Here is a 138804-nt window from a genome sequence, read left to right on the forward strand (position 1 = left end):
CTGTCCAAAGAATGTTCTCTCAGAAGTGTGCTGGTTTTTCAAGTTTTTTAGCAAAGTCCAATCTAGCCTTCTTATTCTTGAGGCTGATGAGTGGCTTGCACCACGCAGTAAACCCTCTGTATTACTTTCATGCCGTTTTCTCTTTATGGTAGATTTGGATATTGATACACCTATATCCTGGAGAGTGTTGTTCACAAGGTTGGCTCTTGTGAAGGGGCTTCTCTTCACCATGGTAATTATTTTACGATCATCCACCACTGTTGTCTCCCGTGGGCGTCCAGGTCTTTTTGCATTGTGGAGGTCACCAGTGCTTTTTTTCTTTCTCAAGATGTACTAAACTTTACATTTTGCCACTCCTAATAGTGTAGCAATTTCTCGGATGTTTTTTTTCTGTTTTCGCAGATGAAGGATGGCTTGTTTCACCTGCATGGAGAGCTCCTTTGACCACATGTTTACTTCTCAGCAAAATCTTCAAAATGCAAGCACCACACCTCAAATCAACTCCAGGCCTTTTATGTGCTTAATTGAGAATAATGAAGGAATTGCCCACATCTGCCCCTGAAACAGCCTTTGAGTCAATTGTCCAATTACTTTTGGTCCCTTTAAAAACAGGGTGCCACATGTAAAGGATCTGAAACTCTTAAACCCTTCATCCAATTTTAATGTGGATACCCTTAAATGACAGCTAAAAGTCTGGACTTTATGTCCATGTCAATTATATAACTATAACTTGAATATGTTTTAGTAAACAGGTAATAAAAACTAAATTTGTGTCAGTGTCCAAATATATATGGACCTAACTGTAACACTCCAGAAATACATCCAGGCCCCTCTTGAATTCCTTTATTGTACTCACCATCACCACCTCCTCAGGCAGAGAGTTCCATAGTCTCACTGCTCTTACCGTAAAGTCCTCTTCTATGTTTGTGTACAAACCTTCGTTCCTCCAGATGCAGAGGATGTCCCCTCGTCACAGTCACAGTCCTGGGGATAAATAGATGATGGGATAGATCTCTGTACTGACCCCTGATATATTTATACATAGTAATTAGATCTCCCCTCAGTCGTCTTTTTTCTAAAGTGAATAACCCTAATTTTGATAATCTTTCTGGGACCTGTAGTCCACCCATTATTACTTTAGTTTCCCTTCACTGTGAAATATACTGTAGCAACAGTAGTGTGCTCCGTGTCTTTTAATACAGAGGGTAGTGTTTCAAATCTCTGAGGGATAACCCGAAATACTAGTCTGAAATCTCCAGACAGTTCAATTTTTTTATTTATTTTTTTGCGAAATATAGCAATATAGAATACAAGTGTGCAACGTCTTACAATACAGAGGGAAGCATTTGAATTCTCTAAGTATTAACATAGAAATCTGTGTATGGGCATCTCCAGACAGTTTTTTTTTTTTTCTTTTGCAAAATATAGCAACACTATTGTTCAATGTCTGTCTTACAAAACAGATGGCAGCGTTTCACGCTACGTGAAATACTAGTCTGAAATCTGTGTCAAGGCATCTCCAGACAGTTAAAATGTTCTTTTGGTTTTGCAAAATATAGCAATACAAGATACGTGCAGAACGTGTGTCTTATAATACACATAGTAGCATATTACATTTCTGAGGGTGTCAGGGCATCACTAGACAGTTCAAGTGTTGGTGTGTGGAAGAGGGAAATAATCTCATAGTAGGTTGACAACTTTGACACTACAGAAAGCTGTCTTCGGAATCTGCGTATTTGAACGCACATAAGACATTAGGCCCAAATCTGTTAGTGGCGCCGATACTGCATTTTTTTCCAAAGTCAACTGTCAGTAGCCATGTCTTCACTGTGTTCCTGGAAAGAGAAGGACATTTTATCGCAACTCTTTGTCTTTATGTCTACTTTCACAGTTGCGCTGTTAATGCCGATATTCAGATCTGGCAGAGGATCCGTTACCTTTGACTTACATTGTTTTCAGGGCCGGATACTTTTTTCCGTTTTTATGACGGTAGCGGTTTTGTGTCCTGTCACAAAGCAGAATGCTGACAAAATTAAAGGTATCCTGATGCATCCTGAACGGATCTCTTTCCATTCAGAATGCATGAGGACTAAAGAGAAAAGTTTTTTTCTGATATTGAGTTGCTCTGCCGTATCCCAATACCGAAAAACAACAGCGCAAGTTTGAACGTAGTCTAAGTTCCAGAAAACAGACTTGCAAACTATTCCATACTTTGTGTGTCTGTGTACATTAGGCCAAAAATGTCAGGAATACAGAAGGGTCCCAATTAGGGATGAGCAAACCCAGACCGCACTGTTCGGGTTTGTACCGAACATTAAGGTGTCCGGGTACACGAACCCAAACACAGACATTGGCGCGAAAGTCAGTGTTCATTGTTCGGAGTGAAAATAAAGCTTGTTGAAAGGCTGCAGCACAGCCAATCAACAAGCGTGGGCACTTGGAAGCCATCACAGTCATGCTTAGTATTGGCATGGCTGTGATTGGCCAGCGCACCATGTGACTATGCATGCATAAATGCCGAATCATGTGGTGCGCCGCCATTCTGCTCTGACTAGTGTAGGGACATGACGCTGCTGCACGGAGGGACAGCGTTAGGCTTTTATTTTTTTTAATAATTCTGTGGGTGACCTGTAGGCATTTTTGGTCAGTGCAATACAACACCTTTGCACCAGTGACACAGAAATACAATACTTAATCGGGCTGTTAATTCTCTGGTTGACCTAAAGTCATTATTGGCAGTTAATCAGTCTGTTAATAATGTCGGTGACACAAAGCAATTTTTTGGGGTTCATCACATCACCCTTGAATCCGTCTTGCTGTAATAGGAGAGTTAATCAGTCCGTTAATTGTGTCATGACCTATAGACATTTTCTGGGGTGCAAAACACTTCATTTGCACCCGTAGCACAGAAATACAATTGTTCGTCTGTCAGCCAATTTGGTGGGTGACCGTAAAAAAAATGAGAGGAGCATCAACAAGGGGATGTGGCCGTGGTCGTGGTGCTGCTGGTTTTGGAGCTCCTGCTGCAGGGAGAGGACATTGTCTATCTGTGCCAGCTATGTGCCCAAATGAAACACCTTCCTCTGGTGCATGCAGGTGACAGGAGGTTCTGCTTCATTTTGTAGTCCCAAATACCACTCTACGAATGGTGAGGCCAGAACAAGTAGAGGCGATAGCAGATTGGATGGCTGACAGTGCCTCCAGATTCTTTCACATTGTGTCCCATCCGGTCCCCTGCTGAAAGCGCAGAGTTGGCACCGGTAGGCATCTGTCTTCCACCTCAACATCTGCTGAGCTCCAAGTCATGCAGCAGTCACTTATGCTTTTTGATGACTCTGCTGGTGGGGTTTCCATGGGCCATCCACCTAGCCCTGCCCCAGAAGTGAAAGAGATTGAGTGCACTGATGCCCAACCACTTTTGTTTGAGGATGAGGACGTGGGAGGACCATCGCAGCGTGTCTCTGCTGATGATGACGAAACACAGGTGTCAACTGCTGTGGATTTCTATACTGTGCAGACCAGCCAGGAGGGCAGGAGTGAGGAGTGGGAGGAAGATGATGTGGAGGATGATAAAGTCCTAGACCTCACATGGCATCCAGGTCATCAGAGTGATGTGTGCAGTTCAAAGGAAGAGGTGGGGGTCACACAGCGCCAGCCGCACCGCAAAAGAGGGAGCAGGGTCCAAAAGCAGAGCGGCCGTCCCCCAGCCAGCATGCTTGCTACTGTCCAATGTGCCCAGAGACAGAGCACACCAAAGCCAGCTCCAAGGAGTTCCCTGGCGTGGCAGTTCTTCAGGCAATGTGCTGACGACAAGACACAGGTGGTTTGCATGCTGTGCAATCAGAGCCTGAAGCAACGCCTAAATCAGGCATCCTCAAATGCGGCCCTCCAGCTGTTGCAAAACTACAACTCCCAGCATGCCCGAACAGCCTACAGGTATCAGCCTACAGCAAGGCATTGTGGGAGTTGTAGTTTTACAACAGCTGGAGGGCCGCAGTTTGAGGATGCCTGTCCTAAATGTTCTAAACCTGAGCACCACCTGCATGACCAGGCATCTAACTGCAAAACACAAGCTGCAATGGAGTAGACACCTGAAAAACCACAAAAGATCTGAGGCTCCTCCTGCTCCCTCTTCTGTTGCGGTCTCAGCCTCTTCCTCCCCCTCTGGAGCGACAGGGCCACCTGGCACCCCTCAAAGTGAGGATGTGACAGCAACACCACCACCAGCAGTGTCACTGAACATCTCCACACTGTCCCATGGAAGCGTTCAGCTGTCCATCCCCCAAACACTGGAGAAAAAGAGGAAGTACCCCCCTACCCACCTGCGAGCCCTGGCCCTGAATGCCAACATTTCAAAATTCCTTTTGAAATGCTGCCATTCTGTGGAGACGGAGAGTTTTAAAAATGTAATGACGGCAGCCGTCCCACGGTCCCTGGTTCCCAGCTGCCACTACTTTTCTAGGCGGACCGTCCGTGCCCTGAACGAACAAGTGGCGGAAAAAAAACCGGTATGCGCTGCAATCAGTGGTAAGGTCCACATAACCAGCGATATGCGGACCAGTAAGCACGGGCAGGGACGTTATATCTCACTAACTGCCCCCTGGCATCTGGGCCCGAGGGGTAAAGCGGTTTGGCGCACATCCTACAACCACCGAGGATTGCCTCCTCCTACTCCGCTTCCTCCTCCTCTACCGCCTCCTCATCACATCAGCACAACACCTGCACCACCAACTTCAGCACAGCCAGAGGGAAACGACAGCAGACTGTTCTGAAACTCATATGTTTGGGGAAAAACCCCACACCAGGTTCAGAAAGAGGGTAGAGGCCCGGTGAATAGCTGTAGTTATGGTGGTAATAGTGGCACCCAAAGAGGTGGGGCAGCGACAGTGGCAGTTAGGGCAAATGTAGAGCAGGGAATTGGGGAAAAAGGCCAAGGAGCCAACCAAAATCTCTCACAGTGTGATAAAACTGGCATGTAGGTTAAGGACTCCAATGATCATTGTGTGTTGGACAGTAGAGATGGCCTTGCGGTTCGTCCGGCGGTCATTTCGCGGCAAACTTTGCGCGTTCGCGATTCGCAGAACATGCGAACATATGGCGATGTTCGCATGCGCCATATTCTTTTGCATTGCGCTGAACTTTGACCCATGACACATCCATCAGGTGGGACAGGACAGCCAATAGAGACGTTTCAGCACATGGACACACCACACCCTATATAAGAACCCGATCTGGCAGCCATTTTACATTCTGTGTTTTGCCAGTGTAGGGAGAGGTTGCTTTGTGGAGCAGGGACAGACTGTTAGGGACACCAAACACTAGCTAATAGGGCCACAAAAGTATAGGTGTGCTATCGATAGGTGTGACTTACTGAGGGGTGTAATATACTTATAATATACTTTCTAACATAGAAAGTATATTATAGTGCATTTGTATTGTGCAGCAGTTGTGTGCGGTTCTGCTGCGATACCGCAGCTATACAGCTATATAGAGGGAGAAACGCTATTGTAACAACTAATTGCAACGGGTGTGATATACCTGTTGCCCCCCAAAAAACAGATTGAGGGGTGTGATATACCTATAATATACTTTCTAACATAGAAAGTATATAGTAAATCTGTATTGTGCAGCAGTTGTGTGCGGTTCTGCTGCGATACCGCAGCTAGATAGAGTGACAAACACTATCGGAACAACTATTTGCAACGGGTGTGATATACCTGTTGCCCCCCAAAAAACTGATTAAGGGGTGTGATATACCTTCTTCCACAAAATACTGATTGAGAGCTGTGATATACCTGCTTCGGCAAAATACTGATTAAGGGGTTTGATATAACTGCCATTCTTTACATCGGATGAGAAAGAGGAGGTAGCAACGGCCGCCTCCCAGCGGTCTGACGACAGTACCCAGATCAGCCCAAGGAAGGAGGTCCCCGCTGTTGCTGCCTACTCTGAGATCTCAAATGTCAGTGGTGGTGAAGGTGGCGATGATGACGTGTCGATGGACGTCACTTGGGTGCCCAAAAGAGAGGAAGAGGAGGAGAGTTCAGAGGGAGAGATGGAGCAGCAGAGAGGGAGGTGAAGCAGGCAGAGCTCACAGGGCACAGGAGGCAAAAATCAGACTGCAAATTTATCTGGAGCGAGCCATCCACCAGGCACGGTCACATCTGGCGCTCCTAGGACGCCGGCACATGGCTCCGCAGTGTGGGCTTTTTTTAACGTGTCAGCTGCTGACAATAGTGTTGCCATCTGCAGCCTGTGCTGTCAACGCATAAGTCGCGGTAAGCCCAACACTCACCTAGGGATGACCGCCTTAAGAAGGCACATGGCCTCCCATCACTGAGCCCCGTGGGAGCAACACCGTCAGAACCCACAAAGCCACACTCCCGGCGCTCCACGTCCTGCCTCTTTTCCTTCTCCTCTCTCATTTGTCCTCCACTCCACCTTCCACTGTGCCGTCGTCGCGTTCATCTGGCAGAAGGCAGGCTTCCGTGGCCCAAATGTTCGAGCGTAAAAAGTTGATGACGCCGGATAACCCTATTTCCCAACGACTGTCCGCTGGCTTGTCGGAACTGCTAGCCCGCCAATTACTGCCATATAAACTGGTGGACTCGGAGGCCTTTAGAAAATTTGTGGCCATTGCCATACCGCAATGGAAGGTCTGCAGAAAGAAATATTTCTCCCAGAAGGGCATCCCAGAGCTGTATGGCCACGTTCAGCGGCAAGTGAATGTATTTCTGGCACACAGTGTCGGTGCCAAGATACATCTGACCACAGACACGTGGTCTAGTAAACACGGGCAGGGAAGGTACATAACTTTTAATGCCCACTGGGTGAACCTTCTGATGGCCGTCAAGCATGTAACCCATGGCTCCCATGTGGATTTGGTGTTACTGCCAAGGATTGCATGCAGGTCTGCCTCTTTTCCTCCTCCTCCTCCTCCTCCTCCTCCTCCTCCTCCTCCTCCTCCTACTCCATCCTTCGTCTCCTCCTCGGCTGACTCCTCCTTTTCCACTGCTACTGCCTCTTCCGCTACGCCCTGCAAGCTCCCTAGAACCTATTCAACGTCCAAGGTGAGATGTTGCCATGCTGGGCTGCGGCTGTTGTGCCTGGAAGCCAAGAGCCACACCGGTCCTGCACTGCTTTCAGCTCTGCGGTCACAGGCCGATCAGTAGCTAACCCCGCTCAATTTGACAGTTGGTAAAGTGGTGTGCGACAACGGTGCCAATCTGCTGAGCACGCTGAAACAGGGCAAAATGACACACGTGCCGTGCATGGCACACGTCCTGAACTTAGTCGTGCAGTGATTCGTTGCCAAATACCCAGGGGTCCAGAACGTCTTTCCGCTGCCCAGGAAAATCTCTGGCAATTTTAGAAGATCAGACATCTGATTTGTGACAGCCCAACGCGCTGGAACTCCACCTTGTATATGCTTGATAGGCTGCTCCAGCAGCAACGTGCCGTTAACGACTACCTGTACAAACTCTGCAGCAGGAGAGGTTCTGGGGAGCTTGGTTTCTTTTCATCGCGCCAGTGGCTGCTCATGCGTGATGCATGCAGACTTCTGCGGCCATTTGATGAGATTACCAAACTGGTCAGTTGCAGGCAGGGTGCCATCAGTGACATCGTACCTTACGCCTTCTTTCTGGAGCGTGCATCGCGTTGTGTCATTGATCAAGCCGTCGAGGAGCTGGAAGATGAGGAAGTCGCAATGCTGAATGAATTCCCAGGGGGGCTACTCCATCTGAGACAAGTCAGCAGAAGTCTGAAGAGGAGTCAGAGAAGGATGGTGCCGGGGCGGAGGAGGAGGAAGAGCAAGAAGAGCAGGCTTTAATCTTTTCGGGGATCCCTGGTGTTGTCTGTGGCTGGGGGGAGGAGACCAAGGACAACATTCTCCTGGGCGATAAGCAGGAGCCAGGGCACTCCACCGCTTCCAATTTAGTGAAAATAGGGGGCCTTCATGCTCCAGTGTTTTAAGAGGTACCCCCGTATAAAAAACATAAAGGGCAAGGACCAGTACTGGGTGGCAACTTACTTAGACCCCCGGTACAAACACAAAGTGGCAGACATGTTACCAGCATCACAGAGGGCTGGCAGAATGCAGCATTTCCAGGCCTCGCTGCGAGAGATGCTGCATTCTGCTGTTGCGGGCGCTGGCAGAGGAATTTCCACCCACAGCGAAACAGGTGCGGGTACCAATCCTATCACACCTGCAAGAAAAGGGCGGTTTGAAGATGTGTTGGTCACTTCTTGCAGCCAACCCATTGACAGCCGACCTCCGTATCCAGCCTCAGGGAACGCCTAGACCGACAGGTGTCCGACTACATCGGGTAAACGGCCTATGTGGACGCTCTGAGAAGCGAGGAACCCCTGGACGACTGGGTGTGCAGGCTTGACCTGTGGCCAAAGCTAGCACAATTTGCCATGGAACTCTTGGCTTGGCCCTCGTCGAGTGTCCTGTCCGAAAGGACGTTCAGCACAGCAGGGGGGATTGTGACCGATAAACGCACTCGCCTAACTCATGACAATATGGACTACATCACATTTCTTAAAATGAATGAGGCATGGATCTCGGAGGAATTCAACACCTATGACGACCACTTGTAATTGAATTTCCTCATGCCAGCCCACACATATCCACCACCACCCAGAACAAAGAATGGTCCTTGTCTTGTGTATATACAGCACCACAAAAGACCTTTTCTGTCAGGTGAATGCCTAATTTTTGGGGCTTGTACTCCAGTGGCCTACATTAAAATGTTTTGCCAGTGACCACCTAATGTATCTCCAGCCACATAATCACTTGTTCTTTTCTGTCAGGTGAATGCCCAATTCTTGGGGCCTGTATTCCCGTGGCCTAAAATAAAGTTTTTCTAGGCTCTAGCAGGGCACATTTTTGATAGTTTTGCTTTAAGACGCATAAAAATGTACCCTGATTAAAATAAGCATTTTTTGTGGGAATTTTTGCCAATGATCCCCCTCTAGTATGTCACTGTCCATGTTGTGGGACTATTTGTGCACTTCTAGTAAGTATTTGGTGGCTGCAAATATGACCAATATAGCCTGCTATTAAAGTCAATGTGGCCCGCCGCGGATGCGCGGTTCACGAACATTTGATCGCGAACACGCTGTTTGCGAACATTTGATCGCGAACGCGCGTTCGCGAATCGTCCCAGTCGATGTTCGTCCAACACTATTGGACAGTACCTGGGAGCTGGATAGTGGTGCTAAGCCGGAGCCAACATCAGAGGAGGAAGGTGGTGGCAGCAATAAAGAGCAGAGGTGACGTACAAAGAACAGCCAAGGCCACTTCCCCTCCTTCTGCATCACGTGTCAAATCAAGCGTTGCTATGCAGTGTTGGAGCTAATTGGCCTAGGTGAGAGTAGCCACATAGGTGAACATTTGCTAAAGTACATCCGCTGGGTGTTACCCCACCGACTCCAACAAGGCAAGTCCGTAACAATGGGTGCAACATTGTGGCTACCTTGAACCTGGGGGAAATAACACATGCTCCCTGCATTGCGCACATCACTAACCTAGTCATGCAATGATTAGCGTTGAGCGAACCCGAACTGTAAAGTTCGGGTTCGTACCGAACTTTAGGATTTTTGGACCTCGGACCCGAGCCGGCAAGTTAATGGCGCTTTTTGAAAGGCTGCAGAGCAGCCAATCAACAAGCATTTAACTTGTGTGCCCTTAGAAGCCATCACAGCCATGCCTACATCTGTGGCCTATGCTGCATTTGTTAGTGTGAAATACAAGCTTGAAATACTGCAATAATATTCTTGGTTTAAGAAAACACCCATTTTGGGCAAAATACTAAATTTGAGGCCTTTGTAGCATTTGTCAGTGTGAAAGACAAGCTTGAAATAATTCAATAATTTTCTGGGTTTAAAAAAATATATATTCTTGGCAATACCCTACATCTGGGGCCTTTTCAGCATTTGTCAGTGTGAAATACAAGCTTAAAATATTGCAATAATGTTCTAGGTTTAAACAAAAACACCCATTCTTGGCAATACCCAACATCTGGGGCCTTTTCAGCATTTGTCAGTGTGAAATACAAGATTTAAATACTGCCATAATATTCTGTTATTAAAAAAACACCCATTTTGGGCAAAAAACTAAATTTTCGGCCTTTGCTGCATCTGTCAGTGTGAAATACACGCGTTAGATACTGCTGTTATATTCTGTTATAAAAAAAGCACCCATTTTGGGCAAGATCCTAAATTTGCGGAGAATGAGGAGAGCGTCAAATAAGGGACGTGGAACCGGTCGTGGTGCTGCTGGTGGAGGTCCTGTTGCAGGGAGAAGACGTGATCGATCTGTGCCAGCTACACGCACAAGTGAAAGACTTTCCTCAGGTGCGAGTAGGCGACAGAACCTTCAGCGTAATTTGGTCGGGCCTAATGCGGCTCTACGAATGGTGAGGCCAGAACAAGTACAGGCGATAGTAGATTGGGTTTCTGACAGTGCCTCCAGTTCCTTCACATTGTCTCCCACCCAGTCTCCTGCTGAAAGATCAGAGTTGGCACCTGCAGCCGATGTCCATCATTCTTTCACCTCAACCCTTGCAAATCAGCAAAGCAGTCTGAGCCCCAAGACATGCAGCAGTCTCTTCTGCTTTTTGATGACTCTGCTAGCAGGGTTTCCCAGGGCCATCCACATAGCCCTGCCCCAGAAGTGGAAGAGATTGAGTGCACCGATGCCCAACCACTTATGTTTCAAGATGAGTACATGGGAGGACCACCGCAGCACGTCTCGGATGATGACGAAACACAGGTGCCAACTGCTGTGGCTTTCTGCAGTGTGCAGACCGACAAGGAGGGCAGGGGTGAAGACTGGGTGGAAGATGATGTGGAGGACGATGAGGTCCTCGACCCCACATGGAATCAAGGTCATGCGAGTGACCTGTCTAGTTCGGAGGAAGAGGCTGTGGTCGCACAGAGCCACCAGCACAGCAGAAGAGGGAGCAGGGTGCAAAAGCGGAGCGGCAATCCCCTAGACAGTATGCCTGCTACTGCCCAACGCAGCAAGGGACCGAGCACACCAAAGCCAGCTCTTTGCTGCAGTCTCGCAACATGGTGGAGCAGTATGTGTGCACACGCCTACACGTATAGAATGATGGGTCTGCCTCCTTCAACTTCTGGGTCTCCAAATTGGGCACATGGCCTGAGCTTGCCCTTTACGCCTTGGAGCTCCTGGCCTGCCCTGCAGCCAGTGTATTGTCTGAACGTGTGTTTAGCACGGCAGGGGGCATTATCACAGACAAGCGCAGCCGTCTGTCCACAGCCAATGTGGACAAGCTCACGTTCATTAAAATGAACCAGGCATGGATCCCACAGGACTTGTCTGTACCTTGTGCAGAATAGACATGTATACCGGCCTTACCCAGCCATTGTTATACTACAGTGCAATTGCTAATTGTTGTATTTTTGCTATTTCCCACTCTTTTGGGGTGTACCCTAATTTTAAAAAAAATTCAAAAACAAAAACCAGTGTTGGCTACCTTGTCCTCCTCCACCGCCGCTTCCACCTACACCGCTACGTCCACCGCCTCCTCAACCTCCTACTCCATATGTACCTCCACCTCATACATTAATTTGTACATATTTTATTTTATGTCATTTCAATAGTTTGTCTCTTACATTTTCGGGTGAATTTCACCAATTTTTGGCTGTGATATACCCCTGCTCTACCTAGTAGACAGGTTAATAAATTTCACTAATTTTTCTGTTACATTGTCGGGTGACATTCACCAATTTTTGGCTGTGATATACCCCTGCTCTACTAGTGGACAAGGAAATACATTTCAGTAATTCGTCTGTTACATTCTTGGGTGATATTTTACCAAAATTTTTAAAAATCATCTGTTCCATTGGTGGGTGGCATTAACCCATTTTTGGCGATGAAAAACCCCTGCTCTGCATAGGTGACAGGGAATTAAATTTCAAAAATTAGTCTTTAATTGACGTGCTCCCCCTCCTTTCATTCTATGCTTCAACTTTAACAACTTGTCCCACATTTCCGCTCGATCACAATGGATCCATTGACCTCCCTTGGATGTGGTATCTCTTTCTCACGCTTCCTCTCCGGCGTGGAACCCTGATTCACCGTTAATCGTGATCAACATGGTAGGCGCAGAAAAGAACATCGAAAGTTGATAGAGAAGATATCCAAATGGATGGTGGACGTCACGGGGACGTGCGATCAGGCAGAAGTTATCTAGAGTCATTAAAGCGGCAGCAGGGCCTCTCCTTTCTAACGTTTACAAATCCAAAATACCCCAGTGACATTCCCTATAATTTTTTATTAATCATTCCAATAACAGGGCATCTTAAGAGTCCTGTATTGTTATTTATCGTCACTACCTCCCTGAGTAGGGAGTGGGTAATTGCTGCGCGCCCCCTCCTTTACTTGGAAGCTTTGGCTTCAATAATTTGTCCCACATTTCAGCTTGATCACATTGCAGCCATTGACCTCCCTTGGATGTGGTCTCCCTTTCTCACGCTCCCTCTCCGGCGTGGAACCCTGATTCGCCGCTAACCCTGATCAACATGGTAGACGCAGAAAAGAACATCGAAAGTTGATAGACCAGATATCCAATTGGATCATGAACATGACGGGGACGTGCGACATGGTGGAGCAGTATGTGTGCACACGCCTACACCTACTGACTGATGGGTCTGCCCCCTTCAACATCTGGGTCTCCAAATTGGGCACATGGCCTGAGCTTGCCCTTTACGCCTTGGAGGTGCTGGCCTGCCCTGCAGCCAGTGTATTGTCTGAACATTTGTTTAGCATGGCTGGAGGGGGTTATCACAGGTTATATTTCCCAATGTTTGGAATGTTTTGGGGTGTACCCCAATTTAAACCCCCCCCAAAAAAATTAAAAATTAAAAACAAAAACCAGTGTTGGCTATCTCCTCCACCTACACCGCCACATCCACCACCTCCTCAACCTCCTACTCTATATGGACCTCGTCCTCTTAGATCAAGATTATTATTTTAAATTTTTGCGTATTTTATGTTATTTTAAGTCATATCCCTATCCACATTTGCTTGCAGAGCACTTGCCATGCTCTTAACCAAATTTTGATCCCATTTGCCCTTTCCATGACTGTTTTTTAGAGCCATTTTAGTGCTCCAAAGTTCGGGTCGCCATTGACTTCCATGGGGTTCGGGGTCAAGTTCGGGTCCTGAACTTTTTTGTGAAGTTCGGCCGAACCCGTCAAACCCAAATATCCAGGCGTCCGCTCAACTCTAGCAATGATTTTTGGAAACAGTAGCCTGGCATGGCAGATCATCTGAGACGCCTGTCGGGTGCTGAAGCCTTTCGAAGAGACCACAAAGTTGTTCAGCAGGGACAACTGCAGCATGAACGATCTCACCCCTCTCACATTTAGACCCTCGCTATCAAAGCAAATGGGGGAATGTTTTATTCCCTCCGAAAGGGCATCCAGATTACATTACCAGGAAACATTGTATGCAGCTTTTGGAGAGCTGTCACCTGCTGCCAATTTGTCTAAAACGGATGTCCCTCTACAGCCCCCCCCCGCAGAGTCACCCACTTACTGTCACCAAAAAAAGCAGAAGCCACAGTAGCAGTAGCAGCCAGTTCAGTCTCCACCTATAAGATGGAGCAGTTTTTTCACTTGCTGCGACAGGCTGAGGTATATCAGCAAGCAGGGCCGGCGCTACCATAAGGCAGACCAATCGGCTGCCTAAGGGTGCACCCTGGGAGAGGGCGGAAAAATGAACCTTTTTAAAAAAAAAAAACATTTACTTGTGAGTTGCGCCGCAGCGCCGCCGGCCGCCCGCCCCAGCCTGCGTGCGCCGTGCGGTCCCGGCCCTCACTCACAGAGCGGCACGGGCCCACAGCACGGCAACACGGTCACGGGGTCAGACCAGGGGGTGTGACTGGCGAGTGGCGGGCGGCAGCAGGGACTGGAGCTGACTGTGTCTGTGAGTCTGACTCACACACAGCCAGATTGCCGTAGCAGCAGGATAGGTGGGTAGGTGATGAGCGCACTAGCGCCAGAGTGCACGGCATAAATGTGTTTTTAAAAAATTATTACACAAACAACAATCATAAATGGAGGGGGGGGTGGTGACTGTGACATGATGGGAGGTGGGAGACAATGTCTGTAGTCTGTGACATGGGGATGGGACCAGGTCCGGCCGGGGGGGGGGGGGGATGATGTGCCATGGGAGGGGACTGAAATGTGACACAATAGGGGGTAATTATGTGATCATGATGTGACATGGTTTGGAGGGGGAGAAATGTGACATTGAGGGGGTGAAATGTGACAAGGAGGGGGAGAAATGTGACATGAAGGGCTGATGTGACATAGGTGATTTGACATGGAGGGGGAAAAATGTGCCATTGAGGCCTTGAGGGGGAGAAATGTGACATTGAGGGGGTGAAATGTGACATGGAGGGGGAGAAATCTGACATGGGCGGAGAAATGTGACATGAGGGTGATGTGATGGAGGGGAAGAAATGTGACATGGAGGGGTGATTTGACATGGAGGGGGAGAAATGTGACATGGGGGCTGATGGCTTACATGGGGGCATGATGGCTTACATGGGGGCTTGATGGCTTACATGAGGGGCTGATGGATGGGGGCTGACGGCTGACATGGGGGGCTAATGTCTGACATGGGGGCCTGATGGCTGACATGGGGGGCTAATGTCTGACATGGGGGCCTGATGGCTGACATGGGGGGCTGATAGATGGGGGCTGATGTCTGACATGGGGGTTTGATCTGAGGAATTGGGGGTCTAATCTGAGGTTTTATTAACATTGGGGGTCTGATTGCTTGTCTGACCTGAGGTGCGTCTTAGAGGGCAAAAAATACGGTCCTCAAACCAGCGATTGTCTTAAGCAGAGAGAAGATACCAGGACCACACAGAGGAGAAGCCAGCTTCTGCAGACGGGACCAGGGCCAGTTGAGCTTTGCTTGTGTTGGCAAAAATCCTTGCACCGGCCCTGTCAGCAAGCCAAGATCTCTCGCTACAATGCCCAGGTTCAGACCTACCTACACTCTGGCCTGTGTACGCCATATACCCTGTTACCTGACCTCATGGTTTTCTGAGCAGGCAGAATTGAACAGTGGCCCAAACTGGCACAGTACACTTTCTTACCCAGTTTCTAGTGTCATCTCAGAGACAAGGGGCATAGTGACACCCAAACAGAGGAAGTGCCCAAAATGTCGCTTTTGTCAAAATGAACCAAGCCTGGAACGAGAGGATTTTCACACTCCTCTGGGTGAGGCTGATGAACAGAGCTGGCCTTGCTGATGGTGCCCCATCTTGCCACTGTTTCTGTCTGCCAGCCTTTCTACCTACCATCATGTTGCTTGTCTACCATCATATTCCATACAGCTACTGCGGCTGCTTCAAACATGTCACTGCTGCTGCTTGCCTACCAACATGTTCCATAAGGCTGATGCTGCTGCCTTCATCATTACACTGCCACTATAATGTCACTGTTGCTGCTTGCCTACCAACATGTGCAACGGGCGCCTCCCCCTAGGTCCTTTAAGAGGAAAAAAGTAATTGTTTTCGTGATGCCAGTTGCGGTGAAGCAACAAGGACACAGGGCCCCTTTAAGTGATATTATGAATGTTGATGCACATGTCACAATGCTCCTACCTGGATACGCTGGAGCCCAGGTGTTGGCTTTGAAGCAATGAAAAGAGGGGTTGTTGAATGGTGGGATGAAGAATAAATTGAGTCCAGACCTTATGATGAAGTTCAATAACAGCTTTACTACCAATAGACGTTTCTCCAAATGATTTACAGGCTTTGTATTGGTTCCAGCAGGCTTTAGCATTAAACTGGCAGGCAAACTCCTCTCTAGTACATCTGTACTCTGGCTCTGCTGCTGTGCTGACAGGATAGCTGTATAATTTAGCTTTATCTGGGTGCTGCAACTTTACTTTGTAGTCTGATCCAGAATTATGCTATACCAGGGAGTCTCTCTTTTCTGGCACCTGAGGCTCTAAGCTTCTGCCTCCATATCCAGCTGAGCTGAAAGTACTCCAGCTGGCTTACGCAAGGCATGTCCAGCAGGGACGTGCACCTGCTTCCTTTCTAGACTGACTAGAACTAGTTTCCACCCTTCCTGCGGCAAGTGGGAAACGCCCACCACACCACAGAGGGGGGTCTTAGAATGGAATGGAAAGCTCCATTCTCTCTAAGTGTAGCTCTGCCATAATTGCTGTCACCTGCTGGTGAACCAGGCATAATGCATTTGAACATAACCATTGCAAAATAGGAAACGCACATTATGAAGGACTTGGAATAAATACACAGATGACATGATATTAGACTATTAGAGATAGCAGTGAGGTGCAGAAGTGGTAATGCCACTCTGGGGCATTACTTAAATGTGGGGCGTTACACATGTTTCATACAACTGCTGCTGCTGCCTCCGTCATGCCACTGCCTCCTTCATGCCACTACTGTTGCCAGCCTACCATCATGTTCTGTTCGGCTGCTGCTGCCTGCCTGCAACATGTACTGTATGACTGCTGCTGTCACAACAGCCTCAGCTGCTACTCCTCACTGCTAATCTCCTAATGCCACCATTATTAATGTTACATATCTGACACTACTACATCTACTATTACTACCACCCATAGACAGCTAATCTGCTGCCTTGTAAGGTATGTTCAATGCTAAGCTGCTTCTGCTGCCGCTACTATTGCGGCCACGTGTCTCTATTGCTCTACCCTTTCCACATCCACACTGCACTGCTGCTGATCACAATTAAAAGGAGAATTTTTATTGGCTTGTTCACAACCAGCCATTTTTTTTTATAATTAACACTTGTGTGTGGTATGGGCAGGCATTCTGAGCATAATTTTTGGACTCTTGGTCCGCTAACAATCCATTTTTTCCCCCATAACACCGTGTGTGTTTAAATCCCATCTGACCCGATAAGGGACAATTTTTGGAAGCTTTGAAATATGAAAAAGCATAGCAGATGTTACATGCGTTTTTAAACATGCTATTTATTAACCCCATCAAACATGCGTTTACCCATAGCTTTGTATGTCAGTGTAACTATGTATGATTTACTATTGCTGTCATTGTGTTCTAGAGCTTAGAGTAGTCCCGGGGCTCCATGTTCCAGCGAGCACTCTCCTCCCTGGCCATCTCCGTCATTGTCCGTGTCCAGACACATTGCAGGGCATGTAGTAGCGGTGGTCAATTTCCGGTGTCTCCCTATTCAATGCCGCAGTCCCGGGCTCTGTCCTTGCAGGCTCTGTCCTTCCCAGACAGTGCAACCACTATTTCCATCCAGCCCCGAGTTGCCTGCTTGCTGACCCGCATTGCCTGACCTGTACCTGTGAAGCCTGCCCTGACTCATTGCTTGCACAACTTTACCTCTGCCTCATCCTTTGGTCCCACACTGTCTCTCCTGGTTACGACTGGGCATGTTCACTATGTCCGTACCTCTGGTACCTTGCACTGGTACCCACTGGTTCATCAGGGGTACTGTGAAGAATGAGGGGTTCACTTAGACAATGCCCTTGGAGGAGGTTGGTCACTTGGCAAGGTGGGTCCACACTCGCTGGTTAGTGACAGTACACCCAGGCCATGGTCATCCCAAGCCTGATGTACAGGAATTGCTATTTAAGATGTCAGAGCGAATGACAGGACGTCCTGATGCACTTCATGCATAATATCACTGCCCACCTGGATGCCATCTCCTCTCCAGCTACCACAGTGTCACCAGTTGTGGCTACCCCTGCAGTTCCTGTTCCTGTGAGCCTGGAGTGGACTGCTACTGGCGTTCAACTTCCTCTGCCGCCACATTATGATGGAGACTCTAAAACATGTTGTGGCTCCTTGAACCAGTGCTTGATCCAGTTCGAGCTGCACAGGCGCAAGTTCCCTACTGAGTGGCCCAAGGTTGCCTTCATTGTGTCTTTATTGTCTGGTGAGGCTTTTGTTTGGGCAAATACTATTTGGGAAAGTGAAGGTCCGGAGACTACTAATCTGAAGACTTTCCTGGCTAAATTCTTACTGGTTTTTGAGGATCCAGGCCACACTTCCTCTGCTGCCTCTGCCCTGCTACATCTACTCCAAGGCTCTCTAACTGTGGGCCAATATGCCATCCAGTTCTGCACCCTGGCTGCAGAACTTGCAACAATGATGCTCAACTGGTGGTGTTTTCGGAGGGCCTTTCTGACTGGATCAAGGATAAATTAGCTGGTTGCGACTGTCTGTCAACTCTAAATGAACTGATCTCCTTGGCCACAAGAATTTATATGTGGTTCAAGGAGCATTCAAAGGAGGTTGCATGCACCAGAAGACCACCCCATCTGGCACCATCATTCCAGAGGCCAGTCGTTCCTCCAGTGTCCTCTCTACCTGAAGAGCCCAGGCAAGTAGAACACCTTAGGTTGTCTGATCAGGAATGTCAACGCCACAGAGGAGAGAACCTTTGCTTGTATTGTACAGAATTGCCCACAGAGGCTGGAAAATGTCAGTATTTAGGAGCAGGTGGTCCTGGACAAAGTTAAGTCCTCTCCAAAATTTGCTGTTCCAGTCACCCTCTCCTATGAGGGAGTTACTTTGTATATGCCTGCATTCTTGAACTCTGGGTCAGCTGGTAACTTCATTTAGCAGGCTCCAGTTCATCAGTACTGGCTCCCTAGCTTCTGCCAAGAAAAGTCCATAAATGGGGTGCCACTTCCCAGACCTGTGATTTTTGTCACCGAGCCCCTCAAGATGCAAATAGGGGTTTTGGAGAACATCTCCTTTTATGTGTTGCCAGCCTCTGTGAATCCTGTTATCTGTGGTCTTCCCTGACTGTGTTAGCATACTCCAGTCCTGGACTGGCACTCCTTAAATCCTACGCTGAGGATCCTCAAGTCAGTCTACCTTTTTATCTGAACTTCGACCTGTGTCCTTGCCTGTTGTGCCTGAAGATCTGCCAGGTCTTCCACTGTATCTCAGTATCTCAACTTTGCAGACATCTTAAGTAAGGAGGCGGCCGATATGCTACCTTTCCACTGATCTTATGATTGTCCAATAGACCTTTTGCCCGGTTTCACTCCTCCTCGCAGTCGAGTCTACCAACTCTCGCTCCCCGAGACCCAAAAAATGTCAGAATACATCAAGAATAATCTCGAGAGGGGGTTTAGCCGGAAATCTGCATCACCCGCTGGTGCTGGGTTCTTCTTTGTACAAAAGAAAGATAGTTCCTTACAACCCTATATCGGTTATCGAGGCTGAATAAAGTCACTGTCAAAAACTATTACCCTTTACCCTATACCACTAATTTATGAACTTTCCAACAGGATCCGGGGAGTTAAGGTCTCAACTAAATTGACCTGTGCAGAGCATACAATCAGATTTGCATTTGTGAGAGCGACAAGTGAAAGACTCGTGTAGGTGTGATATATAGACCACCTAGCCAAGTCAAAGAATTAGATGATCTACTAGTTGAGGAAATAGCTAAAATGACATTGAAGGGGAAAGTTATCATTATGGGAGACTTCAATCTTCCAGATGTAAACTGGAAAACCAAAATAGCTAGTTCTGCCAAGAGTACAGATATTATAAATTCCCTACTGGGATTATCTCTACAGCAAGTAGTTGAGAAGCCAACCCGGAAGGAGGCCATTTTAGATTTGGTATTCACAAATGGGAATTTGGTATATGATATTACTGTAGGGGAAAGCTTGGGATCTAGTGATCACCAGTCAGTGTGGTTTACTATAAGTAACAGTGACTGAGTCACACCACACAAAAACAAAAGTTTTAGATTTTAGAAAAACAGACTTTTCTAAAATTAGATTAGTGGTATACGAGTCCCTATCAGATTGGAACAGTTTCATTGGAGTCCAGGAGAAATGGGACTACTTAAAAGTGGCACTATTGAAGGCAACAGAAAATTGCATTAGGCTTTATTATAAAAAAAAAAAAAAACGAGGATGAAAGGCAAATTTATAAGATTAGGCAGAGAGAGGCCAAACAAGTTATAAGAGCTTCTAAAGCACAGGCAGAAGAGAAATTAGCTCAGTCAGGGAAAAAAGGCGATAAGGCATTCTTCAGATACATAAATGAAAAAAGGAAACTAAAACAAGGAATTACCAAATTAAAAACAAAAGAAGGAAGGTATATGGAAGAAGATAAAGAACTAGCTGACTGCCTCAATGAATACTTCTGTTCAGTTTTTACAAAGGAAAATGAAGGAAAAGGACCTCAGTTAGGAAAGAAGACTAATGAATCTTTTGATGCATGTGTTTTTACAGAGGAAGAGGTTCTAAGTCAGCTGTCTAAAATTAATACAAATAAGTCACAAGGGCCTGATGGGATACACCCAAAGCTATTAAGAGAGCTCAGCGGTGAACTAGCAAAACCATTAACAGATTTATTTAACCAGTCACTGGCAACAGGAGTCGTCCCAGAAGATTGGAAATTAGCAAATGTTGTGCCCATTCACAAGAAAGGTAGTAGGGAGGAATCGGGCAACTATAGGCCAGTAAGCCTGACATCAATAGTGGGGAAATTAATGGAAACCATACTTAAGGAGAGGCTTGTGGAACATCTAAAATCCCATGGATTGAAAGATGAAAAACAGCATGGGTTTACTTCAGGGAGATCATGTCAAACTAATCTTATTGATTTTTTTGATTGGGTGACTAAAATAATAGATGGAGGAGGTGCAGTAGACATCGCTTATCTAGACTTTAGTAAGGCTTTTGATACTGTCCCACATAGAAGGCTTATCAATAAATTGCAGTCTTTGGGCTTGGACTCCCATATTGTTGAATGGATTAGGCAGTGGCTGAGGGACAGGCAACAGAGGGTTGTAGTCAATGGAGTATATTCAGACCAAGGTCTTGTTACCAGTGGGGTACCTCAGGGATCTGTTCTGGGACCCATATTGTTTAATATCTTTATCAGCGAAATTGCAGAAGGCCTCGATGGTAAGGTGTGTCTTTTTGCTGATGACACAAAGATTTGTAACAGGGTTGATGTTCCTGGAGGGATACACCAAATGGAAAAGGATTTAGGAAAACTAGAGGAATGGTCAAAAATATGGCAACTAAAATTTAATGTTGATAAGTGCAAGATAATGCACCTGGGGCGTAAAAACCCAAGAGCAGAATATAAAATCAGTGATACAGTCCTAACCTCAGTATCTGAGGAAAGGGATTTAGGGGTCATTATTTCAGAAGACTTAAAGGTAGGCAGACAATGTTATAGAGTAGCAGGAAATGCTAGCAGAATGATTGGGTGTATAGGGAGAGAAATTACCAGTAGAAAGAGGGAGGTGCTCATGCCGCTCTACAGAGCACTAGTGAGACCTCATTTGGAGTATTGTGCTCAGTACTGGAGACCATATCTCCAGAAGGATATTGATACTTTGGAGAGAGTTCAGAGAAGAGCTACTAAACTGGTACATGGATTGCAGGACAAAACTTACCAGGAAAGATTAAAGGACCTTAACATGTATAGCTTGGAAGAAAGACGAGACAGAGGGGATATGATAGAAACTTTTAAATACATAAAGGGAATCAACAAGGTAAAAGAGGAGAGAATATTTAAAATAAGAAAAACTGCTACAAGAGGACATAGTTTTAAATTAGAGGGGCAAAGGTTTAAAAGTAATATCAGGAAGTATTACTTTACTGAGAGAGTAGTGGATGCATGGAATAGCCTTCAGCGGTAGCTGCAAATACAGCGAAGGAGTTTAAGCATGCATGGGATAGGCATAAGGCCATCCTTCATATAAGATAGGGCCAGGGGCTATCCATAGTATTCAGTATATTGGGCAGACTAGATGGGCCAAATGGTTCTTATCTGCCGACACATTCTATGTTTCTATAAGACCACTTTCAACACCCGTGACTACGAATATCTCGCCATGCTCTTTGGTCTGTGCAATGCTACCATGGTTTTTCCAAAGTTCGCTAATTACATTTTCCGGGACATGCTCTAGGTCTGTGTGATAGTTTACCTGGAGGATATTCTAATCTACTCTGTGGATATAATCTTTCACCGAAGGCATATACAGTTAGATGCCAAACTCGAGAAATGCATCTTTGAGAAGTCTTCTCTGCTGTTCCTGGGGTACATCATCTCCAATACAGGGTTGCAGATGAAAAGCTGAATGCAGTAGTGAACTGGCCACACCCTTAGGGTCTTTGCACCATACAGCAGTTTTGAGGGGTCTTCTAATTTTTATGGCCAGTTCATTCCTAGTTTTTCATCCCTTACATTCCCGATTTCTGTTCTTACTAAGAAAGGGGTGAATGCCAGGGCTTGGACTCCAGAGGCTGAAGCCACTTTCATCCAATTAAAGAAATCCTTTGCCTCTGCTCATGTTCTTCACCATCCTGATGTCTCCAGACAATTCTTTTTAGAAGCAGATGCTTCCTCTGTAGGAGCCCATGCAGTTTTAATACAGAAAGGTTTTAAGGCCTTTTTAGATATGTTTTAAGATATTCATCTGCATTTTTTCTAAGCTCTTCTCCCCTGCCAAGAGGAATAACTGTATGGTAGAGCACATAGTCTGCCTTTACACATAGTCTCTGATCGTGGAGTCCAGTTTATCTCTATGCTCTGGAGAGCTCTTCGTCGGCTGCTCGAGATAGAATTGGACTTTTCTTCTGGATATCATCCCCAGAGTAATGGGTGGGTAGAGCGGGTCAATCAGATACTAGAGAACTATCTCAGGCAATTTGTCTCTGCCCAACGTTACAACTGGGTACAGCTGCTTCCTTGGGCAGATTTTCCCTATAATAACCACTCTAATGAGTCCACTGGATCCTCACCTTTCTTTCTCGTTTATGGACAACATCCTCGTATCCCTCTTCCTGTTCCCACCCATATGAAAGTAAATGAAGACAAAAAAAAAAAAACTGTTCATCAGGAGAAGGTATGGCTCTAAAAATATTCAATTAAAAAGGTCCCTAGTTTCAAATTCTCCCCTAGGTTTCTGGGACCTTTTGAGGTGTTGAAGAGTATCAATGAGGTTACCTATAAGCTACATCTGCCTCTCTCTCTGTGGATTCCCAACTCCTTTCATGTGTCCTTGCTGAAACCAGTAATTCTAAATAGTTTTTCTGCTGTTCCATCCACTCCAAATCCGATGACTGGTGATTCTAATAATGTATTTGAAGCCAAGGACATCCGGGATATCAAGAAGCCAAAACTGATGGAGACACGTATCTGGGAAAGGAATTTCCAAAAATCACTATCACTTGGCCTAAATAGGCTAGTTTCCTATCTTATCCTAGATATTAAAACATAACTTTTAATAACTCATTGATAAAACAGATCTAGTAAAGATAACTCCTAATGTGAATTGCTAAGTGAGCACTAACAAATGTGGTTAAAACTAGCTGGTAACCATGGTTGTTTTTGGCGCAGAGGTGCTATATTATTTACAAACGGCAGCTGGGAGTGCATTGGCACGTTTTAACAGCTGACAATGATCTCAGGAAGGTGTTGACCTCTAAACCCAGCATTACCTACCGTAGAGGTAAAAATCTAAAAGACTCGTTGGTCCACAGTTTTTATAGAGTCACTCCCCCTAAGAGCATGGCTTAGATATAATGTGGTGGGCAGTTTCCCATGTGGTAGGTGTAGTTTTCGCCCTTCTATAAAAAAGACCAAAGATTTTATCAATCCTGTAGATGGAAAAAAAAGTATGACATCAGGCAATTTATCAACTGCCAAACTATGGGTATTATCTATATTGCCCAATGCCCTTGTTCTAAACTATATGTTGGAAAGACATCCCAAAAATTTCGCAGGCAGATCTGCCAGCATATCAGCAGTATAAACACGAAATCTGATATGACAATTTCATGCCATGTTAGGTCCTTTCATGATGGAGACCCAAGGTGTCTCAAATTTTGGGGCGTAACAAGAAAGTCTCTTGGAGCACGTAGAGGGGATTTGGACAAAATCCTTCTTCAAGAAGAAACTAGGTGGATTTACCGCTTTGACAGCCTCAGCCCTAAAGGCCCCTGTAGATGATACCCTGCTAATCTGTATTTACATTACATTAAGATTTTTCTTTTTGACATTTTGTGAGCCTTCAGGATGCTTTTTTAAAAATAGTCTTATATACTTCTTACTCCAGATTGACATTTACTGTCATAAATAATTTAAGGCATTAGTAATACCAGAGATATATGTAAGTTAGGTGTCACTTTAAACTTTTGCTAGGTGGAATGTTATTACAGTCACATGATCTTTTGTGACCTTTATGTATTCACCTATGTGTACTTTTGTACACTCACCATCCTTTTTTTTATAGACGCTACACTGTTGCACTGTGTTTATGTTTACTTATTTACTTTGCATGTGTAATGTTCCCATTTTGACCTCTTGAAGTTGGCCATGATAATATAAGCCAGTTAGTTATTCTAATGTGGAATGGTGACTGAGATGAAGTTTCATCTTATTTGTTCCTTCCTTCTAAGAACGATGTTTGGGTTTTGATAATAATGTATATCCCTTGCAGTAACATCTTTGGCGGCCAACGCAGGCGCTGTGAGACAATTTAATTTCATCCCAAATAAAGTTCTAGCGCATTCTCACTCACTTGGTTTTAGCAAGAATATGACAGTGTCCACACAGGCGAAGTTTTGCTATAGCACAGTGATTTATACCAAAGTGCCTGCGCAGGCACACAGCGATGTTGAAGCTGTGTGCTCCACTAAGTCTGAGCGCAGCCGCAGTGAGAGAGAAGAGGAGCACTCAAGACTAAGTTTGGACGCATGCGCAGTTAGTCAGCCGGCCGTGCCATGCACTAAGTTTCAGTGCAGCCGTAACAGGCATAAGTGGTGCTGGATTAGTGTAAGTGCTCGCGCTGTTAGACAGCGCACAGCGCATCATCTAGGAACACCCATCAGGTTAGATATGAGCAGGGTTGATTTGGACATGCGATATGTTCATTGGCCACTTTGTAGTGACACATACAGTGGGATGCGAAAGTTTGGGCAACCTTGTTAATCGTCATGATTTTCCTGTATAAATCGTTGGTTGTTACGATAAAAAATGTCAGTTAAATATATCATATAGGAGACACACACAGTGATATTTGAGAAGTGAAATGAAGTTTATTGGATTTACAGAAAGTGTGCTATAATTGTTTAAACAAAATTAGGCAGGTGCATAAATTTGGGCACCACAAAAAAGAAATGAAATCAATATTTAGTAGATCCTCCTTTTGCAGAAATTACAGCCTCTAAACGCTTCCTGTAGGTTCCAATGAGAGTCTGGATTCTGGTTGATGGTATTTTGGACCTTTACTCTTTACAAAACATCTTTAGTTCATTCAGGTTTGATGGCTTCCGAGCATGGACAGCTCTCTTTAAGTCAGACCACAGATTTTCAATTATATTCAGGTCTGGGGACTGAGATGGCCATTCCAGAACGTTGTACTTGTTCCTCTGCATAAATGCCTTAGTGGATTTTGAGCAGTGTTTAGGGTCGTTGTCTTGTTGAAAGATCCAGCCCCGGCCTGCGCAGCTTCAGCTTTGTCACTGATTCCTGGACATTGGTCTCCAGAATCTGCTGATACTGAGTGGAATCCATGCGTCCCTCAACTTTGACAAGATTCCCAGTCCCTGCACTGGCCACACAGCCCCACAGCATGATGGAACCACCACCATATTTTACTGTAGGTAGCAGGTGTTTTTCTTGGAATGCTGTGTTCTTTTTCCTCCATGCATAACGCCCCTTGTTATGGCCAAATAACTCAATTTTAGTTTCATCAGTCCACAGCAGCTTATTCCAAAATGAAGCTGGCTTGTCCAAATGTGCTTTAGCCCACCTCAAGTGGAGAAAAGGCTTCCTCTGCATCACTCTCGCATACAGCATCTCCTTGTGTAAAGTGCGCCGAATGGTTGAACGATGCACAGTGACTCCATCTGCAGCAAGATGATGTTGTAGGTCTTTGGTGCTGGTCTGTGGGTTGACTCTGACTGTTCTCACCATTCGTCGCTTCTGTCTATCCGAGATTTTTCTTGGTCTGCCACTTCGAGCCTTAACTTGAACTGAGCCTGTGGTCTTCCATTTCCTCAATATGTTCCTAACTGTGGAAACAGACAGCTGAAATCTCTGAGACAGCTTTCTGTATCCTTCCCCTAAACCATGATGGTGAACAATCTTTGTCTTCAGGTCATTTGAGAGTTGTTTTGAGACCCCCATGTTGCTACTCTTCAGAGAAAATTAAAAGAGGAGGGAAACTTACAATTGACCCCCTTAAATACTCTTTCTCATAATTAGATTCACCTGTGTATGTAGGTCAGGAGTCACTGAGCTTACCAAGCCAATTTGAGTTCCAATAATTAGTTCTAAAGGTTTTGGAATCAATAAAATGACAACAGTGCCCAAATTTATGCACCTGCCTAATTCTGTTTAAACAATTATAGCACACTTTCTGTAAATCCAATAAACTTCATTTCACTTCTCAAATATCACTGTGTGTGTCTCCTATATGATATATTTAACTGACATTTTCTATCGTAACAACCAACGATTTATACAGGAAAATCATGACGATTAACAAGGTTGCCCAAACTTTTGCATCCCACTGTACTTACCTACTGGTTCTCTCTGTGCCCATAGGCTGATTCAGCTGTCAATGATGAGGCAGTAGCCTTTATAAGACTGGTTTTGGCGTCTTAATTCATCTCTGCCCGTTACCCCTGATAAAGCCAGATTAGCTGGCGAAACATGTTGGGGGGCATGAGTTAGGTTTTAAGTTCTGGTCACCATTGTATATGTGCGCGATTTCAGACTCTCAGAGTGACAGTGTATAGCAACTCTGTTATAGAAAGTGAGACAGCATTGGGAAAGTGCACTCCCAGCTGCCGTTTGTAAACAATATAGCACCTCTGCGCCAAAAACAACCATGGTTACCAGCTAGTTTTAACCACATTTGTTTGTGCTCACTTAGTAATTCACATTAGGAGTTATCCTTACTAAATATGTTTTATCAATGCTTTATTAAAAGTTATGTTTTAATATCTGGGATAAGATAGGAAATTAGCCTATTTAGGCCAAGTGATAGGGATATCAAGAAGCGTGGCAAGACGACCTACTATCTTGTTGACTCGAAAGGTTTGGGTCCTGAGGAGAGATCTTGGGAGCCATAGGAGAACATCCATGCTCCAAACTTGATAAAGAGATTCTTGTCTTGGACTCAAGACGGGTACTGTAATGGTGGTTGCTGATTGCCGATGTTCTCTTACTCACTGCCGCAGTCCTGGCCTCTGTGTTTGTGTATGCACTGTCCTCCCTGGCCCCTCCATCATTGTCCTCTCCAGCCACATTGTGGGGCAGGAAACGGGGTGGTCAGCTGCCAGTGTCTCCCTATTCACCACCGCGGTCCTGGGTTTTTCTCCCTATTCACTGCCTCGGTCCCAGGTGCTGCCCTTGCAGGAATCATCCTCCATGGACTCCGACACCGCGGTTTCCTTCCAGCCCTGGTATAAGCATGCCTTTCAGTTTGTTTAAGGGCCAGTGTGCGTCACTTCCTGTGATTTAAGGATTAAGCATATGTGACCTGTGCTGACATTCTGACCAATCCCAGCCTTCTGCACCTATATAAGTGGTCCAGTCCTCTTCCCAGGTGCCTGAGCATCAAAGGTCCCTCCAGCCCCAGGCTGATCCCTGCCTGCTCCGTCTCGACTCTTCTCTTGCTGACCCAGATTGCCTGACCAGTACCTGTGCTGCCTGCCCTGACCCAATGCTTGCATGACCTAGCCTCTGCCTTATCCTTTGATCATGTACTGTCACTTCTGGTTATGACTCGGCATGTTGACTACATCTATACCTCTGCTACCTTGCAGTGGTACCCCTGGTCCGCTTGGGCCAGCTGCTTCATATGCCAACTCACCTGAAAAGGTAGCGACCTGGTGTTCTCCTCTGGAAAGTCTATGCCCACCATCAGTGTTACTTTGAAGAATTAGGGGTTTACTTAGAAAATGCCCTTAGAGGAGGTTGTTTGTGACACTAGTAATGAATGTTTTTGTTGTAAAGTCCTTGGGAGGAATGAATTATTTGCCATTTTCTTGCTCAGCCTCACATATCTTAATACATGTAAATGAGATCACCTCTAAGGCACCATCACCATCTTATATCTCATTTAATAATCTTGTCACTCACTCTAAACCCCCTGAATCCCTAATATAATTTTTGAATGTGGAGAACCATTGGCATTTGCAAGTAATGTAAGCTCATATGTGCAAATTCTTTTTAGGAAGTCTCTTCATTTACTGAGACATCTCCTGGTCTTCATGTTCGCCATAGAAGAAGTGAACAGAAGATCTGACATCTTACCTAATATTACTCTGGGATACAAGATATTTGACTCCTGTGTGTTAGAACATAAAGCTGTACAGAGTGCACTGAGTATACTGTCAGGACGAGAAGAAGCCATCCCAAACTACAGCTGTGATGAGAAGAACAAAGTGGTGGCTTTTATCGGACACTTGACGTCCTCCTCCAGTCTGTCCATAGCCGAGATTACTGGAATCTATGGCTATCCTCAGGTAATATTAATAAATGTACACTGTTAGCTTCTATAATGGTCCAAGAATTAGAGAGAATCTTCAAAAAAAAATAATAATAATTGGAAATGGACTTTAGAAGTTGGAGATCAGTTGGAGATCAGTTGGTTCATTTATGTGGACTCCTTCATATTGAAAGCCCATAAGTACAGAAATATCAAGTCTCTAGAATTCTAAATAGTAAATTATCACTTTATCGCTTCAATTATAACTTACTGTATTTAAAAAAAAATCTAATTTATGTTACATACTCTTGCCTTTACCTTGGTGGAATGTACAATAGTTTTAATAGTCTTCCCATTTTATATTCTGCTATAGGACCAGTATTTTACATATTTAGTCCAGGTATTAATCAGTTAGCAAGAGATAAGATCACACATATAAGACAACACTGTACAGTCGTGGCCAAAAGTTTTGAGAATTACATAAATATTGGAAATTGGAAAAGTTGCTGCTTAAGTTTTTATAATAGCAATTTGCATATACTCCAGAATGTTATGAAGAGTGATCAGATGGATTGCAAAGTCCTTCTTTGCCATGAAAATTAATTTAATCCCAAAAAAACCTTTCCACTGCATTTCATTGCTGTCATTAAAGGACCTGCTGAGATCATTTCAGTAATCGTCTTAACTCAGGTGAGAATGTTGACGAGCACAAGGCTGGAGATCATTATGTCAGGCTGATTAGGTTAAAATGGCAGACTTGACATGTTAAAAGGAGGGTGATGCTTGAAATCATTGTTCTTCCATTGTTAACCATGGTGACCTGCAAAGAAACGCGTGCAGCCATCATTGCGTTGCATAAATATGGCTTCACAGGCAAGGATATTGTGGCTACTAAGATTGCACCTCAATCAACAATTTATAGGATCATCAAGAACTTCAAGGAAAGAGGTTCAATTCTTGTTAAAAAGGCTTCAGGGCGTCCAAGAAAGTCCAGCAAGCGCCAGGATCGTCTCCTAAAGAGGATTCAGCTGCGGGATCGGAGTGCCACCAGTGCAGAGCTTGCTCAGGATTGGCAGCAGGCAGGTATGAGCGCATCTGCACGCACAGTGAGGCTAAGACTTTTGGAAGATGGACTGGTGTCAAGAAGGGCAGCAAGGAAGCCACTTCTCTCCAAAAAAAACATCAGGGACAGATTGATTTTCTGCAGAAAGTATGGTGAATGGACTGCTGAGGACTGGGGCAAAGTCATATTCTCTGATGAGGCCACTTTCCAAATGTTTGGGGCATCTGGAAAAGGCTTGTCCGGAGAAGAAAAGGTGAGCGCTATCATCAGTCCTGTGTCATGCCAACAGTAAAGCATCCTGAGACCATTCATGTGTGGGGTTGCTTCTCATCCAAGGGAGTAGGCTCACTCACAATTTTGCCCAAAAACACAGCCATGAATAAAGAATGGTACCAAAACACCCTCCAACAGCAACTTCTTCCAACAATCCAACAACAGTTTGGTGAAGAACAATGCATTTTCCAGCACGATGGAGCACCGTGCCATAAGGCAAAAGTGATAACTAAGTGGCTCCGGCACCAAAACGTTGACATTTTGGGTCCATGGCCTGGAAACTCCCCAGATCTTAATCCCATTGAGAACTTGTGGTCAATCCTCAAGAGGCGGGTGGACAAACAAAAACCCACTAATTCTGACAAACTCCAAGAAGTGATTATGAAAGAATGGGTTGCTATCAGTCAGGAACTGGCCCAGAAGTTGATTGAGAGCATGCCCAGTCGAATTGCAGAGGTCCGGAAAATGAAGGGCCAACACTGCAAATACTGACTCTTTGCATAAATGTCATGTAATTGTCGATAAAAGCCTTTGAAACGTATGAAGTGCGTGTAATTATATTTCACTACATCACAGAAACAACTGAAACAAATCTAAAAAGTTTAGCAGCAAACTTTGTGAAAACTAATATTTGTGTCATTCTCAAAACTTTTGGCCACGACTGTACACATGGAGACAGTATGGCAGCATACAATGTCCCAACTGCTCTGTAATAACTCTAGATGCCCAGTGAGTTTAAGATTTACATTTCCACTTACTTAGGCCACCACAGAAGCCACCTTAAGGCTGGGTTCACACATGGCAACAGTGGTAAGATGGGACACCTTCAGGAAGGCTAGATCTATTCATCAGCCTCACCTGGAGGAGTGTGAAAATCCTCCCAAATCCAGGCTTGGTTCATTTTTGACACTAGCGGAGGACAACATGGGCCTTTTGGTTGTCACCCAAAACCGAGATGACTCTGGAGGCTGGGCAAGAAAGAAGACAGAGAGCTTACTGTGCCAGTTAGGGCTATCGTTCCAGTTGGCCTGCTAAGAATTCCATGGGGTCAAGTAACAGGGTATGCATCAGTGACAGGCAGAGTGTAGGTAGGCCTGAACCTGGGTGTTAAAGCAGGAGATCTCCACTTGCTGATTTGTCTCAACCCAATGCAGCATGTGGATAAAATGACTCAATCTTGTTGAGGAGACTGAAATGGCTGCTGCGGCTTCTACTGAGTGTGGCAGCTGAAGGTTGGCGATTCTCCTGGGGGAGAAGAGAGGTTCCTTCCTCTCAGACACTCTGGCGGCAGGCGTCTGCTTGCCTGGAAGCTGTGGCAAGCTCTGTACACAAGTAATCAAATAATCATCAGACTGCTTGATGTCAGCAATACACCTGTCAGAGCAGGAAGCAAGAAAGTATACAAGCTGCCATTCTGGCCAGCGTGCACGAGGAGCCAGTTCTTTCCAACTCCGCTAGTACATGACAAAATTGTTCACGGCTTTCTGCTGCTTGTGCAGAGGCTCTAGTATGTGCAATGTTGAATTCAAGCAAGTTGGAACATTGTAGATTAAGTGGTGTAGCAGCAGACAGTTCTATTGCTGCAAGTCCAGGAGAGCATTCCTCACCACGTAAGAATAGCTGAAATGAAAGGACAGTCTCCTGGACATTGCCAGCACCTTGTGCAAGCTATTGTACTTTTTAGAATTGCATGACTAGGTTAATGATGTGCGCCATGCAGGGATCATGTGTTATTTCCCCCAAGTTCATTGTAGCCATGATGTTGCGGCCATTGTCACTGACCACCTTGCCCAGTGGGATGTTTGCTGCTTGATGTACTTTAGCAACTGCTTGCCTGTGTAGCTAAACTAGCCCAGGCTGATCAGCCCCAAAACCGAATGCTTGACTTGACACATGTGATAGAAAGGAAGGGGAGTCGGAGAGACACTGTGCCCTGTTGCTATTAGGAACAGGAGTGTATCCATGGAGGAGGAGGTGGTGGATAAGTGTCTGGTCTGGGAGCCAGGCTGACACAATTATGGGGGGTGTCAAAAGGACCTGGCCTTGTTGCTGGGGTGCTCGCTCACTGCTGCCGCAAAAAAACATTGACACTGTGGGCAGTGAAGGACATTTACTGTCCCTGCTGGTAACAGCTACTCCAGTTGTCCTTTGTGGTGTGCACCTTGCCTCACAGCAAGAATCGCAAGGAGCCGTCTGTGTTCTCTGCCACATGAGAGTGCAAGGCACCACTAAATGGTACAGCAGCGACTGCACCACCAGCAACTTAGCCAGGTGGGGGTTCAGCTTGTAGACGAGCTAATTGCTGGTCGAGAATACAGTTCTCATAGCCACACATTCTGTTATGGATGTCACTTGATGGAGCAGGGGACAAGGAGGAAGAGGAGTACTCTTCCTCCCTGCAACTTTTATAAGAATAGGATATATCATGGTGGGTTCCTTGGGCCCCCTCCCCATTTCCTGCTATTTATTTGCCCTGACTGCCACTTATGCTGCTTCCATACCAATACCGATTCTTTGGGTGCCACTATTACCACCATCAACAAAGCAATGTTGGGGTCCCCAGCCTCCTCCTGAACCTCCTCGTCTGGGCAACCCAAACAGTGCTTGCTCTCGCACAAGTCATCAAAAGGGAGACTCTCTTGATTATCTGATGCAGGGCATAGTGGGGTTTTCTTGCCAATTCTTAGAAAAAATGAAGGAACCCCGCTAGGACAGCGCAGTGAAGACAGACAGGATTCCGGTGAAAGCCTTCTCTGTGGCTGCAAGGAGGAGGAGCAGGAGGAATGCTATGAACCCTGGCTCCAAGGCATTGTGTAATACTCTGAAGTCACTGCCACATCATCCTGCTGCAACTGAGAGTAGGAGTGAGCCATCCTATCCACAATAGCATCCTCTTTCTCCTCAATGATAATGTTGTGCCGAAGCCGGGGACAATTGCGGCCTACTACTACTGCTGCTACAACTATTTCTGGCTGCTACTACTCACATCCTGGCTCTGGGAGAACAAGTCCTGACCCTAGGTCTTTTGTTCGGAACCCTTTCATATTCCTGACATTTTCGGGCCTGTACCCAGTCACACAATGTATGAAAATATTTGCAAGTCTCTTTTCTGGGTTTTGCCATCTCAGACAATGGGGCATATCACTAGGATATGCCCCCATTGTCTGATAGGTGCGGGTCCCACCTCTGGGACCCGCTCCTTCAATGAGAACAGAGCGGGGAAACGAACGGAGGGCGCACTGCACATGCGCAGCCGCCCTCCATTAATTTCTATGGGGCCACTGAAAATAGCGGAGCGCTGGATCAGCTATTTCCGTCTGCCCCATAGAAATAAATGGGAGCAGGAGACGTGCGTGCGCAGTGCGCTCCCAATCACTTCTATAGGAGCAGCAGGGGAGCAGCGCTTGTAGTGGACTGACTCCGGGAAATTTGGGGTCCTCCAGCCACAGCTCTCCCCGCTCCATTCTCGTTGTAGGTGTGGGTCCCAGAGGTGGGACCCGCACTTATCAAGCAGAGCTGGTGCAAGGATTTTTGCCACCCTAGGCAAAAGCTAATTTTGCCGCCCCATTGACTCCGCCCATTTACCACACCCCTTTCCCCGCCCCTTTTTCAGCCACCTATTGCATACAACATTTAACTATGGTCGTGTACCCTGTGCCAGTCTATGGTCATGTACCCTGTGCCAGTCTGACTATGGTCGCGTACCCTGTGCCAGTCTGACTATGGCCATGTATATATAATATCCAGCCATTGTCTGCCACCTAGTACCATCCCAGTGATGCCAATCACTCTGCGCTGCTCAGCAGGTTGGCACACCAAACACGAGCAGTGCCACCTATTCACTGCCAGGCGCCATTCAGCCACTGTCTGAAATCCTGTGCCACCAGGGCAACATAAAACAGTATGCTGCCTTGTGCCCTCTGCCAGTCTGGCACTGTCCTGCACCCTGTACCATTCATAGCCCTTTAGACAGTCTGTGCCACCTATTAGGCTCCATGTGCCACTGCTGGGCACCCTGTGCCAGTCAGAATCTATGGCCCCTAGTCAAGCAGCAGGTGTGACAAAATAATAGCAAAGACAGGTGGACTCTGCAGTCTTACTAAACCCTCAAACTGATTTTAAAATTGAGAGATTAGTCAACATGTCCTACGGTGTAGAACATGTCTAAGCCCGGGCACCACGCCAAGGTTTCTCAAGTAGCCCGGGACCTAACACTCTCCTACCTGAGCCGTATGGGCAATACCAGGAGCCAGTGGGCAAATTACAGGAGCATGAGGCCGACTCACAAACAACTCACCAGTTACCTCCAGCATGTGGCCATGCTTGCAGTGGGAGGAGGGAGGAGTCTGCGAGTCCCACTCAAGACTGGCTGATATGTCCCAGGCCTCACAGGTGCACCTAAATGTGGCGTGTAGATGGAAAACAGGCACATTTAAATTGGAGTTTATACACCTCCAGGAATCTCTAGAGATTCCTGGAGGTGTATAAACTCCAATTTAAATGTGCCTGTTTTCCATCTACAGGCCACATCTACAGGGTTTAGTAAGACCGCAGAGTGCACCTGTCTTTGCTATTATTTTGTTATATTGTTATATTAAATTATGACATCCACACAATTGCTACCTTGTGTAGGATGTCTATTGTGGTACTTGTGGTTCGCTGCGGGCATCCTCCACCGTATGCATTTTTGCTGGGGATCGCCATTAGCAACGGGCCACAAGTGCAGTATTTGCTCCCCTATATATATGCACAACTGCATGTGGGTTTGAGCACCTCCTGCTAATACCACGCTAGTCTTTTCAGTTTGTATATAAAGCAGCAGGTGTGCCCTGACCCCTGTACACAAGTGTGTGCCACCCTGCTGCCAGTCGCTGTCCTGCAGCCTCTGACACCCTAGTGCAGGTTGTCAGAGTGCGGTTGCCAGGGGTGCTCACCAGGTTCTGCTCTTCGCTGTGCTCCAGGTCCACATTGCCTTGGCTCTTGCCAAAATCATGTGTCTTTGGCGCGTGATCGGAACAACACATGACGTACTGGTACGTCATGTGTCCTGAAGAGGTTAAGGGTATTTTTTTTTCTATCTAGACAAACTATAAGGGGCATTTGGATTGCATGGGATCTTCAATCTAGATGGCCGCGGAGGCCTCTTCGCGCTCAAAAGGATGAGGTATGATTTTTTTAACCACTATTTCAGGGAAAATCAATTAGTTACCACGAAGCACAAGGAAATTTGGCTTCGCCGCAATTCGAGTTTTCCCTTAAATTCGGATCGAAGTCCACTTCAGATACTTCGATTTGCTCAACACTAATCATAAGTATTTATTCCTGAGACCACTGGAGAGTGGCCAGGACTAGGGTAAGCAGCAGCAATGGCTCTCAGCACATGGCCATGGCATCTTACAGACACATATTGTATCAGGGTAAGTAGGTGGGCACACTCCTCCTGCTCCTGAAATGACTAATTTATATTGCCTAAATGTCAGTAATGATACATAAGGTACAGTAGCTGAAAAAATTGACTGTATTGGACCAGTGTGCACAATGTAAAAAGCATAAGCAATGCACATGGAGGTAAAGGTGGCATTTGGTTCTGCATTAGGTAAATAATACAATATAACAGTTCAATATTCTCTTCCTACAGATCAGCTATGGAGCGATGGATCCTGTATTCAGTAACAAGCGGCGGTTCCCCTATTTCTATCGCACAGTCCCTGAACAGTCTTCTCTGTATGAAGCCGTTGTCCTTCTACTAAAGCATTTTGGCTGGAGCTGGGTGGGAATAGTGACGGTAGACGATGAGAGCAGCCAACGAGCCAGCATGGAGCTCTACAATGTAATAACACGGAGCGGAGTCTGCATAGCTTATAGAGAATCTGTCAGTAATTCTGCCTTTTTCAAAACACCTATGGCCTCCAGGAAGGTGTTATATCAAACACAGAAGATTCAATGCAATGTGATTATATATGTTGGTAGCTCATATGGCTTATCATCATTGAGCTTAATATTGTCTCATGACCTCAATCATAGGAAAGTTGTAATCGTACTCTCACTTATATTTACTGAAGAGTTAATCACTTTCAATATATTACAAGGATGTTTGCAGATCACACTTCAAAAAAGAAGAATTCCAGGATTACAAGAATATTTAGTCATAGCCGGTCCTCTAAAATATCCTGGGGTTGAGATAATGTTTGATATATGGAATGAATATTTTTCTTGCGGCTTTGGACAGTATTCATTTAATAGACTATGTGACGAACGAGATGTTCTAGGTAATGTGGATCGCTCCCAGTATGATGTAGATGATTTCCGTTACACATTCAGTGTGTATTCTTCAGTGTATATTGTGGCTTACGCCTTACATCATCTGATGTTCTCATATAAAAGACAAGAAAATCTCCAATTATTTACCGTCCGACCTTTAAAGGACGCATGGAAGGTGAGATCTCCAGTCTGGAGACTTTTTCTTGTCCCGGTGGGTTTTCCCATACCTCTGTATCGTTATACTTCCCTACTTCGTGAGATTTACCTACCCTCTTCACTTCCGGTCGCACCGGACATGACGTGAGGAGGTGTGCAGCGCCGCGCAGGCGCACAACGAGGGGTTAGGGAAATTTCACAGCAGAGTGCGCATGCGCCGGGAGCCTCGCCGGCGGTTAGGGTAGGGAAAAATTATGGGCCAGTGCGCAGGCGCGGTGATCAGATGGATGTTCTCTTTTTTTTTATTGTTTTTTCTTACAAAGGCTCATATTCCACTAACTTGTGACAAAAAATTAAATCTCACATGAACTCACCATACCCCTCACGGAATCCAAATGCGTAAAAATTTTTAGACATTTATATTCCAGACTTCTTCTCACGCTTTAGGGCCCCTAAAATGCCAGGGCAGTATAAATACCCCACATGTGACCCCATTTTGGAAAGAAGACACCCCAAGGTATTTCGTGAGGGGCATGGCGAGTTTATGTAAAATTTTATTTTTTGTCACAAGTTAGTGGAATATGAGACTTTGTAAGAGAAAAAAAAAATAATCATTTTCCGCTAACTTTTAACAAAAAAATTAAATTCTAGGAACTTGCCATGCCCCTCACGGAATACCTTGGGGTGTCTTCTTTCCAAAATGGGGTCACTTGTGGGGTATTTATACTGCCCTGGCACTATAGGGGACCTAAAGCGTGAGAAGTAGTTTGGAATCCAAATGCGTAAAAAATGCCCTGTGAAATCGTAAAGATTCTCATTGGAATTTTGGCCCCTTTGCGCAGCTAGGCTGCAAAAAAGTGTCACACATGTGGTATCGCCGTATTCAGGAGAAGTAGAGTAATGTGTTTTGGGGTGTATTTTTACATATACCCATGCTGGGTGAGAGAAATATCTCTGTAAATGACAACTTTTTAATTTTTTTTATACAAAGTTGTCAATTTACAGAGATATTCCTCTCACCCAGCATGGGTATATGTAAAAATACACCCCAAAACACATTGCCCTACTTCTCCTGAGTACGGCGATACCACATGTGTGACACTTTTTTGCAGCCTAGGAAAGGGGCCCAAATTCCAAAGAGTATCTTTACGATTTCACAGGGCATTTTTTACGCATTTGGATTACAGACTTCTTCTCACGCTTTAGGGCCCCTAAAATGCCAGGGCAGTATAAATACCCCACAAGTGACCCCATTTTGGAAATAAGACACTCCAAGGTATTTCGTGAGGGGTATGGTGAGTTCATGTAAAATTAAATTTTTTGTCACAAGTTAGTGGAATATGAGACTTTGTAAGAAAAAAATAAATAAATCATCATTTTCCGCTAACTTGTGCCAAAAAAAAAAAAAAAATCGAGGAACTCGCCATGCCCCTCACGGAATACCTTGGGGTGTCTTCTTTCCAAAATGGGGTCATTTGTGGGGTATTTATACTGCCCTGGCATTTTAGGGGACCTAAAGCGTGAGGAGTAATTTGGAATCCAAATGCGTAAAAAATGCCCTGTGAAATCCTAAAGGTGCTCTTTAGAATTTGGGCCCCTTTGCGCACCTAGGCTGCAAAAAAGTGTCAAACATGTGATATCGCCGTACTCAGGAGAAGTTGGGCAATGTGTTTTGGGGTGTCTTTTTACATATACCCATGCTGGGTGAGAGAAATATCTCTCTAAAATGACAACTTTGTATAAAAAAATGGGAAAAGTTGACTTTTAGAGAGATATTTCTCTCACCCAGCATGGGTATATGTAAAAATACACCCCAAAACACATTGCCCTACTTCTTCTGAGTACGGCGATACCACATGTGTGACACTTTTTTGCAGCCTAGGTGCCCATAGGGGCCCAAATTCTAAAGAGCACCTTTAGGATTTCACAGGGCATTTTTTAGGCATTTGGATTCCAGACTTCTTCTCACGCTTTAGGTCCCCTAAAATGCCAGGGCAGTATAACTACCCAACAAGTGACCCCATTTTAGAAAGAAGACACCCCAAGGTATTTTGTGATGGGCATAGTGAGTTCATGGAAGTTTTTATTTTTTGTCACAAGTTAGTGGAATATGAGGCTTTGTAAGAAAAAAATAAAAAATCATCATTTTCCGCTAACTTGTGACAAAAAATAAAAACTTCTATGAACTCACTATGCCCATCATCGAATACCTTAGGGTGTCTACTTTCCGAAATGGGGTCAATTGTGGGGTGTTTTTACTGTCTGGGCATTGTAGAACCTCAGGAAACATGACAGGTGCTCAGAAAGTCAGAGCTGCTTCAAAAAGCGGAAATTCACATTTTTGTACCATAGTTTGTAAACGCTATAACTTTTGCGCAAACCAATAAATATACATTTATTGCATTTTTTTATCAAAGACATATAGAACAATAAATTTTGAGAAAAATGTATATAGAAATGTCGTTTTTTAAAAAAAAAAAATTACAACTGAAAGTGAAAAATGTTATTTCTTTGCAAAAAATTCGGTTAATTTCGATTAATAACAAAAAATGTCAGCAGCAATGAAATACCCCCAAATGAAAGCTCTATTAGTGAGAAGAAAAGGAGGTAAAATTCATTTGGGTGGTAAGTTGTATGACCGAGCAATAAACTGTGAAAGTAGTGTAGGTCAGAAGTGTAAAAAGTGGTCTGGTCATTAAGGGGGTTCAAGCACTGGGGGCTGAGGTGGTTAAAAGAGTTTACACTTCAAGGGTTTCTGTCACCAGAATTAACCCTATTAAACTAGCTGACATTAGCAATGTGCTGTCAGCTGAACCTAACTAGTCTATTCCTACTTTTATCTATGCCCCATTACTCCATAAATATAACTTTTATAATATGCTAATTAGCCTATAGGAGTATGGGGGCGTTGCCTCTGGCCACGCCCTGCTACACTAGATTGACAAGTCCAGGCAGCGTTGGTCTCCTACTCCCGGCCCTGTCTGCCGTAAATCTCGTGCCTGCGCCGTCCCATTCAGTATTTGGCGCAGGCGCAGTGAGTGAAGGGCGCTCGCCGGCTGCCGGCTTCCTCACTGCGCCTGCGCCGAATACTGAACGGTGCGAGATTTCCCCAGCGCACAGGGCCAGCAGTTGGAGGTGAAGGCTGCCTGGCCCTGTCAATCGAGTGCAGCAGGGCATGACCAGAGGCGGGAGAACGGAGCCTTTAGGAGCAGGGGCAACGCCCCCCCCCCCCTGCACCTAGAGGCTAATTAGCATATTATAAAAGTTATATTTCTGGAGTAACGGGGGCATAGATAAAAGTAGGAATAGACTAGTTAGAGTCTGCTGACATTAGCACATCGCTAATGTCAGATAGTTTAATAGGGTTAATTCTGTTGACAGAATCCCTTTCAGTTATTTGGTCAGTTTTTGACCTGTAACTGACCAAATAAGTGAAGTGTTAAGTGTGAACTCAGTCTAACCTATCACCTGCCTGTCATACTGACGCACAGTAACTGTTTCACTACCACAAAGCACTAGCTATCCATGTGTCTGCAATGCACAGTGATGTGCACCGAGATACACTCTCCCTGCAGGCAGGGCCGGTTCTAGGTGAAATGGGGCCCTGGGGCGAAAAACAATGACACTTGATGACTTTTACAGAAGAAACTGTATATTTTGGGGCACAGTGGAGGCTATATGTGTATAACATAAACATATTTCACATGAACACTTACAGTTACCTGACTCTTGGGGATCTCGGACACCACTTCCACACTTTGGCCGGGGGCTCGTGGAGCTGATGTTGTGCTTTATCCTAATGAGAAATATTTCATAATAAGGATTTGGAGAAGGGGCAGAGGGATAGCAGAGCAGGGAGAGGCTGGCGCTGCTACTAGGGGGTCATACCATGGGGGAGTAATAAAGCCCACCATAATGCCCCCCCAGTAGTAATAATTCTCCTTATAATGTGCAAAAAATACCCCCTTGTAATGCCCCCAGTTGAGCTAATGTCCCCAAAGTGCTCCCATAATGTGCCAATGTAAAATACCCCTATATAGTGACCCCAGTAAATGCCCCCATAGTGCTCCTCTCCCCCCTAGTGCCCCCCATAATGTACCAGTATAAAATGCCCGATATATAGTGCCCCAGTAGATGCCCTCAGTGTCCCTCATAATTTGTAAGCATAAAATACCCCTTCTCAGTGCCCCCGTAGATGACCCCATAGTAGTCCTCTCCCCCCTTCCCCATAGTACCCACCACAATGTGTCCCAGTATAAAATGCCCCTATACAGAGCCCCCCATATAAAATAACCGTTCTTTGTGGCCTCAGTAGATGCCCCTATAGTGTCACCAATAATGTGCCAGTAAGAAGTGCCCCCATAGATGTCCCCCAATCATGTGCCAGTAGCCTGAGCCCCCATCAACATGTGCCGGTAGCCATAGGCGCCCCCCCCTATCATGTGCCAGTAGCCATAGGGCCCCCCTATCATGTGCCAGTAGCCATAGGGCCCCCCTATCATGTGCCAGTAGCCTGAGCCCCCCATCAACATGTGCCAGTAGCCATAGGCGGCCCCCCCCCTATCATGTGCCAGTAGCCATAGGGCCCCCCCTATCATGTGCCACTAGCCATAGGGCCCCCCCTATCATTTGCCAGTAGCCATAGGCGGCGGCCCCCCCCCTATCATGTGCCAGTAGCCATAGGGCCCCCCCCCCTATCATGTGCCACTAGCCATAGGGCCCCCCCCTATCATGTGCCACTAGCCATAGCCCCCCCCCTATCATTTGCCAGTAGTCATAGGCGGCCCCCCCATCATGTGCCACTAGCCATAGGCGGCCCCCCCTATCATGTGCCAGTAGCCATAGGGCCCCCCCCTTTCATTTGCCAGTAGCCATAGGGCCCCTCCCTATCATTTGCCAGTAGTCATAGGCGGCCCCCCATCATGTGCCACTAGCCATAGCCATAGCCAGCCGCCCCCCCAGTATTGTACAGAAAGAGAAAAAAAACACTTATACTTACCTCCTTGGCAGCGATGCGATGCAGGCCTCTTCCGGCCTGTGTCCCGCGCTGTGTACGGCTCAGGGGTCAGGCGGCGCGATGACGTCATCGCACCACCTGCGCCGGCCTCTGATAGGCTGCCGGTCTAGTGCCTGCAGCCTATCAGAGGAAGGGAAAGGGACACACCTCTCCCTCCCCTGCCGCACAGCCATCTGTATCGCTGTCCTGAGGACTGCGATACAGATGACTGGAGATGAGCGCTTTCACAATGGAAGCGCTCATCTCCTACTGACTGTCCTGCCTGTCTAAAGTTAGTTGCGGGCCGGCGCGAGGGGGCCCCTAAGGACTCGGGGGCCCGGGGGCAATTGCACCCCTTGCCTCTATGGAAGCGCCGGCCCTGCCTGCAGGCCGGAAAGCAGATGATTTGTAACACACTTTCAGATCAAATTGAATTTTTGAAAACTTCGCTCATCTCTAGTAATGTCTGCCACTGCCCTTCCCCAGCCAATGGATGGTGGTCCCTGAGTATTTAAGGTGCCCTCTCCAGGTGGAGGGTGCCTGAGTTTTAGGTTCCCTGGTGAGAAGCAAAGTTATTGCGAAGTCTTCTGCTTCTGCGATTTAGGGCGGGTTCACAACAGCGTTATGAATTCCGTTATTGCTTTCCGTTATAACATGGTTATAACGGAAATTAATGGAATTGTAAGACAGAATTCAATACATAAAATTTTAGAGGCATTCCATTTTCATCTGTCATAATAGAGCATAAAGGATCCATCTGGTTTCCGTCATCCAGGACAGAAAAGAAAGTCCTGTTGACAGCAATAACGGAATTGGTAATGCTGATCTGAACCCGTCCTACCCTGCATTAATCCCTCATTTGTTCCTGTTTCCGATTTACCTTGCACCTTCCCTGTCTGTGTGTTTCAGCACTTCCACTTTCAGTTCGGTCTGTCTTTAAGGTTACCCTGTCCGTCTGCCTCGTCTGTGTTCCTGTCAAGTATCCAGCCTGCCTGACTCATCTGTGTCTTCACTATCACCTGTCTACCTGTCTGTTAATCCTATGTCTTCCAATATCTATGCCTCAAGTGTGCTGTCTGGATCTCAGAAACCTGCATTCAAGTCTTTCTGACTGTTTAGACCGTATCAGTGATGAACGCGGCATATGAGGTCTTCAATGACAGGGGGGGCGGTATGATTGTCGCTCCCTGTCATCGAGCCCGCTACTCACAAAGAAATGCGCTTCATGATGAAGTAATTCATCACAAAGCAAATTTCTTTGTGAAATTAGGATTAATCAGCTGAATTTTGGAGAATTTCTCGCTCATCTCTAATATAATTATAATTGTCTGCTGAAAAGAACCTGGAAACTGGATCAGGGTGACCAGGAGGTGATGACATGAGAGGAGGAGGATAGCATAGACAAAGGGTACAGCCCATGTATGTATAGCCAAAACATCCAAAATTCAGGAACAGATTTACACTACAGTACTACTGTGATTCTCTCCAGAACAAATTATGTTGCGACTATAGTTGGAGTAGGGTCAGAAGTTGTCAAACCTAGGGCATGCTGAGGTTTTGGTGGTCTGTGTGGGAAATTTTCCCATGTGAGAAATTTTCACAGCACTGCAGGCTAGAGAAATCATCTAATTGTGCAAGCTCTGCAGGCAGAGAAAAGATGTGGCCATGAAGGCACCAATGAGAGAATGATGGCTCTACTTCAACACATGTATCTGCATCATAGATTCACAGGAGAAAATAGAGAGCAACCCTGTCCTTTTCATTCCCATTGTCATACTAGTGGCTAAGCCACATTGTCATCTTCACCGTCACTATCATCAGCTACTGCCTCTCTTCCTCCTGCTCTGACTCCATCCCATCATCAGTTATCCATAGCAGAATGTGTGGCCAGGAAATGACAATACTCGTCCATTGATCGGCTTCTGTGCAAACTGCATTTTCTACTGTCCAAGTGTAAGCCGTGTACCAGCGCGGGCTCCCCAGGATACAGCGAATTCACGAACGAGGAAAGCAACTCCAACACCAGCTTTTGCCAAAACAGAATTTTACCAACACGTGGTAATAAACACAGCCACAAATGCTGAGAACATAAAATAAACTTACATACACCCAGCCCAAAAGGCTGAGACCCCTGTGTTGCACAGCACGGCGCCCTCAGATGGATGCCAGAGGAAATTTTGCGGTAATTTACCTACTGGCGGGCACAACTTAAACTGCCTCGCCGTACCAATTATTACCCTGAAGCAAACACGAGCAATTGTTCAGGTGCTTAGTACAGGCTAGCCTGTGGTGCAACACAACAGTTTACAAGCTTACTGTGCTCTATAGTATTCCCCCTTCCATAACTACTCTGGTAGTACGTGCCTGATTATTACTCCTGAGCAAAATGCTGAACTGGATTGAGTTCATGGGGGTGTTTATCAGCTCTCAAATGTGCAATGTCCCTTTAAGTAATAGAGTCCTTATAGTAACAGTAGCAACACTTTAGACCTGACAAAAAGCAGAGACCCTAACTAGCTAACTACAGGCCTGGTCTCAGTCTCTAGGCGCCAACTCTGCAATGAGGTACGTGCACGATCTTAACAACCCGGGTCTGCTCTTTATCCACTGATAACTCTGAACCAAACAACCAGTCTCCCCAGCAAACATGAGGCCCCGCAGGGTATGCAGCTTTGTTCCTCAGCTCTTGTCAGTCTTCCTGGAAACAATCCTCCTTTCCCTGGACGGGATCTGGGTCTTGGACAATGATCAGCTTCACTTAGCTGCAGCTGTGGTCACTGAGGGGTCCTCCCACTCCTTGATCCATCAGTTTCTCTGCTAGCACAGGCTTCCAGTATCCATAGTTTTAGGTGCTGCACATCTCGTATCTTCACAGCATAGACGATTGCCTTCAGATGATACGAGATGTGCAGCACCTGAAACTACGGATACTGGAAGCCTGTGCTAGCATTTCTCCTGCGGTGTTGCTATCAGTGTGTGAAGAGTGGGAGAAGAGGGTTGCATTGACAATCCAACACAATGGGCAGCACATTGAACACATTTTATAAGTGGTCAGAAACTTGTAAATAATTCATGAAAGAATAAAGTTACGTTAAAACCAAGCACACCATTGTTTTTCTTGTGAAATTCCCAATAATTATGATGTGTCAAATGAACCTCTTCCTATTGAAAAAACAAAAGTTGGATTCAAAATGTCCGACTTCAAAATGGTCGCCATGGTCACCACCCATCTTGAAAAGTTTCCCCCCTCACATATACTAATGTGCCACAAACAGGAAGTTAATATCACCAACCATTCCCATTTTATTAAGGTGTATCCATATAAATGGCCCACCCTGTATTTGGATTGTGGCCTTCCTGCAGCAAATATTTTGATCCATGACCCCATGGACTTTTGGGTCATCCTAGTGGACCAGTGGCAGGAAGTGGCCAAGTTTGCCATCAGTGTACCGTTTTACCCACCCTCCAGCATGCTGACAGAGGAGGTATTAAACATAGCAGGTGGCATTGTCACACCAAAAGAGACATTTGTGAAAATGAATGAGGCATGGATCCATGAGGATTTTCACATACTTCTGGCTGCCAGTGATAGATCTGCCATTGATGACTATTTATAACCAGCTCAAATGATGGCACTGCCGATGTTGCCTGTCCATCATGTTCTATACTGTACTGCCATTTCTGCAGCTGCAACTACTACTGCCACTACTACTACCTCTACAATCAGCAGATAGCCTGGCTTGTCCATCATGTTCCATACTGTGCTTCTTTTAATACTTGCTCTAAACAGTCGCACATCTCCTGCCTTGTCCACCTCTTTTCCATGCTGTGCTGCTGCCATTACTATAACAATACACAGCTACACATCTACTGTCTTGTCCAACTTGTTCCACACTGTGCTGCTGCTGTAGGGAACCTTACCCTGCAGACCATTTCAAACTTGAAACTGCTCCAAAAGCTTTTGACAGCTTTTGTAAAAACCATTGCTTCAAAATACTGTAAATTTTCTTTAAACAAATGCCAAACATGTTGCTTCTCCCCAAAAAGAGAACATTTTTGGACCACTTCCTCCAATACCAGTATGTATTTATCACCACCACAGGGAATATTTTTGGTCATTTTTTTTTGTTATAAAAAAAAAACATAAATCGTACAGTGCAGTGTGTTTTTAAACAGGCTGTTTGGTACCTTCGGCTGCCATCCATTTACCCATAGCCATATACAGAACAGACCAAAAGTTTGGACACACCTTCTCATTCAAAGAGTTTTCTTTATTTTCATGACTATGAAAATTGTAGATTCACACTAAAGGCATCAAAACTATGAATTAACACATATGGAATTATATACAGTTGCAAGAAAAAGTATGTGAACCCTTTGGAATGATAGGGATTTCTGCACAAATTGGTCATAAAATGTGATCTGATCTTCATCTAAATCACAACAATAGACAATCACAGTCTGCTTAAACTAATAACACACAAAGAATTAAATGTTACCATGTTTTTATTGAACACACCATGTAAACATTCACAGTGCAGATGGAAAAAGTATGTGAACCCCTAGACTAATGACATCTCCAAGAGCTAATTGTAGTGAGGTGTCAGACAACTAGAGTCCAATCAATGAGATGAGATTGGAGGTGTTGGTTACAGCTGCCCTGCCCTATAAAAAACACACACCAGTTCTGGGTTTGCTTTTCACAAGAAGCATTGCCTGATGTAAATGATGCCTCGCACAAAAGAGCTCTCAGAAGACCTACGATTAAGAATTGTTGACTTGCATAAAGCTGGAAAGGGTTATTAAAGTATCTCCAAAAGCCTTGCTGTTCATCATCAGTCCACGGTAAGGCAAATTGTCTATAAATGGAGAAAGTTCAGCACTGCTGCTACTCTCCCTAGGAGTGGCCATCCTGTAAAGATGACTGCAAGAGCACAGCGCAGACTGCTCAATGAGGTGAAGAAGAATCCTAGAGTGTCAGCTAAAGACTTACAACAGTCTCTGGCATATGCTAACATCCCTGTTAGCGAATCTATGATACGTAAAACACTAAACAAGAATGGATTTCGTGGGAGGATACCACAGAGGAAGCCACTGCTGTCCAAAAAAACCATTGCTGCACGTTTACAGTTTGCACAAGAGGACCTGGATGTTCCACAGCTGTACTGGCAAAATATTCTGTGGACAGATGAAACCAAAGTTGAGTTGTTTGGAATAAACACACAACACTATGTGTGGAGAAAAAGAGGCACAGCACACCAACATCAGAACCTCATCCCAACTGTGAAGTATGGTGGTGGGGGGAACATGGTTTGGGGCTGCTTTGCTGCATCAGGGCCTGGACAGATTGCTATCATCAAAGCAAAAATTAATTCCCAAGTTTATCAAGACATTTTGCAGGAGAACTTTAGGCCATATGTCCACCAGCTGAAGCTCAACAGAAGATGGGTGTTGCAACAGGACAACGACCCAAGGCATACAAGTAAATCAACAACAGAATGGCTTAAACAGAAGAAAATATGCCTTCTGGAGTGGCCCAGTCAGAGTCCTGACCTCAACCCAATTGAGATGCTGTGGCATGACCTCAAGAATGCGATTGCTGAACTGAAACAGTTCTGTAAAGAGGAATGGTCAAGAATTACTCCTGACCGTTGTGCATGTCTGATCTGCAACTATAGGAAACGTTTGGTTGAAGTTATTGCTGCCAAAGGAGGTTCAACCAGTTATTAAATCCAAGGGTTCACATACTTTTTCCACCTCCACTGTGAATGTTTACATAGTGTGTTCAATAAAAACATGGTAACATTTAATTATTTGTGTGTTATTAGTTTAAGCAGACTGTGATCGTCTATTGTTGTGACTTAGATGAAGATCAGATCACATATTATGACCAATTTGTGCAGAAATCCATATCATTCTAAAGGGTTCACATACTTTTTCTTGCAACTGTACATCACAAACAAGTGTGAAACAACTGAAAATATGTCATATTCTAGGTTCTTCAAAGTAGCCACCTTTTGCTTTGATTACTGCTTTGCACACTCTTGGCATTCTCTTGATGAGCTTCAAGAGGTAGTCCCCTGAAATGGTTTTCACTTCACAGGTGTACCCTGTCAGGTTTAATAAGTGGGATTTCTTGCCTTATAAATAGGGTTGGGACCATCAGTGGCGTTGAGGAGAAGTCAGGTGGATACACAGCTGATAGTCCTACTGAATAGACTGTTAGAATTTGTATTATGGCAAGAAAAAAGCAGCTAAGTAAAGAAAAACGAGTGGCCATCATTACTTTAAGAAATTAATTGGGAAAACTTTGAAAGTAAGGGCTATTTGACCATGAAGGAGAGTGATGGGGTGCTGCGCCAGATGACCTGGCTTCCACAGTCACCGGACCTGAACCCAATCGAGATGGTTTGGGGTGAGCTGGACCGCAGAGTGAAGGCAAAAGGGCCAACAAGTGCTAAGCATCTCTGGGAACTCCTTCAAGACTGTTGGAAGACCATTTCAGGGGACTACCTCTTGAAGCTCATCAAGAGAATGCCAAGAGTGTGCAAAGCAGTAATCAAAGCAAAAGGTGGCTACTTTGAAGAACCTAGAATATGACATATTTTCAGTTGTTTCACACTTGTTTGTTATGTATATAATTCCACATGTGTTAATTCATAGTTTTGATGCCTTCATAGTCATGAAAATAAAGAAAACTCTTTGAATGAGAAGGTGTGTCCAAACTTTTGGTCTGTACTGTATGTTTCCATCAATTTGACATTATTATTACAGTCTTGGCATTAAAGAGCATGATTTGGGTACATACAGTCCTAGGAGACCTCAGGGTGTCATACACAACTTCTTATGGCAACTGGGGCACTTTCAGTCAAATCTGATGAACAAATTGATACAATTAGAATCAAAGAAAATTTTAGGGAATACATCTCTACTTATAGGAAGATATCTGTCATCCTAAAGACATCAAATTTAGTCTTTGAAAGTTATCAAAACCCTTTGGTGAAATGTGAGGTTTTCATGAATATTGATGGATCTACCTTTGTCTATCCTTGTTGAAGGGTTGTTGGGTTTCATTTTGGAGGCACTACCTGGTGAATGATCAATGGACCAGATATTGTAACTGCAGAAAATTACCAGCTTCTCATTCAAAGTCCCAAAAGTCTCCCAGTATTCATTAACCCTTTCCACGGTGTCATGAAAACACAGTGCAAATGAACAGGATATACAGTTGCAAGAAAAAGTATGTGAACCCTTTGGAATTATATGGACTTCTGCACAAATTGGTCATAAAATATGATCTGATCTTCATCTAAGTCACAACAATAGACAATCACAGTCTGCTTAAACTAATAACACACACAGAATTAAATGTTACCATGTTTTTATTGAACACACCATGTAAACATTCACAGTGCAGGTGGAAAAAGTATGTGAACTCTTGGATTTAATAACTGGTTGAACCTCCTTTGGCAGCAATAACTTCAACCAAACGTTTCCTGTAGTTGCAGATCAGACGTGCACAACGGTCAGGAGTAATTCTTGACCATTCCTCTTTACAGAACTGTTTCAGTTTAGCAATAATCTTGGGATGTCTGCTGTGAATCGTTTTCTTGAGGTCATGCCACAGCATCTCAATCGGGTTGAGGTCAGGACTCTGACTGGGCCACTCCAGAAGGCGTATTTTCTTCTGTTTAAGCCATTCAGTTGTTGATTTACTTCTATGCTTTGGGTCGTTGTCCTGTTGCAACATCCATCTTCTGTTGAGCTTCAGCTGGTGGACAGATGGCCTTAAGTTCTCCTGCAAAATGTCTTGATAAACTTGGGAATTCATTTTTCCTTCAATGATAGCAATCCGTCCAGGCCCTGACGCAGCAAAGCAGCCCCAAACCAAGATGCCCCCACCACCATACTTCACAGTTGTGATGAGGTTTTGATGTTGGTGTGCTGTGTCTCTTTTTCTCCACACATAGTGTTGTGTGTTTCTTCCAAACAACTCAACTTTGGTTTCATCTGTCCACAGAATATTTTGCCAGTACTGCTGTGGGACATCCAGGTGCTCTTGTGCAAACTGTAAACGTGCAGCAATGTTTTTTTTGGACAGCAGTGGCCTCCTCTGTGGTATCCTCCCATAAAATCCATTCTTGTTTAATGTTTTACGTATCGTAGATTCGCTAACAGGGATGTTAGCATATGCCAGAGACTTTTGTAAGTCTTTAGCTGACACTCTAGGATTCTTCTTCACCTCATTGAGCAGTCTGCGCTGTGCTCTTGCAGTCATCTTTACAGAATGGCCACTCCTAGGGAGAGTAGCAGCAGTGCTGAACTTTCTCCATTTATAGACAATTTGTCTTACCGTGGACTGATGAACAGCCAGGCTTTTGGAGATACTTTTATAACCCTTTCCAGTTTTATGCAAGTCAACAATTCTTAATCGTAGGTCTTCTGAGAGCTCTTTTGTGCGAGGCATCATTCACATCAGGCAATGCTTCTTGTGAAAAGCAAACCCAGAACTGGTGTGTGTTTTTTATAGGGCAGGGCAGCTGTAACCAACACCTCCAATCTCATCTCATTGATTAGACTCCAGTTGGCTGACACCTCACTCCAATTAGCTCTTGGAGATGTCATTAGTCTAGGGGTTCACATACTTTTTACACCTGCACTGTGAATGTTTACATGGTGTGTTCAATAAAAACATGGTAACATTTAATTCTTTGTGTGTTATTAGTTTAAGCAGACTGTGATTGTCTATTGTTGTGACTTAGATGAAGATCAGATCACAATTTATGACCAATTTGTGCAGAAATCCATATCATTCTAAAGGGTTCACATACTTTTTCTTGCAACTGTATATCACAACATATAAAATGCAGTTACACAGTATTAAACAGTGCAAGTTAACCCTATAGTATAGTAACATAATTTATAAGGCCAAAAAAAGACATCTGTCCATCCAGTTCGGCCTGCTATCCTGCAAGTTGATCCAGTGGAAGGCCAAAAAAAAAACTGTGAGGTAAAAGCCAATTTTCCCCACTTAAAGGGTTTCTACCACAAGATTTTCACCTATTTAGCTGTCTGACACTAGCGATCTGCTAGTGTCTGCTGTACCTTACCATGTTCATGTATTACCTTTGTCTGGAGCGGTTAAGCTTAAAAATGTAGTTTTATTGATATGCAAATGAGCCTCTAGGTGCTATGGGGGCGTCTTCTCACTATTTCTGCCGCCCAGCGCGTTCCTTCCAGCCCGCCCCTCTCCTCTAGATTGACAGCCTACTTCTCTCCATCTCGGCTGAATTCTCGCGCCTGCGCCGTGTGCTTCTGTATTCGGCGCAGGCGCAGTGACTGTCAGACCGCTCCTTGCGCCGGCATCTTCACTGCGCCTGCGCCGATCACGGCGCAGGGAGCGGTCCGACAGTCACTGCGCCTGCGCCGAATACAGAAGCACACAGCGCAGGCGCGAGAATTCGGCCGAGATAGAGAGAAGTAGGCTGTCAATCTAGAGGAGAGGGGCGGACTGGGGGGACGCGCTGGGCGACAGAAATAGTGAGTAGACGGAGCCTTTAGGTGCTGAAAAGACGCCCCCATAGCACCTAGAGGCTCATTTGCATATCAATAAAACAACGTTTTTAAGCTTAACTGCTCCAGACAAAGGTAATACATGAACATGGTTAGGTATAGCAGACACTAGCAGATCGCTAAATAGGTGAAAATCTGGTGCTAGAAACCCTTTAAGGGTAAAAAATTTCTTCCTCACTCTAATCAGGCAATCAGAATAAATCCCCGGATGAACGACCCATTTCTAGTAGCTATAGCCTGTAATATTATTACACTCTGGGTAGGGAGTTTATAACTTTGCATAGGGAAAATAGGCAAATGTCCAAAAATGCCCAGACTTCAAAGTACCCCTGCTCCAGGGCACTACACAGATCATCAGTATAAAAAGGTCAGAAAACCTCTTTAGACAATTTAACAAGGAATCTCCATTTGCAAGATATTCAATTTTCCTCTTAACATCTCAATATAGTTAGCATATTCTCTTATTTTTGCAAGTGTAGGGAGTGGTCTGCACATAAAGAAGATTTGTTTAAAGTGTACCAGGCTTAGCTTGTTGCAGCTGTTTTGAGCAATGATTGTTAAAAATGAAAAATGGAGAGACATGCTAACACACCCTGTAAAGTCATGGAGGGAAGGTACTTGGGCACCCTGTGAGCTCTATCAATTACAAGATCTCTTTCAGGAGAGTTTGGGAAATGGGGCACAATGAGATCACTCAAATCTTTAACTTGATCCTCAGTAGAGATGGTTCATTCAAGGTTCAGTTCAGGTTTGCCAATTTTTTTTTAAGTTCAGTTCAGGCAGAACCAAATTGGCTCCAATTGCCCTGAAAATTACTATATAACACCCTCTATTCTCCTAGTACACTGTCCCTAAGGCTGTTTTTCTGTCAGACACTGCAAAACCTATCCACCCTCACTCATAGCACTTAGCGCCAGGGGCATACATAGAAATCGCTGGGCCCCATGGCAAGAATCTGAATTGGGCCCCTTGTGAGTGACCCATAGGACCCCTTAGGGTATGTGCACATCTGCTGCAGAGTTCCAGCAGAAGCCTCCGTTGCAGATTCCTTTAAAAACAAAGGGCAAGATACGCTGCATGTGGGATCTCTACTGACCCCATTATTGTGACTGGGATCAGGCAGGTGTCAGCAGTGTTCGGCATATGCTGGATCTGGTGATTCTGGCATTCTTCTGGTGGCTGAAACAGAATACCAAAATCTGATCGCAAGTCATTACCTAGCCTCACCCGATAAACTGTGCCTGCTGCTGCTACTTCTTATATAGTATGTCATCCTTCCCCCATGGACTGTGCCTGCTGCTGCTTCACCTCCTCCTCAATGCAGAGCGCAGTCAGAGCCTGGGGAAAAACTTTACCGAGCTGGACTAGAGTCTGGACTGGTGACGCCGCTGGATCAGGTCAGGTCCGGACTAGTCAGTCAGGTCACAGTGCGACGTGTGCTGTCAGAGGAACAGGACAGGGACATTCTACAAAGTGCAGACACAGAAAACAAAAGGATTTAATCCAGTCTGACTGCTGCAGAATCTCCTAATACACACCTCAGCTGCTGTAAGATCTCATAATACACACCTCAGCTGCTGCAGAATCTCCTAATACCACCTCAGCTGCTTCAGAACCTCCTAATACACACCTCAGCTGCTGCAGAATCTCCTAATACCACCTCAGCTGCTGCAGAATCTCCTAATACCACCTCAGCTGCTGCAGAATCTCCTAATACCACCTCAGCTGCTGCAGAATCTCCTAATACCACCTCAGCTGCTGCAGAATCTCCTAATACCACCTCAGCTGCTTCAGAACCTCCTAATACCACCTCAGCTGCTGTAAAATCTCATAATACACACCTCAGCTGCTGCAGAATCTCCTAATACCACCTCAGCTGCTGCAGAATCTCCTAATACCACCTCAGCTGCTGCAGAATCTCCTAATACCACCTCAGCTGCTTCAGAACCTCCTAATACCACCTCAGCTGCTGTAAAATCTCATAATACACACCTCAGCTGCTGCAGATCATCATAATACACACCTCAGCAGCTGCAGAACATCATAATACACACATCAGATGCTGCAGAACATCATAATACACACATCAGATGCTGCAGAACATCATAATACACACCTCAGCTGCTGCATAACATCATAATACACACCTCAACTTCTGCAGAACATCATAATCTTATGCTAAGGAACATATAAGGCTTTGGTCCCATCTGTGTTGGGGCCTCAGTCACAGGTCAGGTCATAAATTCTGGACACAATTTTATATCCTGGCAGATGGAAACTCGGAAGATCTCATCATAGTCAGCGGATCCGTCAGGTGTGGTCATCAATGAAGTGCCAGATCGGGATTTTCATTTTTGTGGTCCTATGACCGGGCAGAACACCGAACGTCACCAGCACAGATGTGAACACAGCCTAACACACACCTCAGCTGCTGCAGAACATCACAATAGTGACAAGGGAACTACAGGTCTCATCATCAACAGGTTGTTATTATTGGAAATACGGGGGCAACACAGAGTGAGGTAAAAGTGGAGAGAACTATAACTCCCAGCATGTCCAGGCTGTTATTATTGGATATTACAGAGAGAGAGTATTCGGCTGTGTTCACATCACCATTTAGCTTTCCGTACGTCTGATCCGTCAGAAGAACAGAAAAAAAAGGATCCTGTATTTCAAGCATCAGTTCTGCACATTCCGCATCCGTTTGAGCCATTTCCGTCTGAGATCCGTTATTTTAGAAAGAAAAAAGTCCTGCACGCAAAACAGAAAACTAAACAGTGATGTGAACCCAGCCTAAGAAGAGAGAACTACAACTCCCAGCATGTCTAGATTATTATAGGGGCATCATCCAGTTTTTATAGGTGAGAGCTTTAAAAGGATCTAACTATAACCCCCAGTATGGCCTGACTTATTATGGGGCATCAGTATACATTACAGAGAGGTGATACAATAGGACAGAACTACAACTCACAGCATTACCAGACTGTACTAGGGCATAATTTGAAATTACATGGAGTAGAATATAATAGGACAGGACTATAACTCCCAGTTTTTCTAGGATTATCCCAGGACACCACTAACCTCTCCTCCAGGCACTACACACAAGCTCCGCCCCCTCACAGCGACATCCCACAGATCTTTTACCAGTTTTCTACACTGGTCACATGATGATGACATCACCAAAGGTCCTTCTCCACATCCTATATTCTCCTCTCACAGGTAGCTGTAAGTGTAATTAGTGGCTGTGGCCTATCATCCACTATGGGCCGCCTTCCCCCAGGGGCCCCATAGCAGCTGCGTGGTCTGCCTCTATTGGAGGTACGCCACTGCGTAGTGCTATTTTACTAAAGATGTTGGCGGGAAAAAAGCACTAGGGAGGAAGAAGGGTGCTCACATCAAGTAGGGGGTAGGGCTTACCCTGATTGGCTCTCAGGGCAATAAACAGGCTGGATGAGCCAATCAGTGCTGCAGCAGACAGGGAGGTGCCCTAGCAGAATAAGCAGAACGCCATTCTGTGCTGGGCTGTGAATGAGGGTGGTTCAGTCTCACAGTGTCTGCCAGAGGCAGTAAATGGAAAGGTTAGAATTAGAAAGAAGAAGAATTGTGTATGTAGAATAGAAACAGGCAGGGAAAGCTGTCAGCCAGGGAGTGAGAAGTCAGGAGCTGAGGATTTGCCTCCTAGCAGAACTGTAGCTGCTGCCTGCAAGAAAATTTCTTAGATTTTTTTCCCCCATTTTAACAGAAATAATTTTTTGGGGGTGGGGTGATTGATTACGTAATATTAGGGCTAAACCCATTTATTTCTGTCTCCACACGGTTCCCAATTTTTTTGGGGGGCTTGTTAAATTTAATTAAACCAGCATATACGTAATCAGTACACTAATACAAAGGGTAACACACAAAAGTATCTGTGAGTAATACTAGGCCTAAATACGTTTCCATTTATTTCTATCTCCACATGGTTTCAAGTTTTTGGGGTTGTTCAATTTATTAAAACCAGCATATACCTGATTACTACACCAATACACAGGGTAGCGCACAGCATTATCTGTGAGGCCCAAAAATGTAATCGCTATGGAAGGGTTCTCAACAAATGACCTAGTGCCAGAATGTGAATAATGGCAACACCAACTATCCGGCCAGAAGTAGTATTACTAGTAACCAGGTTGTCCGTGGCTACAGAATGGTGCAACATTATTGTTGAGGAGAAATATGATGAGATTGTGGATTGGATGGCTCAGTCCTCCTCTCAGTTGCAGCAGGATGACATGGAGGTTATTTCAGAGTATGACACCAAGCTATGCAGCCAGGGGTGACAGCGTTCCTCCTGCTTCTCCTCTTTGCAGCCACAACAAGCCTTACAATGGAGTCCTCTCAGTCTTCACTGCCCCTTCCTAGTGGGGTGCCTTCCTTTTTCCTAAGAAGTGGCAAGAAAACACCACAACGCTCTGCGGAAGATAGTCAAGAGAGTCTTCTTGTTGATGAATTCTGTGAGAGCCATTACTATTTGGGCTTCCCTGAGGAGATTTGGGAGGAGGCTGGGTACCCCTTGCATAGCTGTGTTGGTGGTGGCAATAGTGGCACCTGTAGCCACAGCATTGGAAGTGGAGCCAGCAACTGAAAGTCGGGGAAAGAGCAGATGTGACGTAACCGTATCTCCCAAAGAACAGCCAGAGCCAAGTCTGCTTTGTATCTGGTGATTCCGCTGACATTGTGGGTGGGTTAGGGCCAAACATGGCAGAGCTAATCCAAGCTCGGCTGGCTGTAGCTCTGTGTGCGCAACTCTCGTGTGGTATTTTTTCTCCTCAAGGCCAGCACACAAAACCACAGTTATGTGCAAGACCATTCTAATACAATCGTAGGTATCAGAGCTCCATTGCAGAAAATGAGGTGGCATGATCAGATCTTTTGGGAAAATACAACTGGCCAGGATTCCTATCCGGTGATCAGTGGCCAGTGCCTCCCAGTTACCACTGCAGTCCAGGACACTCTGTTTGTGATGATGCTTCTGAGTATTCCATTCCACAGATTCCATTCAGCCCTGCACACAGCATGAGTTAGGCTGGTTCCATGTGTCACTGCTCTGGGTGGTAAGCATCACTCCCTGGGCTCGGCTGGGTTGGGTCAGGTGACCTCATTGACCAACCCTGGGTCTCCTACACGTACTTAAAGGGCTCAGCCCTTCTCCCAGACGTCTGAGTGTCAAGGTCCTAGTTTGTTGCAAAAGAGCTTGATTAGCATTTGTGTTCCTGACCTGTATCTCATCCTTGGATTACACTTCGTCTGACCCCTGCCTACTTGCTTAGTCTCTCCTGTTGCCAACCCGGACTGTCTGACTTGTACCTGTGCTGCCTGCCCTGACCTTCTGCCTGCCTGACCATGCCTCTGCCTCATCCCTCGGCTCCTGCTTTGTTGCTCCTGATGACGACCCTGCCTGCCTACCTCGTTTGGTACCTCCTGGTCTGCCTGGACCAGCTGTCACTGACTCGTTTACGCTCCAGAGTAGCCCCTGGCAACTACCAACAGTCAAGCCTATCCTCACCATCAGTGGCTCTAGTGAAATCTGGGTAGTTGCTTAGTCACGCCCCTCTGGAGTATTCCTAGTCAGTGGCACAGAGGGTTCACATCCTCTGCTCCGTGACACTTCTCCTGGTCCTCTTTGTGGCAGCCAACCCTCATCCCCAAGCAATACAGTATCTTTATCATGATTAACTTCTTCTTCTCCTGCAAACACTACAGGGAGTGCAGAATTATTAGGCAAGTTGTATTTTTGAGGATTAATTTTTTTATTGAACAACAACCATGTTCTCAATGAACTCAAAAAACTAATTAATATCAAAGCTGAATATTTTTGGAAGTAGTTTTTAGTTTGTTTTTAGTTTTAGCTATTTTAGGGGGATATCTGTGTGTGCAGGTGACTATTACTGTGCATAATTATTAGGCAACTTAACAAAAAACAAATATATACCCATTTCAATTATTTATTTTTACCAGTGAAACCAATATAACATCTCAACATTCACAAATATACATTTCTGACATTCAAAAACAAAACAAAAACAAATCAGTGACCAATATAGCCACCTTTCTTTGCAAGGACACTCAAAAGCCTGCCATCCATGGATTCTGTCAGTGTTTTGATCTGTTCACCATCAACATTGCGTGCAGCAGCAACCACAGCCTCCCAGACACTGTTCAGAGAGGTGTACTGTTTTCCCTCCTTGTAAATCTCACATTTGATGATGGACCACAGGTTCTCAATGGGGTTCAGATCAGGTGAACAAGGAGGCCATGTCATTAGATTTTCTTCTTTTATACCCTTTCTTGCCAGCCACGCTGTGGAGTACTTGGACGCGTGTGATGGAGCATTGTCCTGCATGAAAATCATGTTTTTCTTGAAGGATGCAGACTTCTTCCTGTACCACTGCTTGAAGAAGGTGTCTTCCAGAAACTGGCAGTAGGACTGGGAGTTGAGCTTGACTCCATCCTCAACCCGAAAAGGCAAAACAAGCTCATCTTTGATGATACCAGCCCAAACCAGTACTCCACCTCCACCTTGCTGGCGTCTGAGTCGGACTGGAGCTCTCTGCCCTTTACCAATCCAGGCACGGGCCCATCCATCTGGCCCATCAAGACTCACTCTCATTTCATCTGTCCATAAAACCTTAGAAAAATCAGTCTTGAGATATTTCTTGGCCCAGTCTTGACGTTTCAGCTTGTGTGTCTTGTTCAGTGGTGGTCGTCTTTCAGCCTTTCTTACCTTGGCCATGTCTCTGAGTATTGCACACCTTGTGCTTTTGGGCACTCCAGTGATGTTGCAGCTCTGAAATATGGCCAAACTGGTGGCAAGTGGCATCTTGGCAGCTGCACGCTTGACTTTTCTCAGTTCATGGGCAGTTATTTTGCGCCTTGGCTTTTCCACACGCTTCTTGCGACCCTGTTGACTATTTTGAATGAAACGCTTGATTGTTCGATGATCACGCTTCAGAAACTTTGCAATTTTAAGAGTGCTGCATCCCTCTGGAAGATATCTCACTATTTTTGACTTTTCTGAGCCTGTCAAGTCCTTCTTTTGACTCATTTTGCCAAAGGAAAGGAAGTTGCCTAATAATTATGCACACCTAATATAGGGTGTTGATGTCATTAGACCACACCCCTTCTCATTACAGAGATGCACATCACCTAATATGCTTAATTGGTAGTAGGCTTTCGAGCCTATACAGCTTGGATTAAAACAACATGCATAAAGAGGATGATGTGGTCAAAATACTCATTTGCCTAATAATTCTGCACGCAGTGTATTCCTTGTCTTCTGCTCTATCATGAGACATTGAGACATCTTTAACAGAATGTTTGGCCATGAAAAACCTTTTTCTCCAGCAGCAATTAGCTTTTCTACAAACTGAACCCCCATCTGGCCACATTGCTTGAGGTGCAGTTGCTGCAATATCATTGTAGTAGTCCCTTATACTCTCATGTGGCGGAGAATGTGGCAGTTCTCACTGTGTGGCAAGGTGCACTTAATGGTGGACACTTGGAGCAGCTTTTACAGACAGAGACAGTGAATGTCTTTCAGGGCCCAATGGGTCAATGTTTTTCTGTGGCAGTGGAGAGGCAGCACCACAGCAACATGGCCAGGTTCTTTTTACGTTCCCCATGATATCATCGGGCTGGCTCCCACAGCAAACATTTATCCGCCTGCTCCACCTCCATGAACACGGTCCCGTCACCAACAGCAGCAGGGCACAGTGTCACTCCCATTCCTCCTCCCTCCTATCACATGTGTCAAGCGGTGTTGGAGCTGATCCGCCTGGGCAAGAGTAGCCCACAGGCGAGCAGTTGCTAAAGTCCATCAAGCTCTCACTGTCACCATGCACTCTCCAACTGGGTAAAATGGTCAGCGACAATGGCTGCAACATCCTTGCCTGCCCTGAACCTGGGGGAAATAACACATGCTCCCTGCACAAGGTGCTGGCAATGTCCAGGGGACTGTCATTTTTTTCAGCCGTTCTCAAATGGTGTGGTATGCTCTCCTGGACTTGCAGGGTCATAATGATCTGCAGCTACACCGCTTAATCTGACCAAATAACTCAAGTGTGAACTCAGGTCAATGTTAGCGTCAAGAAAAAGCGCACTCCTTTTACATCGTCAGCAGTTGATTCCACATTGATGTCTACAAAACCTGTTCTATTAAACACTTATACAAGTATAGCCCCTCCCGACAGAGTGGAGAGGATGTCAGCAGTAAGTTTGTGTTGACGTTACAGATTATTTTGCCCTTCCTCTAATCTGTCAGAACAATAGCCCCCCAAAAAAACGGATCCTGTCTGTGGAGCATCCGCCTTCACTCGGTCAGCATTTGGTCAGTAGTCCATCAGTATTGCTAATGACAAAAAAAAAACAGAAGTGGATCCAAAACAGAGATGACACATGAATGGAATATTTGCATGTCTTCTGTGTTTTGTACCCACTCCTGCTTTTGGCTACCAAATCATAAGCCAATTCTGATCAAAAATAGGGGCCATGTCATGCAGGCCTTACAGCTGTTACATAGACAGGATCCGTTGTGCGCCTCTTTTTTCCTTCCTTCTGACAGATCAGAAGAAAGGTCAAATAAATTATGTCAGCCAGGCAGAAAGGCAAAATAGTGGCTCAGTCATAAAGTGGGGGCGGTGGGACATAGTGGTGAGGTGGAAGAAGCAGGAGGAGACCACAGAGTGGCCCAATGACAGAGTCTGGAGGTGGCAGCAGCATCAGGAGGAGGCCACAAAGTGGCACAATGACAGTGTGGAGGTGGCAGCAGCATCAGAAGGCCAAAGAGTGGCACAATGACAAAGTGTGGAGGTGGCGGCAGCAGCAGCATCAGGAGGAGGCCATAGAGTGGCACAATGACAGTATGGAGGTGGCAGCAGCAGCATCAGGAGGCCACAGAGTGGCACAATGACAGAGTGTGGAGGTGGCGGCAGCAGCAGAATCAGAGGAGGCCACAGGGTGGCACAATGACAGTGTGCAGGTGGCAGCAGCAGCATGAGGAGACCACAGAGTAGCACAATGACAGAGTGTGGAGGTGGCAGCAGCAGCATGAATAGACCACAGAGTGGTCAAACTAGATCCCCCCCCCCTGCCACAGCAGCCATGGCAGAGGAACGTGAGCACAAAGGGCCCCCCCGGTCAGACCTGCAAGAGGATGGGCAATGGCGCAGATAGGCAGCGGCCAACTGACTACATAGGATGTCTCTATAGTAATTCAGTTTGTTCTCCCTCTCAGCGGGTGTAAAAAAGGCCCCCATTTTGGACCGGTAGCAAGGTGGAGAGCCAGAAGTCATCCCTCTGCCGAACGGTGACAATTCAGCTGTCACTATGCAAGCAAGTGAGCATGCATTGGGCCATTTGTGCAAGTGACTCGGAGGGACTCCCTGCCTCCATATCCACTGCATACTGCCACAGTGTGTATGGGTCCTCATCACCCTGTAGCTCCTCTGGCTACTCCTGCTCCTCCTCTCTTGTCACCTGTGTATAAAAACCACCCATTTCGTTAAACATTACTTGTGCACCAATGTCCTCCTCCTATACCTCCTCCTCTTACAGTTCAGCCCCCACAAGGCTCATGTGGTCATGAGATATAGGTGCCACGTCTCCAGTCCCCTGACAGCCAGATTTACCAGCACCTGTTCCAGGACATGAAGCAGTGGAATGACGTTGTTCATCCCATAGTCCTGGCGACTGCCAAATAACATGGCCTCCTCAAAGGGCCTGAGCAAACGGCAGTTGTCACGCATGAGCTGCCACTGGCTGACATCGAAGTTACACAGGGGAGTACTCCTGTCCGCTTGGATCATTAAGAAATTATTTATGGCCTTTTATTGTTCGTATAGTCGGTCCAACATATGGAGGGTGGAAACGTCGCATATGACCCTATGTTGGGGGAAGCCGTTCTGCTGCTGCAGGTCAAGGAGGATGTGCTTTGCGGTGTACGAGTGGCTGAAGTTCATGCAAAGTTTCTAAAGATGGGTGGAAGACTTCAGGAACCGCTTCACAACCATATTGAACACATGTGCCATGCAGGGCGCATGGCTTAGCCCTCCTTGACGCAGCGCCGACAACATGTTCTTACCATTGTCAGTCACCATGGTTCCGATTTTGAGTTGTCGCGGAGAAAGCCAGGATTCGATTTCTTGATGAAGGACACGGAGCAGTTTCTCCCCTGTGTGACTCAGTTCGCACAGGCAAACGAGGTGCAGAACAGCATGAAACTGCCGTGCCCTGCACATGTTGTATGCTGGAGGGGCACTGTAAATTGTCCCTGCAGTGGAGGATGAGGACACGGTGGAGGATGAGGAGGCAGAGGCGGACATTGTCGCAGTACCAACGGCGTGAGAACGTGGAGGCGGAAGCGGCGTCACCTGGCCAAGTTGCTGGTGTGGCTTTGCAGGAACCACATTCATCCAGTGGGCCGTAAAGGACATGTATTGTCCCTGACTGTAGTTACAGCCCCACACGGCGCTGCTGTGCACTTTGGCAGACGCCGACAGGCTCAAGGACTGGCCTACCTTCTGTTCTACATACGTGTGCAGGGCTGGTACTGGCTTTTTGGCACAGAAATGACTGCTTGGGATTCTCTACCTTGGCTCGGCACAAGCCATCAGTTCTCTGGAAGGTGCAGAGTCCACCACTTGGAAAGGGAGGGACTACAGCACCAGCAACTTGGCCAGGAACACATTCAGCTTCTGCGCCGTTGGATGAGTGCACACATATTGTTGTCTCTTGGCAATCGCTTCGGTGATCAATTGCTGATGGAATTACTGACGAGGAGGAGGAGCAGGAGCAGGAGCATAAGGACCAGCAGATGATGGGAAGGACAGACAGCTCCTTTTGGCTGAGGTGGTGGAGCCTTGACTGCCTGAAATCGGGTGTGTGCCACAGGCTGAAACACCACATCGGAACCAGGTTCTCCCAGGCCACTTTATGGTAAAGCTACATATGTTGACGTAGGGCCGTGGTGCCAACATTGGCACTTTGGACACGCTTCACCTTCTTCCCACAGATTCGGCAAATGGCCATGTTCACCTCCTCCGGCAGCTTAACAAAAAACTGCCAAACTGGCGAGTAGGTGATTTTACCCCCAACACTCCGCACTGACTGACTACTACGGCTGCTGCCTCCGTGAACCCCTGCATCACTACTTTTAGGGCAGGTATGCTCCTGCGAAGCAGGTGGTCTACCCCGGGCACGTTTGGCTACCGACCTCCCACTGCTGCCACCCTGCTGACTCCCGGCCAAGCTAGCGACTTGCTGGCTCCACTGCTGCCTCACGGGCAAGCTGCCACCCTCTTCTCCCGATGATGATAAGGCCCCTAATTCACTTGGCTCCCAAGTGCGATCAGCAAGATCATCATCATCGAGTACTGTCTGCACGTCACTGATGTCCTCCTCAAAAGTCTCTGGGTCAGGATCCTGACCGCTCGCAACACCAGCTCCCACACCACTCTCCTCATCACTACTTGCCCGTCTACCGGAGGAAGTGGCAGATGTCTCCTCCACATCTAGACTGTCTTCTAGTAGCTCATTCTTGCTGTATAGTGGAGCTGAGCCCACAGCATAGGCGTGCGCACAGGGTGTGCACTGCCATCTGCCAACTCCTGATCCGATCCTTCACATAGGCTTCAGTGTAGTGGTCTGAAGCCTATGAGACAGTAGAGCGCTAGAATGGAGTTGCTCCAGGGAGGTATGATGTCGGAGGAAGAGGCGGAGTCTCTTCATACAGGGGGCGGGGCCTCAAGATGTGCAGGAGATTCAACAGAGCACGTTGTTGGAGAGAGGAGCAGAAGCTGCAGGTCAGTATGTGGAGGAGAATAGTGACTGTTATGTGTACTTGGGGGGCTTTTTGCAGGGGCTGAAGGGAGGGGGGTGAAGTGATATTATTTACATGGGGACTGTATGCTGGAGGGGCTGAAGGCAGGAGTGGTGATATTATTTTACATGGGGACTGTATGCTGGAAGGGCTGAAGGCAGGGGGAGTTGCTTATTTTACATGGGACTGTATGTTGGAGGGGCTGAAGGCGGGGAGTGATGTATTTTACATGGGACTGTATGCTGAAGGGGCTGAAGGCAGGCGGCGAAAAGAGGAAGGGTGATATTATTTACATGGGACTGTATGCTGGAGGGGCTGAAGGCAGGGGGAGTTTTGTATATTACATGGGACTGTATGTTGGAGGGGATGAAGGCAGGGAGTGATGTATTTTACATGGGACTGTATGCTGGAGGGGTGAAGGGGGCCATAATTATTACTATTAGGGTCCATTCACACGTCCGTAGTGTCTTGCGGACAAGAACAGGACATGTTCTATTTTTTTCCAGAGCCGCGGACCGGAAGTTCGGCAGGCCGCTCCGGAAATGCGGATGCGAAGAGTGTGCTTTCCGCATCCATTCCGTCCTCATAGAGAATGCATGGGTCTGCACCCGTTCCGCACAATTGCGGAATGGATGCGGACACATTCTGCGGACGTGTGAATGGGGCCTAATACAGAGGGGGCCATTATAATATTAATAATAATAATAACACAGGGGGCCAGTATATATTATAATAATACAGAGGGCATTATACTTATGGGCACTACGGGGGGAGGGGAGGTCTGTTATCTGAGGATGATAGTAAAGTGAGAAATCTAAACATTTTTCTGTGAAACTCTGCAGAGACGCGGCTGAAAGAAGGTATCATGGCGGTCTTTTCGCCGAATGAAGACGTTGAGGAAAGTCTACACCACAGGAGACGTCACTGGATGTAACAGGTATGTGCTGCTGTATTCTACTGTATAGTGTGTACCTTTATATGTAATGTCCATCCACATATCTGCTTGGGGGGGGATGGCTATAGGATTTGGCCCACACTGCCGAAGCCTGGCCCCAGACTTCAGGTCACACTGTACGTGTTCTGAATTCTGGGGCCTCACACCCATCTACTACATTATCTGTACTCAGAGAGTTATCACTGTGTCATCTGTGGTGTTACATAGGACTGCTGGTGACATCTACTACATTATCTGTACTCAGAGAGTTATCACTGTGTCATCTGTGGTGTTACATAGGACTGCTGGTGACATCTACTACATTATCTGTACTCAGAGAGTTATCACTGTGTCATCTGTGGTGTTACATAGGACTGCTGGTGACATCTACTACATTATCTGTACTCAGAGAGTTATCACTGTGTCATCTGTGGTGTTACATAGGACTGCAGGAGATATCTACTACATTATCTGTACATAGGACTGTAGGTGACATGTACTGCATTATTTGTAAAAAGGGGCATGTCCACAGGTTGGGGGGGAGCAATACTTGGCTTGACCCGGGTGCTGGCAACCCACGCTACGACACTGGAACTCTGCCCTGGCCTCTCACCCCCCATATAAGTTAGTTATATAACGTTAAGTTAACACATAAAGTATGCTCCCTGCTGCTTGCTACCCCTCCTCATTTATACCCCTGTATAATGTACCCTGATACCCCTCAGTTATATGATACTGTATAACTGAGGGGTATCAGGGTAAATTACAGGGGGTAATATAACTAAGGAGGGCTATCGGGTACATTATAAAGGGGGTAATATAACTGAGGGATCAGGATAAATTATATAGGGGGTAAAACTAAGGGGTATCAGGGTACATTATTATACAGGGATAATATAACTGAGGAGTGCTATCTCAGGGGACATGATAAAGGGGTAATATAACTTATATAATATAAGTTATATTATCCCTGTATAATGTCCCTGATAGCCCTCCTCAGTTATATTACTCCTGTATAATTTACCCTGATATCCCTTAGTTATATTACCCATGTATAATAATGTACCCTGATACCCCTTAGTGTATTTGTGTATATATATATTTATATACACACTCACCTAAAGAATTATTAGGAACACCTGTTCTATTTCTCATTAATTTAATTATCTAGTCGACCAATCACATGGCAGTTGCTTCAATGCATTTAGGGGGGTGCTCCTGGTCAAGACAATCTCCTGAACGTCAAAATGGGAAAGAAAGGTGATTTAAGCAATTTTGAGCGTTGCATGGTTGTTGGTGCCAGACGGGCCGGTCTGAGTATTTCACAATCTGCTCAGTTACTGGGATTTTCACGCACAACCATTTCTGTGGGCAAAAATGCCTTGTGGATGCTAGAGGTCAGAGGAGAATGGGCCGACTGATTCAAGCTGATAGAAGAGCAACGTTGACTGAAATAACCACTTGTTACAACCGAGGTATGCAGCAAAGCATTTGTGAAGCCACAACACGCACAACCTTGAGGCGGATGGGCTACAACAGCAGAAGACCCCACCGGGTACCACTCATCTCCACTACAAATAGGAAAAAGAGGCTACAATTTGCACGAGCTCACCAAATTTGGACTGTTGAAGACTGGAAAAATGTTGCCTGGTCTGATGAGTCTCGATTTCTGTTGAGACATTCAAATGGTAGAGTCCGAATTTGGCTAAAATGGCCCCCACAGTCACCAGATCTCAACCCAATAGAGCATCTTTGGGATGTGGTGGAACGGGAGCTTCGTGCCCTGGATGTGCATCCCTCAAATCTCCATCAACTGCAAGATGCTATCCTATCAATATGGGCCAACATTTCTAAAGAATGCTATCAGCACCTTGTTGAATCAATGCCACGTAGAATTAAGGCAGTTCTGAAGGCAAAGGGGGTCCAACACCGTATTAGTATGGTGTTCCTAATAATTCTTTAGGTGAGTGTATATATGTGTGTGTGTATGTGTATATAATATATATATACATACATACACAAGCGCGAGGCGTGTATTTGTGCTTTAGGGTGCACACCCTAATGCAATAGACTGTGCACGCCTATGGCCCACAGCATATAATACTTCTGTGGCTGAGGGAACAGAATAGGGCAGAGGCAGGTTGAGGACAGGTGAGGGCACAGGGCCTGCTCCCGGGCCATACCAACTAAGGGTTGTGTCTGACGAACCCACCGACTCTTGGCTGGGGGTGTCTGATGACACTTGGGACGAAGTGGATAAACGAGTCAAGCATTCAAGAACCGCTGGGTTGCTGGTCAAGACACAACCGCTAGATGACACTGGGAGCTCAGGCCTCTCGCTGCGACTCCTGCTGTCACGCCCCTTACTCTGCTGCGACTTGTGCCTGCGCCAGAAACATTTAGGCCTCTTCCACTCCCCTGTGCAGGGCCTGGCACTTCTCTGTCTGTTAGATCAAATAAATAAATAAAAATTACATTGAAACTCCCCCAAAAAGTCTGTAATTTTCTCACTTCACCACACAACGGCTAATAAGCCCTTTTTTTTCCACTAATACACACTAATACACGCAAAAAAAAATGCTTTAGAACATATAACTGCACCGCACAAGGGCAAATAAGACGTAGAAATATTTCCTTGTAATAAACCCTGTTAATGGCGGTATCAAACAGCACTTGTACCCCAATAACAAGCACGGTTTGCTGGAATTACAGAGCTGTATAATGGCAATTTGGATCCCCAGTCAGTGCAGCAAGGTGTAATAGGATTGTTCTTATTACCCAGGCTGTAACCTCCCCTACTGAACTCTGTTTTGCTTCAATACTGTGGAATAATTCCTCCCTATCCTTTCCCTACACTTCTAATGCTCTTTCCCTGAACTTCTATTAAGCAAAATATAAGTTTTCAAGTCTTTCCTAGCACTGTCCCTAGCGCCTGCTGACGTCTCTCCCTGCACTAAGTACACTGGAAAATGGCTGAATACAAGATGGCTGAGGCTTTTCATAGGGCTGTGACATCACAGGGGCTGGCTGGCTGCTGATTGGCTGCATCCATGGCATTGTGGGTGATCCCTCTTTCCCAGAGTTCCTTGCTCTATTTCCTAACACGTGCAGCAGCCATTTTAGGAAAAAATACAATTCGTTACCACGAAGCGTGAGGAAATTCCGATTCGGTGTGAATCGAATTTTCTCTTGAAATTCGGATCGAATTCCACTTCGTCAACGTCGCTCATCTCTATCTGCAACGTTCCAACTAAATTCAACATTGCACATGCTCGAACGTCTGTACAAGCAGTGGAAATCCGAGAATGGTTTAGTCATACACCAGACCGCCTGTGAAGTGAGCCTGCGTTGTTTCCAGGTCGGGCTGTTGAAGCCGTTCATGCTGCAGTTGTCCCTCACCCCCCTCATATGTATTTTTGAAGAGACACTGACGTCATGCAACAGGGTGCGATGAATATGGAGGAAGAAAAGCTAACGCATCTTGCTGACGCCATGGATTTCTGGGCAAGCAGACAGGGACAGTGGCCCAAACTGGTATACCACGCTTTCCTCTTTCTTGCCCAGCCTCCAGTATCATCTCGGAGAGGGTTTTCAGTGCCATGGGAGGCAGGCATGGTGACACCTAAATGGACCAAGTTGTCCTCCATCAGTCCCCAAAACATAGCTTTTGTCAAATGGAACCAAGCCTGGATTTGAGAGGATTTTCACACTCATCCGGTTTAGGCCTCTTTCACACTACCGTTTTTTTTTTCGGTTTTGCGGTCCGTTTTTTGCGTTCCGTATACAGTCCGTATACGGAACCATTCATTTCAATGGTTCAGCAAAAAAACGGAATGTGTTCCGTATGCATTCCGTTTCCGTTTTTCCGTTCTGTTGAAAGATCGAACATGTCCTATATTTGGCCGCAAATCACGTTCCGTGGCTCCATTAAAGTCAATGGGTCCGCAAAAAAAAGGAACACATACGGAAATGCATCCGTATGTCTTCCGTATCCGTTCCGTTTTTTCTGAACCACCTATTGAAAATGTTATGCCCAGCCCAATTTTTTCTATGTAATTACTGTATACTGTATATGCCATACGGAAAAACGGAACGGAAAAACTGAACCAAAACGGAAACACAACGGAAACAAAAAAACGGATCCGTGAAAAACGGAACGCAAAACACTGAAATCGACATACTGTAGTGTGAAAGAGGCCTTAGGCTGATCTGGCTGTGCTGATGGGGCCCCATCTTGCCACTGTTGCTACTTGCCTGTCTGCTTGCCATCCTGCCTCCATCAGACCGTTGCTGCCATCATGCCACTGCTGCAGACCATCATGTTCTATATGGCTGCTGCTGCCTCCATCATGCCAATGCTGCCATCATGCCAGTTCTGCAACCTGCCATCCATCATGTTCTGCATGGCTGCTGCTGACTCCATTATGCCACTGCGGCCTTCATGCCACTGCTGCTGCCTTAGCCTGTCATCATCTTCTATAAGGCTGCTGCGGTCTCAATCATGCTGCTGCCTGCCTGCATTATGCCACTGCTGCTGCCTTAGCCTGTCATCATCTTCTATAAGGCTGCTGCGGTCTCAATCATGCTGCTGCCTGCCTGCCAACATGTACAATATGGCTTCTGCTGCCACCGCCTCAGCTGCTAATGCTCCACTCTGCTAAACCCCTACTTCCACCACTATTAATGCAAAGTATCAGCCACTAATACCAGTATGAACACTATTACCACTACCACCACTACTACTACTACTATCGATAGACATCCAATCTACTGCTTTGTATGTCCCATGCTATGCTGCTTCTGCTGTCGCTATCATTGAGGCCACGTGTCTCTATTACCCTACCCTTTCCACATCCACACTGTACTGCTGCTGCTCACAATTAAAAGGGAGAAAGAATGTTATAGGCTTTTTTAGAATTAGCTATTTTTTCTTCTGACAATCAACACTTGTGAGTGTCGTAGGAACAGGCATTCTGACCCTGTCAAGGTATCATTTTCGGACACTTTTAAAAAAAACTAATTTGGCTCATAATACCATGTGTGTTTAAACATCGGACCCCTATAAGGGACAATTTTTGGAAGCTCTGGAATATGAAAAAGCAGAACACATGTGCCAGCGTTGTGCGTTTTAAAAAAACAGTATGTTAGCAGCGTCAAACATGAGTTTACCCATAACTATGTATGTCAGTGTTACCCAGACTGTACTATTGTTGTCATTGCGTTCCAGAGCTTGGGGGGAGGGGGGAATAAAAAAAATTACAAAAAATAAACTAAAAGAAAATACAAGTTTTCCTAAAGATTCTGAGTCCAAGGAGACTAGAGGGTTTTATATACCAAGTTTAAGGGTAATTGGAGCAACTTTGGTTCAGTCCAAATCGATTTGGGTTCAAATCAATTTTTTTCTAAAATTCGCCGAACCTGACACAAAACAAATGTTGAGTGGTTCACTCATCTCTGCCCTTAGCCCTTAACTGTGTCTCCGCTGCACACATAAAGCCATGCACTACTTCTCCTGTAACTTGGATCCTAAATTCTTCACCTGTCATCAATATCCGGTTCTTCTATATTTCTCACCTTCATTGATCTGTTGCTATTTCTCTTTTTAGCTCAATCAGTATATAAAGAGAGTTCATTATACAACTTCAGGTGGAGATTCGATTCATGATAAAGGACACTTTCCGGCTAGATTTGATCTGGTGAACTATCATGTATATACTGACCGTACTGTGGGAAAACAAACAGTTGGACAATTTAATGAAGGCAGTGGTTATCTGCAAATTGTTATAAATGACAACTCAATTTTTTGGAATCCCCGATTTCGCCAGGTAAATTTCACATAGAAAATGTTCTTTGTCTTCAAGAATTGTTCTGAAAGTGAACATTTAAAGTTAGCTTTGTCCTCATATGCCTCAAAAGCAAATCCTGTATGACACTTTTTACTTCAGACACCGCACTCTGCCTGTAGTGAGAGTTGTCTTCCCGGATACAGAAAAGTCCCACTGGAAGGAAAACAGAAATGCTGCTACTACTGTGCCCCTTGTGCAGAAGGAGAGATCTCCAACCAGACTGGTGAGGGATGGACTTTTGTTTGGCTTGTCTTCTGCTAGAGGTCTAGAATTGTGCACTGAGATTTACAGGGCTGATGTACACTCACCTAAAGAATTATTAGGAACACCTGTTCTATTTCTCATTAATGCAATTATCTAGTCACCCAATCACATGGCAGTTGCTTCAATGCATTTAGGGTGTGGTCCTGGTCAAGACAATCTCCTGAACTCCAAACTGAATGTCCGAATGGGAAAGAAAGGTGATTTAAGCAATTTTGAGCGTGGCATGGTTGTTGGTGCCAGACGGGCCGGTCTGAGTATTTCACAATCTGCTCAGTTACTGGGATTTTCACGCACAACCATTTCTAGGGTTTACAAAGAATGGTGTGAAAATGGAAAAACATCCAGTATGCGGCAGTCCTGTGGGCAAAAATGCCTTGTGGATGCTAGAGGTCAGAGGAGAATGGGCCGACTGATTCAAGCTGATAGAAGAGCAACGTTGACTGAAATAACCACTCGTTACAACCGAGGTATGCAGCAAAGCATTTGTGAAGCCACAACACGAACAACCTTGAGGCGGATGGGCTACAACAGAAGAAGACCCCACCGGGTACCACTCATCTCCACTACAAATAGGAAAAAGAGGCTACAATTTGCACGAGCTCACCAAAATTGGACTGTTGAAGACTGGAAAAATGTTGCCTGGTCTGATGAGTCTTGATTTCTGTTGAAATGGTAGAGTCTGAATTTGGCGTAAACAGAATGAGAACATGTATCCATCCTCTGAAGGCTACTTCCAGCAGGATAATGCACCATGTCACAAAGCTTGAATCATTTCAAATTGGTTTCTTGAACATGACAATGAGTTCACTGTACTAAAATGGCCCCCACAGTCCCCAGATCTCAACCCACTAAAGCATCTTTGGGATGTGGTGGAACGGGAGCTTCGTGCCCTGGATGTGCATCCCTCAAATCTCCATCAACTGCAAGATGCTATCCTATCAATATGGGCCAACATTTCTAAAGAATGCTATCAGCACCTTGTTGAATCAATGCCACGTAGAATTAAGGCAGTTCTGAAGGCAAAAGGGGGTCCAACACCGTATTAGTATGGGGGCACTAATAATTCTTTAGGTGAGTGTATGGTGAAAAGTTGTATCCACTTACAAAGCTCGTAAGATATAAAAAATGGATGGTATTTTCATTACACCATAAATCACAAAACTGGAGGAAATCATTGTATACATTTCCCCCTTAATGTTTAACAAGCTCTTGAAAATTGCAAACTTGTGTCAGGTAATATCAGTAGAAGAGAATATTCAGTATGGAAGGTCCAGCTTTTAGAAAGGTTTTCACCACTGGCATCTGAGTTAGGTGGCAAGGGTGGTCGTAAACAAAGATGGGGATTTACCTTTTGTTAGGAGTGAAAAGGAATAATATATAGTATAAAGGTAAGGTAGAGATACGTAGGTGTACTGCTGTCTCAACTCCAATAGCGGAAAGCAGTGGCAAAATTATTTCTTGTAATGTTGATGATTATGGCTTATAGCTAATGAAAACCCAAACATATCTCAGAAAATGAGAATATTATATTAGACCAATGCAAAAAATTATTTTTAATACAGAAATGTTGGCCTACTAAAATCTCTGTCCAGTTTATGCACTCAATACTTGTTCAGGCTCCTTTTGCATGAGATACTGCATCAATGCAGCGTGGCATGGAGGTGATCAGCTTGTGGCACTGCTGAGGTGTTATGGAAGCCCAGGTTGCTAAGATAGCGGCCTTCAGCTCATCTGCATCTAGTGTCTCTCATCTTCTTCTTGACAATACCCCATAAATTCTCTATGGGGTTTAGGTCAGGCAAGTTTGCTGACCAATCACAGTCATTCACACCAGGTATTTGTAATTTTGGCAGTGTGGGCAGGTATCAAGTCCTGAAATGAAATTAGCATCTCCATAATGTAGAAGGAAGAATGAAGTGCTCTTAAATTCTTTAATGGCCATTTCTTGACAATCCTTTTAAGGCTGCAGTAATCCCTGTCATAGAGGGCTCCTTGGCCCCCTCCTCTGCTCTGTATTTTTCCATTGCCCATACAGCCACCACTGTGGCTACAGGTCCCACTACTACTATCACCATCAACACTGCTATGCATGGGGTCCCCGGCTCTTCCTGAACCTCCTCATGGCAGTCCAAACGCTGACTGCTATCACACAACTCATCACCAGTGAGACTCTTGACTGTTTAACATAGTGTATGGGGGGGGGGGGGGGGGGGTTGTTGCCTCTTAGGGAAAACAAAGGCACCCCACTAGGAGGGGGCAGTGAAGACAGAGATGATAGAAAGGCTTCTTTGGGGATGGAAGGAGGTGGAGCATGAGAAATCCTGTGAACCCTGGCTCTTAGGCCCAGTGTCAAAGTCTATATTAGGTAGACCTGACCTCCACATAATCTTTTCATCATTTCATCCTCTTTGTCCTTATTAATAACATCCTTTCAATATTCAGGAAGAACTGTTACCTACTACTACTAACACTACTACTACTAGCTGGATGGCTCATGCTGCTAGAGCTGCTACTACTCATATTCTGACTGTGAGAACAAGACATAAGTCTTTAATTTTGCACTCTTCCGTTTTCCAGACATTTTGTTATGAGGCCTAAATGAAAAGTCATGGGCTTGGAATCCACATATTATTAAAGGGCATTAGCAATATTGCAAATGTTTTTTCTGTAATTTAACCACTTCCCATCTGGGCCATTTGCCCCCTTCCTGACCAGGCCAAATTTTGCAAAACTGACATATCTCACTTTATGTGGTAATAACTTTGGAACGCCTTTATTTTTTTCAAGTCATTCAGAGATTGTTTTCTCGTGACACATTGTACTTCATGATAGTCATAAATTTGAGTCAAAATATTTCACCTTTATTTATGAAAAAATCCCAAATTTACCCAAAAATTAGAAAAATTCGCAATTTTCTAAATTTCAATTTCTCTGCTTTTAAAACAGAAAGTGATACCTCATAAAATATTTATTATTTAACATTCCCCATATGTCTACTTTATGTTGGCATCATTTTGGAAATGTCATTTTATTTTTTTAGGATGTTAGAAGGCTTAGAAGTTTAGAAGCAATTCTTCAAATTTTTAAGAAAATTGCCAAAACCCACTTTATAAGGACCAGTTCAGGTCTAAAGTCACTTTGTGGGGCCTACATAGTGGATACCCCCATAAATGACCCCATTGTAGAAACTACACCCCTCAAGGTATTCAAAACCGATTTTACAAACTTTGTTAACCCTTTAGGCGTTCCACAAGAATTAAAGGAAAATGGAAATCAAATTTTTAAATTTCACTTTTTTGGCAGATTTTCCATTTTAATCAATTTTTTTCTTTAACACATCGATGGTTAACAGCCAAACAAAACTCAATATTTATTACCCAGATTCTGCGGTTTACAGAAACACCCCACATGTGGTCGTAAACTGCTGTATGGGCACACGGCAGGGCGCAGAAGGAAAGGAACTCCACATGGTTTTTAGATGCCATGTCCCATTTGAAGCCCCCTGATGCACCCTTACAGTAGAAACTCCCAAGAAGTGACCCCATTTTGGAAACTAGGGGATAAGGTGCCAGTTTTATTGGTACTATTTTTGGGTACATATGATTTTTTGATCATTCATTATAACACTTTATGGGGCAAGGTGACCAAAAAATTGGTTGTTTTAGCACAGTTTCTATTTATTTATTTTTACAGCGTTCACCTGAGGGGTTCAGTCAAGTGACATTTTTATAGAGCAGATTGTTACGGACGTGGCGATACCTAATATGTATACTTTTTCTCATTTATTAAAGTTTTACACAATAATAGCATTTTTGAAACCAAAAAATTATGTTTTAATGTGTCCATGTTCTGAGAGCTATAGTTTTTTTTATTTTTTGAGAGATTTTCTTATGTAGGGGCTCATTTTTTGCGGGATGAGGTGACGGTTTTATTGGTACCATTTTGTGGGACATACGCGTTTTTGATCACTTGGTGTTGCACCTTTTGTGATACAAGGTGACAAAAATTGCTTGTTTTGACACAGTTTTTTTTTTGTTTTTTTTTACGGTGTTCACCCGAGGGGTTAGGTCATGTGATATTTTTATAGAGCTGGTTTTTACGGACGCGGCAATACCTAATATGTATACTTTTTTTTATTTGTTTCACTTTAACACAATAATAGCATTTTTGAAACCAAAAAAATGATGTTTTAGTGTCTCCATGTTCTAAGAGCTATAGTTTTTTTATTTTTTGAGAGATTTTCTTATGTAGGGGCTCTTTATTTGCGGGATGAGGTGACGTTTTATTGGTACCATTTTGTGGGACATACGCGTTTTTGATCACTTGGTGTTGCACCTTTTGTGATGCAAGGTGACAAAAATTGCTTGTTTTGACACAGTTTTTTTTATTTATTTTTTACGGTGTTCACCCGAGGGGTTAGGTCATGTGATATTTTTATAGAGCTGGTTTTTACGGACGCGGCAATACTAAATATGTCTATTTTATTTTATTTTTTCTATTTTCAATTTTTTTTTTTATTCTTTACACTTTTCGTCCCCTATAAGGTCATACAAGACCTCTGGGGGACATTTACTTCACTTTTTATTTTTTTTTACACTGTTGATTTCTCCTGTAACTGGGGCTGACATAGTAGCCCCGGTTACAGGACAAATGCACCCCTAGAGAGGCTGTACAGCAGCAATCCTGCGCTGTACAGCCTCACAGCAGGGCTGATCGAGGTCTCTGAGAGACCTCACACAGCTCCTGCACTCTCCGGTCACGGCGGTCACATGACCGCCGGGCCGGAACAGGAAGCGCACAGCGCTTCCTGCTCTGCAGACACAGCGCTCGGTGAGCGCTGTGTCTGCAGCGATCGTGAAGGCAGGGACACCTGGGCACTGTCCCTGCCTTGTCTTAGGGTTGCCCTGCTGTCACTGACAGCGGGCAACCCGATCAGCAGCTGCACGATTAGCGTGCAGCTGCTATTTCTGACAGGACGTTTTAAAACGTGCTGTCAGAAATAGACGTCCACCCATAGGACGTTTATATCCTATGGGCGGACGTGAGGCGGTTAAAGACAGAGACACCATTAAATGTCCCTTCCTGTCTACAAATACACTGCACACTGTTATTGACAATTTACTTTGAGACTAATGCAGTGTTTGCTATCAAATGTCTTTGAACAAACATTTAATATAACTGGTTCAACAATACAAATTTTTGTATAAATTATGAGTTTATTAATTTTTTAAAGCATTACAATTCTCATTCTTACACATAAATAAAAGAAAAAATCATATGCTAATAAGCATATTAGACAATATTGGAATTACATCATTCCATTCTTGTAACAAATACAAATAAAGTAACATATCAAAGTATACACAGGTATAGATCATTTGTACAAATAATTTGAGAAACAAATTAACTATATCATGAAAGGGATGGATGGAAGGGAGAGAAGGGAGGGAAGGGAAGGTGAACATTAGCAGATCAAAGTGGTTATCCATATTCTGCACAATGAGTAATAAAGTCCCATATATTATAGAAGAATGGCAAAATGCTATAAAATGATAAACTCCTCAATACAGGAACCAGGGTTCTGTTCCAAATGGAACAAAGAATTACAATATCAACTAACAGAGTCTCAGAAACTGTTGGTTATCCAAAACGCCTTTTCCAATTCTCCAGCATACAATTATCGGGAGATGCAATACAAAATCACTGCACGATGGTATAAGACCCCTGTATTACTCCATAGGTACAATCAAGAGATACCTGATACATGCTGGAGATGCGGACAAGGCGTTGGGAACTATGAGCATCTCTGGTTTTCTTGTACAATACAAATTTTTGTACTAATGTCTATGAAGCACATGCTAGTAATGCATTTGCTAACATGGATATAATAATGCTAAGTTTGCATCAAAATGTTTTTGAACTATGCGTTTAATATCATTAGTATAAAAATTGTGTTTTTGCCATAAAATGCTTTTGGTATAGTGCAAGGCTTTTAATAACAGATATAATGCACTGAAAAGAATATGCAGTTGCTTAGCATTTGCTGCAGAATGCCATTGGAGTGCTGTGCTGGCAATACAGTAATTATTTGTAGGAACTTAAGATTAAAAATAAAAGGTGTCTTTGTTTAGATACAGGTGGGTTTTGCCCTGCAGAACTGCTACTCTGAACCTCTGTAGCAGCAAGTAACTGTATTAGGGCTCATTCAGACGACCGTAGTTTTTTGCAATCCGCAAATTGCGGATCCGCAAAACAAGGATACCAGCCGGTGTGCATTCTGCAATTTGCGGTCTGCACATGGCCGGCAATTGTGGACAAGAATAGGACATGCTCTATCTTTTTTGCGGGGCTGCGGAATAACACAACAGCACACAGTGTGCTGTCCGCATCTTTTGCGGCCCCATTGAAATGAATGGGTCCGCACCCATTCCGCAAAATTGCGGAACGGATGCAGGCTCATTAATATGGTCGTCTGAATGAGCCCTTAAGCAGAGTGTGACCAGTCCCTCACTTCCTCAAAGCTTTACCTGATCAAATTCCCTAAAATCTACACAATTATATCTCTCCCTATAGTGTTTCTCACTACATTAGTGGCTTGTGTCTATATAATAGGTTTTTTTGTCAGACGTTGCCAGACACACTGGCCCAGATTCAAGAAGCACTTGCGCGGGAACAAGTGTGATTTGCGCCGCGCAAGTACTGATTTGCTCCTATGCAAATTTGCGGCTGATTCTGTAAACCAGTTAAGCCTGAAATGCGGCCATTTCCCCGCGCACGCAGCCTAGCTGTTCCTGCGCAATTTCCGTGCAATTTTGCGCGGGGTGTAAGTTGCGCCTTCATGGAATTCCCTCAGCGAATATGCAAATTAGGTACTGCCGATGATTCAGAAACATGCGCGTGTGATGCGCATCTTGCGCTGGAAGCGTGTAAGCTTTTTTCCCTGGGCAAACTTGCTCCTGTTAAAAGCAGGGGCAAGTTAGCAAAAGATGGCCAAATGTCATCTGAAGGAGCGCGCAACTTCAGCAGCACCTAGACAGACGATCTGAACAAGCAGAGCACCCACATTTTCGGGACCTCACATCTGTGCACCAACATGCCAGGGGCAGCTATGGTTCTTGATATTCTATTGACTGAGCCGACTCGTAGGAGGGCACGGGAGAGGATTTACAGAGGGCGCTACAACCTTTTTCAGATGACTGATACTGAGGTGTATCGCATGTTTCGCTTTAGCCCTGAAGTCATCCTTGAGTTGGTAACAATCCTGCAGGATGACATCAGCAGCCCGACCCATCGGGGACAGGCAGTGCAGCCACTGGTGAAGGTAGTGGCAACCCTTCATTTTTTGGCAACTGGCTCATTTCAGCGCACAGGTGGAGTGGTGGCGGGGATGTCCCAATCCAGCATGAGCAGGTGTGTGCACCAAGTGATCCCTGCAATACTCAGACGAATGGGCACACAATTTATCAAACCAACCACGGCTGACGTGCGGCAGAAGGCAATCAGTGATTTTTATTTATTAGCCAGATTTCCACGCACTGTGGGTGCAATAGATTGTACCCATGTGGCCCCACGCCCCCCCCCCCCCCCCCCGGCACCTCGAGCATATCTACTGCAACAGGAAACATTGGCATTCGATAAATGTGCAGATGATTGTGGATGCACATGGCCTCATATGGCATGTCCGTGCCAAACACCCAGGGTCAAGCCATGACAGTTTTATTTACCGACACAGCCCCATCCCAACCGAGTTTGACCAGAACATGTATGGAGACAGCTGGCTGATTGGTGAGTGACATGGGTGTCAGGTATGACTGCCCCCCCCCCCATGATGCACACATCACAAGGGGCACATGCACGACTAACATCCTCCTGTCTTTTCCCTTCCAGGTGACTCTGCCTATGCCCTGGGACCTCACATGATGACCCCATTTCGTAACCCTCAAACACCAGGAGAGGAAAGATATAACGAAGCCCATGCACGTACCCGTGCGGTGGTGGAGCGCACATTTGGCATCCTTAAATCTCGATTCAGATGTCTGGATAAATCAGGGGGGACCCTATTGTATTCACCCAACTTTGTATGCCAAATCGTAGGGGCATGTAGTATTCTCCACAATTTAGCTCAAAGAAGGGGCATGCACATTGAGCTACGCAATGACCTTACCCCCGAACCACGCAACCCCCCCCCCCCAAGAAACACTACCGCATCTTCTGAGGGAAGAGCAATCCGGAATGGTCTTGTGGAACGTCTCTTTGCACATTAAACACACCCTGATCTTGTCACAAGTATAATGCATGTATGTACACCACTGTAGTCCCTAGCACACACACGACACATGCACCCCCAATTGGATTAGACCCAACAATACCCCATGGTATTAGGGAGCAGCAACGCCGCGTCAAGGCTCCAATTATGTTGCTGTCCATTCATACACCTTTCACATGGCAGAGGGTGACACCCCTTTTCCAGCAGGAGTGCCACCCCCCCCCCCCCATTCACACACCAGTCACACTGTAGTATACACTCCTCACCGTGTGTAGGGACTACAAATAAATATAAAAACTCATATCCTGAGCATTTTAAAAAAAAAAATTCTCATACCCTGAGCATATAGAAAAATAAAAAATAAATCATATTGTGTTGAGCAAAAAAATGTAGACATAAAATTATTTTTTGGTTTTTTTCTTTGAGCCAAGGGTGCCCCGACTCTGGCTCCTCAATCTCCGTGGTGCGGAGGAGGCATGGGGTGGGGATGGAGGGGTGGGGGGAGGAGGGGGGGGAGGAGCATCAACCCCTACTTCCACACTCCTTGCAGGTGGTGGCTGCATGCCCTCCATGGCGTTGGCCAGGCGGGCAAGGATGGTGTTGGTCTGGGCCAACATCTGCATTTGGCGGGTGGTGGTATCCCGCTGATGCCGGCGGGTAACTCTCGCCTCCTCCTGCACTGCAGTGGTGTTGGCCTGCACCGCAGCTGTCATCCTGCTTAACAAAGCTGGTGTGGTCTCCAGAGCCACCAAGCAGGTGACTATGGCCTTAGAGTTGCCACTAATTTCCCCCAGGCTCTGTGCCACATGTTTGTCCCGGTCCTCATGCAGGGTGAGGGCATGCTGCATAGAGGTGGGGGTGGATGCCATGCTGTCCGCCAGACGACGCACCTCTCCCACCATGGCCCCTATATGGCGGGTCTGCAGGGCCTGCTCCTCCAGCAGACCGTCACGGAGGCTGGAGGATATATGCCTCGTTTTGGACAGAGCCTTCCTGGGAGGAGAGGCTCGGCCACGGACAGTGGGAGAAGGGGAGGGGTCCACAAGGGAGGGGCTTGCCCTGGAGGGGCTTGCCCTGGAGGGGGATGACGTGCTAGGCGGGGGGGTGGTGGGTTGCACAGGGATGGTGGTATCCTCCTGGAGGGAGCCAGAGTCCTCCTGGATGAGGAAAAAGGAATCCTCCTCCAATACCACTTGCTCCTCCATACTTGGCCCCGGTATGATCTCCTCCTGGACCAGCATAGCCAGAATGTCCATGGGGCCTGACTGGACCCCTGGCTCTGGTCTGGATGGGCTGGGTCGAGCCGCAGCCGAAGACGGCCCAGCTTCTTCTTCCTCATCACCACCTGTGGATGACACCAAAACGACATATTTTGCTGGTGCAACACACTTCTCATATGTTCACTTGTACCCCCTCCCATGATGCACAGCAGATATGAAAGAAAAATAACTTACCAGTCCCCAAGTTCCCAACAGTGGAGTCGTACCCTTCAAGTCCCTCCACCTGCTCCTGCACGAACGTTTGTGCAATAAGCTGCTCCTCCTGATTGAGCCGGATCATACATCGCGGACCACCTCCCGTGCCACCGGTATGCTTCCTGATAAGAGCCAGTTTTTCACGGACCCTGCGCCTCATATCATTTAATTTCTTCTGGATGTCATCCCAGGTACGCACTTCATTACCCAGGGCATTGATGTCCAGGGCAATGGCTTCATATATAGCCCTCCTTTGGGCAATGGTGGTGTTTGCCCGCTGGGCACCATATAGGACTTCCTTATGCTGCTGGAGTGCAGCAATCAGGATGTCCATCTCTGCAGCCACAAAGTTGGGCTTCCTTTTTTTGGTCCCTTTGGGAGGTGCCATGTCTTGCAAAAGGGCTGAATTTCCTTGCTCAGGGGGGGTAGGAAAAAGCAGGATGAAATTCAGCAAAGAACATGCGCAAGTCTGCTCCTATTTATTTGCTCAGTGCAAGCAGCTGAGCAGGATTTGCCCTGAAATTATGCTAGCAAACCTCTGCTGAGCCGAAAATTCCTCATTTACATAGGGGCACACCCACTTTGACTTGCACGGCCTTGCGCCCTCAGCTTTGCCTTAAACAGGAGCAAATTAAATGAACAAACGATTCCTGAATCAGGTGGCAATTTGGCAAAATTGCTCCAGCGCAGAGAAATTCAGCTGAGCGGCTCAGGTGTAAGTAATGGGCAAATCTACCTGAATCTGGGCCACTGTTTCTAGGTAGAAAACTGAACAAAAATGGCTATTCTTCTGTCTCAGAATCAGAAGCTGCCTTACCACTGTCGCCTGATTGGCTAATCCAGGCTGTCTGTCAGTCAATCAGGGCATGCCCACTTCTTCCTAGTGTCAGGTGATCCTCCATCTTTATCCTCCCTCGTGTTTTTTTACAAGAATATTAGCAGTAAAATGGCACTGGTTGCTGTTTTTACACAGTTTGTTTAAAACTAATAGCAAAAGCTTAACCCCTTCCTGACATATGACGTAATAGTACGTTATGGCGGCAAGTGACTTGCGGCATTTTGCCGAAGTATTAGGTCATGGTGATTGGGAGGGCACCGAAGCGGTGAGTGCCCGATCACTGCAGGGGCCTGGCAGTCCCTGATAGCCGGGCCCCTGCTGTATCCGCCGGCATTGCTGTAAAAGTCGATGACGGCGGATTAACCCCTTCTATGCCACGGTCAGCACTGACCGTGGCATAGAAGGGGTTTGCAGCGGGTAAGGGAGCCCATCGGGGTGACAAGGCAGCCCGATGCCATGCAAAGGCTGCCAAATGCCTTGCACGGCATCGGGACCTGCCTTCTATATGGGGCGAGGCGCTCCAGCCCCAGGCCGCGTCTCCTAGGCAACCTGTTAGTGTATTACTCTTTGTAATACACTAACAGGCAATGCATTACAATACAGCTGTATTGTAATGCATTGCAGAGGTGATCAGATCCTCAAAAGTTGAAGTCCCAGAGTGGGACAGAAATTATGTTAGAAAAAAAAGCAAAAAAAGGTAAAAAAAAAAAAAGTTTCAAGTAAACAAATGAAAAAACGCCCCTTTCCCCTGATTTTCTAATAAAAAATAGAAAAAAAAGGTCGTAACGACCGGCTCAATAAATATATCACATGATCTATCCCGTTCCCATAAACACCATACACATGGTACAAAAAAGTTGCAGTCTACTTGGTGCAAGTTGCCTTGTACAACTCTTTTGTGCGTCCCGGAGCGCTGGCAACACAGGGACATTCCTTCAGTTCTATGAGGCAGTCCTCAAGGACCTGATTTTCTCTGACCGGGAAAGAGCAGGCCGGAGTAACTCGGGAACTAGAGGCGCCTGGATCGTCCCTGGCCAACACTTTCCAGGTGTGGTCCCCCATACTGGAAAGAGGGACGGACCCAAAAAAGGTGCACAGGAGGGGGATACGGAAGGACACCACTACTCAATGTGACACGTGCCCCGATCATCCGGGCCTCTGCATTAGGCCTCATGCACACGACCGTTTTTTTTTAAGGTCCGCAAAAATGGGGTCCGTAAGTCCGTGATCCGTGACCGTTTTTTCATCCGTGGGTCTTCCTTGATTTTTGGAGGATCCACGGACATGAAAAAAAAGTCGTTTTGGTGTCCGCCTGGCCGTGCGGAGCCAAACGGATCCGTCCTGAATTACAATGCAAGTCAATGGGGACGGATCCGTTTGACGTTGACACAATATTGTGCAATTTCAAACGGATCCGTCCCCATTGACTTTCAGTGTAAAGTCAGGAGTTAATATACCATAGGATCGGAGTTTTCTCCAATCCGATGGTATATTTTAACTTGAAGCGTCCCCATCACCATGGGAACGCCTCTATGTTAGAATATACTGTCGGATATGAGTTAGATCGTGAAACTCAGATCCGACAGTATATTCTAACACAGAGGCGTTCCCATGGTGATGGGGACGCTTCAAGATAGAATATGCTAAGAACTGCGTACATGACTGCCCCCTGCTGCCTGGCAGCACCCGATCTCTTACAGGGGGCTGTGATCCGCACAATTAACCCCTCAGGTGCTGCACCTGAGGGGGGTTAATTGTGCGTATCATAGTCCCCTGTAAGAGATCAGGGGCTGCCAAGCAGCAGGGGGCAGACCCCCCTCGGCCCCCCTCCCTCCCTCTATTGTATTAATTTAATTGGTGGTCAGTGTGCGCCCCCCCCCCCCCGGACCCCCCTCCCTCCCTCTATTGCATTATTTTCATTGGTGGCACAGTGTGCGGCCCCCCCTCCCTCCCTCTATTGTATTATTTTCATTGGTGGCACAGTTTTGGTAAAACTAAAATAAATAAAAAAAAGTAAACATATTAGGTATCACCGCGTCCGTAAGAATATGCTCTATTAAAATACCCCCCAACCCCTCAGATGAACACGGTCCAAAAAATAAAATAAATGTCACCTTACATCACAAAAATTGTAATTGCAAGCGATCAAAAAGTCATATGCCCCCCAAAATAGTGCCAATAAAACCGTCCTCTCATCCCGCAAAAAATGAGCCCCTACCTAAGATAATCAGCTAAAAAAAAAAAAAATTACTCTTAGACTATGCTAAGATGCTAAATGTTTTTTTTTGTTTATAAAAAGATAATATAGTGTAAAACATAAATAAAATAAAAAAAGTATATACATTATGTATCGCCGCGTCCGTAAGAATCTGCTCTATAAAAATACCCCCCTTAACCCCTCAGATGAACACAGTAAAAATAAATAAAAAAAAGTGCAAGAAATTTATTTTTTTGTCACCTTACATCACAAAAATTGTAATAGCAAGCGATCAAAAAGTTATATGCCCCCCAAAATAGTGCCAATAAAAAAAACGTTCCCTCATCCCGCAAAAAATGAGCCCCTACATAAGATAATTGGCTAAAAACTAATTACTCAGACTATGGAGATGCTAAAATGTTTTTTTTTGTTTATAAAAAGATAATATAGTGTAAAACATAAATAAATAAAATAAAAAGTAGACACATTATGTATCGCCGCATCTGTAAGAATCTGCTCTATAAAAATACCCCTCTAATCCCCCTCTAATACCCCTCTAAATAAAAATGTGCAAGAAATGTATTTTTTTGTCACCTTACATCACAAAAATTTTAATAGCAAGCGATCAGAAAGTCATATGCCCCCCAAAATAGTGCCAATAAAACCATCCTCTCATCCCGCAAAAAATGAAAACTACAGAATCGGGGTAATAAATATAGCATTTTGTTTGGCAATTAACCCTTGCTTTGTTACTGGAAAAAATGGATTAAAATGGAAAATTTGCCAAAAAATCTAAATTCTGAAATTTTATCTCCATATGCCATTAACTCTTGTGGAACACCTAAAGGGTTAACGACGTTTGTAAAATCAGTTTTGAATACCTTGAGGGCTGTTGTTTCTAGAATGGGGTCATTTCTGGGTGGTTTCTATTATATAAGCCTCACAAAGTGACTTCAGACCTGAACTGGTCACTAAAAATTGGGTTTTTGAAAATTTCTGAAAAATTTCAAGATTTGCTTCTAAACTTCTAAGCCTTGTAACATCCCCAAAAAATAAAATATCATTCCCAAAATGATCCAAACATGAAGTAGACATATGGGGAATGTAAGGTAATAACTATTTTTGGAGGTATTACTATGTATTATAGAAGTAGAGAAATTAAAACTTGGAAATTTGCAATTGTTTACACATTTTTGGTAAATTTTGTATTTTTTTATAAATAAAAATTTATTTTTTTTACTTCATTTTACCTGTGTCATGAAATACAATATGTGACGAAAAAACAATCTCAGAATGGCCTGGATAAGTCAAAGCGTTTTAAAGTTATCACCACTTAAAGTGACACTGGTCAGATTTGCAAAAAATGGCCAAGTCCTTAAGGTGAAATAAGGCTGTGTCCTAAAGGGGTTAAAGGAAGAGCTGCGATATCCAACATATGCAAAGTACTTACAGTTCTAGATGCAATACAAATGAAACCAGGTAAATACACACAACCAGGCATATTGAGAATCGACGCTTAAAAAGTGTCTGATAATGTTAGATGGTCATGGTTACAAGAAGTACTTAATTATACAGGCTTTAGAGGACCTTATAGAACATGTAGTTAAGGCTGATGAGTCAGCCTGTATTTGTGGGAGGGGCGGAGGCACTTCATAAACGAGGCACGGCCTTACCCACGGGTGTGAGTTCCCAGGTGCAGGGGGGTGTGTTTTCATTCATCCCTGACCCAAGCAGCTCACACCAACAGCAGCTACGCTGAAGTGCGCTCGACTCGTAAGTATGCATGGGCCACGGTGCCCTGAGCCAGCCAAAGTTTCTTACGGTAAGCGCAACTCGGGCTCAAGGACAACCGCCGCTCTGGGTTTGTTTCTGGCTCGGCTTGCAGGTCTGGTAGGGCTCCCGCAGCTTTCAAGCACACGGATCATTCTGATCTCCCTCCCCGTCTTGAGCTTTCCTTACCTGCACTCGCTGCCCCGCCATCTGCTTCCTTGCACGTGCGGCACACTCACGGTCTCGCACGGTGTGGCTGTTTCGTCTGTCTGTTAGTTCGCCACCCTGGTCTCTCGTTCACCGCTCCTAGTGTCGCAGCTACGGGGTGTTTTCCTCCAGCGTTCTCTACCCTACCGGCTATGCGCCCTTGGATCCGTCTCTCTGGCACTCAGCTGCCATGTTGTACCAGCATTGCCAGGAGGAATAATGGAGGGATTGCAACAGTTCTGTTAAAGCATAGCTTTTTTTACTGGAGAGCGGTTCTGTTACAAAAAAAAAAAAAGAGCGGTCTGTGGTGCTTGGGTGAGCTGGTTTTGTGCTACTGTTTGTATTCATGCCTCGGTTCGTATTCACTCAGCTTGGTCTCCTTGCTTTTGCTAGCCAAAACAATCTGCTTTGTATGTCTTGGTGAAGGGTCATGATTAGCAAAAATGAAATTTGTCTTCTCCTATCTGCGTCTGGATTTTAGTTTTCACCAAGTAACCAGGAGTAACCAGCTTCGGCGCTCCCCCTGTTACTGCTCCAGTGTAGCCAGTGACCATCATCCTCTGGCCAGCAGAAATGACAGGTATCTTAGTCTGCAGTCGGTCTCAAGTTGGAGCAGGCGCTAGGGCTCAATAACATTGTTTTGCCACTGCCGGGGGCAGCAGTCTGTGATTGTGAGTACAGTCGCCTTAACCACCTCCGGACCGCTGTACGCACAGACGCGTCCTGGAGGTGGTTGTTTCATTCCTCCTGGACGCGCCGGCGCGTCCTCTCGCGAGACGCGAGATTTCGGTCACAGCCGGCCCGCGCATGCGCATCGCAGGCCGGCAAAAGTTAAAGGACTATTGCATCAGCAACCTGCCAGCCAATGATCGTCGCTGGCAGGTTGCTGATTTTTAAAAAATCCAATCACAAGCCATATAACAGATCATATTAGTAAATATGATCTGTTATATGGCTTCTCTGCTTCTCTGCTGGTCCTTTTCGTCGGTTGGATCCAGCAGAGGAGCAGACATCACTGTGAGTACACACAAAACACTACCCTTAGCCCCAGATCACCTTCCATCACCCCCATCATCCAAATTAACCCCTTGATCGCCCCCTGTCAATCACTTAGTGAAAGACAAAAAGTGATCAGTGTAAACTGACACTTTTTTTTTTTTCACTAGTATTGGCTGTTAGGTTTTAGGATAGTTTAGGCCCCTTGGTTAGGTAGTTAGCGTCAGTTAGCGCCCAGCCCACCGCACCGAAGTCACTTTTATTCGCTGTTTAGCGTATCGCTAATCAGCATTTGTACTTTTATAGTATCTGTAAGTGATCAAAACTGATCACAGTCAGATCTATAATAGTATTAGTGTCACCTTAGCTCGCCCTCCACCCAAAACGCAGTGTTTGCCCTATCAGGCCTGATCGGTCGCCCACACGTGCGTTCACCCACGCCCGCCCCACCACAGTGACAAAAAATTATTATTTTTTGATCACTGCACATTCACTTTACACGCACTGCGGCGATAAAAAAATCAGTTTTGATATTTTTTATCAACCGCAGCGGCCTCCGGTACTTCGCTAGCCACCCCTTTGTAAGACAGGCTTGCTTTTTTTCTTAGGTAGTCTCAGGGAATACCCCTAAATTTAGTAGTCCAAAATGTCAAACAGGGGGTATTCTTCTGAAGAGGCCTACAGGATTCTGACCCAGTCGGATGAGGAATGGGAACCCTCATCTGACGAATCTAGCGGGTCAGAATATGAACCTGTAGAAAGCAGTGGCTCTCTGACCCAAAGTTCGGACGAGGAGGTTGAGGTCCCTGGCAGCACCAGGCGTACCCGGCCCCGTGTCGCTAGACCACAGGTTATGCAGGATCCGCTTCAAGAGCAGCAGAGTGGGGATGTCGCTGCCGGATCACGTGGTGAGGCATACACCAGCAGCGCAGCCCTCCCTGGACCTAGTACCAGCACTGCCGTACAACATGGTGAAGTAGCGAGCACCAGAAGGGCAGTTGAAGCTGGTACGGTGGCACGTGCACTAGTTACCCCGTCGCAGCCACCGCACAGACAGGCCCGTAGAGCCCCTAGAATCCCTGAGGTGCTGGCAAACCCTGATTGGCAGTCACCAACTTCAGCCGCACCATTAGTTCCCCCTTTCACCGCCCAGTCTGGAGTTCGGGTTGAGACGGCTCAGATCAGTACGGCCCTGGGATTTTTTGAGCTGTTCTTGACTGCGGAGCTCTTGGTCGTGGCAGAGACAAACCGGTATGCCACACAATTTATAACGGCAAACCCGGGAAGCTTTTATGCCCAGCCTTTCCGGTGGAAACCAGTCCAAGTTTCCGAACTTAAAATTTTTCTGGGCCTTCTCCTCAACATGGGTCTAACCAAAAAGCATGAATTGCGGTCATATTGGTCCACGAACCCGATTCATCACATGCCCATGTTCTCTGCTGCTATGTCCAGGACACGATTTGAGGCCATCCTGCGTTTCCTGCACTTTAGCGACAACACCACCTCCCGTCCCAGAGGCCACCCAGCTTTTGACCGGCTCCACAAAATTCGGCCCCTCATAGACCATTTCAACCAGAAATTTGCAGATTTGTATACCCCTGAGCAAAACATCTGCGTAGACGAGTCCCTAATACATTTTACCGGGCGCCTTGGCTTCAAACAATACATCCCAAGCAAGCGTGCCCGGTATGGGGTCAAATTGTATAAGCTCTGTGAAAGGGCCACAGGCTATACCCACAAATTTTGGATCTATGAGGGAAAAGATCAGACCCTGGAGCCGGTCGGTTGCCCTGACTACCTGGGGAGCAGTGGGAAGACAGTCTGGGACTTGGTGTCACCCTTATTCGGCAAGGGGTACCATCTTTATGTGGACAATTTTTACACAAGTGTGGCCCTCTTTAGGCATTTGTTTATAGAACGGATTTGCGCCTGTGGCACCGTGCAAACTAGTCGCGTGGGCTTCCCCCAACGGCTTGTAACCACCCGTCTTGCAAGGGGGGAGAGGGCTGCCCTGTGTAACGAAGAACTGCTCGCGGTGAAATGGAGAGACAAGCGTGACGTTTACATGCTCTCCTCCATTCACGCAGACATGACAATCCAAATTGAAAGGGCAACCCGTGTCATTGAAAAGCCCCTCTCAGTCCACGACTATAATGCGCTCATGGGAGGGGTGGACTTCAATGACCAGATTTTGGCTCCCTATTTAGTTTCCCGCAGAACCAGACGCTGGTATAAGAAGGTGTCTGTATATTTAATTCAATTGGCGCTGTATAATAGTTTTGTTCTCTACAGTAAGGCTGGGAGAACACGATCCTTCCTCAAAGTGACCCCATTTTGGAAAGAAGACACCCCAAGGTATTCCGTGAGGGGCATGGCGAGTTCCTAGAATTTTTTATTTTTTGTCACAAGTTAGTGGAAAATGATGTTTGTTTGTTTTTTTTTTTTTTTCATACAAAGTCTCATATTCCACTAACTTGTGACAAAAAATAAAAACTTCCATGAACTCACTATGCCCATCAGCGAATACCTTGGGGTCTCTTCTTTCCAAAATGGGGTCACTTGTGGGGTAGTTATACTGCCCTGGCATTCTAGGGGCCCAAATGTGTGGTAAGGAGTTTGAAATCAAATTCTGTAAAAACTGACCTGTGAAATCAGAAAGGTGCTCTTTGGAATATGGGCCCCTTTGCCCACCTAGGCTGCAAAAAAGTGTCACACATCTGGTATCTCCGTACTCAGGAGAAGGTGGGGAATGTGTTTTGGGGTGTCATTTTACATATACCCATGCTGGGTGAGAGAAATATCTTGGCAAAAGACAACTTTTCCCATTTTTTTATACAAAGTTGGCATTTGACCAAGATATTTATCTCACCCAGCATGAGTATATGTAAAAAGACACCCCAAAACACATTCCTCAACTTCTCCTGAATACAGAGATACCAGATGTGTGACACTTTTTTGCAGCCTAGGTGGGCAAAGGGGCCCATATTACAAAGAGCACCTTTCGGATTTCACTGGTCAGTTTTTACAGAATTTGATTTCAAACTCCTTACCACACATTTGGGCCCCTAGAATGCCAGGGCAGTATAACTACCCCACAAGTGACCCCATTTTGGAAAGAAGAGACCCCAAGGTATTTCGTGATGGGCATAGTGAGTTCATAGAACTTTTTATTTTTTGTCACAAGTTAGTGGAATATGAGACTTTGTAAGAAAAAAAAATCATAATTTTCCGCTAACTTGTGACAAAAAATAAAAAGTTCTATGAACTCACTATGCCCATCAGCGAATACCTTAGGGTGTGTACTTTCCGAAATGGGGTCATTTGTGGGGTGTTTGTACTGTCTGGCCATTGTAGAACCTCAGGAAACATGACAGGTGCTCAGAAAGTCAGAGCTGATTCAAAAAGTGGAAATTCACATTTTTGTACCATAGTTTGTAAACACTAACTTTTACCCAAACCATTTTTTTTTTACCCAAACATTTTTTTTTTATCAAAGACATGTAGAACAATAAATTTAGAGCAAAATTTATATATGGATCTCGTTTTTTTTGCAAAATTTTACAACTGAAAGTGAAAAATGTCATTTTTTTGCAAAAAAATCGTTAAATTTCGATTAATAACAAAAAAAGTAAAAATGTCAGCAGCAATGAAATACCACCAAATGAAAGCTCTATTAGTGAGAAGAAAAGGAGGTAAAATTCATTTGGGTGGTAAGTTGCATGACCGAGCAATAAACGGTGAAAGTAGTGTAGGTCAGAAGTATAAAAAGTGGCCTGGTCTTTCAGGGTGTTTAAGCACTGGGGGCTGAGGTGGTTAAAAAAAAAAAATATAATAATTTTTTTTTTTTTTTTTTACACTCGCGGTTTCTGGCGAGGGTCGTCTTCTTTCCCCTCACGGTTGATCAGTTCTCATCACTTGATAGATTCATCCGGCTCATGTTTTCTAATTATCAATGTTGCCGCCTATCACGTTGTCAGGCTCACGCTTATCACACTGTCCAATGTCTGTTGCCCGGTTGTTTATTCAGGTTTACGTTTATCGATCATTAATGTCTGTCGCCTGTTTACGTCTTTCAGGCTGCGTTCATTGGTCATTGATGTCTGCTGCCTCTGTTGTCTCTTGTCTGCTGTCTCTTGTCTGTTTACGTTATTCAGGCTTACGTTCACTAACTTTTAATGTCTTTTGCCTGTTTACGTTATTCAGGCTTACATTTATTAATTACTAATGTCTGTTGCCTGTTTTCATTATTCAGGCTTAAGTTTACTAACTTCTAATGTCTATTGCCTATTTACATTATTCAGGCTTACGTTAATTGATTACTGTTGCCTGTTTACGTTATTCAGGCTTACGTTTACTAACTTCTAAAGTCTGTTGCCTGTTTACTTTATTCAGGCCTACGTTTATTATTCAATGTCTGTCGCCGGTTTACGTTATTCAGGCCTACGGTGTCAATCATCATGTCTGTTGCCTGCTACATTTCAGGCTCACGTTTATTAATCATTATTGTTCTGTAGCCTGTCTATTTTATTCAGGCCTACGTTGATTGATATCTGTCGACGTTATTCAGGCTTACGTTTACTAACTACCAATGTCTGTTGCCTGTTTTACGTTATCCAGGCTTACGTTTGCTAACTACCAATGTCTGTTGCCTGTTTACGTTATTCAGGCTTACGTTTACTAACTTCTAATGTCTGTTGCCTGTTTGCGTTATTCAGGCTTACGTTAATTAATTACTAATGTCTGTTGCCTGTTTACATTATTCAGGCTTACGTTAATTAATTACTAATGTCTGTTGCCTGTTTACATTATTCAGGCTTACGTTTACTAACTACTAATGTCTGTTGCCTGTTTACATTATTCAGGCTTACGTTTACTAACTACGAAGGTCTGTTGCCTGTTTACTATACTTAGGCTTGAGTTTTTTAAATTTCTAATGTCTGTTGCCCGTTTACATTATTCAGGATTACATTTATTAATCCCGAATGTCCATTGACTGTTACGTTTATTCAAGCTAATGTTTATCAAATGTCTGTTGCCTGTCACGTTCTTCAGGTTCACTTTTTAAATCGCTAATGTCTGTCGCTCCCCCGCTACAAGCGTTTCAGAACTCAATGTCCCGGTCGCCCCATCCATTCAGGGTCCAAGAAGTAAAAAAAAAAAAAAAAGAATTTTGCTGCAGCTGCTTTGTCTTGTTTTTAATTCTCCATGCTTTCTTTCAGGTCATGCAGGGGAAGGAACAAGTAGGGCTATCCTCTCCAGCATATCAGTCTCTGATCACGGTCAAAAGGCATACATCTCTTCAGCCAAGTCTCTCGTGCAAAAGTCTTGGTCTGTTAATACGGTTAGAAATTACAAAACCGCCTGGAGCATTTATAGCAAATTTGCACTCCTTCACTCACGGGAGGACATCGACAGGACCTCGTATATTATGACCTTCTTAGCTTATTGCCATACTGGCCTTAGACTCTCTTACAACACAGTTAAATTGTATTTGGCCGGGGTCCAACTTTTCTTCACGGTAAAAGATACAGTTAGTAGGTCGATCTTACCGTCTCTAGCGATAAAAGTAACCCTCAGGGGCATACAGAAGAACAGTGGAGGGACTGTCTCAAGCAGACAGCCAATATCAGGGGAACCATTCAGGAATCTTTCTTCCTCCCTAGATGGTAATCCTTTTTGGGCCCCATTCCAGCATAGTTATAAAGGCGGCCATGTATCTCGGTTTCTTCAGTTCCTGAGACCAGGGAATTCACTAGTACTTTCCATAGCACCAAAGCTTAACCAAGCGTCAGTCAGCATGGTGCAATGTCCATTTCACATTGCATCTCCGCTCTTTCAAAACATCGCAGGTCAGTCCACCAGGGGGGGCCAAGTACTACCGGTTGTTTTGTGTTGGTGCCCAGTTAAGGTTTTCCAATAGTTTATTGTGGGTTCTGGGTGACTCCGCCCCGGATAGCCCACTACTTCCGTTCAAAGTCAGAGCCATCACCTTATCTCAATTCTCCCATGTCCGTTCCCTAGCGGCTAGACCAGGTTCCGACCCCAATGCCATTTCAGATCACTCGTTCCACATTGGGGTAGCATCTGCAGTGTCAAAGCAGCATGTCTCAGGCCAGGTCATCAGCAAGATGGGACCTCGGCGTTCTTCTTGTTTTGCCCGATACATCCCGAACCCCCATGCAAAGAATTCTGTCGCTCTTCGCAGTTTGGCTTTGTGATTTGGTTGTACATGCCAATTAGGTTCTTTCCTATACTACACGGCTCGGCTTTTGCCCCCTTATAAGCCTACCCACGGCAATGGCAAAGGGCACATCATCAGCCATTCAGTCAGGTCATCTAAGACACGTCCAGTTAGGTCAGGTTAGTCTTAGTGTTATCTCCTTAGGGTTTGCAGGCATCCCCTTGGCCGTAGCCTTGACCACAAGTAGTTAAGGCTGATGAGTCAGCCTGTATTTGTGGGAGGGGCGGAGGCACTTCATAAACGAGTCACGGCCTCACCCACGGGTGTGAGTTCTCAGGTGACCCACCCTTCTCTTTCTATTTCCACCTACTCCAATGGCAAAGGGCACATCATCAGCCATTCAGTCAGGTCATCTAAGACACGTCCAGTTAGGTTAGGTTAGTCTTAGTGTTATCTACTTAGGGTTTCCAGGCATCCCCTTGGCCGTAGCCTTGACCACAAATATAAATAGCTTATATACTGCACCAGAAGCTAGAATATATACACCGGGATTTCTGTCTCCCGCCTTAACATTACAAAAAGGTAAGAGACAAGGATGTCCGCTATCTCCTTTACTGTTCAACCTGTCACTGGAACCTCTATCCAAAGCAATACAGTTAGCAACCAACATCAAAGGAATTCAGATTGGGAAATCAGAAATAAGGCATGCTTTATTTGCGGGCGACATATTAATATTTCTAGCAGACTCAAATAAAGATACAATGGGGATACTAAACCTACTGGAACATTTTGGTACTATGTCAGGTTTTAAGATTAACCAGCATACGTAAATGTGAACTTCTAAACCTGACTCCGACATCCTCCCCTATGTATCGGAAACCAATAACGAGCCCAATAGCCATTGCACAAACATCAATAAAATATCTAGGGATATTAATAAAACACAAAGAAAGGACAGCAGCATTTATTGGTGAAGTCGGGTGCAAATAATCCTCAGACCTTAGACGATTCGGTCATCAAAATGGTTGTAGCTTTTGAAAAAAGAGGCAGCACTCCAAGGTAACAGTGAAAACGACCCGCTTTATTCCCCTGTGCAACGTTTCAACTGCTCATTGCAGTCTTTCTCAAGCATAACAATTGGTGTCAAAACATCTACATTTATACCCACAATGCTTTGTGAGTCAATTACTTAAATGAGTGACAATTACATCATCAATGTGAAAAACATAAAATATATCAAAAATTACATAATTCATTGTGAATTTATTATACATATCATATGTCAAAATCAAAATCGGAAGATTAAAGTCCCTTAAAGGGACAGTACTTACAATCAATAAAAAAAAAAATAATAATAATAAAGGGGGTGCGGTATATGAGGATAAGCCACGTGAGTGACCTTCCCTACACACCTATAGGGCCACTGGGCACAGAGCGTTATCTACACCCTGTGTCCCTGTAGCCAACATCCACCCCCATAAATCTCCTGTGGCAATAGTATCTTCCATTCACAACTTATCCATTCTTTCTTTCCTTTACAGTAAAAGCTGTAATTCCAACCCCATTCTCCTATTATGGAACTAGACCGCCATAGACAATAGCCATAATTTTCTGCCGCTGTGATGATAGACTTGAAAAATTAAGAAAAATTCCTCTCAGATCCGGTAAATTCTGAAAGTAGAGATAATAAAAAAAGGTGAATAATTGGAAGATGGATAAGATATTAGACACCATAAGTGATCACATTACCAAATTGGCATATGAAGATAACAAGCCCACAAAGCACACAAAACTGCATAAAACTATATAATGTTCCATTTAAACTCCACGTTCAGGCCCTGTGGTTTGAGCGACTGTAGGCGATGTATCCAGCGCAGTTCCCTTTCTTTAAGGGTCACTGTGCGGTCCCTGCCCCGTCTACTTCTTTGAACCTGATCTATGATCATGCATTTTAGATCTTTCTCAGTATGGTCATATTCCACAAAATGTTTTGGGACCAGCAGGTCTAATCTTTTGCGCCTAATGGAAAAGCGATGATTATTCAAGCGTGTTTTCATGTCACATGTGGTCTCCCCCACATAGAGGAGACCACACAGACATTTTAGTACATATATGACAAACGTACTGTCACAAATCAGATAGTGGCGAATGTCATACTGTAATCCAGTTCCCGGGTGTGTGAACACACTGCCCTTGATCATATACGTGCAGTTCACACATGTAAGGCACGGGAAACATCAAGCAACCTCCACTCCAAGCCAAGGAGCAACACAGAGACCGGGAGTACCAGTTACCAACATAACCTTGGTGGACTCACTGGACAGAAACAGGCTACCAAATTCAACAGGTCCAGTATTTGGTTGTGGGTGGACTGCCAGACTAACTCAGGTACCAACCGGCGTGAGGTCAGGTATCTGGTTAGTCTTCCCTGGGAGGGGGAGATGTGCGGCGAAAATGACCTCGCCTCTGGGTTTTGGAGGGGCCTGTTTGCCAGCCTCTTGCCTCAGGATTATGGCTCATATACTAACTTTGAAGGAGATCCGTTACATCACCTTATAAAAATGAGGAGTACATCTAAACTACTGTACTTTATGCAAACAATTCCCCTACTCATCAAACACCAAGATGTTCTAACATTGGTAACATCATTCAGATCCTTTATATGGGCTACAAAAAAGCCCAGAATATCTCTAAAAACTGTACTCGCCAAGGTACAAGGTGGCATCAACTTTCCTGATACTCGTGCATATAATCTGGCAAGTTTGATGCAACATTGCATAGTAACATAGTACATAAGGCCGAAAAAAGACATTTGTCCATCCAGTTCGACCTGTCATCCTGCAAGTTGATCCAGAGGAAGGCAAAAAAAAAAAAACCCTGTGAGGTAGAAGCCAATTTTCCTCACTTTAGGGGAATAAAAAATTCCTTCCTGACTCCAATCAGAATAACTCCCTGGATCAACGACCCCTCTCTAGTAGCTATAGCCTGTAATATTATTACACTCCAGAAATACATCTAGGCCCCTCTTGAACTCTTTTAGTAAACTCGCCATCACCACCTCCTCAGGCAGAGAGTTCCATAGTCTCACTGCTCTTACCGTAAAGAATCCTCTTCTATGTTTGTGTACAAACCTTCTTTCCTCCAGACGCAGAGGATGTCCCCTCGTCACAGTTACAGTCCTGGGGATAAATAGATGATGGGAGAGATCTCTGTACTGACCCCTGATATATTTATACATAGTAATTAGATCTCCCCTCAGTCGTCTTTTTTCTAAAGTGAATAAACCTAATTTTGATAATCTTTCAGGGTACTGTAGTTGCCCCATTCCAGTTATTACTTTAGTTGCCCTCCTCTAGACCCTCTCCAGCTCTTCTATGTCTGCCTTGTTCACAGGAGCCCAGAACTGTACACAGTACTCCCATGTGTGGTCTGACTAATGATTTGTAAAGTGGTAGGACTATGTTCTCATCACGGGCATCTATGCCTGTCACCGCCAGATCTCTGAGAAGTTCTGATAGACGTTCTTCAGTACCTCCTGCATGATGTTCTTTTGTTTTGCTTTCGCTTTGACATCTCTTCTCCCTCTCCCAGCTGTCATCTATTAGCAGTGATTGCCTCCCTATATATCTCCTCCCATACTGCTTCACTTTGTGGTTTATACTACTTCCTGGATTGGGTTCACTGCTTGAAGTTGCTACTGCTGGAAGTTGCTACTGCTGGTTCCTCAAGATAACTCTATTTCTGTATTTGTGTTTTCCTGTTGGCTTGATTCTAGGTGACCCTAACTCCCTCTGTATTGAGTGCAGGGAGCCGGTGGTCATGTCCCCTCACTATTATAGGGTTTGCAGGTGTCACTCAGTCTAAGGTACGTGGACATGCAACTTTCTATCATTGAGATCTTTGCATGGGCTGAGCAGTGAGGGAGAGCTCTAGGGCATTATTAGGGCTCACCTTTTTGTTCCTTAGTTTGGGATCAAGTCAGTCGGATCTTTATTTGTTACTTATTGTTTCCTGCAACAGCATCCGTAACAATGCCCCTTTTGATGCAACCCATTATCTTACTGGTCTTGGCAGCAGCTGCCTGCATAGATTGGTTAAGAAAGACAGATACTCAAATTATATACTAGAAACAGATCTACTTAGTCCATGGAACCTAAATACACTACTACATTCCAATTTACAAATATTCCCCCTAGAGCTAGATGTAGTTTATTACTAAAAGATACATGCGCAACGTGGAAACTAGTAAGAAAACTATTTGGGCTACCCTTTCAATGCTCCAAACACATGGATGTCAAACACCTAGATATATTAATATCAGGGAAGACGATATGTTGGCAGGGAAATCAAACCCTATCAGATTTCTGGAACTCAAAGCAAGGAAGATATTACACCTTTCAGGAATTCAGATTGAAAATGGGAATGAGAATGCCTCTTGTTGTCCTACAAAAGTATCATTAGTTTACTCAAGGCTAAACTAAGGGACTGCCCTACTGAGCTTCCTCAAAATGACTTTGATATAATGCTTGGACAGAAGGACTCAACTGTTACTCTCACGTCCCTATACAGAGACATAAGAAGTAAGATAGCAACGAAACACGCCACACCAATCTTTCATAATTGGAAAAAAGAGATACCTGAAATAAATGTAAGAACGTGAACCCGGGAGGGACCGCCAGGATACAGCGAAGTCACAGACGAGGAAAGCGACAACACACAGCTTTGTGCAAAAACAGAAACTTTACTAAAACAGTAATCTAAACACAACAATGTGAAGGTGCACTAAAGATCTTATAACCCGGGCCCACAGTCACTGTCCCTCTTCGGTTGGACAGACCTATCACGTTGGCGTGCACGGCAAAGCCTGCAAGTCAATGCTGTGCCGCAAAAGAGAACAAACCTAGCCGATGGCGCACACAGCAGAGCCTGCAAGTCAATACTGTGCCGCAGAACAATTCTGTAAAGCCTGCCATGCATGCAAGTCCTAACTAACTAAATAACTAATTGCAGGCCTAGACTTAGTCTCTGATGCTTCAGGCGCCACTAATATACTACGATGAGTAAACAGATTTACTGACCTGCGTACGTTCTGTGTCAGAGAATGCTTCTCAACTGAAAAGGCCACCAGTCCCTTATCACACATGCGGCCTTGCTTGGTAGTTAAACTTCTGTACAAACACTGTAGCAGTCCTCCTGAAACGATCCCTATTCCTAAGGGCCGGATCTAGGTGGGGGACAATGACTAGTCCCCCTCTACTGCGTCCCCAATCACCCCAGGACACTTAGCAACCAAGATGGAACCGGATTCAGTCTCATACAAAAAATCCTTCCAGCATGTCAACTCTCTCTCACACTTCCTGGTTCTTTTAGCCGCAGCAGCATGAGTCATCCTCTACTTTGCATATTTAAATCCAGCAGTCACTTAGCTGTAACAGAGAACCAGCGGCCTCCTGTGGCCGAAATGCAAAATGACAATCTTAAAGTTTAAATATGCACCAGCATTATACAGGAAGAGCTGTTCCACAATCTCACATAAACACTTTACTAGAGGTTCTAGAAGGTTGGAAGAGGGTATGTTCTGCAACAATAAATGAGGTATGGAGGGAAACGCAATTCTGTATAATCCACAGGGCTATATATAGTTTTTACACCTGGAAAGACTAAACAGATAAAATGACCAGATGTCCCAAATGTCAAATAGAAAATACCAACCTTTATCATAACCTCTGGCAATGTACGAAAGTGGAGGAATTTAGGGGAAAGATGCGACAATTACTACTAGACAAACTACGCATACAATTACCACTAGACAAACTACGCATACAATTACCAAACTCACCAATAATATATATATTTCAAAACACTAAGCCTCAACAACATATCCCGATGATAACACATCTAATATTATTGGCAGCAAAAAGAAGTCTGCTAAGTCACTGGCTAAAACCAGAATGTCCACAACCCTCTGAAGTGATCTCCCAATTAACCCCTTAACGCAAAACGCTGTGCATGTATGGCGGGGGATGCATTGCCAGAATGCATTCCACTGTACATGCATGGCGGGCTGATCGGGCGGGTGCAGGAGCTGCGCCCGACCGATTACTGCAAGGGTCCGGCAGTCCCTGATAGCCGGGCCCCTGCTTTATCCGCCGACATCGCTGTTTACAGTGATGCTGGCGGATTAACCCCTTCTATGCCATGGTCAGCGCTGACTGCGACATAGAAGTCGTTTGCGGTGGGTGAAGAAGCTGCTGTGGCAGGGACCTAATGTGTGACAAGGCAGCCTGATGCCGTGCAGAGGCTGCCTAATGCCTTGCACGGCATCGGGACCTGCCTTCTACAGGTGCGGAGGTGATCCAACCTCAGGCTCGTCTCCTAGGCAACCTGTTAGTGTACTACTCAGTGTCATACACTAACAGGCAATGCACTACAATACAGATGTATTGTAATGCATTGCAGAGGGGATCATACCCCAAAAAGTTGAAGTCCCAGAGTGGGACAGAAATAAAGTTTAAAAAATAAGTATAAAAAAGTGTTTTCAATAAAAAAAAGTTTCAAGTTAAAAAATAAAAAAAGCCCATTTCCCCTAATTTTATAAGAGAAAAAAAGAAAAAGCACACATATTAGGTATCGTCGCGTCCGTAATGACCGTCCGGTATACATCATTAAAAAATAAAATAAAAACTGCAAAAAAAAGCTATTTTTCTCACCTTACATCACTAAAAGTGCAGCACCAAGTGATCAAAAAGGCGTATGCCCCTAAACGTAGTACTACCAATCTAACCGTCACCTCATCCCGCAAAAAGCCCCTACATAGGACAATCACCCAAAAAATAAAAATAAAATATGGCTCTCAGACTATGGAAACACTAAAACATGTTTGTTTTTTTTGTTTCAAAAATGCTTTTATTGTGTTTAATGTAAAAAAAAAAAAAGTATACATATTAGGTATCACCCCGTCCCTAACAACCTGCTCTATAAAAATACCACATGACCTAACCCCTCAGATAAACACCGTGAAAAAAAAAAAAGGTGTCAAAAAAGCAATTTTTTTTTGTCACCTTACATCACAAAAAGTGTAATAGCAAGCGATCAAAAAGTCATACGCACCCCAAAATTGTACCAATCAAACCATCATCTCATCCCACAAATATTATATCCTACCTAAGAGAATCGCCCAAAAAAAATAAAAATAAAAACTATGGCTCTCAGACTAAGGAGACTAAGGAGACCCTAAAAGATGATTTTTTTTTTGTTTTAAAAATGATATTAGTGTATAAAACTTGAATAAATAAAAAAAGTATACATATTAGGTATTGCCGCATCCGTAACAACCTTCTCTATAAAAATTTCACATGATTTTATCCCCTCAGGTGAACACCGTAAAAAATAAAAATAAAAATGGTGTCAAAAAGCCATTTTGTCACCTTGCATCACAAAAAGTGTAATAGAAAGCGATGAAACAGTCATACGCACCACAAAATAGTGCCAATCAAACTGTCATCTCATCCCGCAAAAATGATACGCTAAAAAAAATGGCTCTCAGACTATAGAGACACTAAAACATGATTTTTTTGTTGGTTTCAAAAAAGATATTATTGTGTAAAACTTTAATAAATACAAAAAGTATACATATTAGGTATTGGCAGGTCCGTAACAAACTGCTCTATAAAAATATAACATGACATAACCCCTCAGGTGAACACCGTAAAAAATAAAAATAAAACTGTGTCAAAAAAGCAATTTATTTGTCACCTTACATCACCAAAAGTGTAATACTAAGCGATCAAAAAGTCATAAGCACCCCAATATCGTACCAATCACACCATCATCTCATCCCACAAAAATGATACTCTACCTAAGACAATTGCCCCAAAAACAAAAAAAAACTATGGCTCTCAGACTATGGAGACACTGAAAAATGTTTTTTTGTTTCAAAAATGCTTTCACACGAGCGTGTCCGGATAAGGTCCGGATGCGCTGCGGCAAACCCGCGCGAGTAGGTACGCAATGGCAATCAGTTTTGACTGCCACTGCGTTCCGTTGTTCAGTTTTTATCACGCAGGTGCAATGCGTTTTGCATGCGAGTGATAAAAAACTGAATGTGGTACCCAGACCCGAACTTCTTCACAGAAGTTCAGGTTTGGGTTCAAGATTGTGTAGATTGTATTATTTACCCTTATAACATGGTTATAAGGGAAAATAATAGCATTCTGAATACAGAATGCTAAGAAAATATGGTGATGGATCATGTGATGGACCATGTGATGAGTGCAGTGATGTCATCAAAGGTCCTTTACCCAGGTCCTGAAGAAAGAAGACAGAAGAGAAGCCAGGATGCGCGAACAAGTGGATTAAGGCGAGTTAAATTATTATTTATTTATTTTTAACCCCTCCAGCCCTATTGTACTATATATTCTGTATTAAGAATGCTATTATTTTCCATTATAACCATGTTATAAGGGAAAATAATACAATTTCCAGAACACCTAACTCAAACCCAAACTTCTGTTCGGGTTTGGGTACCAAACATGCAGATTTTTCTCACGCGCGTGCATTACAATGTTTTGCACTCGCGCTGAAAAATTGTGCATGTTCCCACAACACACCCGCATCTTTTCCCGCAACGCCCGTGTGAAACCAGCCTAACACAGATATTTGTGGTTTCCACTGCTCACAGGACGCATACTTTTGGTCTCCACTGCCAGTATAGATCCTTCTGTTACCCCACTGATCCTAGTACAAATCCTTGTAGTTTCCACTGCTCTCATTACAGATCATTGTCATTCCCATTGTCCCCAGTGGAGATGAGCAAAGTTTTCAACAATTCAATTCAGACACTGCTGAATTTTTCCCCAAAAAATTAGCTTCGTTCCAAATTAATTCATCATGAAGTGCGTTAAATCAGTTATATTCCAGCCTGCAGGGAGAGTGTATCTCAGTGTACAGTCGTGGCCAAAAGTTTTGAGAATTACATAAATATTGGAAAAGTTGCTGCTTAAGTTTTTATAATAGCAATTTGCATATACTCCAGAATGTTATGAAGAGTGATCAGATGAATTGCATAGTCCTTCTTTGCCATGAAAATTAACTTAATCCCAAAAAAAACTTTCCACTGCATTTCATTGCTGTCATTAAAGGGTTTCTACCACCACATTTTTACCTATTTAGCTGTCAGACACTAGCGATCTGCTAGTGTCTGCTCTACCTAACCATGCTATTGTAATCCCTTTCTGTGCAGTGGTTACCCTAAAAAACGTAGTTTTATTGCTATGTTAATGAGCCTCTAGGTGCTATGGGGGTGTCTTTTCAGCACCTAGAGGCTCCGTCCACTCACCATTTCTGCCACCCAGCGCGCTCCAGCCCGCCCCTCTCCTCTAGATTGACAGACTACTTCTCTGCATCTCGGCCGAATTCTCGCGCCTGCGCCGTGTGCTTCTGTATTCGGCGCAGACGCAGTGACTGTCTCCCTGTGCCGACATCTTCACTGCGCCTGCGCCGATTACGGCGCAGGGAGCAGTCTAAAAGTCACTGCGCCTGCGCCGAATACAGAAGCACACGGCGCAGGCGCGAGTGGGCTGTCAATCTAGAGGAGAGGGGCGGGCTGGAGCGCGCTGGGCGGCGGAAATAGTGAGTGGACGGAGCCTCTAGGTGCTGAAAAGACGCCCCCATAGCACCTAGAGGCTCATTAGCATAGCAATAAAACTACATTTTTTAGTGTAACTGCTGCACAGAACGGGATTACAATAGCATGGTTAGGTAGAGCAGACACTAGCAGATCGCTAGTGTCTGACAGCTAAATAGGTGAAAATGTGGTGGTAGAAACCCTTTAAGGACCTGCTGAGATCATTTCAGTAATCATCTTGTTAACTCAGGTGAGAATGTTGACGAGCACAAGGCTGGAGATCATTATGTCAGGCTGATTGGGTTAAAATGGCAGACTTGAAATCATTGTTCTTCCATTGTTAACCATGGTGATCTGCAAAGAAACGCGTGCAGCCATCATTGCGTTGCAGTAAAATGGCTTCACAGGCAAGGATATTGTGGCTACTAAGATTGCACCTCAATCAACAATTTATAGGATCATCAAGAACTTCAAGGAAAGAGGTTCAATTCTTGTTAAGAAGGCTTCAGGGCGTCCAAGAAAGTCCAGCAAGCGCCAGGATTGTCTCCTAAAGAGGATTCAGCTGCGGGATCGGAGTGCCACCAGTGCAGAGCTTGCTCAGGAATGGCAGCAGGCTGGTGTGAGCACATCTGCACGCACAGTGAGACGAAGACTTTTGGAAGATGGCCTGGTGTCAAGAAGGGCAGCAAAGAAGCCACTTCTCTCCAAAAAAAACATCAGGGACAGATTGATCTTCTGCAGAAAGTTTGGTGAATGGACTGCTGAGGACTGGGGCAAAGTCATATTCTCCGATGAAGCCTCTTTCCGATTGTTTGGGGCATCTGGAAAAAGGCTTGTCCGGAGAAGAAAAGGTGAGCGCTACCATCAGTCCTGTGTCATGCCAACAGTAAAGCATCCTGAGACCATTCATGTGTGGGGTTGCTTCTCATCCAAGGGAGTGGGCTCACTCACAATTTTGCCCAAAAACACAGCCATGAATAAAGAATGGTACCAAAACACCCTCCAACAACAACTTCTTCCAACAATCCAACAACAGTTTGGTGAAGAACAATGCATTTTCCAGCACGATGGAGCACCGTGCCATAAGGCAAAAGTGATAACTAAGTGGCTCGGGGACAAAAACGTTGACATTTTGGGTCTATGGCCTGGAAACTCCCCAGATCTTAATCCCATTGAGAACTTGTGGTCAATCCTCAAGAGGCGGGTGGACAAACAAAAACCCACTAATTCTGACAAACTCCAAGAAGTGATTAGGAAAGAATGGGTTGCTATCAGTCAGGAATTGGCCCAGAAGTTGATTGAGAGCATGCCCAGTCGAATTGCAGAGGTCCTGAAAAAGAAGGGCCAACACTGCAAATACTGACTCTTTGCATAAATGTCATGTAATTGTCGATAAAAGCCTTTGAAACGTATGAAGTGCATGTAATTATATTCCACTACATTACAGAAACAACTGAAACAAAGATCTAAGAGCAGTTTAGCAGCAAACTTTGTGAAAACTAATATTTGTGTCATTCTCAAAACTTTTGGCCACGACTGTACATCACTGTACATTGCAGCAACATGTATAGCCAGTCCTTTCTGGTAGTGAAACAGTTACTGTGACAAGCAGTTCTCATACAGTATACAAAACAAGACAGGTTATTTATCCCAATTTGAGAATAAATGCCTAATAGAATTGCTTTTCTATTAAACAAGGCGAACACCCCAATAGCAGAAGTAGACAGCTTATTCACCCCAATTTGAGAATTGAGGTGTAATAAAATTGCTTATCTATTAAACCAGGTGGTACAATACGGTACAGATCCATCACCATGATGATTGATCATGTGATGGAATATGTGATGAGTGTAGTGACGTCATCAAAGGTCCTATTCCTGACAGATGAAGACAGAAGAGATGCCGGCTGCGCGAACAAGTGGATTAAGGTGAGTTAAATTATTATTTATTTATTTATTTTTAACCCCTCCAGCCCAATTGTACTATGCATTCTGTATTCAGAATGCTATTATTTTCCCTTATAACCATGTTATCAAGGAAAATAATAATGATCGGGTCCCCATCCCGATCGCCTCCTAGCAACCGTGTTTGAAAATCGCACTGCATCCGCACTTGCTTGCGGATGCTTGCGATTTTCACGCAGCCCTATTCACTTCTATGGGGCCTGTGTTGCGTGAAAAACACACAAAATAGAGCTTGCTGCGATTTTCACGCAACGCACAAGTGATGCGTGAAAATCACCGCTCATGTGAACAGCCCTATAGAAATGAATGGGTCTGGATTCAATGCGGGTGCAATGCGTTCAACTCACGCATTGCACCCGCGTGGAAAACTCGCCCGTGTGAAAGGGGCCTTAAATAGATAAAAAAAATGTATACATATTAGGTATTGCCACGTCCGTAACGACCTGCTTTATAAAAATATCACATGACCTAACCCCTCAGGTGAACACCATAAAAAAAAAATGGTATCAAAAAGCCATTTGTCACTTTACATCACAAAAAGTGTAATAGCACGCGATCAGTCATACGCACCCTAAAATAGTACCAGTCAAACCGTCATCTCATACTGAACAAAATGAACCCCTACATAACAATAAAAACAACTATGGCTTTCAGAATATGGAAACACTAAAAAATATTTTTTTTCAAAAATGCTTTATTATGTAAAACTAAAAACAAACAACCAAATAAAGTAGTCATATTTCGTATTGTCGCGTCCGTAACTAACCTGTCAGATGAATGTTGTAAATAACAAAAAATAAAAACAGTGGCAAACAGCTATTTTTTTGTTATCTTGCCTCACAAAAAGTGTAATACAGAGCAACCAAAAATCATATGTACCCTAAAATAGTACCAACAAAACTGCCACCTTATCCTGTAGTTTCCAAAATGGGGTAACTTTTTTGGAGTTTCTACTCTAGGGGTGCATCAGGGGGTCTTCAAATGGGACATGGCAAGTTAAAATTATCCCAGTGAAATCTGCCCTCCAAAAACCATATGGCGTTTCTTTCCTTCTGCGCCCTGCTCTGTGCCCGTACAGCAGTTTACGACCACATATGGGGTGTTTCTGTAAACTACAGAATCAGGGCAATAAATAATGAGTTTTGTTTGGCTGTTAATCCTGGCTTTGTTAGCGGAAAAGAATTTATAAAATTTGAAAATCTGCCAAAAAAGTTAAATTCTGAAATTTTATAACCATATTCAATTAATTCTTATGGAGCACCTAAAGGGTTAACAAAGTTTGTAAAATCAGTTTTGAATACCTTGAGGGGTGTAGTTTCCAAAATGGGGTCACTTTTTGGGGGTTTCTACTCTAGGGGTGCATCAGGGGGGCTTCAAATGGGACATAGTGTCAAAAAACCAGTCCATCAAAATCCGCCTTCCAAAAACCATATAGCATTCCTTTCCTTCTGCGCCCTGCCGTCTGGCCATACAGCAGTTTACGACCACATATGGGGTGTTTCTGTAAACTAAAGAATCAGGGCAATAAGTATTGAAGGGGCCACAGTATGTGATCAATTTTCATCAATAAAGCTGGAGCAACTATCCCACAAGTGCTGGATCAAGCTTTCTTTTTTACTGCTAACACAAGACCCACCTGGTTGGATCCGTGCGCTGGGAATGCGACATACAGGGTGAGCTGGATTTGTTGTTTGCAATAAATATTGAGTTTTGTTTGGCTGTTAACCTTTGCTTTGTTAGCGGAAAATAAAATGATTAAAATTGAAAATCTGCCCAAAAAGTGAAATTCTGAAATTTCATCTACATTTTCCATTAATTCTTGTGGAACACCTAAAGGGTTAACAACATTTGGAAAATCCATTTTTAATACCTTGAGGGGTGTAGTTTCTAAAATGGGGTCATTTTGGGTGGTTTCTTTTATGTAAGCCTCAAAAAGTGACTTCAGACCTGAACTGGTCCTTAAAAAGTGGGTTTTAAACATTGCTTCTAAAATTCTAAGCCTTCTAACGTCCTAAAAAAATAAAATGACATTTACAAAATGATGCCAACATAAAGTAGACATATGGGGAATGTTACGTAATAAATATTTTATGAGGTATGACTTTCTGTTTTAAAAACAGAGAAATTAAAATTTTCAAAATTGCGAATTTTTCAAAAATATGGGTAAATTTGGGATTTTTTCATAAATAAAGGTGAAATATATTGACTCAAATATCATGAAGTACAATGTGTCATGAGAAAACAATCTCAGAATGGCTTGGCTAAATAAAAGTGTTCCAAAGCTATTACTACATAAATTGACACATGTAAGATTTGCAAAAAATGGCCTGGGCAGAAGGGCGAAAACTGGCCCGGTGTAGAAGGGGTAAAGATTTGTTTAAGATTTTTCGTGGAATTCATAACAAGACTGATTTGTTTAGAATCGATTCACTTATCTCTACCCTCAACCCTTTCTAGCTCTCCTATATGCCTATAACTGATTGCATATTCAAGATGTGGCCTCAGGGCCGTAGCGGTATGACGTGAAGACGTGCCGCGCTCTCTCCTCCCTCGTGCAGGCTGTTGGCGTCTCGGCACGCTGCTCTCTATGGAAGGCACACGCATGGCATGGAGAGCCTCTGAATGATCCACAGACCTTACCGGTGAACCGCTGAGAGGAGTCAGGGAGACCGTGACCACAGGAGCGGAGCGGAGCCGAGATGTAGCGGTGATGTAACTTTGTAACCCTGTGGAATGCGGAAGTGATCCCTGTGAGCCTGTGGAAGTGAGCCTTGCGTTACTGGGAGACTGTTCTGTATGCAGCACGACTCTGTTGCTCTCCTGGCGGTGTATGGAGCGGCGTATTGGTGATGTGAAGCTGAGGACGCAAGCAGGGAAGGAAGGCGGTATGATGATGGGGGTTATTTGCTCTTTCCCTCTGCCGGAATAACTACTGGGAGAATCTGGGATAAGAAGTTTGATGGTCATTACAGAGTACCGTTGAAATCAGGCTGTACAGTATTATAAACGTCGCCCAGTGGGTTCGGGATACTGCTGTTAAGGGGGGCCCGCAAGCGGGTACACACCGCAAGCGGGTATACACCTGGAGCCACTTGGAGGCTTTCAAAGCTGCCCTAATGTGTTAGGTACCCCTGGCAGGATAGGTGCCCGCCCAGAAAATTGAACTTGCCTTCTTTAAGGGTCTCTAAATATCGGGTGACCTGGGAGACCACCGATATATTATGTGCCTTTGTGTGGTGCACCTGACGGTATAACAATATAAATGGTATGGTACAGTGCCTTCTGAGCTGCTTTTTCCTTTTTTTTTTTTTTTCCTCTTCTCCCAAATATGCCTGAACCCAGCCGCTGGATATCACCCGTTGTTCAATAGGAAGAACAAAACGGACAATTCTTTTTTCCTTTTTCTCTTTTTTTTTTTTTTTTTGTGTGTGGACTGGTAAATAGAGCTGTTGGCTTTGGCCCGATTCTGGACTGCGTCGATGGGACATACCCCTCCTTTATCTTTCGGCCTTTCTGCCTATATTGCCTTGTGATTGTGCGGTATTTACCTGATACTTTTTCTTTGTGCATTTTCGCTTTTTCTCTTTTTTTGTGTGCTGGATGTGGGAAAAAATGCCACCTAAAAATTACAGTAGAAAATCCGTGGGCACTTCCTCACCGGGCGGAGGAAAGGGTACTAGTATAGCAACTGGCCTAGAAAAATATCTAAAATCCCCTCCAGGGGAGGGGGGGTAGGAGGATGGGCTACGGGTGGGATGGTTGTCTTGATGGGATTATTAATGAAGATAAGAACGAAAACACAGGTGGAAGGCACACATGAGTAGGATTCTAACATGGAATGTACGAGGATTGGGGGATAAGGTTAAGAGGGTTATGGTTTTTGATACTATTACTAGACACCTCCCAGCAATTGTGGGATTGACGGAGACACATAACACTAAGGATAAGACATACTTATTAATGCGGAAATGGGCCAAGTACCAGTATCATTCATGTTTCTCTACCTACTCATGTGGAGTTAGTGTATATATCCACCACAAAGTTGATTACCTCCCACTAGATCAGAAGATTGATGATAGGGGCAGATATGTTTTCCTCCACTGCCAGTGGAACGGGATATTGTGTGTTTTAGCTTTTGTGTACATACCCCCACCATTTTCACTATGTGTTATCAATAGCTTAGTGGAGTTTGCAGAGTCGCGAGGTAAATGCCCCATACTGGTAATGGGAGACTTTAACAGCGTTATGAATAGCTCTCTAGATAGATACTCGGTGATACCAAATGATAAACATGGGACAAGTCAACCAACACTTCTTAAAAGAATATCACAAGAACTGCTGTTAATAGATGTGTGGAGGTATTTGTATGAGGACAAGCGAGCGTTCTCCTGGTTTGGTCATGGGAGCAAAATCATGTCAAGAATAGATATGGCATTAGCTAGCCCAGAACTGGTAGAGCAGATATCAAAAATGAGGTATGAGGTCAATAGTATCTCAGACCACTCCCCAATCTGCCTGACATTTAAAACAACGGTTAAACCAAAATGTAGAGTGTTCCGGCTAAATCCACACTGGCTAAATCTGATAAATAAAGATGAAAGTATTAGCGCTGATTTAGCGGAGTACTGGAAAATTAATCTTGGATCTGCACAAATAGGGTATGTATGGGATGCATTTAAAGCATATTTACGGGGCATCCTCGTTGGTAGAATTCAGGGCTTAAAAACTGAATTCGCCAAAAAGGAGAGGGAGCTATGCGATAAAATAAAGAAACTAGAGGAGGATCTCCTGGTTAACAATTCCCCTGAAACGACGGCTCAGTTAGAAGAGTCTAAAATCTCTTTAAATAACTATCTGGAGAATAAGGCACAACAAAGAGTGTTTTTCGAGGGGGCCCGATATTTCGGGGAATCTGGGAAACCAGGTAGACTGCTTTCCACCATTGTACAGAATCAAAGGGGAGACGGCAGAATTAAGCGTGTTGAGAGGAGAGATGGGGTGATAACATCCAGCCCGGGAGAAATTGAGCAGGAATTTGTTAAATATTACAGGGACCTCTACTCCTCGGAGGGAGTGGGGGACGGTGGAGACATAAAACTCTTTTTAGAGGGGGTCTCGCTCCCTACTCTCTCCGAGGAGGACAGGGAGTACTTGAATGGACCAATAGAATTGGAGGAATTATGTGATACTCTGAAATCGATAAAGGGTAACTCTAGCCCCGGGCTGGATGGTCTCCCCTTCGAGATATATAGAAGATATGGGGAGGTTATCCTTCCAGTGTTCCTGCGGGTCCTTAATGAATCTATGGACAGGGGTGAACTCCCGGCCTCCCTCTCAGAGGCTGTAATAACCCTGATAGGGAAAAAGGGGAAGGACGAGAGTAAGGTGGACTCGTATCGCCCCATCTCTCTTCTCAACACAGACTTTAAAATATGTGCCAAATTGTTGGCAAATCGCCTAAAAAAAGTGATAGGTGGAATAGTACACCCAGATCAATCGGGGTTTATACCGAAACGTCAGGCTCAAATGAATATCCGCCGGGCCCTTCTTAATATACAGATGAGTGGAGAGGGCGCCCACTCCATCCTGTCACTGGACGCAGAAAAAGCGTTTGACAGGGTGGAGTGGGCATATCTCTGGAATATAATGCGTGAGCTAAACCTGGGGGAAAAATTTATTAGATGGGTACAACTACTTTACCAACATCCGAAAGTAAGGATCAAAATCAATGGAGAGACATCTGAATCGATAACATTGCAAAGGGGAACTAGGCAGGGGTGCCCCCTTTCCCCATTATTGTTTGCCATATTCGTTGAACCGTTAGCATGTAAGGTGCGATCAGATGATAATATCAGGGGGTTTGGGAGTAGGGGCGCTTCAGATAAAATGTGTTTATACGCGGATGATGTCTTGTTCTTCTTGAAAGGGGGGGCGACGACGGTTCCATACTTGATGCGAACTGTAAACCAATTTGGCCAAATTTCTGGCTTTAGGGTGAATTGGATGAAATCAGTGCTACTCCCAATTGGCTATGAAACCAGGAGAACGGATATTAATGTTAAAATATTGAAACCCACAGATGCACTGGAATATCTTGGAATAAAAATTAGTGCGAGGATTCAGGAATATATAGAATTGAATTTTGCCCCTCTGCTTAAAAGGGTCAAAAATAAAATAAGTATCTGGCAAAAAATACTGATAAGACAGGCAGATCGCATCGCTATTATTAAGATGATTTTGCTGCCGCAGATCCTTTATGTTATATCCTCATGTCCTGTCTGGATAGGTGACCACCTTTTTAACGTACTGGAAGGATTGATAAATGATCTTATATGGGGGAAAAAAAGGGTCAGGCTCAAACAAAAATACTTATGGCTCGATGAAGAAGACGGTGGTTTGTCTGTGCCCTGCTTCAGAGGCTACTATTACGCATCCCAGCTACAATGGTTAATGACAGAGGATGACAGATTACGTCAGTATCTAGTGGGTGAGTTTGTAGGTCTCCAATACAATATTTTTAGTGTCTTGGAAGCCGGGATATTGAAATTAAAGGGTAAGAAGTGCCCTATTAGCAATATGATGCACTTGATATGGGTGAATGTCAAAAAATTATTGAGGATAAATTACTCATTAAAGATTACCCCTCTATGGGGGAATATAAACTTAGGCGAGTTTCAGAAGTTAGATGATTATGTATTTTGGGAAAAAAATGGTATTAAGTTTATTTCACAGATTGAGATAAAAGGAAAGCTCAGGACACTAGAAGAACTAGGGCTTAGCATAAAACTAGACACCCTCACACGTTTTAGATATTTTCGGTTAAAACACGCATTCGACACCACTGAGAATAAAGAGTATTTAATCACCAAACAATCAGAATTTGCAGAATTTTGTTGTCTCAATAAGGGGACCAAAATATCAATATCACAGATATATAAAAAAATTAAAAGGGGTTTAGGGGGAGTGATAAAGTTTAACAGTGAACAAAAATGGGCACTAGAAGTGGAACCTAACTCTCTAGATTGGAGATGTATCTATAAAAGTATAAAAAGAAGTACAGTATCGAGTAATTTTCGATTGATACAGTTCTTTATTGTCCATCGTACCTACATCACCCCACGGGTGCTGAGTAGGATGTATAAAACAAGGGACGCTAGATGCTGGAAGTGCAGGATGGATAACGCGGATTTCACCCACTTGATCTGGTACTGCCCCCTAATGCAGGATTATTGGAGTCAGGTTTTTCGGGAGCTGACCAGATCGACTGGGTGTTCCGCTCCACTGGAGATCTCTATAGCGGTGCTTGGATATATCAGGAAAATAGGCCTCGATAGAGAAATAGAAATGAAATGGGCCAAAGGATTAATGCTGGCGCGGGTCGTAGTGGCTAGAGAGTGGGGGGCGGACACACCACCAAATATCGAAGAATGGAAGAACCTATGTGGGAGGGTACGTAGATACGAATATGCCGGTACCCATAAATAAATAGAGGAAAAAGGAAAAAAACCCTGATATGAGATCATGAAATCAACCTCTTCTTTTTTGGTTTTGTTTTTTCTATTTGCGGTAACCGTCAAGACAACCATGGGGGGGGGAGGGGGGGGGTTATATTGGCTTTTTTGCATATGTATGACATGAGAAAAGAAACAGGACAGGGATAAGCGAGTAACAATTGTATGTGTATATACAGGAAATATCTTCGTGCATGTCCTGTTGTAGTATTGTTTATTGTTATGTCTTGTTTCTGAATTTTTTATATGATGAAAGGGAAAAATAAAAATATTCTATAAAAAAAAAAAAAAAGATGTGGCCTCATGAGGGATTTATAAAGGGGTAATATTACATTTGATGCTTCCACCTGACATTGAGCACTGCTGCTTGGCTTACCAGAATACCCAGGTCCTTTTCTTGTTCTGTTGACCCCAGTTTTATTCCATGTAATGTGTATATAGCTATATAATTACTGTGGCCACTGTTCATTACCTTACATTTATCAGTACTGTAATTGATCTGCCACATTCTTGCCCATGCTCCAGCTTCTCTAAGTCTTCCTGTAATATCTGACAATTAAGCTATACTCCCAATCTCATCCACAATATCATTGGTTAAGAGATTAAGAAGAATTGGGATTAAGGACCCATTCATTTCTAATGGGCTGTGCACATGAGCAGTGATTTTCATGCATTACTTGTGCGTTGCGTGAAAATTGCAGCATGCTCTATATTGCACGGTTGCTAGGAGACGATCGGGATGGGGATCCGATCATTATTATTTTCCCTTATAACATGGTTATAAGGGAAAATAATAGCATTCTTAATACAGAATATACACTCACCTAAAGAATTATTAGGAACACCTGTTCTATTTCTCATTAATGCAATTATCTAGTCAACCAATCACATGGCAGTTGCTTCAATGCATTTAGGGGGGTGCTCCTGGTCAAGACAATCTCCTGAACTCCAAACTGAATGTCAGAATGGGAAAAAAAGGTGATTTAAGCAATTTTGAGCGTGGCATGGTTGTTGGTGCCAGACGGGCCGGTCTGAGTATTTCACAATCTGCTCAGTTACTGGGATTTTCACGCACAACCATTTCTAGGGTTTACAAAGAATGGTGTGAAAAGGGAAAAACATCCAGTATGCGGCAGTCCTGTGGGCAAAAATGCCTTGTGGAGGCTAGAGGTCAGAAGAGAATGGGCCGACTGATTCAAGCTGATAGAAGAGCAACGTTGACTGAAATAACCACTCGTTACAACTGAGGTATGCAGCAAAGCATTTGTGAAGCCACAGCACGCACAACCTTGAGGCGGATGGGCTACAACAGCAGAAGACCCCACCGGGTACCACTCATCTCCACTACAAATAGGAAAAAGAGGCTACAATTTGCACGAGCTCACCAAAATTGGACTGTTGAAGACTGGAAAAATGTTGCCTGGTCTGATGAGTCTCGATTTCTGTTGAGACATTCAAATGGTAGAGTCCGAATTTGGCGTAAACAGAATGAGAACATGTATCCATCCTCTGATGGCTACTTCCAGCAGGATAATGGACCATGTCACAAAGCTCGAATAATTTCAAATTGGTTTCTTGAACATGACAATGAGTTCACTGTACTAAAATGGCCCCCACAGTCACCAGATCTCAACCCAATAGAGCATCTTTGGGATGTGGTGGAACGGGAGCTTCATGCCCTGGATGTGCATCCCTCAAATCTCCATCAACTGCAAGATGCTCTCCTATCAATATGGGCCAACATTTCTAAAGAATGCTATCAGCACCTTGTTGAATCAATGCCACGTAGAATTAAGGAAGTTCTGAAGGCAAAAGGGGGTCCAACACCGTATTAGTATGGTGTTCCTAATAATTCTTAAGGTGAGTGTATATTGCTGCTGTCACACACAATAGTCCTTAAAAGGACTTTTAGGTCTCTGAAAAGTTTTTATAATAAAAATCTTCCAATAACACTCCCTACACTGTCTTTCCCTTCCTATGCTCAGCTCTCCCTGACTAACACTGAGCCGAACACGTGTCATCGGGTGCTTTATAGAACCCAATGACGCGTTCCAGCCAGCCAATCATTGTAATGCCAGTAGCCAACATGGCTACGGCATTACAGTGCGTGCCAGTACTTCCTTGCATGTATAGTGGTTGCGTAGCAGGTAAGAAACCTGCGGGAAGGAGACAGGTGTTCGGCCGAGCATGTTCGATCATCACTAATACTCACATCATCCATTTGTGCGCAAAGAGGTTGTCGCGGACATTTTGATTGAAATCTCGTGCAGGGTGTTGTATGAGGGTGCGCTGGCCGAGCATGGTGACATCATCATCACACCCTGCCAACATGATGACGTCATCAAGTCATCACATCACTGCGAGATTTTAGGCGGTGTCTGCAATCAAGATGGCTGCGACGGCCTCTATGAAAGCAAATGGATAAGGTATTTTTTTAACCCGATTAACCGCTGAAAGGCCTAAATTGCAGACTTAGATGCTGCGATCAGCGATGAAAGAGGCATCTGAGAGGTTCAATAACGAGGTACGGTGCGATTGCCATTCCCCATCATTGCGCCCGCTATGCGCTTCGTGACGAAGTAATTTTTCACTAATCAAATTTCTTTGTGAAATTCGGCGAAGCAGCCAAATTTTATTTTTCGTAAATTCACTCATCTCTACACACAATGTGTTCATAATTTGCCAAGGTGTTGTATACAGATATCTATGCATTTACATTCAGATATTGCCTCTGTTTTCTTAACTTTTCCTCTCTTTCTCTTCTACAGATATGGAAGAATGCTTGGAGTGTCCTGAAGACCAGTGGTCTAATGAGAGAAGAGACACCTGTATCCCGCGATTACTTGACTTCCTGTCATATGAAGATACCTTGGGATTATCTCTCATTATTATCAATCTCTTCTTCTGTTCTGTGACAGTCGTTGTGTTGGGGATATTTATAAAGCACAAGAACACTTCAATTGTGAAAGCCAATAACCAGAACCTGAGCTATATCCTGCTCCTGTCTCTGCTCTTCTCATTCCTATGTCCTCTCTTATTCATCGGACGTCCCACAAGGATGTCATGTCTGTTACGACAAGTGACTTTTGGGATAATTTTTAGTCTTGCAGAATCTTCTATTTTAGCTAAAACAGTGACTGTAGTCTTGGCTTTTCAGACCATTCAACCAGGCAGGACACTGAGGCAGTGGTTGGGGAGACATCTGTCTACATCATTACTCATTACTGGTACAATAGGAGAGGTTGTGATCTGTGTCTTATGGTTGTCTTTCTCTCCACCATTCCCAGATTATAACATTGAAATAGAAGTCGGAAAGATAATATTACAGTGTGATGAGGGATCTGCTATTGCTTTCTACTTGTCCATTGGCTACATTGGATTTCTGGCCATGATGAGCTTTATTGTAGCCTTCTTGGCCAGGAAACTTCCAGACACCTTCAATGAGGCTCAGTATATCACCTTCAGCATGCTGGTCTTCTGCAGTGTGTGGATCTCGTTCATCCCGACCTATCTCAGCACCAAAGGGAAATACATGGTGACTGTGGAAATTTTTGCCATCTCATCTTCCAGTGCTGGACTTCTGGGCTGTATCTTCATTCCCAAATGTTACATTATTCTAATGAGACCAGAATTGAACACAAAGCCTAATCTAATTTTTGCACGACTATAGAGGAGAATTATGATTATATGCAAATCTCCACAATGCTAGAATTAGTCAGTCTTCCCTATTTATCCTTATCTTCTGTGGTTCACTATTTAGCACTGGTGTCTTGAAATGCTGAAGTTCTAGGTTCAAATTTGGCCAAAGACACAATCAGATACACCAAACCAAGGTACAAAACACCCCCACAAAAATATAACCAGATACTGGGTAACAATATCTTGATTAATTTAATATCAGAGTAATAAATATAAAAAATCAGTCACAACAACGGCAAATACATATATGAATAAAGAGGAAACAGTGGTTCAGTGTTAACATGACATATCACAGAGGGGCTAACAAGGTCAAATGTAGCATGCAAATCTATCATCCAACAAAGTGAATATAACTAGTTAAGTTAAATATAAAGTGCTTAGTGCAAAGGCAATTAACAAGATGTAGATCCCAAGACAATAGATAATGAAAGTATCAAAGATAACAATAGATCAAAGATAGATTGCAAATATAAGAAAAACCAAATATAGCCCTATGTACCATTCAGATATCGACCAGTGTGCCTGCACCCCGACGTACGTTTCACTTTTCAGCTTCCTCAGGGGATAACACGATATTGGTTCCTGTGTTCATTTATACCTTGTTGATTGCTATTCAATTAAAAGCAGATGGGAGAAGGGGACTATGATTGGCTTAAAGAAATGTATTGGCATATGTTCCACAGTTGAACGCATGACAGTGCTTCCTCCCAAATATCCAGGGCGATATATATCAGTCAATGCTAACAGAAGAGTACATCAGAACACATGGGTCCGCTCAGGGACAAATTATACCCATATAAAATAAAGTAAAGAAAGTAAGTGACCCAATAAAGCACAAAACTGCATTTCCAAGCCGCGCTCGGCTGTGAAACGCATACTCGAACTTCCGTTATGCGCTCCACAGCCGCATTCCCTGAGATATCGCGAGACTTCACAGACATCAGGAATGCTGAGCGTCTGCAACCAAGAACAGTATGGGGCTGTGTCATACAGGATCAGGCGCTGATACTTAGAATTGATATTCACATGGACCCCGTACTTAGCAATCCTTATAATCCTATCAATACATGAATTAAATACATAATAATAGGGATAATGACGTGGATAAAATAATAAAAAGTGAATAGTGCCTACTGTGCGAAGTGCAAACCGTGACAGGGGGAGTGGTGGTGAGCGTGAACATGCAAAAGGGTAAGTGCAGCATACCGTGAAAACAAACAAACAGTAAGAAAAAACGATTGCTCATATGGAATCATGATTGAATAAATATTGATATGATATTACAAACCTATGGTGAATACATCATTATGATATATACATAAATAATAATGGGTAATTGGTGATACCTAATCTATACCGACAAACCATGATTATATATTATGTACATGTGTGAAATACATGATTAACGAAAGAAAGACACAATCATTGACATACATGATCGTAATAATAAACAGTCAACGTGTGATCATAAATGTATAAACGATAATAATAAAAAAATAATTATTGAAGGGGTTGCATTGGTCCTCATAAATGTAGGAGTCGGAAGTGGAGCCAAGCCAATACGGTCCAGGAGGATTAAGGTAAGTTTTGAAATAACCAAACACAGAGCAGATGTACATTACATGGACATCTAGCCACAAACACAACCCCAATGGTATTACAGGTAATTGCATGTGTGATCTGGTAATTCTTTCTGCCAGATGCATCTGTAAATGTATTTGTACGTTCAATGTTGGGACAAGCTACACAAACACCACAAGGGCGGAAACCCCATCTTGGTCCCTTAGATCCAAAGGCTTTAGTTGGATTCATACCTCCATAATGGCTCCGAACCAGGGTGTCACGTAAATTATTTTCTCGCCTGTATGTTACCGCATTATGTTATGGACAATCTGGTGTTTGGTTATTTCACAACTTACCTTAATCCTCCTGGACCGTATTGGCTTGGCTCCCCTTCCGACTCCTACATTTATTAGGACCAATGTAACCCCTTCAATAATTTATTTCTTTATTATCGTTTATACATTTATGATCACACGTTGACTGTTTATTATTACGATCATGTATGTCAATGATTGTGTCTTTCTTTCGTTAATCATGTATTTCACTCATGTATATAATACAGTATAATCATGTTTTGTTGGTATAGATTAGGTATCACCAATTACCCATTATTATTTATGTATATATCATAATTATGTATTCACCATAGGTTTGTAATATCATATCAATATGTTCTTGTTCACAGATTTTGAGCAAGTCTCCCGAAGGTACTGATTCTTGTAATCCTACTAATCTCAAATTATTGCGCCTCAACCTATTTTCTAGGTCCTCTAGTTTGTCTCATAGGCGCTTGTTTTCCTTTAAAGTATCTTGTAGTTTGTGTAGGATTGGTATCTTCCACCACCTGAATTCTAGTTTCAGCTGCTTCATGTGTGTCACGTTGCTGTAACTCCTGCTGCAATTCTTGCATGACATTCGTAACTGACTTTGCTAGTGTCTCCCTTAAATCAGGGGCTAGATGTGCAGCCACTTCGATGGCTAGCTTTTTATAGTCCACCTGGTTTTTTGGCGACTCTGGAGTGTGTTGGTCTAGCCGTTCTCCTACCATATCTGTAGGTTCGGACTTTGCCATGCGCTCATCCGTCTCCTGCGTACTCTGCGCCATATTGGAAATTTCGGCATCATCCTGTATCGGTGGAGAAGTCGCTTTGCTCTTGATTTTCTTGCCCATGTTTACAATAAAGCGGTCCATGCACCCACTCAGAGTCTCATGGAGATATTTCGTCTTCGTGGGTGTATTTTCCCGGGCGGATCGTGGGCAATTAGCAGTCGTTTTAGACGTGTAGCCTAGGAGCTCTTTCGCTTTGCTGCTTCACATGACGGTGCCGGAACCGGAAGTCCCCAGTTTTGTGCTTTAATGGGTCACTTACTTTCTTTACTTTATTTTATATGCATTGACTGACATATATTGCCCTGGATGTTTGGGAGGAAGCACTGTCATGCGTTCAACTGTGGAACGCATGCCAATACATTTCTTTAAGCCAATCATAGTCCCCTTCTCCCATTTACTTTTAATTAAACAGCAATCAACAAGGTATAAATGAACACAGGAACCAATATCATGTTATCCCCTGAGGAAGCTGAAAAGTGAAACGTACATGGGGGTGCAGGCACACTGGTTGGTATCTGAATGGTACATAGGGCTATATTTGGTTTTTCTTATATTTGCAATCTATCTTTGATCTATTGTTATCTTTGATACTGTCATTATCTATTGTCTTGGGATCTACACCTTGTTAATTGCCTTTCCACTAAGCACTTTATATTTAACTTAACTAGTTATATTCACTTTGTTGGATGATAGATTTGCATGCTACATTTGACCTTGTTAGCCCCTCTGTGATATGTCATGTTAACACTGAACCACTGTTTCCTCTTTATTCATATATGTATTTGCCGTTGCTGTGACTGATTTTTAATATTTATTACTCTGATATTAAATTAATAAAGATATTGTTACCCAGTATATGGTTATATTTTTGTGGGGGTGTTTTGTACCCTGGTTTGGTGTATCTGATTGTGTTTGGCCCCACACCACTCCACCAACGGTCATTGGTTGGTGATTTATATCTTTTTTGGGGGGCAAGGACAAAATCTGCATGGAGTTTGGATGTTCTCCCTGTGTTTGTGTGGGTTTCATCAAGTTGCTACAGTTTCCTTCCACGCTCTAAAGATACTGAAAGAGAATTTAGATTGTGAGCTCCATTGGAGACATCAAGTAATAATAATAATAATAATAATAATAATAATAATAAAGTTTCATTCATTGAAATCTGTAGAGGCAATTGGGAACCCAGAGTGTCATACATGACTCCTCAGAGCATTCTGAGCACTTTCAGTTCAGGACCAATTTATTCATACCGGAATAGAATTTGCTGACAGATTTGTTCGAATTGAATGCAAAACAAATTTCAAGTGATTCACTGATCTTTACTTCCAAGACTAATCTTCAGGATAGGTCTCCAATATGAGATTGGCGGGGGTCCGACACCCCCACCGATCGGCTGTATGAGGACACAGTGCGCAAGTGCCGTCTCACTTCTCTCTTTCTGCTCACAGCTGCAAAGACCATAGACAGCATCAGCAGACATGAACAGATACGGGAGATGGCACGTTCGCACCATCTCCTCATACATCTGATCGACAGTGGTGCCGGGTGTTGGACCCCCGCCGATCTAATATTGATGACCTAGCTTAAGGAAAGATCATCAATAGTAAAAGCCAGGACAATCTCTTTAATTACATTGTTTCTCACCTGGCTTCCTCTTCCCATGTTGGGGCCCTAGTGGAAGGAATTCTGCATATAGTTCCTTCAGTTTGTTTCCTGTTTTTCTCCACCAGCTCTGATCGTGTATGCTTGCAATATACAGATGGTGAGCATATAATAGACATTAACCCGTCAAGGCCTACATACAACAATTACATATTTCCATTTCAGAGACCTAAATCTCTCTTAGAAGCTCCTACAGGTTCAGGTAACAAATTTAAAGCTGGACATCAGCCAATCCAAACATACAGTATTTTAAATATAAACGTACTTTAAATTCTGGTTCCATAGCTACTATATGAGCTAATCTAGAATGGTTAGTATAGCCATTGCAAAGCACATCCCTTTTGGGCAGTCATCTATGTGGATTTAGAAGGAATCTTCTTTATGGGCAATATTGGAATGTCTAGATGCCCTAGCTAGCCTATATGCACTCAATACTCAACAGTGTAAATGGAATAAAGATACTCTAGATAAATTTAATCATTTTGCACAGATATTACCAACATTACACTTAACTAAACTTTCGATACCTCCATGGATGCTTCTGTGCACTTGCAATAAGATCTAGCGAGTGTCCAGGAAGAACTATGAGAGGCTGACCTAGAGGATACCTGAAGTACTGAAGTGTCCTCCAATGATTATACTAACTTCTTTAGAGTGCAAACTTCTTTAAAGTTGAAGTATAATGATATTAATATGATATGCAAGGTGGATGAGGGCCCTATTACTATTTCAGATCACGACATGGTGTTGACTTCCATGCAATTCACTAATTGCTCTCAAAAATAAACTATCCATTTTCTTCCATGAAAATCCATTTGACAACACAAAGAATGACATTGGAAAGCACAAGTATCCGTAATAGGAGAGCTTATTGCCCTGGGATCAAAGGTTAAGAAGGCCCTTTCAAATCACTGCAATTCAAACAAGCCATCTACAGCCCTTGAAGCTCAAAAAGGGCCTGATCAAGCTGAGGCAGCAATCAAATAACAATCTTAATCTTATAAAAGCCAAACAATACCAATATGTCCGGTTCAAACGCTATGCTTATGGGGATGGGCGGATAGACTTTGATGAAAAAAGGGAGAGACTTGAACATTTCTTAAATCAATTTTCACAGATTCTAACACAGAAGAAATTGTGGATGCCTTTTATAAATTCTATTATGCTCTTTACAACTTACAAATGCTGTTATGGTTCCCCCGGCATTCGCTGCCTCTGTGCGGGGGAACCAGATCAGCTGGGCGGCTTGCTCTGAGATCGTAGAGCCCAGGGCCAATGATAAGGATAATACGTGATAATCAATTATCTGTTAAATTGGAAAAATGTCTGTTTAGTGTCAAAGGGGCATCAATCTTGGGGTATATTATATCCCCGAATCTTTTCGTGTGGACCCAAAGTCCAGGTGAGTAAGGATTGTTTTTGTTTTTTTTTTCTCTTTGCTTAATTAAGGCGAGTGCTCGGGGCAACCAGGTGCTATAAATTGACCCACTTACACTCTTCAGAGCCTGCTCTTCCTGAGGCTTGCTCTACTAAGTGGCTTCTTATTAAGTGGAGTTAAAAAACAAGGAGTTCTAGAAAAGGAGTTTGGAAACTAAGGTTGGATATAATTTCCTTGTGTGTTGTTGGCTTAATTTTACGTGGTCCTTCGACTACAGCAGACAGGGTCTAAATCTAAATCATTTATACTGTTTTACTTTTTTACTGTTGTAATCCCCATTTAGTATGTGTTGCACAATTTACAACGCAGTCCAGTGCACATCTTGCATGATGTATGCAGTCCTGGAACAGGAGTTCAAGGGTGTATATCTTTGTTCTAGATGTGAGCAAATTACCCGTTTGGAATCGCAGATCGAGTCTCTAAACGGGCAAGTTGCAACACTGAGAGGCATTGATAATTTGCAAAAGAGTTTGCTTCTCACCGAGCAAGCACTCTTTGGGGTAGATGAGGGGGAGGGTGACAGAGAGGAGGCTGAGGAAAGTGAGGTAGCTAGCTGGGTAAAAGTTAGAAAGCGGGGTAGAGGGAAGAGTGCCAGGGAGGCTAGCCCTGATCTGACACACCCCAACAAGTTTGCACGTTTGGCAGATGAGGGGGATGTCAGTCCGGGGACGGCACTGCTGCAGCCAGACACTTCCTCTGCCAGTCAGGGGAATGTCAGCTCCAGTAAGCAGGGAACCAGGAGAGCAGGGCAGGCCAGACAGGTGCTGGTAGTGGGAGACTCCATTATTAGGGGAACAGATAGGGAAATCTGTCACAAAGACCGTGATCGCCGAACAGTGTGCTGTCTTCCTGGCGCTAGAGTTCGACACATCGCGGATCGGGTTGACAGATTACTGGGAGGGGCTGGAGACGATCCAGCGGTCATGGTCCATATCGGAACCAATGACAAAGTTAGAGGTAGGTGGAGAGTCCTTAAAAATGATTTCAGGGATTTAGGTCAAAAGCTGAGGGCAAGGACCTCAAAGGTAGTATTTTCCGAAATACTGCCTGTACCACGAGCCACACAAGAAAGGCAATGGGAGATTAGGGAGATTAACAAGTGGCTCAAGAACTGGTGTAGGAAGGAGGGGTTTGGGTTCCTGGAGAACTGGGCCGATTTTTCTATCGGCTACAGGCTCTATCGTAGGGACGGGCTGCACCTCAATGGGGAAGGGGCAGCTGTGCTGGGGAGAAAGATGGATAGAAGGTTGGAGGAGTGTTTAAACTAGGGACTGGGGGGGAGGGTAATTACGTTATAGGAGGGGAAGATAGTGCAGATAGAGACCGGGGACAGGTAATAAGAATGGGGGAGGAATGGAAGGAGGGACTAGAACAGTTCAGAAGGAAAGGTGTAGGGTAAAAAATATACATAAACCTCTCAAATGTATGTATACTAATGCCAGAAGCCTGACTAATAAAACTGGTGAACTGGAATTAGTGATGTGTGAGGAGGACTATGACATAGTGGGAATAACTGAGACATGGCTGGATGATAGCTATGACTGGGCAGTTAATGTACAGGGTTACAGTCTGTTTAGAAAGGATCGTCAAAACCGGAGAGGGGGAGGGGTCTGCCTTTATATAAAGTCCTGTCTAAAGCCCACAGTCCGAGAAGATATAAGTGAGGGACATGAACATGTGGAGTCACTGTGGGTAGAGATACATGGAGCTAAAAACAACAATAAATTACTAATAGGAGTTTACTATAAACCACCTAATATACCAGAGTCCACAGAAAATCTACTACTAAACGAGATAGACGAGGCGGCAAATCATAATGAGGTGGTTATTATAGGGGACTTCAACTACCCAGATATAGACTGGGAAACTGAAACTTGTATATCTCATAAGGGAAACAGGTTCTTGGCAATAACCAAAGACAATTACCTCTCCCAACTGGTTCAGGACCCGACTAGAGGGACGGCCAGACTGGACTTAGTATTAACCAATAGACCTGACAGAACAACAGACGTGCAGGTTGGGGGACACCTGGGAAATAGTGACCATAAAGTAATAACCTTCCAATTATCATTCAAAAGAGCGTTTCTACAGGGTGGAACAAAAATACCAAACTTCAAAAAAGCTAAATTTAGCCAACTAAGAGAGGCCATAGGCCAAACTAACTGGGACAAAGTCCTCACAAATACAGACACAAAATGGGATATCTTTAAAAACATCCTAAAATCTCATTGTGAGAGGTACATACCGTATGGTAATAAAAGGTTAAGGAACAAAAAGAAACCAATGTGGATAAATAGAACTGTAAAGAAAGCAATAAATGACAAAAAGAAAGCATATAAAACACTAAAACAGGAGAGTAGCACGGAAGCACTGAAAAACTATAAGGAAAAAAATAGAACATGTAAAAAACAAATAAAAGCGGCCAAACTAGAGACCGAGAGATTAATTGCCAAAGAGAGTAAAACTAACCCTAAAATGTTCTTCAATTATATAAATGTTAAAAAGTATAAATCTGAAGGTGTCGGCCCTTTAAAGAGTAATGAGGGGGGAGTCGCAGAGAGCGACGAGGAGAAAGCAAAGCTGTTAAATATTTTTTTCTCCAATGTATTCACTGAGGAAAATAAATTGTCAGATGACATGCAGAATGCAAAAATAAATTCCCCATTAAAAGTGTCCTGTCTGACCCAGGAAGAAGTACATCAGCGACTTAAAAAGATTAAAATAGACAAATCGCCAGGACTGGATGGCATACACCCCCGTATCCTAAAGGAATTAAGTAATGTCATAGCCAGACCCTTATTTCTGATATTTGCAGACTCTATACTGACAGGGAATGTCCCACAGGATTGGCGCGTGGCATATATGGTGCCAATATTCAAAAAGGGTCCAAAAACAGAGCCTGGAAACTATAGGCCGGTAAGTTTAACATCTGTTGTGGGTAAACTGTTTGAAGGTTTTCTGAGAGATGCTATATTAGAGCATCTCAACGGAAATAAGCAAATAACGCCATATCAGCATGGCTTCGTGAGGGATCGGTCATGTCAAAATAATTTAATCAGTTTCTATGAGGAGGTAAGTTCTAGACTTGACAGCGGCGAATCAATGGATGTCGTATATCTGGACTTCTCCAAAGCATTTGACACTGTACCACATAAAAGGTTAGTATATAAAATGAGAATGCTAGGACTGGGAGAAAACATCTGTATGTGGGTAAGTAACTGGCTGAGTGATAGAAAACAGAGGGTGGTTATTAACGGTACACACTCAGATTGGGTCACTGTCACTAGTGGAGTACCTCAGGGGTCAGTATTGGGCCCTATTCTCTTCAATATATTTATTAATGATCTTGTAGAAGGCTTGCATAGTAAAGTATCAATTTTCGCAGATGACACTAAACTGTGTAAAGTAATTTACACTGATGAGGACAGTATACTACTACAGAGGGATCTGGATAGATTGGAGGCTTGGGCAGATAAGTGGCAGATGAGGTTTAACACTGATAAATGTAAAGTTATGCACATGGGAAGGAAAAATGCAAGTCACCCGTACATACTAAATGGTAAAACACTCGGTAACACTGACATGGAAAAGGATCTGTAGTGTCCCACTAGGTAAAGGTGGGCACTGCACAAAAGGGGTTAATGTGTCTTTATTACATTTAATGTTATGTGTATGCATTTCCCTGTGTTAGCTGGTGTCAGGCCTGTCAGGGTGTAGTTTAGCCTCCCAGACGTTAGAGGAAGATAGAGAGCCCTAGATATAAATAGGAAGGCCCAGACAGGGGAGTGTTAGTTCATTCCAGGGGACTAGAGGAGTTACTTCGTCCACCTGAAGCTCCTGAGGCTAGGATTAGCTCAGTAGAGACACCCCAGTTGCAGGACAGCACCTCCTGGGAGAAACCCGCAGTCCTTCCTCATCCAAGCAAAGATAAGTAACACTGATGGGCAGATGCTTTAGAAAGAAAAGCAAGGATTTAATACGAGAGGAAGATATATATATATACCAAGGATTTAAGCCACCATTTAGGCATCCGGGCCTTGGGATTGAAGCCAGACAGGAGTTCTAGAAAAGGACAGTGTACGCTATTTCTGAGGAAAGGTACAACCTGATTCTGAGTGCATTGTGGAATTACCCTCTGAGTATCTTGCATAATTACTACCTGCCATCGTGTGGAATAAAGCCTGCTTGTAAATCTGTGATCTAAAGGACTGTGTTAACATCTGTATGTACAAAGTTGGACTGTTCAGTAAAGCAACGTTTGGTTCACTATACCATCTGTGTACCTCAGTTATTCCAACTATAAATCGGTGTGCCACCGTTACAGGCACTGGCGTCACGAATCCAAAAGGGACCTTGCCCCAGGCACTCAAAATACCTGTAACATCCAGGGCACCTCATCCACCATCAGGCCTGGTCCCTACATACCGAGTGTGCCCCAGAGGAACTGTGTCTACCTCTCCTTCACTGCCGCATGCCTGCCCAGGGTTCTCCAACACAGTGAGCAACCCTGGATTGCCCATAACCGTGACCTCGCTTCGCTATACCCTGCAGGTCTGGCGTGCTGCATAAATTGGCGTCACGAACAGGATAACGGACATTCCTGCGCCATTGCGGATATACAACTGTGTGCTAAAAAGTGCCTTAAAGTGACCAAGCCCTATTGTTTTATTCATAATTGCTGGGCCAAAGAACTGAAAAGAATTAGCGGTGTGAAGATAATGTTTTCTGGACTGTTTGCTGCTTATTTGAGCCACCGCTTGCTGTCAGTGAATAGACAGCGATTTTGCCCCTTAAACCTGAGGTGGATTGCAAGTGCGCCTGGTGAACTGTTTGGCGCGAAAAAGAGGACTTTGGCGCGAAAAGAACCAGGCGGAGTCATCACCCAGCCGGCGAGGAGGAAGAACGCCGCCCTGTCTGGAGGAAAAGGTGCCGCCTACCTGAGTCCCGGAGCTACGAGAGGCCGCGCCCACCTGCTGACGCTGTACGCAGGACGTCCGACACCCGTAGCCACGCATCTCGCAAGACTTGGAGCGAGCACCACCGGAGTGAGTACCGACTTAAAACTTTTGCTGGCTCCCCCGATCACCTTACCTGAATCTTCCCGACCCCTGCCAGGGTACCGGAGGGACTCCCGTTAGTAGCCAAAGACTTTTCTGGAAAAAAAAAAAAAAAAGTTATTACTATTGCCGCTCCGGTCCGCTACATTTAAAGGGCCATACCCACCTAGCAACACCATGTCTACACCGGAGGAAATCGGACAGGTGGCCCCAGTCGTGCCTTCTGGAGTATCCCCAGCCGACCCTAGGGCCCCTGCCACCGCGGCACCGCCAAGCCTGATGCCGCTAACTATGCCGTATTATTTTGGGGCCCCCTGGTTCCCACGTTATTCCGGGGAAGCCCACAAGTTAAAGGACTTTAGGGAGCAGATACTGGCCTTGTTCCGGCTTTATCCCATAAATGCCGAACAGCAAATGGAGATCCTCCTAGCTCAGTTGGAAGGGGCCGCCCGCAGGGAAGTCATGTCGTGGCCCCGCTCTGAGAAAAGTAGCCTGGAACAGATCTTTGATCGCTTGGGCACCACGTTTGAGGCCAGAACGGTGTCAGAAGTTAATATGCGTTTCTTCAGCAGAAAGCAGCAGCCTGGAGAGTCGCTCCGCGATTTTGCCCTGTCCTTACAAGAGACACTGAGAGCGGTAGTCCAAGTGGATCCTAAAGAAGCTGAGGACCAGGACCGGACTCTTAGAGAGCAATTCATTGCGGGCGTAAGTAATGAGCATTTAAAGGGCCAGCTACGCATGTTGTCAGCTCAACACCCCCACTGTGCATTTCTGGACTTTAAGGAATTGGCCATCAGTATATTAGGCCAGAACCCTGCTCCAGGGCCAGCAGCCTCCTATGAACCCCAGGCTTGTCAGCCAAAGACTGTTAATGTGGTGTCTGCAGGGGTCAGTCAGGCCACCCAAGCTCCAGTCACAGATGTAGTGGCAGCCCTCATGGAGCAAGTGAACCATCTTACTCTAAGTCTAGAGAAGGTGTGCAAAAAGATAGAGGAATGGGAGAGACCATTGTTACTAGAAGATGAAGGTCCTTTTCCTCCAAGGCTCCCACCTGCATATGGAGACATATACCCAAAAGAGCCTGATGGGCGACCGAGGTACAGGCCCAGAAGTAGAAAACAGCCTGTCTGCCACCACTGCAAGAAATATGGACATACTGAATCAATGTGCTGGCAGTTAAACGGGCAACCTCTGAGGCAGAGGACCGCCCCTCGGGAGGTAGAACAGTAGGTCCAAAGGATCCAAGCTGGATGCCTAAGTATGTAGGATCCCGTCCAAAAGTCAATATATGTATCAACGGGATACCCTTTGAAGCCCTGTTGGACACTGGGTCACAGGTCACCACCATTCAACGGCCTGCCTTTGACAAGTTCTGGGATCCAAGTCTCCTCACCCAGCCACCAGAGTCCTGGCTAGATATTATTGCCAGCAACGGTAAGCCAGTGAAAGTGCATGGGTATTGGGAACCTACCCTTCAGGTGGGAGAAGCCACCCTGCCACAGCAAGGCGTGATTGTGGTACAAGCGGGAGATAAAGGAGGACATCCTGTGATCTTAGGGACTAACGTTCTGAAAAATTGTTACTCTGAAGTGCTTGACGCATTAAATCAAACTATATCTTCAGCCTCACCTGCTTCCAGAAGAGTTATTCAAAAGACTATTAGTGTGCTGAGTGCTCAACAAAAGTTTGCCAACAAGAAAGGAGAAATTTGCACTGTCCGGATCCGGGATAACCGGCCGGTAATTCTGCCTCCAAATTCCCAGATCATCCTGTGGTGCCGTGCGGTGTTAGGGATCCAGGGCCAGGACTATCAAGCCCTAGTGGAACCTATTCCCTTTGAAAATCATCCCTTCGTACGGACAGCCAAGAGCATGGTGACTGTGTCTCAAGGTAAAGTGCCTGTCCGCTTAATTAACTTTGGTGATCATCCCGTTACTCTCCTTAAACATTGCCCCGTTGCTCAGCTTTTCCAGGTGTCTTTCCAGGATGTAATCCGTCTGCCTGCCACGGAGGCGTTCCAGACCACACAGAGCAGCAGCACCCTTTCAACATCCTGGTGGGAAGAACTACATGTGGGGGACGAATCTACCCCAAAGGAGCAGATAGAGGGAGTCCTGAAGCTGGTGAAGGAGCACCACCAGGCTTTCAGCAAGCACTCCACGGACTACGGAGAGGTCAGTGTAATCAAACACACCATACCCACTGGCTCTCATCCTCCTATTAAGGCACAGACCCATACCACCTACTACCTATCAGTCTGTGAAAGAGATGATAAAAGAGATGAAAGACTCTAATATAATCCGGGACAGCCATAGTCCCTGGGCTGCGCCCCTAGTTCTTGTCCGAAAAAAAGATGGCAGCATAAGGTTCTGCGTGGATTACAGAAAAATTAATCAAATCACCCACAAAGATGCATATCCATTGCCACGCATTGAAGAGTCCTTGACTGCTCTGGGGTCATCAGCCTATTTCTCTACCTTGGACTTAACCAGTGGGTACTGGCAAGTATCCATGGCCCCAGAAGATCGAGAAAAGACTGCTTTCACTACACCTATGGGCCTGTTTGAATTCAATTATATGCCGTTTGGACTGTGTAACGCTCCAGGAACGTTCCAGAGGCTGATGGAACGTTGTTTAGGCCATAGGAATTTTGAGACTGTACTCTTATATCTGGATGACGTCATTGTATACTCCAAGACGTATGAGGACCATTTAAAGCACCTGGGTGAGGTGTTTCAAATTCTTGCTAAATATGGCCTCAAAATCAAGCCATCCAAGTGCCACCTACTGAAACCAGCAGTCAAATACCTTGGGCACGTTGTCAGTGCCGAAGGAATACAGCCTGATCCTGATAAACTTGCTGCTGTCCGCAACTGGCCTACTCCTACCATGGCCTACTCCTACCACCGTGAAAGAGGTGAGAAGCTTTCTCAGTTTTGCAGGGTACTACAGGCGTTTCATCCCGCATTTCGCACAAATTGCGGATCCCATCCAGGAACTGTTGAGGGGGCATCCAAAGAAGAGCCCGAAAACCCCTATTCCTGTTGAATGGAACCAAGAACGAGAAATTGCCTTTCAACTCCTAAAGAAGAAGTTGACTGAACCCCCTGTTCTGGGTTACCGAGATTATCAGAAGCCGTTCCTCCTCTACACGGATGCCAGTAAAAGAGGCCTGGGGGCCGTGTTGGCTCAAGTGCAAGACAACAAAGAAAGGGTCATTGCCTACGCCAGCAGATCCCTGAAGGGAGCTGAAAAGAATGACCAGAATTACAGTTCTTTCAAGCTGGAGTTTCTTGCCTTAGTGTGGGCTGTGACTGAAAAGTTCAAAGACTATCTCGCTGCCACACTGTTTGTTGCTTTCACGGACAATAATCCCCTGGCGCATCTGAACACGGCCAAGTTAGGGGCACTGGAGCAAAGATGGGCCTCCCGCCTTGCCAACTATGACTTTACTGTGAAGTACCGGGCAGGCCGCTCCAATGATAATGCTGATGCCCTGTCACGGCTTCCCACTACAGAGGCCCCAGATGAGCTAAAAGATGCCTGGGAAGAAGTGGAAATGCCCGCGTTCTACAATAAATTCGCCCAGCAGGATAATATCCGTACTGAAAATATCCCTGCTGCTGATCCTCCCTCATCAGATGATCCTGAGTCCAGAGGCGATCAAGAAAGATGGATTAAGCTTCAGTCCGAAAGTAGAGTCCTCGGTGAGCTGCTCGACTTCCTTACCAGTGGGAAAATCCCTGAGAGAATCCGCAGGAAGAGTGCAGACCCAGAACTAGTGAGACTGTGGAGACATCGCCACCAATTATTCCTTCAAAGAGGCCTGTTGCTCAGAAGGAGTCTGGATCCAGTGTCCTGTGATAGAGTTTACCAAATTCTCCTGCCACGTCGAGATGCCAGCCTGGTACTGGACATGTACCACAACCAGTCCGGACACTTCGGTGTGCAAAAGACTGAGGCCACCATACGGAGAAGATTCTATTGGATTGGGATGAGAGAGGATATCGAAAAATGGTGCTGAGAATGCACTGCCTGTGCTGTGGGGCGGACTGAACGCCATGACCAGAGGGCGCCTCTCCATCCTATTGTAAGTACAGCTCCTTTAGAACTTGTCGCGATTGATCATGTTAAGTTGGAGCCGAGTCGCTCTGGGTATACTTATGCCATGACTATAATTGATCACTTCACCAAGTTTGTTTTAGCAGTGCCTGTAAAAGACCTGACAGCCAAGACCACAGCGGAGGTGTTCTGGAAGCATTTCCTGTTGCCCTACGGCTGCCCAGAGAGGGTCCTCACGGACCAAGGGTCTGCGTTTGAGTCACAGCTGTTCCAGGAGATGTGTCTGCTGCACAACTGCCAGAAAGTCCGGACCACCGCCTATCATCCGCAAGGTAACGAACTCTGCGAAAAAATGAATAAGACTCTCATTGAAATGTTGAGAGCAGTACCCCCTGAGACGAGGGGTGATTGGCCTACTCTGTTGCCGCAGCTCATGTACACTTACAACAACACCATCCATTGTTCCACCGGTTACACCCCGTTCTATTTGATGTTTGGCCGACAAGGGAGATTGCCTGCGGATCACTCCCTGGGTGTACAAGTACCGGATGTAATCAACCCACTGCCCAGGACTGATTGGGTAGTGGAGCATCAAAGGCGTCTCCTCAATGCTAAGGAGATTGTCCAAGAACGGATGGAGATTGTTCGTGAGAGGCAGCAGAAGGACTATGACCAGACTGCCCATGCGGGACCTCTGGGTCTGGGAGACAAGGTATGGTTGAAAAACAACCACCGGACCAGCAAGTTGGACAGCAAATGGGAAAGGATTCCCTACCTTATTACTGCCATACCCAATGCTGCAGCCCACATTTAACAGGTCTCCAGAGAAGGAAAAGGTCCCCAAGTCGTTCACAGGAACCGTCTTAAGTCCTGTATAGAAGGAGAACCAGCGGCGGAGGAGATGGATCCTGAGCCTTCTGAGGAAGAATTGCCGGCTCCACCTATGGACCCCATGCAGGCTGTGGAGAACTTGATCCACGATAAAGAGCCACTCCACTGGGCCCTCACGCCTTGGCTGAATTTGTTGGTTCCTGCTCCTGTTCCTGTTGGTCTCCCGTCTCAGGAGACTTCATCTCAGAGAGCTCCTGAAGAAGTTCTAGAGGCGGTGAGCTCCCTTGACCTTCCTGAGTCCAGGCAGGAAGAATCTCTGCCACCAAGGAGGTCTACACGTTCTACCAGGGGACACCCACCTGTGAGGTTTGAGGACTACATCATGGGCCCAGGTAGCCCCTCACGGGAAACCCCTGTTTAACCCTTGTTGCAAACCTGGGTACGGACTCATGTGTTCCTTTGAGCCTCCAAGGACTTATGTTTATTTATGTTTTCATGGACTATCCTGGTTATTAATACGCTGCACCAGGTCAGCGCCCCTGTTCCCTTCCATTATCCTGAGAGAAGAGAACGACGCCCCTTTTCACCATTCCTTGCAGTTACATTGTTTGTTAATTTTTATGCTGTTGTTGTGATAATTGCCATGTATGCCGGTTCTCATTTTGTCTTTCAGGCTGCAGTATCCAGCTGAGCAGGGCCCCTCCATGTTGCGCCGAGGACGGGCAACGTTATAGCGTGGTAGTATGTAGTGTCCCACTAGGTAAAGGTGGGCACTGCACAAAAGGGGTTAATGTGTCTTTATTACATTTAATGTTATGTGTATGCATTTCCCTGTGTTAGCTGGTGTCAGGCCTGTCAGGGTGTAGTTTAGCCTCCCAGACGTTAGAGGGAGATAGAGAGCCCTAGATATAAATAGGAAGGCCCAGACAGGGGAGTGTTAGTTCATTCCAGGGGACTAGAGGAGTTACTTCGTCCACCTGAAGCTCCTGAGGCTAGGATTAGCTCAGTAGAGACACCCCAGTTGCAGGACAGCACCTCCTGGGAGAAACCCGCAGTCCTTCCTCATCCAAGCAAAGATAAGTAACACTGATGGGCAGATGCTTTAGAAAGAAAAGCAAGGATTTAATACGAGAGGAAGATATATATATATACCAAGGATTTAAGCCACCATTTAGGCATCCGGGCCTTGGGATTGAAGCCAGACAGGAGTTCTAGAAAAGGACAGTGTACGCTATTTCTGAGGAAAGGTACAACCTGATTATGAGTGCATTGTGGATTTACCCTCTGAGTATCTTGTATAATTACTACCTGCCATCGTGTGGAATAAAGCCTGCTTGTAAAGCTGTGATCTAAAGGACTGTGTTAACATCTGTATGTACAAAGTTGGACTGTTCAGTAAAGCAACGTTTGGTTCACTATACCATCTGTGTACCTCAGTTATTCCAACTATAAATCGGTGTGCCACCGTTACAGGCACTGGCGTCACGAATCCAAAAGGGACCTTGCCCCAGGCACTCAAAATACCTGTAACATCCAGGGCACCTCATCCACCATCAGGCCTGGTCCCTACATACAGAGTGTGCCCCAGAGGAACTGTGTCTACCTCTCCTTCACTGCCGCATGCCTGCCCAGGGTTCTCCAACACAGTGAGCAACCCTCGATTGCCCATAACCGTGACCTCGCTTCGCTATACCCTGCAGGTCTGGCGTGCTGCAGATCTAGGAATTTTAATAAACAGCAAACTAAGCTGCAAAAACCAGTGTCAGGTAGCTGCTGCCAAGGCCAACAAGATAATGGGTTGCATCAAAAGGGGCATAGATGCCCGTGATGAGAACATAGTCCTATCACTTTACACATCAGAGACCACACATGGAGTACTGTGTACAGTTCTGGGCTCTAGTGAACAAGGCAGACATAGCAGAGCTGGAGAGGGTTCAGAGGAGGGCAACTAAAGTAATAACTGGAATGGGGCAACTACAGTACCCTGAAAGATTATCAAAATTAGGGTTATTCACTTTAGAAAAAAGACGACTGAGGGGAGATCTATTTAATATGTATAAATATATCAGGGGTCAGTACAGAGATCTATCCCATCAGCTATTTATCCCCAGGACTGTGACTGTGACGAGGGGACATCCTCTTTGTACACAAACATAGAAGAGGATTCTTTACGGTAAGAGCAGTGAGACTATGGAACTCTCTGCCTGAGGAGGTGGTGATGGTGAGTACAATAAAGGAATTCAAGAGGGGTCTGGATGTATTTCTGGAGCTTAATAATATTACAGGCTATAGCTACTAGAGAGGGGTCGTTGATCCAGGGAGTTATTCTGATTGCCTGATTGGAGTCGGGAAGGAATTTTTTATTCCCCTAAAGTGGAGAAAATTGGCTTCTACCTCACAGGGTTTTTTGCCTTCCTCTGGATCAACTTGCAGGATAACAGGCCGAACTGGATGGACAAATGTCTTTTTTCGGCCTTATGTACTATGTTACTATGTTACTATGTTAACTAAATCTCTCAAGGCCTTGCCTTGGGCTTTGCCAATTATCATAGAACATTTATAAAAAATGTTTTGGCGATTGCCATACCTCTAACAGAACTAACCAAGAAAGGTGCGGATGTAGTTAATTGGAAGCCGGAAGCTATGATGGCCTTAAAGACATTAAAAAATGTTTTGTAGAAGCTCCCATTCTTACCAACCAGATCAGAATACACCTTTCATTATGGAGGTTGATGATTCTGAGGTGGGAGTGATTCTGTCTCAGGGCACATCTACCTTCACTTGTATGATGCCATGTGCATATTTTTCTAGAATAATTCTGCTGCTGAAGTTAACTATGACATTGGCAGTCGCAAACTTTTAGTTATCAGGCACTAGTAGGTCGGTGTATAGGCATTATTGCTGGCCAACTATGTCTAAGGATATTCAGACATACATTACGGCCTGTGAAACTTGTGCCAGATCCAAGATTCCCAGAACTCGGCATGCTGGAGAGCTGTGTTCATTGCGTATCCCCAAGACGCCTTGGCCACATATCGCCATGAACTTTATCACGGATCTTCCATGCTCTCAAGGGAAGACCGTAACCTGGTAGGTGTGGTCAGGTTTTCTAAAATGTCCCATTTCATTCCATTGAGCAAGCTACCTTCTGCAAAGGAATTATCTTCTATATTCTTGGATAACATTGTTAAATGTCATGGTATTCATGAAAATATTGTGTCAGACAGAGTTCAATTTGTACTGACACACTACCTAAAGAAGCCACAAACACCATTCTGCCGAAAGAAGGGAAAGATTTGGAAAGATGTTGGAGTTACTGACCCATCTACTTTTCCACATACAGGTGAAACTCGAAAAATTTGAATATCGTGCAAAAGTTCATTTATTTCAGTAATGCAAATTAAAAGGAATTGCATTAATGCAGCTTAAAATTAGAATTTTGTAAAAAGGTTCAATATTCTAGCCTCAAAGTGTCACACTCTAGTCAGCTAATTAATCCATACCCCCTGAGCAAAGGGTACCTTAAAATTGTGACTTTGGTGTTTCATAAGCTGTAAGCCATAATCATCCAAATTAAAACAAATAAAGGCTTGAAATATCTCGCTTTGCATGTAATGAGTCTATCTCATATGTTAGTTTCACATTTTAAGTTGCATTACTGAAATAAATAAACTTTGCACAATATTCTAATTTTTAGAGTTTATCCAATTTCAAGGTCAATTAAGCTAAATCTGAGGCATTAATAATCTATTTTTTTGAGTCATTGAGCAAATTCATAAGAGATTTCCTTTTAATCCTTTTGTTGCCAGTAGGGTTTGGACATTTTGCACCTCTGGTAGCCAGGACAATTTTTGTAGCTTTGACACATAGAAACAAAACCAAAATTTTGAAATACAAAAATTTTAACCCTCCATATCCATACAACCTGATAATTGCAGATGTCTTGAACTTTGTGACAAACAGGAATTAATTCAGAAAAAGCACCAGAACAAATATTTGTACCTCAAACCCATCCAAGTAGTAGTTTTCACATGGAATCAATGTAAAAATTATATATAGTGTGCAAAACTCAAATATACCACGTGTATACATCAATTGCTTGTGCTCTTAAAAACACTGAAATGGAGACCATGCAATATTTCGCTATGATCCACAAAGGCATTAAAAATGCATACTATACATAAAAGATGAGCAAATTTCTTGACATTTGTTTTCGGCCGAATCATTGGATTTTTCAAAAAATGTGATTCATAGCCAAAGTGATTCTACAAATCAAATGTGCTTTAATTGGCCTGAAAATATGACATCCAACACTCTGAGGTCTCCTAGGACTCAAATTCTTTATATCTTATTCTTTCTTTTTTATCTTTTTACAGATTCTCGCTCTTTCTTCCCCCCTTCCTCATTTTAGGCTGTTTAACATACATGACAGCAATAGCAAATAATGTCAGAGTGACACAGACATACAGTATATAGCTGTCAGTAAACTCATTGAACGTATCATGTAAAGCACTTTAGGAAAATTTGACCTCGTTTAACTCCAAAACAGATACAAATAGGTCAAAACTGGCATTTTCATTGTGTTTGAGTAAATTCTTGCCATGGTTGATAAATGACTAGAGTTGAGCGGACACCCGGATGTTCGGGTTCGGCCGAACTTCGCAAAAAAGTTCAAGTTCGGGACCCGAACTTGGCCCCGAACCCCACTGAAGTCAATTGGGACCCGAACTTTTGAGCACTAAAATGGCTCAAAAAATGTCATGGAAAGGGCTAGAGGGCTGCAAATGGCATCAAAATGTGGTTAAGAGCATGGCAAGTGCTCTGCAAACAAATGTGGATAGGAAAATGACTTTAAATAACATAAAATACGTAAAAATAAAAAATAATAATCTTAAGGTCCATATGGAGTAGGAGGTTAAGGAGGCGGTGGATGTGGCGGTGTAGGTAGAAGCGGCGGTGGAGGAGGAGGTAGCCTACACTGCTTTTTGGTTTTACATTTATTTATATTTTTTTAATTAGGGTACACCCCAAAACATTGGGAAACATAACCTGTGATAACCCCCTCCAGTCGTGCTAAACACACGTTCAGACAATTCACTGGCTGCAGGGCAGGCCAGCACCTCCAAGGCGTAAAGTGCAAGCCCAGGCCATGTGCCCAATTTGGAGACCCAGAAGTTGCAGGGGGCAGACCCATCAGTCAGTTCGTGTAGGCATGTGCATACTTACTGCCCCACGTGATGTTCACAATCCAATTGGATATCTTCTCTATCAACTTTCGATGTTCTTTTCTGCGCCTTCCATGTTGATCAAGGTTAGCGGCGAATCAGGGTTCTACGCCGGAGAGGGAGCGTGAGAAAGAGAGACCACATCCAAGGGAGATCAATGGATGAAATTTAATTGTGATTGAGCGGAAATGTGGGAGAAGCTATTAAAAATGAAGAATTTTGAGGAAATTAGGGGGCGCGCGGCAATTACCCACTCCCGACTCGGGGAGGTAGCGACGATAAATAATAATACAGGACTCTTAAGATGCCCTGTTATTGGAATGATTAATAAAAAATTATAGGGAATGTCACTGGGGTATTTGGGATTTGGAAAAGTTAGACAGGTAAGGTCCTGCTGCCGCTTTGTTGACTCTAGATAACTTCTGCCTGATCGCACGTCCCAGTGACGTCCACAATCCATTTGGATATCTTCTCTATCAACTTTTGATGTTCTTATCTCAGCCTACCATGTTGATCACAGTTATCGGCGAATCAGGATTCCACGTCGGAGAGGGAGCGTGAGAAAGGCAGACCTCATCCAAGGGAGGTCAATGGCTGCAATGTGACCGAGCTGAATTGTGGGACAAGTTATTAAAGCAGAAGGATCGAATGAAAGGGCAAATAAAAGACGGATTTTACAAATTTTATTCCCTGTCACCTATGCAGAGCAGGGGTTTTTCATCACCAGAAATGGGTTAATGTCACCCACCAATGGAACAGATGATTTTTTTAAATTTTGGTCCCTGTCACCTATTCACGGCAAAAATGTTAAAATGTCACCCAAGAATGTAACAGAAAAATTAGTGAAATGTATTAACCTGTCTACCAAATTGGTGAATTTCACCCGAATATATAACAGACAAATTAGTGAAATCTTACCTGTCTACTGGGTAGATCAGGGGTATATCGCACCCAAAAATCTGTGAATTTCACCCAAAAATGCAACAGACAAATTAGTGAAATGTTTTTACCAGTCTACTAGGCACAGCCGGGGTATATCACACCCAAAAAGTCGTGAATTTCACCAGAAAATGTAAGACAAATTAGAGAAATGACATAAAATAAAATACGTACAAATTAAAAAAAATAAACTTGATTTATGAGGTGGAGGTCCATATGGAGTAGGAGGTTGAGGAGGCGCTGGACGTAGCGGTGTAGGTGGAAGCGGCGGTGGAGGAGGACGAGGTAGCCAACACAGGTTTTTGGTTTAATTATTATTTTTTTATTAGGGTACACTCCAAAAGAGTGTGAAATATCCAAAATACAACAATGAGCAATTGCGCTGTAGTATAACAATGGCTGGTTAAGGCCGGTATACATGTCTATTCTGCAAAGGTACGGACAAGTCCTGTGGGATCCATGCCTGGTTCATTTTAATGAACGTGAGCTTGTCCACATTGGCTGTGGACAGGCGGCTGCGCTTGTCTGTGATAACGCCCCCTGCCGTGCTAAACACGTTCAGACAATACACTGGCTGCAGGGCAGGCCAGCACCTCCAAGGCGTAAAGGGCAAGCTCAGGCCATGTGCCCAATTTGGAGACTCATAAGTTGAAGGGGGCAGACCCGTCATTCAGTATGTGTGCACACATACTGCTCCACCATGTTGCTGAAATGCTGCCTCCTGCTAAGACATTCCATATCAGCTGGTGGTGCTGGTTGTTTTGGCGTGCTGACAAAGCTTTTCCACATTTCGGCCATGCTAACCTTGCCTTCTGAGGTGCTGGTTGTGCCCCAGCTTCGTTGGCAACCTCTTCCTCCTCCTCTGCCTTCGCCTTGTGCTTCCACTGTGCCCCCGCTGTCAGGTGGGAATGCCACCAGCAGCGCGTCCACCAGCGTGCACTTGTACTCGCGCATCTTACGATCACGCTCCAGTGACGGAATTAAGGACGGTATGTTGTCCTTGTAATGGGGATCAGCACAAGTTAGAATGTGAGCACCTCGGCGGTTGTTGCGGAGACACTGCAGCATGTAATCTCTCATGTGTGCCAGGCTGCCCAGAGGCAACGAAAAGCTGTCCTCTGTGGGAGGTGTATCATCTGTGTCCTCTGTATCCGCCCAGCCACGCACCAGTGATGGCCATAAGCTGGTTTGGGTGCCACCCTGCTGTGAACACGGTCCCTCCTCCTCATCCTCCACCTCGTCATCCTCCAGAACTGTGCCCTGGCTGGACAATTGTGAACCCACCCTCTGAGCCACTATGAAATGATCCCTCTTCCTCCTCCTGTGCCACATCCTCTTCCATCATCGCCAGCAGCGATTTTTCAAGGAGGCATAGAAGTGGGATAGTAATGCTGAGAACGGCGTTATCGGCACTGGCCATGTTGGTGGAGAACTCGAAAGCGCAACAAGGATTATAGGTCTCGCATGGAGGCCCAGTCATTGGTGGTGAAGTGGTGCTGTTCCGCAGAGCGACTCACCCGTGTGTGCTGCAGCTGAAACTCCACTATCGCCTGCTGTTGCTTTCACAGTCTGGCCAGCATGTGCAAGGTGGAGTTCCACCTTGTGGGCACGTCACATATGAGGCGGTGAGCGGGAAGGCCGAAGTTATGCTGCAGCGCTGACAGGCGAGCTGCAGCAGGGTGAGAACGCCGAAAGCGCGCACAGACGGCCCGCACTTTATGCAGCAGCTCTGACATATCGGGGTAATTTTTAAGGCACCTTTGCACCACCAAATTCAGCACATGCGCCAGGCAAGGGATGTGCATCAAACCGGCTAGTCCCAGAGCTGCTACGAGATTTCGCCCATTATCTTACACCACCAGGCCTGGCTTGAGTCTCACTGCCACCAACCACTCATCGGTCTGTTGTTCAAGGCCCGTCCACAGCTCCTGCGCGGTGTGCGGTTTGTCCCCCAAACAGATAAGTTTTAAAACTGCCTGCTGTCGTTTACCCCTGGCTGTGTTGAAGTTGGTGGTGAAGGTGTTATGTTGACCGGATGAGGAGGCGGTAGAGGATGAGGAAGCGGAGTAGGAGGAGGAAGCAACAGGAGGCAAACTGAAGCGCCCTGCAATCCTCGGTGGTGGAAGGACATGTTATGGAGATATAACGTCCCTGACCGTGCTTACTGGTCCACGTATCCGTAGTTAGGTAAACCTAGCCACAGATGGCGTTGCGCAGTTCACACCTGATTTTGTCCCCCACTTGGTTGTGCAGAGAAGGGATGGCACGCCTGGAAAAGTAGTGACGGCTGGGCACGACGTACTGTGGGACAGCCACCACCATAAGGCTTTTAAAACTCTCCGTCTCCACCAGATAGAATTACAGCATTTCAAAGGACAGTAATTTTAAAATGCTGGCATTCAGGGCCAGGCATCGCGGGTGGGTAGGGGGGTACTTCCTCTTCCGCTCCAGTGTTTGGGAGATG

At 44.7% G+C, this 138804-nt stretch overlaps 1 protein-coding gene across 1 annotated transcript; it reads left to right on the forward strand.

Annotated features, from left to right (window-relative positions):
* Window positions 1-28288: 28288 nt before the first annotated feature.
* Window positions 28289-116086, forward strand: LOC120998925 (vomeronasal type-2 receptor 26-like). Its single transcript, XM_040429804.1, has 6 exons — window positions 28289-28543; window positions 35481-35672; window positions 69220-69438; window positions 69559-69682; window positions 113522-114395; window positions 116038-116086. The coding sequence occupies exons 1-6, from the start codon at window positions 28289-28291 to the stop codon at window positions 116084-116086; spliced, it is 1713 nt and encodes a 570-aa protein (XP_040285738.1).
* Window positions 116087-138804: the final 22718 nt, after the last annotated feature.

Source organism: Bufo bufo, chromosome 4 (genome assembly GCF_905171765.1).
Source record: "Bufo bufo chromosome 4, aBufBuf1.1, whole genome shotgun sequence".
In the NCBI taxonomy this organism is placed as follows: Eukaryota; Metazoa; Chordata; class Amphibia; order Anura; family Bufonidae; genus Bufo; species Bufo bufo.

Bases quoted from the DNA above. Each gene is read 5' to 3' on its own strand.
- LOC120998925 (XM_040429804.1), top strand. From the start codon at position 28,289: ATGTTCGCCATAGAAGAAGTGAACAGAAGATCTGACATCTTACCTAAT. The intron at 69,439-69,558 runs GTAAATTTCACA...TTTTTACTTCAG, and splicing joins GGAATCCCCGATTTCGCCAG to ACACCGCACTCTGCCTGTAG. The intron at 69,683-113,521 runs GTGAGGGATGGA...TCTCTTCTACAG, and splicing joins AGAGATCTCCAACCAGACTG to ATATGGAAGAATGCTTGGAG.